The sequence below is a fragment of the Schistosoma haematobium genome, chromosome 7 (assembly GCF_000699445.3).
Source record: "Schistosoma haematobium chromosome 7, whole genome shotgun sequence".
In the NCBI taxonomy this organism is placed as follows: Eukaryota; Metazoa; Platyhelminthes; class Trematoda; order Strigeidida; family Schistosomatidae; genus Schistosoma; species Schistosoma haematobium.
This window is the reverse complement of record NC_067202.1, coordinates 15975118-16088643: the sequence shown is the minus strand read 5'-3', so window position 1 is coordinate 16088643 and position 113526 is coordinate 15975118. Positions and strand designations below refer to the sequence as shown.

General features: G+C 35.2%; 4 protein-coding genes across 9 annotated transcripts; 2 read left to right on the top strand and 2 right to left on the bottom strand.

The window, feature by feature from the left end:
• Positions 1–5579: 5579 nt before the first annotated feature.
• MS3_00009703 (uncharacterized protein) lies at positions 5580–19947 on the bottom strand. The gene is made up of 6 exons (XM_012939260.3): positions 19797–19947; positions 18672–18824; positions 14852–14997; positions 12591–12919; positions 10496–10944; positions 5580–5882 (listed from the first exon to the last, which is right to left on the bottom strand). The coding sequence occupies exons 3-6, from the start codon at positions 14984–14986 to the stop codon at positions 5695–5697; spliced, it is 1101 nt and encodes a 366-aa protein (XP_012794714.2). The 5' UTR covers positions 14987–14997; positions 18672–18824; positions 19797–19947; the 3' UTR covers positions 5580–5694.
• Positions 19948–33312: 13365 nt separating this feature from the next.
• On the top strand, positions 33313–49300 carry PDE5A_8 (cGMP-specific 3',5'-cyclic phosphodiesterase; the record flags this gene model as incomplete). 2 transcript variants are annotated; one of them, XM_051218107.1, is made up of 3 exons in its annotated part: positions 33313–36122; positions 39531–39672; positions 42639–49300. In XM_051218107.1, the coding sequence occupies exon 3, from the start codon at positions 45370–45372 to the stop codon at positions 45718–45720; it is 351 nt and encodes a 116-aa protein (XP_051064543.1). In that variant the 5' UTR covers positions 33313–36122; positions 39531–39672; positions 42639–45369. The 2 variants fall into 2 exon arrangements, with proteins under 2 accessions (XP_051064543.1, XP_012794707.2); XM_012939253.3 differs by having other exon boundaries at positions 33313–35306; positions 46421–46459.
• A 4082-nt stretch (positions 49301–53382) lies between these two features.
• On the top strand, positions 53383–84228 carry MS3_00009701 (uncharacterized protein). Of its 3 annotated transcripts, none has more exons than XM_051218106.1 (13): positions 53383–53883; positions 55949–56106; positions 56140–56214; positions 56251–56325; positions 59958–60228; positions 63693–63940; positions 66636–66765; positions 72624–72695; positions 74434–74583; positions 76563–76735; positions 78531–78703; positions 82052–82172; positions 83657–84228. In XM_051218106.1, exons 1-13 carry the CDS (start codon positions 53859–53861, stop codon positions 84110–84112), a joined length of 2127 nt encoding a protein of 708 aa, XP_051064542.1. In that variant the 5' UTR covers positions 53383–53858; the 3' UTR covers positions 84113–84228. The 3 variants fall into 3 exon arrangements, with proteins under 3 accessions (XP_051064542.1, XP_012794717.2, XP_051064541.1); XM_012939263.2 differs by lacking the exon at positions 53383–53883 and adding an exon at positions 55688–55792; XM_051218105.1 differs by lacking the exons at positions 53383–53883; positions 55949–56106; positions 56140–56214; ... (5 more) ...; positions 74434–74583; positions 76563–76735 and having other exon boundaries at positions 77461–81819.
• A 5-nt stretch (positions 84229–84233) lies between these two features.
• On the bottom strand, positions 84234–104638 carry PAPD4_1 (Zinc finger, CCHC domain-containing protein). 3 transcript variants are annotated; one of them, XM_012939264.3, is made up of 7 exons: positions 104530–104638; positions 104061–104416; positions 101840–101995; positions 96818–96961; positions 93689–93864; positions 90455–90716; positions 86658–88744 (listed from the first exon to the last, which is right to left on the bottom strand). In XM_012939264.3, the coding sequence occupies exons 2-7, from the start codon at positions 104407–104409 to the stop codon at positions 88602–88604; spliced, it is 1230 nt and encodes a 409-aa protein (XP_012794718.2). In that variant the 5' UTR covers positions 104410–104416; positions 104530–104638; the 3' UTR covers positions 86658–88601. The 3 variants fall into 3 exon arrangements, with proteins under 3 accessions (XP_051064539.1, XP_051064540.1, XP_012794718.2); XM_051218103.1 differs by adding an exon at positions 84234–86657 and having other exon boundaries at positions 88472–90716; positions 93689–101995; XM_051218104.1 differs by lacking the exon at positions 96818–96961 and having other exon boundaries at positions 84234–90716.
• Between the last annotated feature and the right edge of the window lie 8888 nt (positions 104639–113526).

Sequence of the window (113526 nt, the reverse complement as noted above, 5' to 3'; positions counted from 1 at the left end):
AAAACTCTGGGAAACATTCTATCAAATCAGCATTGAATAAAAGTGTTATAACTTGTGGCCTTGTGCCCTATTAATATATAACGTAATGATACTATCAATTAGAGAACAGTAAATTATCGGCCGGATCAATAACGCATAAAACCCGTACAAGCAGTCTAGAGTCCTTATCGGTCTTTCTTCCTACCTAGCCCTGCCTGTTAAGTCTAAAACATGAATCTCAGCCTCGACGATTTGGATCATGTATTTCGGGCATACTGCGTTTTTATACAGATCAAACAGACCACATCACACGATGAAATAGGAAATACACATTTGTACAAGATCTAGCCAAAAGTGGCCGTGAATGTAGGAGACTGTAATTAATAGACTGGGCATACGTCATACTTCTGATTGGATGATTACCTATTCTGCTACTATGTTTAGTAGGGTTATGGAACCATCCTGAAGCTCAAAATTTTCTCTACATACACTAATCTCGGAGAAAAGTGTTCTTTCCATATTTCACGCATTTTCTCTCGTAATAAATTTGCTATGTAGAGTGAGTTTTTGTCCAACATTGAGTAATGGCCGAGAATTCCCGTGGTCAGAGAGTGTTAAAGAGTTAGAAGCGACAGCTGAACCTGGCGATTGTCAGAAGGTCTTTCAACTCTAAGCCAATCATAACATGAGTCTTGTATGAGTGGACGATTCTGTGAAGCTTTTGGCACTCCAAACACTAACATCCGCCGTAGTTTTGTAAAATGGGCGGTTTTGTGGAGAAACAGTTCAACTGATATACTATCCCATCAACATCTATCAGATTATGTTATCCTCCATAGTCAGTGGCGACTGATTCCCACGGACGTCCAACTCGTAAGAAGCGATAAACCCACAGGCCTAGGTGACTTGCTCCTTGGCCATTTTAAGAATAGTGAATAACTCCTGACCAGGGAAACGACCGAGTTGTTTGCAGACGTTTGTCAATTAGCGACTGTTCCAAAGCCTTGTTATGAGATTACATTCGTCACTATCTTTGGAAACGGTCTACGTCACCTATGCCACAACTATAAGAAGATAAGTCTATTTCGGATCGCGTTCAAATTATTGACCATATCTACACCCTTTGTATAATATTAGAACACCTTCGTAGTTATTACAGACCAACGAACGTTGTGTTTCTTGATGTCAAGGCTGCCTCCGATTCCTTAGACAGGACTTCTCTCTGAGTATGCCTGAGGAGTTTAATAACATATTGAAGTTTCTGTATCAAAATACGATGTTAGCAATGTCGAGGTTCACTAACGTATGTCTGAGCATAGTGACGATAAATCAAGTCGTGTTATCATTTAAAAACACTGGCTTCATTGAATGGAACATGTACGTCAAATGTTTCAACGAATTTCATATTTTCCCGGCACTGTGATTGATTGAAAAAAGGAGAGTGTTGGTCAGTGTAGGATATAGTGTCGTGCTTTGAAAGAAGGTTGTATAGGACTGTTATTTGTCGGCAATTTACGATTCCCTGGTTGGAGTGCTAGAAACAGTGCAAAACAATAACTTGAGATGTTATTGGATATGTCTCAGAATAAAAACCACTTGCACTCCTACTGCAGTTTTCATTACTTTCATTGTGGAAGTGGAAGAAACTTCTTTAACTGAAAGGATTCATTTAGGTAGTAACGAAACTGCTCTCATTGATTTATGTATTTATTTTGGTGTCCTTTTGTACCGATTTCCATGTATTTAAGTAAATAAATTCACGATTTGTGATGTTTTCTTAACTAATCATTAAGTTGAATTCACGAGTCAATCTAAACAAGACTACCATTGAAAGCCTGGAATCATTGGACAGCTGTTTCGTCCTGGTATAGAAGTCTCCAGATGTGTGAATCCACGATCCTACACGTGTTACTCGAACATAGGATCTTCAGTTTCGAGGGCGAACACTTAACTTCTAGGATGAAACGGTCTTCCAGTGCTTTCATGTTTTTAGGAGGATTAGATGGACTCGTGAATTGAACTGTTAAAAATATCACACTCTTCATAAATCCTCTTACTAATAGTTATTTTAAGTGTTTGCAAAATCTTCAGATAAACGAGTTTTTATCTTTGTTCAGATCAAAGTGTTTTAAATTGTGAAATAAATTGGCGTTAAGTTTACTGTCTTCTTATTAACCTAATGTAAATCACAATGGTGTTTCCCTGTTCCAAAATACGTAGTAGCCTCATAGTTACAAAAATGTTTCGATATTTGACACCTAGTTCATTTGACTGAAACTAACCAACTGTTAAATACAAATCAAATTGTTTATCTTCGGACAATATTCATCACTGAACGTTCGGTAAGACAAATACAAAAATTTAATCTGGTTGGTGATTTTTGAGCAAGATTTTCTTCTACGGGATGGGGTTGCCGACCTCATACCCAACCCTCCTCCGGGCTTGAGACTGGCAGTAACTCAAGAAGAGCTACAGGCGGAGTCAAACAAGACTATCTTCTCTCCCCTTCCTTTTTCTGGTGGTTAACTGGATAATGAAGATTTCAACATTTCGAGGTAAAGACGGAATGCAATGCAGAGCTTGGATACAACTAGACGGTTTGGACTTTGCAGGTGACCAAGCCCTCCTATTCCATACACAAGAATAAATGCAGATGAAGGCGACTAGTGTAGCAGCAGCTTTTACATCAGTAGACCTCAACATATACAAAAGAAAAAGCAAGATCTCGAAACACAACACGGAGAACACCAACCCAATTACACTTAGTGGTGAAACCCTGGAAGATGTGGAATCCTTCAAATACCTGGGAATTTTCATCGATGAACAAAGAGGATCAGATGCGGACGTAAAGGCGAGAATTCGCAAGGCAAGGGCCTCATTCCTACAGTTGATGAACAAATGGAACTGAAAACAACTGTCAAACAATATCAAAGTCAGAATTTTCAATACGAATGTCAAAACAGCCTTAATGTACGAAGCTGAAACCTGGCGAATTACTACAACCATCACCAAGAACGTTCAAATATTTATAAATAGTTGTCTACTCAAGATACCCAACATCCATTGCCCGGAGACCATCAGCAACAGTCTACTGTAAGAGAGAATAAACCAGCTTCCAGCTGAAGAGGAAATTGGGAAAAGACGATGGAAATGGATAAGACATACATTACGGAAATCACCAAACTACATCACGAGGCAAGCGCGCACTTGGGACCCTGAAGGGAAACGGGAAAGAGAAAGGCCGAAGAACACACTTTGTCGAGAATTGAAAGCAGACATCAAAAGAATGAATAGCAACTGGAAACAGCTTAGAAGGTTTGCCCAGGACAGGGTTGGATGAAGGGTGCTGAGGGGTGACCTATGCTCCTCCACGAGGAGTAACAGGAGTAAGTAAGTAACAAATCTTTAAATAAGAATATTCGGTAATATTAGAACGAATAAGCAAAGATGATGGTGGTTAACGCTTTAATCAAGGACGTATATTTCGTCCTATTTGGGACTGGCCAACTCAATGTAGATGCATTCTAGAGTTGATGTTCACCCCAGAACTATCCGAGGATCAGCCAAAACTGATCATTTACAGTCCTAGACATCATGAAGACGATTCAAGTAATCAGTACAACAAAGAATTAGACCAAATAGTTTGACAAAAATTGTGCTCCAAGTAGTATAATAAAGACACTATTTGTGAAGTTTATATTATAAGAATTCCAAACGTTTCGTCCAGCAAACTTGCCTAGAATTCTTCAGGATAATAATCCGATTCAAAATTATCAAGAAAATATTCTTCAAGTAACTGCAAGGAATTTTATTTAGTTTTGTAATTCATATTTCATATAGAAATATAAATTCAACTCCTTAGAAACACACACAAATCGTTTGGAAGTATTTCACAGGTAAAAAATATTTGAACAGCTGATTTAAGGGCTGAAAGAGAGGTTTATTATTTATTATATTCTAATTAATAAATGATGTAGAATTTTCACTGATTGAAATCATGAGTCAATTGAAGCTAGACCAACATGGAAAAACTAGAAGCACTGGATGGCCGTTTCGTCCTAGTACGGGACTCCTCAGTAGTGCGCATTCACGATCCCGCACCCCACGAGATTCGAGCCCAGGACCTATCAGTCTCGCGCCAGGTGCTTAACCAACTAGACCACTGATCCGTCATCCAATGGTGGTAATGTTTGACTTCAACCAATCCACGAAATTGTGCGACCATCTTCCATTGTACTGAAGTAGACATCTGTTTCTACCTGACACGGATTTGCTACACTGGTCAAGGCTTCTCACCAGAACTCTGAAAATTTTCTCCTGAAGCTAGTCACTAGTGAGCACATAGTAATTATCAGTTTAGGGGTTGTGGAGATTGTTAATTTTTTGATTGAAATTATGGGTTAATTGAAACTAGACCACCATGGAAAACCTGAAAGCACTAGACAGCCATTTCGTCCTAATATGGGACTCGTGGATGCGCACTGCTGAGGAGTGGTGGTCCAGCTTTAATTGACTCGTGATTTCAATCAGTGAAATTTCTAAAAATTTTCACAAAACCCCTTCTGATGTAGTATTGTTTAGATATAGATAAAGATTTCATTTCATTTTCTAATGTGAGGATCACCTTAAATTATACAAAAATAATAACGAAAAACTACGTTATCATCATTTGTTGATTATAATCAACTTAAATTATTCTGTTTTAATGTGAATTGTAATAAATCGATCAATCAATCAATCGGTCAATCAATCAATCAGTTGTGACCTTTCACCAATTTACAAAGAACACAATATTGAAGTAGTTAGGTTGTAACCTATGAAAAAGTTTATCATTATTAGAACAGCATATATAAGTGAACAATATTGATATCGATTAGATCTTCATCAGGCTTTACTCTAATGCACAGTCATGTATTTATTATGTATTTACGAAACTAATCAAGGAAATTTATCCATCAATGATGATAACAGTGGAATAGATTACATAAATGAACATGGTGAGTTAATAAAAATTGATAGTGTGATGATAATAACGGCTAGTAAGAAACCTCTCTTCTTAAAGTTGCAATTCAATCGAAATGTAACCAGTGAAGAGAATGTTTAACGCAGTCAACCTCTGTCTAGTGTACTTGACCCAATCTATGGTGATTCCTCAGCTCTGTTGCTCCATCACGATAGGCAAGCCCGGCCACCACGTCAAGGTAGCAACAACGGTTGAGAGAACACCAAGTGGGGAAAATCAAATGTTTTTGAGCACAAAATTACAAAACTTCTCAGTAAAATCTGAGAATCATAGACAACAATTTATTCGCAAAATGCTAATCAATTGTCTTAGACTTCATTGTTCTTTTATTTCCACATCAATCAATCACTGTTCTCGTTGCCTTATCTTAGATCTTTTTAACCTTCTGTCATCAGGCATTTCACTACCGATTGATTGTACATACTACTTATATCTATCAACATCAGTAGCATATACCATACTACATGTGGTTTACTGAGAAAAAACATTTAAAATATAAACTAAGGAAGAAACAACAATGTCAATGTGTAAAAATAAATCACATTTCAATGTACAACAAAGTTTATTATAAACAATGGTCACATGAATCTGATATGGTCAATTGACAACAATGTATTTCATTATAACATTTTCACTATACAATTCAGGCAATTTACTTGGTAATGAAAGACAGTTTCCATGTTTACCAATAGTTATGATGTAATCATAATTTTAGATATAAATATACATGACCATTCTATAGTTTTAGTATATAACCAAACACCAAACATTGGTCCAAACCAATATACAATAATATGATTCATTGGTTTAATATTACCAACACCCCATGATTGAATAAATGCACTGGCTGGATTTAAATACATTCCTGTCCATTCAAGACCTGGAATAAATAGGATAAACAAGTAAACATTAGTTTAATTGAGAAAAGATGTACTTTTTTTTTCTTTGGGTTAATCAACAATATATATGTCATCAATGACCCTATTGATTATATGAATTGCAATGTGTGCTACTTATATCGATATAAGTAGTATACAACGCTAGTTAAGAATAGAATGTTTGGCATCAAAAGGTTGAGAAGAATGAGAAGGAAAGAACAGGAAGAGAAAGCAATTGGTATTGAAATGCAGGGACAATGAAGTCTGAGACAATTGATGAAAATTTTGCAAATGAAGTATTGGAGTATGATGGCCTGCTTGAGCATCCGGGCTACCTGTTCCTGCCATCTAGATATTTCAACAAGTTATCTATTTTTGTTTGTTTTAATATATCGTTATGTCTGTTAAACGCATAACCTATTCTGCCGCGTTTCTGAAAAGTGTACAACCTTTCGTTGTCAAAGTTACAAAAAAACTCAATAAGAGACAATGTGGTTGCTGGCAATATACAACGAAGAGAATGCACATTATTCAGATGTTCATTCAGTGAACTGCTAACATCTAACTGGCGATCACTCAATATTTATCGCCAGGACCGACCAAGAAGAAAGAAACGGAAACTTGTTTGGAATACTTTGCGCTGAGAATTCTATATTGTACCAAAAATATAATATTGAATAAAGCTTATAATAATAATAATAATAATAATAATAATAATAATAATGGTGTGGTGTGTGCCACTTATATTGACATAAGTAGTATATGATGTTAGTGGTGAACAGAAGGTCTGGCAGCAGAGAGACAAGAGGATCGAACAGTAAAGAATGGAAACAAAATGAAATTTGTATAAAAGTGCAAGAACAATGAAGTCTAAGTCATTATGAGACAGTTGATGGACATTTTCCAAATTAAGCATCTACTTTATGATTGTTAGATTTTATTAACAATATGATATATTTATCATTAATGTTAGAAAACTTTTATATCTAGAGCTTAGATTCTTAATATACCGCTTATAACCTGAGCACTCGAGCGCTAGAACATTCCCAAGTAGCAAATGAGAAAACAGAAGACAAATGAAAGGAATGCTATTCCAAACAATGTCAATTATGGTACCAAACTGTCAGGTACTTATAGTTCTTAGTAAAAAGGAAATCATCATTATAGTCCTCCAAACCATATATAGGGGGTCAACAGCATTTATCCAATAGGGAAGCCTCACGTAGAGATTCTGTAATATTCTTCCAAAACATGATTAGATGGAAAATATTCGGCTCTTTCTGAGCTTCTTATGGCTTCCTTGAGTTCACCCATGAACTGTCCTCACAAAAACAGCCGAATTATTAATGAACACAATTATTTCATCTGTTTCTAATCACTCCATCAGCTCTAAATCAGGAAACTTTAAGCTCGTAACAAATATAAATCAGGTAAGATCGAAAGTCATATTACCAAATTAGATAAATTTTGTGTATTGTCTTTAGTTGATTATAACATTTATACCATAGAACATATCTATAAAAGTAAATATACATCATTTGCATTACATGTATCCCAAAATGTATTCATTAAACTGTGAGCTGAGACAGAAGTTGATCAATCATTCATTCAGTCAGTAAGCAACAACGTAAAACTTCGTACGTGCTTACGTATGTACGTAAATCAATTCCAGTTGCCATATCACATTTGCACTGAGATGCAGTTGTCGATTTGAACTCCGTAGTGGTAGAGGTAGTAAAAGTTATTCAAGGAGTATAAATGAGTGAAATAAGTTTTGATAGAGAAAAAAAGGGACATGAAGAATTCAGGAGATTAGAATTTGGGAGAACACAAAGAGGAGATGCAGGTGCGTCATTGCAAACGATTTTGAGCCATGTCATCCAAGGTCTTTAACCATAGGCTGACATCGTCTCGCGGATAATAAATAGGTAGTCTACACTTACCCATATGGCTCAGTCCACTTGTCAGCGACTTCATGGATTTGTGCCATGTTTTGATCTGGCCGCCCCTAACTTTCTTCCAACCTACTTCTACACCATAAAACATTGCATCTCGGGGCAGTCGGTCGTTGGGCATACGTACCACGTGTCCCAGCCATCTCAACTGATGGAGTTTCACTACGTCATCAATTGATTTGCCATCCTTACCTAGTACCCGTTTCCTAACAACTGCGTTACTTACTCGGTGGTTCCAGGATATAAGAGCAATGTTTCGAAGACACCTATGATCAAATACTAGTAACCTACGAATATCCTCTACTCTTACCGGCCATGTTTCACTGCCATAAAGTAGGACGGAACGAACTGCTGCTCAGTAAACACGTCCTTTGGTTGATAGACGGATATCTCGCCTACGCCATAAATGACGCAAGTTGGCAAAAGCAAGCTAGTCGAGCCTTCTGTATCCATGCTGAGATTTCGTCACACACCAGACCACAAGGGTTGATGAGACTCTCAAGATAAGTGAAGCGGTCGACACGCTCAACTACTTAGTTCAGGTGTCGATGCGACCCAATCCTGAAGTAACATTTTGCATTTAGAGGGGGGAAATCGCATCCCAAACATGCTAGCATTGTTGCTTATTGTGGTAAGAAGACTTTTCATTTTGTCAGGGTCTTCACCAAATAGAACTATACCTAACCAATACCTGTATACATATTGTGTAGAGAATATCAACATCATGTCTAATATCATATAAATTACTACTGATTTCACTATTAAAAATATGTATTGTCTGATTAGACTAAATGTTTATGAGATACTGTCGAATATGTGAATTTCAATCATAATCTTTTTGTCAATATATATATAAGGTATAAGTGTATACTTTTAATTGGAATTCAATTGGTAACCACATACTGAATATTACCCAAAACTTGTCATCAAAGATTATATCAAGCCAATCCAGTCAGAAAAAAGATATCCGAATACAAATTTATCAAATGGTTTGTATCTGTTAAATAAACTAGTGACTCTCTCTCTGGACATAATAACTCAGTGAATAATGTGTTAATGTTCAACGTGAAAAAAATGCTAAATCTGAATCACAGCGTGAACATCAATACTAAGACGAAGTTATGTTTAGTTGATCAGTTCTTAACACAGATGACATTGATCACCACCCAGTGATCAATCAATTGTGATTACATCTCAGTCCTATAGGAGATCGGTCGCCGCCTGGATAGCTCAGTGGTAACGTCTCTGACTGTGAAGTTGGGTAACACAGGATCGAATCCGCCAGGGAGCATCAGTTCTCTCAAGATTACAGGTACACCTTGCTGATGAGTGCCAAGAAGCACGAAACCGGGGTCCAGGGTTTCCTGTAGACTACCTCTAACCATCAACTAATAAAATATCTGCTTCATAAGTGAAATTTGTGTTAAATAACACAACTATACTTCAAGATACTTGAATTGAAGTTATTGACTGATGAAAGTCAGGTGAAATTCATCTCTGTTAAACTTCAGGAATTCAATTTTCCACTTATTTAAAGACCGAATATACCTTATTATCATTATAAATAAATAATATATTTATAACAATCTACCCAATGCTCAGTTTATTCAAAATTATCAAATCAAACCTTGGTAATGATACATACAAACTTATTATCATTGTTACAAATAATTAGTACCAGGCTTTAAAGCCCAATAAACGTGAATTAAGGAAATGCTTCAATTGAAAAATGTCATAGATCAAAAAACTTATTACTGAGCGTCATTTAAATTATTGAATTCCATATTTCATATGAGTGATTGATCTTATCTAAACAAACATTGAAAGCTAAGAAGTACTGGATAGTTGTTTTGTTCAAGTATGAGACTTCTCAACGGTTCTCATCCCTAACCCCATTGAGGATCGAGTTCAAGACCATCTGTGTGTCGGGTTAGAGACGAATATCAAAAATTAAAATGAGTGATGACCGGCGAATATATAGAATTAATCGAGGCTAAACACGTAAACCGCTTGTTTTCGGCCAAATGCCCTGAAGTTTAAGCACTCACTGAGACATACGATGGTTCCGCATTTGACCCCTAGTTAAACCATGGATACGCACCGTTGAGGTCCTTGATACTAGGAAGGAACTGCTGTTTAGTGTTTTCTGGCTTTCAGTAGTTATCTGATTAACATTAGTCCATTAACTGAATTATAAACATGATCATTGTAACTAACAAAAGTAAGATTCAGTTCATTGTAGTAATTATTTTGAATTTGAATAGATAATAACTGGTTTCTTAACTCATTGAATAAACAAGGATTTAGTGAGAGTACGTTATATTTTCAACATCATGGAACAAAAGTTACTACTCCACATCAAGTTTTATTTACCAATATAATCTATCAGGAAAAGGTGATATGACAAATCATTTGAAGAATATCAAATAGCTGAGCTTAGTCGACAAGAAGCTTTGATTCGCCTAGGTTAAGAGCTCATTGAAATTCACCAGCAAGGCATATTTGAAATCATTAAAGAAACTGGTGCTTCCTGTGGGATTCTCAGTCACGTCACTCAGCTTCATAGTGTGAGAGGTTACCTGTGGGCAATTTTGTCATAATTTGAGCACATGAAAAAATAATAAATTAATAAATTCATTAGATTGTAAGATACAACTTACCATAACCTATCAATGTAAGAATAATCAATAATCTTACAATATAAGAAATAATAAATTGTTTCCATGTTAAATCACAGGGATTCGACATTTGAGACACTGTCGATTTAACTGAATTTGTAGAAGATGCTGTTTGTGAAGTATATTTAAGACATTGTGAATTCCAACATTCTAATATACATGAAAATAGACTATTCAAGTATAAGTCCATAAAAGTTACAACCGCTTCACATAAGAATCCAATACTTACTACAACTTGTAAATCTGAATTGTAATTTATTAAAGTTTGAGGATTTAACATTTTTAATGCTAATTCATAACGTGCTGAATGGTAGATAGTTAGTTGTAATGACCACCAGTATACACATAATTTAAGTGCTATCGATGCAGATAGAAGTTGTAAAGTCCATGTGAAAATCATCCATATTGGTTGTGTTTGACCAAGTAAGAATCTTCAATATAGAGAAAAAGATACAAATTATAATTATAAACTAATTTAGGTTAGAAAGTCACTGAAAATCAAAGATTATTATACAGTTACTTTGTCCTAGTATGTTACTTCTCTATTATATCCATTCAGAACCACTTCAATAACTGAACCTCCAACCTTCAGATCACATGACAAGCGCCTAAACATCAGATCACTTAGTTGACGTTTGATATTTTTTGTTCTTAATTTTTATTAGTTAGAGAAGTTGAGTAACTAGATCATGAGTTTGATACTTTATGAGGTCGTGGACGTACACTACTGAAAAATACCATACTTGGATGAAGCAGGTGTCTAATGCATTCTACTTTTTCATGTTTAGTTGACCAGAGCTAGTCCATGACTTAAAACTTCATATTTAACAATCTCTTCAATATCCTATAGTAAAAAGTATCAAGAAACTTCCAAGAAGAAGTTTGACACAAAACTCAACTACATTACAAAACAGCTCATCATCAAGCTGATAATTTTAGTTATCATTTCTTGTAGATAAGCAAATGTTCAGTTTCCTCGATTAATTATGTGTCACCCGGTAGCTAAAAGGTTTTCTTTGGTTTAAAAACTCTATAGGTTTCATTATCACAAGGAGTTGTTCTTTCGGTAACCATTTCAGTCACTTATGAACATAAATGTGTTAACACAACTTTCCATAATATAGTCGTAAAATGAAATGAAATTAAACAGATGAATCAAATGAATGTAGTAACAATGATAGCCAGAAATAGTGAGCATCAAGAATATGACTTGAAATGACATGAAGAAGCATAGGTATAGAAAAATATTGTAATTGAAGATCTATAGGAAGATAAGGAGCAAATAGAGCTACAGCGTTGTGAAGGATTCTGAATGATGTCACCCAACGTTTCCAATCACTGTTCGACATTATTGCATGGACTTAAATCACGTAGTTTCCACCTAGAAACATGTCTCGGACCAACAGTTGTTAACCTTATTGACCGATCTAAAGTTTCAGGTCCTATTCAACTGGTGTTCTAGGAACCACATATGTACAAGGGAGTAAAATTCAAACCAGCCTATAGTTACACTTCAATGAAATATTCTAATATTTAAGTGTTCTAGGGAACTATTTTGTTCCAGTTTAAACTCTTCATCAGTAAACATGTAAGCCACGTAAAATGAAACATTTCAGAATATCACATGACCATCATCTAGTTCCATCCATCCATCCATAACGTGAGTTACTATCAAATGAATAATCTCCAATAACATTCTACTCTGAGATATCATTTCATGTAATAAGATTGACTTTTTAAAATCTATAGTTTGTATTTTTGTGTATCACTTACATTAATTAAGGAAATCGGTCTACAACCGAATATCATATGTACTAACTTAAGGAGATCTGTATTCAATGATAAACAATTATGTATGATATCGAATTCAAATTACATTATCTGAGAGCACACTAAAGAATTCTCCAAGTAACAAGCTCATAATTTCAAGATTTTCCAACAAGTATGATATTACTGAAAACGTCCAAATGTACACAATTTAGCTATCTATTACTTTCCGGATTCAATAGATCAGTAATTGACCCTACATAGTGATTAAATTTATTTATTTAACAGAGTTGAGCATAAGTATTATCACCTGTACCACGGATTACAAGGACTTCCATAAGTATCAAATGAAACAAACAAGCTTGAACGAATACAATTTAAAGCGATAGCAACCAAAAGACCCCAATAATCGAAAACTTCACGGACAATCCAACATTCTAAACTGCATGCACAAAGTTCAGTTGTAGCCACAGCATCTAATATGGCCAATAATAACTTTGGATTTGAATAAAGATGATTGTATATTGAATTTCTGAAATTTACAAATGGAGACTTAGCAAGCAACTTTGATATTACATTTAATTTAATGAAACTATTTGTGGATTCTTGAGTCGTTTGAGAAGTAACAGAGTTGAATAACTGAAATAGAAACATAAAAGTCAGTAGTAATTAATTTTATTTCTTTGTTAAATATGTATAAAGATCAGATGATTCTAAATAGTAAAATATATTTATTTCAATAGTATGGTAGTGTACCAAGCTACATATTTCATAAAGCAACTTAATGCATGTCAAAGGATGTTGGATCGAGACATATACGACTTCACTGATATGAATTCTAGCAAAAAAAAACGTTGAGTCGTTAAATATGAACAGCATTGATCACTTGAGTTTCATAAAGGACGAATTGAAACCTGAATATGTAAATGTCTCATTATTAAAAGATCAGATTTAAAGGATTCACTCATTGTTCAAGGTAAATCTTATAGAACCAAGAACAATTAACATGTACAATTTGCAGATAATCATTTAAACAGACTTATCAGATAAACAGATAGACAGATAACATATTACAGAGGTCACAACATAACCATCAATGGTATTGCAGTGAATAAGAACATCAGTGGATACAACCAAATGTTTTTTTGGACATAAATTACAGAATCACTTTATTTGCAAAGTTTCAATCAGTAGTCTCAAACTTGATTGTTCCTTCGTTTCCACATCAATCATTCTCTGTTTTCCTTCTCTTTTCTTCGATCTTCTTCATCTTCTCTACCACCAGACATTTAACTTTCGATTTATGATATATACTACTTATATCTGTCAACATAAGTAGCACATCATGGTATTATAAATTGTTAATATGATGCTTAATAACAGTATATTTTCTGAAATCAATCATATGATCATGTTCAAAAAATAGGAGAAGTATGTATACTTAATCACTGTGTGATTTTAACAGATAAACGTTAGAGTATATTATCACTCGAATAACAAGTGGTTATTTTTATGAATTCAGAGAATCAGACAAATACATTTGCCTCTTTTGTTCATGACTCGTAAACAACTAAGCAAAAGTTATTATTCAACTGAATTCAAAAAATACATAACTTAATGAGAAGAGATAGAACTAGATGTATCAGGGTCAACAAGACTAGATTTACACTATGCAACTTATACTCTGAAACCATTGATGATAATGACTTGATCATTGTTCCCATTGTTACCACATCCGACGCAGTCCAATCATATATGTGGTAAATCATTTACCTCTGTTTCTTATAGACGAAAGTTCTTACTTTCACAATTTTTATATGAAGACTTCTTACGTCTTTCATAGTAACCCCAATAAGGTGACCAGCTAATGTGATTGAATGAATATAAATAAACGTACATGCTGTCGTTTATTGAATGACGTGATTTTTTGATAGAATTGTGTCTTACACGAAACAAAATTCACTTCAGAATATTTGATTTAGCCATACACTCAATTTGGCTGCTTAACTACAATAAAATAAGTATGCTGGACAGTTAATTCCAAGCTTCTGAGTGTCAGTTTTGAATCCATGACAATTAATTCGAATTTAGAGATCTCAGCAATACTACTGGCACTGATCAAACTACAGTGTCATTCAAAGTTGTATACAATAATTTTTACTTCTTAAATTAGTGAACAAATGATCTCAGGGCGAGACAAAATTATATGAATGAACCAATCAGACTGAGGATAACAGGTCTCGGATTCTCGCATGAAATTCATTCACCCATTTGGTTAAATAGAGTCTTGGTATTATAGCTGACACTAGTTTGTGATGAAAACCCTAAATCTAATTCCTTACACTAATCATCAACTATGAATCATAATCCTTATTCTTCAAACTACTTTATGACCCTCATTTAGGGTAGACACCTTTAAGGTCACTTTAGTGTCACTCAAAGGTCATCCATGAATTATAGTCTCACCAAAGGAAGTTTATTTTATTTGTTTTAAATGTGAAATCGTAAAACAAGAACCATTTTTAAAAATAATAATATATCATTAAATAATACTAATATATGTCAAGTTACCGAAACTAATACATTTCTTATTAACCATGATAACAGAGTGACTATAGTCCAAAATAAAGCTACAAACAGTGTAGTTGCCACAATACTGTTATACATTGATCCTTCCACTTTAATTGACTCATTTGATTTATTCATTAATGTTATATCTGTCAAAAAATAAAAATTTTAAGGTTAAACAAGATCGTTACAGTAATAGACATTAATTTAGTGAGCTAAATTAAAATTTCTTCTAAAATAAGAACCTTTATGCGTATAAATCTATAGTCAGAATGATGTTTTGTGGAGATTATAGTAATTTAATAGTTGAATTTATGAATCGATTGAAGCTAGACCACCATGGAAAACCTAGAAGCACTGGATGTCCTTTTCATCCTAGTATGGAACTCTTCATCAGTGCGCAGCCACAATCCCGCTCCCCGCGAGATTCCGACCCAGGAACTATCAGTCTCGCGTACCGACGCTTAACCTCTAGACCACTGGGCCGGTATCCAACGGTGTTAATGTCTAACTTCAACCAATCCACGAAATCGCACTACCGTCCACCATTGTATTAAGTGACTCAATTGACTCATGAATTCAATTATTAAATTATTACAATCTCCACAAAACCCATCTCTGATTATAATCATCATATGCTAACTAGTGACTGTCTTCAAGAGTTATTTCTTGGAGTTCTAGTGAGAAGCTGTGACCAGTGGAGTTCAGTCAGGTCTGTTGTGAGATAGTAATTCACTTAAGACAATGGTGGATGGTAGTGCGATTTCGTGAATTGGTTAAAGTTAGACACTAACACCGGTAGATGCCGGCTCAGTGGTCTTAGAGGAAGGGCGTCCTGTGTACGAGCCCCTCGTGGAGGGCCGTGAATGCGCACTGATGAAGAGTTCCATACTGGGACGAAACGGCCATCCAGTGCTTTCAGGTTTTCCATCGTGATCTAGCTTCAATTGATTCATGAGTTGAATTATTAAATAAATCTATAAGTTAGCGACTTTTTGTTTCATATAGTTGTTCAAAAAGAAGTTATCATCCACTAAATCACTAACTATAAACTTTCTGAGGTAAAAAATGTTTAGTATTTCTTGGAGATACCGACCATCCCTCAGATTTGTTATTGTTTACAGCAATTTCTATGGAGCTTTAGTCATATAGCACAAATTCCGACTACATAACTGTTAAATCCACGTTGCTTATTACATTTACTTGAAAGCCGAGCAACCATTACAATCTCCACGACACAAAGTAAAGACAAAAGAGACTGGTACAAGTGAAGGTTTATTTCGCTTCAGAACATGGAGACGATCTTAGTCGAAACTACGTTCATTTATATATTGATTTCTACAATCGTCTGGATAATACTAAAAAAAATGCACAGAATTATAACAAATCATGTGTTGTATATCACGTTAATTTAATACAAATAATATCTTATCCTTAATAAACATCACATTGATGTAAATCAATGTAATATTCTTGTGTTGTTCATTTGTACCATTTAAACTTGGGTTAATTTTGATTTGGTTATTTATTCATTCTCTGAAGAAGTAGCCTACACAGAGTTACGAAACATCAAAAATATTACAAATATGTTATCTTATTTATATCAACCTATCCAATTCTCATTTTACTGGAACTTACCAAGTTAAACCATGGTAATGATATCCACAAGATCAATATAATAATGATTCAAATAGTACAATGAAAAATCAAACCGATATTACATTAAATAATCATCATATTGAATTAGAAAAGAAAGAAAATAGAAGTAAAGTTGAACAAGTATTACAACAACTTAACCACTTAATTTGGTGAGGCTGTAATTTATGAACTGACCAATCAGATTTACGATAACAGGTCTCGGATTTTGGCGCAAAATTCACTCATCCATTTGGATAAATAGAGTTCTGGCACTATAACTGATGTCAGTTCGTGATGAAAACCCCCAAATCTAATTTCTAACCTTAACCATCAACTGTAAATCATAATTCTAATCCCTCACACTGGTTTATAACCTTCATTTGGCCCTAGCTGTTAAGTGGACACCCTGAAGGTCAATCTGGTGTTGCTCATAGGTCGTCCATAAATTATAGTCTCACTCTTAATTTTTTACCGATATCATTTTCATCGATTGCACTAATGACATATTATAATAATTTACCTTGAACTTATAAATTAGATTCAGATTTATACTAATCGGTCTGTAGGTTTTATCTGAATAAATGAACTAGGTCTTGTAATAATAAACAAATAAATATACTAATAATATAAATGTGAAGAAAACTTTTTTTAGATTTCACTAGTCTGATGTATCTTAGCAAATGTTATAATTCAACAACAAAAGGAGTAAAGTTGTCATTGGTTTCTATTTAAAACATAAAGCATCATGAAATTATTTTCATTTTAGTGGATTTAAGTTACTTAATATAACTGTATAAGATATTATTGTCGATCTTTATTAGCTTTTGCTCTATAATCATTTGGCTACTAACATAGTCTTTAATCTTTGATCTTTGATTTTTCAACACTCAAAGAGAACATTTTCACATGAATTTAAGAAAGCTAACAAGTAAAAACAAACAACGATGGACACTTTTATAACTTTATTTCATTTATTTGAGCACTAGTATTCACTAAAGAACTATTTTCAGGCTGCCTCTTGATCTTTCTGTACACCTTTTGTATGTAAAAGTAATTACCAAGGATAAAAAGCACATTTTACATACACTGCTTACTGTTCTCACTATATTAGCGGCCACATCAAAAGATTATTAATACAGTTGTTGTATACATTTATAGATTGTATCGCTCATTTCCTCACACTCGTTGAAAATAACGCCTACTGCTTATTAAAAACTTTGGCATTTCAAGAAAAACTCATTTCGCTCGCTTATGCAACTCCCAAGGAACTACTATTCAATCACCTTAAGTGAACTAGTTTCTAATGTCGCGAAAGAGCAAACCCTCATAAAATAATTAGTCAGAATAATCAGTAGGTTAGGAAATTTATCCTTTAATTGCAAAAACAAACTGCCACGTGCAATTTTGGTGATCAACTTCATGTGTAGCTGTGAGAGTGATTTGTTGCAGAAATTAATATATCAGATCTGGAGAGAGGGTTGTTAAAAATGCCGAAGTGTTCTTTCCAAGATGCCGTAACTGCATGTATCAACTGTAAGGCGGTGAATGAACTCGGGTTTTAGTCGGTAAACATTTTTAGCATCCTGCCTAGTCTTCATGATGAAATACGCTCTCAGGGTTGATTAAAATCGCGTTTGTTCAATAATAATTCCTATCTCCATGGAATTATGAAAGGTGATTCATTATAAAATTGCAAAGCAAATCACAAAGGTGAGCACAAGTTTAATTCACGTTTATTCTTCGGTCAATATCACTAACGTAATTTGTGTGTCTTTCGTCGTGCCAAATGCTTTAAGTGTGATATAATGGAGCACATCCAGTCGATCTGCAAAACTGCTGTTTCTTTCGCCGCTAGTAATACTGGGCGTTGTGATTCGAATCCTACTGATTTGAGTAATTTCAATGATCATGTGTTGTCTCTGTTTGCAACTTAAAATTATTCACTTCATACTTAAAAACGATCATATATATCTATTGGTGTCTTTCATGATTTTGCTGTTGACATTGGCAGTATCAAGTGCATCATTTCGATTGAGAAGTTGAGATAATTAAATCCTAATGCAAGAATTATACCTACCAAAGATTTCGTTTCAAATATTACTGGTCATTAGCCTTTTATTCTAGAATGTTGTAATCTGTTTATTAAAAATGAAAAATCTTTAACTATAAATTGTAAATTCCTTACTACTGAGCGTGGACTCGGCTCTCTTAATTGACCTCTAGAAGTGGTTTGAATTATGTGCTTGATGACTTGCAAATTACGGAATTAGAGTGCGGAAAATTAGGCATGACTCCAGAGCTCCATCATACTCATATGCAAGCCAGAAATTTCAAAACCCTGAAAACAAAAGTCAGTGCTACTATTGCTGCAATGATAAAAGACCCAGAGAGAAGAGAAAAATAGTTCCTCAATGTTAAATTACTATATCGAACGTAAAAAACAATAACAAAGTTACTTAAACAAAAGGTTCTTCGTAAAAGAACTACTTTTCTACTATCCATGGAAGGTCTACTAAAACAGATCCATAAATCTGTGGATCACATGAGAGATGATCACAACAACTGAGTGCATTATAAGGACCAAGGTGGGTTCGTTTCAACTTCATTTTTAAAATTTGATACTAATTAGCATGTTACAGATCAGAGAGAGTCTGTGTACAATACACAGTCCGACGGACAAACAATGATTCTAAGAAGACGTTCAATCGACTACAGAAACTTAGATTCCACCTTAAGCTGTGGCGGCTGTTGTGTTTGCATGAACTAATGACTTTCTCCTACTTGATGTTTATCTGGTTTAGAATTTCAAATACAATACGTTTGTTTGTGCTCGCCTAGTACATTTTGGCTTAAATTGAGCTATTCCGGGAATTCCTACCTCGTATATTAGTTCGAATACTTCCAATTATCATATAGCACCACCGATGTACGTTTAAAAAGAGAGACTGGACTTTTACTGCAGAAAAACTGCAAGAATTAACACAGATCCACCTACCTAATATTATTATTACTGAAGCTGTCACTAAAAATGTATGAATTTATTTGTTTCATCACAGTTACGTGCTTTATTAACCAAACGAATATCAAAATGAATCAAATGGATTTTAATACAGCCGTCGCACAATACAGAAGGCCTTACAACCGTCATCACACCCTATAATTTTAAGTCAATTGTTCACATTATATAGTATGAAGAATAATGTCAAAACACGGAACAAAAAACACCTCATCTGTGACAGAAATGTAAAAGGGTTTTTAGAATGTCACCGTATATGGGCAAATAAAGCTTCTAAGAGAGTATAAAACATACTTGAGTTCACACTCGGAAACAGATACGTTCTAATAAAAATATATGAGCTGTGCTGCAAATAGGTGGCCTTGAAACAAATAATCACTGGTATAAAAAAAGGGTTTTAGAACAAGCATATGGTATTTTGATCGATCTATGGAATATACATAAGTCATGGATTGGAAATCTTCTTGAACAAAGTAAAACTAATAAATGAGATAAGGACTTAACGATAAATCTAAGCGTGGGTGGAATCTTGGGAAACTGTTATTTAAATAAATATGAACCTGTTAAGCTGACTGAGTTTAGGTTAAGGAGTTGGAATATGCATAAATACATGTATTATGTCACATTGTTGGATGGACTCGTACTAGGAGAATACACAGTATTCTAATCTTATACATGGAAGCGATAGAATCAATGACGAGAACTGGGGAATAATAGCTTACAAATTTTCCTGGAAGCCAAGGAATTATAAAGTTTAAGTATTCGAGTGTAGTTTACGTGGAATCGGTCTTCTGAAGTTCATCAGAAGTGTTTCTGTTCCTTGTAGAGGATTTACAGATCAATATGAGATATTCAACTCACGGTAGGATCGTTTATCATACCATTATACCGCAGATGGTCAACCGTCTTTAGAAGCCAAACATTGGCCACTATTAGTCTATCTATTTCACAGAATCAAAACCAGATACAACTGGATGTGGCAGAAAACTGAGTGTAGTTGTGCTTAGAAATATAAGTTGTCTTCGCTTTATCTATATAATCTATAATAGTTGAAACTTTACCCAGTAGCGTATCCATCTTATCAGGTATTTATGTATTTTGGGCGAGCAATGTGCTCATTGTATTGTCGAATGATTGGATAAGACAATTACAACTTGCAGTAGACTTTGGAAATATACATTTATGAATGATTACAGGTTGTTTACTAATGGACAATTACTTTCAATTGTTACGATCAGTTCCAGAAAGAGATTAGGAGTGATTTGAGACAACTCATTAAGCTAGTTTTTTAAAGATTGATAAATTGGGAACGCTTCAACATACTTACTGGTGTGTGGTAGTGATAGTGAATGCGATTGGTCACTGACTACGGACAAATAGGCACTTAACCAACTATTAGGTGTGATATCCATTCCTTTCATTGATTACTACTACGGACTCACTGAGAATAACCGCTTGCACTTCTGTGAAATAAGATAGTTTCTGCAGTTGTCTCGGCTTTTTGTTCTTGGTTAAGAACCCTTCATCTGACATCGTGACCTACTCTGTGTATAACGTATTGATCGGTTGTCCAATCAATCGGTATTATAAACCCGATCACCTAGACCAGACCTATTATAAAAGTACTGTAGTAGATTGACCACACTACATAAAGAGCGGGATATTTTAAATTACGTTTCATCTCTTACCTCTGATAAATCATTTGTAGCTAGCCCATTTGCATCAAAACCATGTCACATGTCTTTAGTTGAGTGGGATGTTTGGCATAGTTCGTCGGAAACTAGGGAGAAAGACTTGCCAGATGGTTAATAAATAGAAACATTCACAGAATTCTTGAGAGAGAAGTTTCAGATGCTTCGTATCTTTTAAAATGTTACGTTTCCCGCACAGCATTCTACACGTCAAGTTCTTTGCCGTTAATACAATAGACAGATTCAGTATTTGTCAACTGCAACAGGAAGTACAAGTTCAGTTCTTTGCTTTCTTGTACATACCACGGTTAAGTCTGTGAGGATATTTGTAGTGTCCGGTACTATGTCAAGCACACATTGGTTATTCTAGCTTCTGGACAGACCAATTAGCTCATTCCTGATAAGACATATTTCGGCTTTAATAATTCTTCGCTTATTAACCCTGACTTTTTAGGTTATTCTGTGTTCATTGCTAACCTCATTCAGTAAGTGTCTCCAAATTATTTTCGTCCGAATATAAATGTCGAGTCACGCTTGAACAAAACTATTTGGCCTAGACACTTTCTTCTCTACTCGGCACTTTCTTTCATTTCTTTTCGCTTAGTATCGTTCACGTTGTTTCCCTGAATATTTTTCTGTATCAATGAGTGCATGAAATGAACGTTTTCAAAAGTCATTCTCGTATTTGATTTATTTAATCTCTTTATACTCTAACAACAATGATATATGAGGGTTTGTGACATGTGTGTTTCGATAACAATCATTTTACAATTTAACTGGAGTCAAACACAGTGTTACTAAAAGTTTAACAAACATCACAGCTGAACGTCTCTAAACCCTAACTGAAGGATGTAAGATTCTTTTAAGTTTGAGTCTACATGTAAATGAGTACTTCTTCGTGAAGATCGTTATATCGAAGAAAACCTTGATCTTTTCTTCGAATTCAAAGTGGTTACTTTTGAAACTTTCATCAACATGTTTCATTTCCTTTTCGATCACAAGTGAAATTGTTATCACTGAGTTCAGTTGAAATTTTTATTTTAGAATATGCCCCTATCGCAAAGTTCTAGTGAATCTTACCAATGTTGTCTTAATTTTTCTTCAAATTAGTCTACTGCCAAATTCCGTGTCTAGTTTTGAATTGTTTCTGCTCAAGACCATTGAACTAAATCACTGTTTTCAGTTGAAAATAGTCTGTCCAGATTATTGGAAGTGTCCTATTTTGCTAATGAACTGGTTAATTACTAATGCTTAAGGTCAAAGTTATTTGACCTTTGCTTTTGAGTGTTCTTGTCCAACAGCGTTACATTTGTAATTTATCTAGCATTCATTCACCCACCGAAATCATGTTACCTTTCATTTGTAGAATGGTGTTGAGTCGAGATTGACCATGAACACCACTACAAAGGAACGCGTTCAAGGATATCCATAAAATCCCCCGGAAGCCAAATATAAGAAGGCATTTAATGAACCAAGTAGAGATATATTTACTGGTGATCTCGTGGTATCGAAAGAATACCGAGATCGTACCAGGATACAAGCTTGGTTACAGAGCGTAACCAAATTCGCGCGAGGTCGCAATCGAAGTAAGTATAATGGATGTTTTTAGCACAGTCAAACAAACGAGCACATCAAAACAGTCACTGGCACAATTGGTTATAATAATAATTGTCTTCATTAAACCAATTGTGTTCTCGTGATAAAATTAAGTCACTACACACTAAAGACTCTTTCGGTTGCAAGACCTGATGATTTTATTCGATTAGCTTTATGTAACACGCTGTCATGCAAATATATTGTCTCTAATATGACATTTCTCAGTTCTTTTATCGGTTTAATATGGCGATACAAAGTAGAAGTTTCTATATCATTTCCAATTGTCCGGTCAAAAACAATTATTATGAGTTTTTTATTTCACATAATCGTTTGCTCTACACTATATCTAATTCGAATTAATATTCTCTATCATCAGAAACATTTCCAAACTAAACACCGCGTTTTGAATAATTTTATCGGGAAAAAAGTGTCTGACGTCAAACTGTGGTCTATGCAGTACCTAATTATTACCAATCAGGAAGTTACATTGAGTTTTAGGGTTCATATCTTTTGGATTGTTGAGTCTCCAAACAAGCAGACATCGTTGGTCTTTGCACTATAAATGTATAGATTCTATCTGCTAACGTAACGTAGTTCTTCCACTGCGTTGTGCTGAAATGAATTAGAAACTGACTTATAAATGTTGTGGCTGCTTGGGGGGCAATAGTCGTATGAGTTTACTTCGTGGAACGTCTGCTAATCGGCGAGCTTCAGTCTGATTGGACGTTAATAATGCAGATGGAATTTATATCAGACCCGAATTCTCGTGCATTGTGTCGACTGGCCACTTTACTACAGCGTATGTATAAAACGTCTACTGAACAGGATATCTGTGCCGATTCGGGTGACAGGCGTAAAGCTACCAAAAAACGCTTAATCAATCCAGTGTGTTGAAACCTTCAAGCAAAAAAATGTACTTCGAATTACAAATAAGTGGAATCATAAAACAACCAATGTTTTGAGAAACTATGACTACGGTTAAACTGTGGTGCTTCCAGCTTAAATAAATTCAGTGTGACCAAAAAATCCGTTTCCCTATATTCCCAACAATCAGTGTCAAACTATTTCGTGTGGTAAGAATAAATAACAATAGATGTAAAGATAAAAGGTCTCACAAATGTCTATCTACTTAAGCTGTCAAGAAAATCTCAAAATCTTGCCATAGAAATTTGAAAATACCGCCCGGATTGTATGAGGCAAGTTAAATCATTTGCGTTTGTTTCTTTCCATTTTATTGTCGTATTTGCATTGACTGATTATTACTTTGTAGTTGACTACACGCTTCTTAAGAATTCCGAAAAATAATACATCCGACTGTCTTTCTAATTCTACCTGCCTTAAGTTCCACCATTTCGGGAATTCTTGGATTCCAAATCAGTTTTTTTTTCTGCTTCCAGTCTAAAAGTTTACTCCAATCCACTGATGTGCAAAAATGAAGAGTATTAAGACTTAAAGTGATTTAAAGATTTGAAGCTACTCACTAGCAACCACGTCATTATTATTATTATTATTATTATTATTACTATTGATAAAAGAAATTTGTGGAGATCATAGAACTTTCACAGTTTAAATCATGAACTAGTTTTATCCGGGCTATATTTAAACGCCAAGAAACCTTGAAAATCCGTTTAATCTTGTTACTACACTATTTGTGTTAAATCTATCGAAGCGTCCAAATCACCCAACTGAGATACACCTAAAATCAAAGTTCACAGTGCAGCGATTTGTGTAAAACAGCGGTTTTTTTATTAAATAATAAACAAAAACTAGTAATAAATCTCAAATTGTGAAGTGTCTGTGAAATTTTCTGCGTATTGTTCTCTGAAATAAACAGGCTTCGATAACGCAAAATGACAGCCATTGACTGTGTTGAAACTTCATAACGGTCTATCAACAAGCAAAAATCGAACGAAGAGTGAACAATATGGGAACTATTTCATTTAAACAAGGGTTGAACAAATGCACAAAATTGCGAATAACTGCTACAATGATTGAGGTAAAGTAATTCCAATGATAAATACAAAATATAATATAAGTATAGGTAAATATTTCAGAATATTACATGACAAACTTGAGTTACAACAATCGTGAACAAATTACTAGGAACACAACTATTTACTGAATATTATTAAGTAGTATAAAACAGCACACAATATTGTCGAAGGGAAGAAAGTAATGGGAGAACATAAAACAGGCTTGGCTATATATATATACTTTTTATTTTAAGCTTACATTCAACCTGTTGACTAATACCATGCGTTTATTATAATATAGAATTTTATTGTCCACGCCGAGAATATTCACTTTGATGTATTGTCTCTTAATCTAAGTGGACAGCGCCATGGCGTTTGAATTCGAGTCCCAGAGTGAACATCAACTCAGATGCAGATACATCCAGCTGACGAGTCCTAAATGGGACAAAACACTCATCTTGGATTTCACTGTTAGCCACTATCCATCTTTACTTATAATCTTTAGAAAACAATTTTTTATCATAATGATGATTAGAAGTATTTGAATTATCACATTAACTAGGAATTCCTTAAACAGTACAATTGAAACCAAACAGAACTTGATGAACACAAATGAATTAATTATATTTGAAATTGAATAAGAAAAAGAGAATTCAGTGAAGAAAATGATCTTTTCGACGAAATCATTTACTTAAGCTGTACATTCGTATATATAGTTATATGGAAAATGTATGTCTATAGAAGGATAGAATGGATTGTATCACAAAAATATGGATTTGAGAATAAATAACAAATGAGGTTAATGTACTAATCAATGGGTAAGGAAGAACAAAATTTATGGGTCAGATAATAGTCCAATTGACAGATATGAAGAAAAATGACAAAACAACAAAGGTTATAATAATAGACTGAATAATAATCAAGAAAACTTGTATTGTAGTGAACAGAACACGAGTCGGGACAAACGGATGTATTTATCACAAAAATTACAGACTATCTCAATAAAATCTGAATACCATAAAGTCAATCGTCAATTTGCAAAAAATCAATGCATCATATCAAACTGGACTGTTTCCGTTGCAAACACTAATCCATTGTCTCCCATTCCATTGTACATGCGTTTTCTTACAAATTCCATTGTGCTCTAGCTCTTCATTTCTTGATCTTCACCTCATCTTCTGCTGCCAGATATTACGTTTTAACTCGCGACATATACTACTTATATCAATATAAGTAGCACACACCACAGTATAAGGTAATAATAATAAGAAGAAGACATAGACTTCAATGAAATCTTGAATATTTTCAATAATTGTCACCCATCAGTTCAATTTACATTGGAAGTAGAGGTAAACCATGAATTTCATTTTTTTGATGTCCGTTTAAAAAGAATGCCTGATGGTTTTTTACAAAGATCTATATAAAGAAAACCTATTTGGAATGGACAATACATGAACTTCCATAGTTGGGTTCCATTAAGTAGAAAAAGGAATTTAATCCACTCTTTATTCTGGAGGATCAAGCGAATCTGTTCCAATGACACAACAGATGGGGAACTATTTCATCTTCGACAGAGCCTCATCAAAAATGGTTAATCACCGAGATTCGTTGATAGCAACTTGGCACCCAGACTTCATGGCAAAGCATCGACAGTAGAGAAAACTCTATTTATGAATATGGAATTAAAAGGAGACACGGCTGCTGAAATCCTAAATAAACGGATTTAGAAATCATTGAATAAAAAATTCTACGCAGCTAAGCTCCAAATCGTTTTCTCTAGCCGTACGAATGTACAGCTTAAATAAATGATTTCATCGAAAAGAAAGAAAATTTTCTTCGCTGAATTCTCTTTTTTCTTATTCAATGATACTATGGGTTATTTTAATATTTGAGATTCGTAATAGACGGATAATCAAGTAGAAAAGTCTCATTAGTTTGTACAAATATGACATCATTCATATAAATCTTACAACTTTCCTATAACCTTTATATTATTTCTCTTCAAATATTTCAAATCAAACATTCATCATCATCATCATCACAAGAATATATTTTTTCATCTTATAAATTATTCAGTTGTTATGGATGCAGAATAATGTGTCAATCATTATCATGTTAAGTCTAATGATGTCCTTAAACTCTAAATGGGCATTCCCTATTGGCCACTATTTATTTCATTCGTTAAATATTATACAGATGTTGTTTTCTATTTTTATGGTACAATGTGGTCTGTTTGGTTGGTATATAAACAGAGTATGTTTGAAATATAACGATTCATAACTCAGAGGCTATGACTTGTGTTCTAGACTCAACTGGCTGGGCTAGACAGGGAAGCGGGACCAATCGGGATTCTAGGTCGTCCTTACGTGTTTTCCGTGTCATTGATTCGATCGATATCAACGCTGCTTATCAAAAGCTGCAGTCACCCATTACAACATCAGTGTTTCATTTATTGTTCCACAATGGTATAGGAATAGATCAGAAGAAAGCTAGGGTCAGCCAGACCAAAACATTGCGCAAATCCATGAAGTCACTGACAAGTGAACTGAGCCATGTCGGTAAGTGTAGACTACCTAATTGTTATCCGCGAGATGATAGCAACCGATGGTTAGAGACCCTGAATGACATGGCTCAAAATCGTTTGCAATGGCGCAGGTGCATCCACTCTCTGTGTTCTCCCAAATTCTAATCTTCTGAATTCTTCATGTCCCTTTTTTCCTCTTTCCAAATTTATTTCACTGGATTATACTCTTTAAATAACATCTCCAAACCCTAATCTTTCCGATTGCTGCTTATACTCTTACTACCTCTACCATTACGGGATTTGAATCGACAACTGCATCTTTGTGCTAATGTGGTATGGCAACTCGAACTGATGTACGTACGTACGAAGTTCTACGTTGTTACTGACTGACTGACTGACTGACTGACTGGCTGACTGACTGACTGACTGACTGACTGACTTATTATTCCACATTAGATACAATCAATATTTTGTTTTATTTAACTACCATTTATAAATGAGTAAATTAAAATTATTCTAACTCATTTGAATTTTGTTTTCATTATGAATAAATTACATGATTAAATACCTTTTAAAAATCAATCAATAAACGATTAATCATTATTTAGAAGAAAAAAAAAGAAGCGAATGACTCATAACTATTATAGTTAATAAATATTGATTAATTTAATCAAATAAATTAACATGGATACAAAAAAAAGTACCACCGTGATTGATTGATTGATCGATGGGTTGATTCATTGATTAGTGAATTGATTATTAAATAGAATTTAAATCAATTCTAATTAAAAATATGAATTTTATATAATGAAGTGGTGATTAAAAACAAACTTTGTTTCTTTCAATGATAAATATATGAACTATGATATTGAATGGAATGATAGTTTGTCTTATACACAAAGAATACTAATCTTCAATATACATGATAAGGCGCATATCGGTAAAGCATGAACACTTACTTACTTACTTACGCCTGTTACTCCTCGTGAAGGAGTATAGGCCGCTCACCAGCATTCTTCATCCAACCGGGCCGTCAACAATTCTTTCCAGTCCTTGCCAGTTCCTATTGATCCTTTTCATATCTGATTCTATTTTTCGATGTAGTGTGTTACTTGGTCCTCCTTTTTTCCGCTTCCCTTCAGGATTCCAATTAAGGGCTTGCCTTGTGATGCAGTTTGGTGATTTGCGTAATATATTCCCTATCCATTTCCATCGTCTTTTCCTAATTTCTTCTTCAGCTGGAAGCTGGTTTGTTCTCTCCCACAGAAGGCTATTGCTGATGGTATCCGGCCAATGGATGTTGATTATCTTGCGTAGACAGCTATTTATAAATACTTGTGCCTTCTTGATTATGGTTGTTGTAGTTCTCCAAGTTTCAGCTCCATACAGTAGAACTGCCTTGACGTTCGTATTGAAGATTCTGACTTTGATATTGGTTGAAAGTTGTTTTGAGTTCCATATGTTCTTCAATTGTAGGAAAAGCATGAACAGCATATTCACAATTGAATAATATCTGGAACTCAAAACAACTGTCTGTCAACCAACGTCAAAGTCAGAATTTTCAATATAAATGTCAAGACAGTTCTACTGTATGGGGTGGAAACTTGAAGAACTACGAAAGTTATCATTCAGAAGATACAAGTGTTTACTGACAGTTGTCTATGCAAAATACTTCGGATCCGTTGGTCAGACACTATCAACTACAACCTACTGTGAGAGAGAACAAACCAGATTCCAGCGGAGGAGGAAACCAGGAATAAGCGCTGGAAGTGGATAGCACATATATTGAGGAAATCACCCAACTGCGTCAAAAGGCAAGCCCTCACTTGGAAAGTGAATGGAGAAGAGGAAGAACAAGGTACATACTACGCCGAGAAATGGAGACAGACGAGAAGAATGGACGGTGAGACTATAATTTATGGGTGACTTTTGAGCAACACCAGATTGACCTTCAGGGTGTCCGCCTAACAACTAGGGCCAAATGAGGGTCATAAACCGGTCTGAGGAATTAGAATTAGAATTAACAGTTGATGATTAAAGTTAGGAATTAGATTTCGGGTTTTCACCACGAACTGACATCAACTATAGTGCCAAAACTTTATTTATCCAAATGGGTGAATGAATTTCCCACCAATATCCGAGACCTGTTATCTTATACGTGATTGATTCGTTCATATATTATAGTCTCGCTGAATGAACAACAATCGGATAGAACTAGAAAGGAAGACCCAGGACAGAGTGGGTTTTACAATGCAGGTTGGGCGGCCTATACTCCATTGGGAGTAACAGGCGTAAGTAAGTAAGTAATTTAAATAATCTCTGATTTATCAACATATTCATCGTTAAAATACCGTCTGTTATTCCAGGATATTTTAAAGATAGACCAAGTGTGTAGTTTAAGATCACCATCTGATTTCAGTTTAATAAATGAAGAGAACTAGAAAGGATAGGATAACTACTTTATCCTACTATGTAGCTCTTCAGAAGAGTTCATGAACAGACCTATCACTGATTGAACTCAAGTTAGTCAATGGAATGTTTGATTCTGTTTTGAGCCCGTTTGTAAAGATAATAAAGAAAGTTGAGTTCCTGAAATGTTTGATGTTAATATTTTTTATGAAATTTATCACAATTTGTATATCAGTCTTTATCACTGTTATATCTCGTCGAGGATAATGAATGGTTACTGTTGAGATCTATTTACGGTATAATACGATACATATATTTTTATTGTATAATTATTAATTAGCTACACTATGCACATTCTTGTTCCTCTTGTTATAAGCTTCATTTTGACCTATACACTATTATTATACAGTTTGCCATTCTTAAGATATTCCCAGTTTATTAATTACAATCTCCCACATTCACAGTCACTTTGGGCTAGATCTTGTACAAACGTATATTTACTATTCTATAGTACGATGTGGTCTATTTGGTTTTTATATAAACCAAGTATGTTTGAAATACATGATCCAAGTCGTGGAGGCTGAGATAGATGTTCTGGACTTAACAGACAGAGTAAGTCAGGAAGAAGGATCGATAAAGTCTCCAGACTACTCGTACGCGTTTACACGTCATTGGTCCGGTCGATAAAACACCGTCCTCTAATTGACGGTATCATTACATTACATATTGATAGGGGTAACATGACCACAGGTTATAAAACTCATTTTGATAATATTCAAATGAGAGACTTCTGAAAATATTTCTTTTGTTCACACTGCTGTAAGAAATGACCTTAAGGTATACTTTATTTGGACGTAGAATTAAACTATTCGAAAATTCCACTCATTTTGTATGTCTTCAGACTGAATTCTGAATATTAATTTTCATCGTTATATTCAGAAGATTGAATTTTTATGAACTTAACTTTATTTATTCAATCTTACTTAGATCCTCTTGAATAAAATAATTTTCTACAAGTCCCCTGTAATTTTAACTCCGCCTGGAGTCCCTCCGGGGGCTACTGCCGGTCCCAAGCCCGGATAAAGGAGGAGGGTTGGGCATGGGGTTAGCGTCCCCATCCCGTAGAAAACTAACTCGCTAAAAAAACGCTAACCAGAAAAAATTATTCAAACCCCTGTAACTTTATAAGTTCAAATGATTAAACAAAATATTCTATGGTTTGTATGACATTGAACCTATTGATAGCTCTTTCTAACAACTCAGTCTAGAATAATTATTCCCTAATTGATAGTTCAAATGCAACGCAAACTGATATCTTATTTTCATTGTTATGTAACTAAACAACTTCATTTATCATAGAAATTCATTTATTTAAACACATAAACATTGACACAAGGGAGCTGTGACGATGGACTACGGGTGAACTCGAGGAAGCTGTAGAGGGCTCAGAAGGAGCAGAAGATATTCCATCCAATCACCTCTTGGAAGAATATTCTAAAATTCCTACGTGTATCTTTCTGATTGGACAATGCTAATAAACTCCTGTATGCGGATTGGAGGACTGTAATGATGATTTCGTTCTCACTAAAAACTATAAATACCTGACAATTTAGTACTATAATCTGACACTGTCTGGGAATAATATTCCTTCCATTAGTCTTCTGTATTTTCATTGCGACTTGAAAGGGTTCTGGTGTTTTAGTGCTCACGTTATACGTGGTATATGAAGAACAACCTTCTAGATATAACAGGAGCGCTAAACAATTAAACTGAAGTTGTGAAGATACAAAGAAAGAAATGTAAGTTTAATAATAAAAGGAACAGAAATGAGTATAAATTAGTGTATGAGGGTGTAATAATAATAATAACAATGGGATAAGAAGTTCAGTTAAGAACAATTTAATCAGAAAATGTTCTCTCGGTTTCATAAGTTACTCTCACTTATATAAAAAAAACTAAAAGAAAGTTACAACAGGATCTTCACTGGCTTCAGTTCTGAACCTCTCAAGCCACTGTGTTACATCATCTTTAGGACTCCAACCACGGAGTTATCAAGGACCAACAAACCACAGTTCTTTACAGCCTTCTTTCATACTACGATACCATGGCATGAACTGACCATCTCTTCACTTTTTCCAACCGGTTCTAGTGTTGGCAAAATTCTCTGGGATGACATTCGTAGTATATGTCCAAGCTACTGAAATCGGTGTTTTAATATGGTGACACCAATTAAATTATTGTCACTATGCTCGAACACACATTGCCATACCTATGCATTAATAACATCATGTTGTTACTGTGTGTCAGCAATCTTTCAGAGACAACAATAATCAAACACAGTGAGTCGCTTAGCATCCTCATTTTGAAGAGCCTAGGTTTCACAATCATGCAGCAAATCTCTTCACACCGGTAAGTTGTAAATCCGATCTTTTACAGTCAGACTAACATCATGAAAGCATCAAAGATGATCCATAAATCTTAAGAATATTGAATTTGCTTTAATCACCCATACATTTTCAGATATATAATTAAACAGAGTAGTATAGAGATTTTAATTAAATTCTATCTTATTTAAAGCTCCTTGTCTATTAACATAAAGTGAAATGTTTACAAAAGCTAAAATATAACTGATTTATTCTTAAATATGTTTAAATGATACAATCATTTAATATGCATAACAATGAGTAAACAATAGTCTAATTGTATTACATTATAAATTTACATAAAAACTACTCATTACAAGGTGAAGAATCGTATGTTCATCAATATTCATGAAACCATTAACCTGAATTACAAGATGTGACTGACATCTTGAAGAATGTGATGTTTTGCTATAGGATCCGAATCACTCCTCCGTCAATAAGATGATGGGTAATGAAGCGGATACTAAAAAGTTTTGCTAATTTGGTTAAGTGAAAGCCTCCACGCCAAGAATATCAGTCAGTCAGTTACAATGTAGGACAAGGTACATATATGTATCGGCCCAAATTGCAAGCCACGAAAATGGTACTGAAAGATTTTGGAAGTTCATTATGTTGTTAAGTAGTTTGAAATACATATGAATAAGTCTGAAGTATTTTTAGTCAATGCTTCAATCTCTTGATGATGATTTAAGTATACTACTTCCATGATTTAACTTTAACATACAGTTTATATCTATTAATGAGTTCTTTAGGGAAGAAAAACGATGAAGTTGCGATGAGTTCAGTTGTAAGCTCTTTTGTCGTTAATCATTTGGCAACTATTCCAGAGAATAGAATATACCGATCAATAACTGATGAATTTCATTTACATTCATCAACTTCAGGACTGAAATTTCTGGTTAGCGTTTTTTTAGCGAGTTAGTTTTCTACGGGATGGAGTCGCTAACCCCATGCCCAACCCTCTTCCTTTATCCGGGCTTGGGACCGGCAGTAGCCAACGAAGGGACTCTAGGCGGAGTTATAACTGAAATTTACTAAGTCCTATAAATAGAAAATCAATTTAGAATAAAAAATACTCAAATTTCCATTACCGATATACGTTGAACTATCCCACAGAAAATATCTTATAGAATTATCGACACAGACATGATGTTTTGTTTAAAAGTACATCAATTCAAAATCTTGATCAATAAAGTGACTTTAGTAATTCAACCGTTTAACCTTGAATTAATTATACAAAACAAGTATATTCAGTCTTTCATTCTCCACACTCAAAATTACCTTATAATTATTAATCAAATGTTGCTATCATTCATTTCTTTCATATGCTCTTCATACTAAACAAGCTATTCCTATTGCCTAGTATTCTTGGACACCATTTCATTCAACAAGTTTCCAAATCAGAATACGATTGAACAGGAAAGAGATTATATTCCAAATAAGAAGAGTAGATGGAAGTAAGAAGGACAATAAGGGAAACGTTAGTATATTTATAGTTTTTACATGAGAAGATTCTAGAGTCTTCTCCATGTATCGATTAGCGCTGATTGAATAAGAAATGGCCAATCAGCGTCCACGAACATATTTCTGTGCAGAACATGCGTTAATCCAATCTCTATTCCGCTAACACTATTGGTCAATTATCTTCTATACTTTTAATCCTGAAAATTATTTTGACCTCGGCAAGACTATAATTTATGGATGAACCAATCAGATATAAGATAACAGGTTTTGGATTTTTTTGCTCGAAATTCACCCATCCATTTGGCTAAATGAAGTTTTGGCATTTTACTTGATGTCAGTTCGTCGTAATGAAAACTTTAAATCTAATTCCTAACCTTAACCATCAACTGTAAATTATAATTCTAATTACTCACACTGGTTTATAACCTTGATCTAGTCCTAGTAACTAAGTGAACATTCTCAAGGTCACTTTAGAGTCTCCCCAAGGTCATCCATAAATTATAGTCTCACAGGAGCGGGTTAATTTTTAAAAGTTAAATTCTAAAAATCTCTATCTGATTATTTAAACAATCAAATAGAAACATAATGGCACATTCTTCATTACGACATTCTAAATCTTTTTTTTAATTATCAAAAGGGTTTACCATGCAAACAGTAGATCTGTTCAGGTCTTCAACTGTCAAAATCATCTTTTTAACAAATCTTAGACCAGTATTTATTTTCAATATGGGATGCTACATCCCAATTTTATAAGTTTTATCAAATAAACTCATAAACTGAATATTTATTTAATATTTGAATTCATGAATCATTGTAAGCTAAACCGCTCTGAGAAACCTGGAAGCACTGGATAGCCGTTTCGTCCGAGTACGGGACACTTTAGCAGTACTTATTCATGAAACAGCACATGGAACTCGAACCCAGAACCTTCGATCTTATGCGTGAACGCTTAACCTCTATACCATTGAGCCGGCATTCAACGGTGCTAATGTCTAACTTCAATATGAGATGATACAATTCAGTTTTACAAATTTTATCTAATAGACTCATAATTGTATATTTATTTAATAATTGACTTCATGAGTCAATTGAAGCTAGACTACCACACTGCACATGAAAGCACTGAATAACCGTTTCGTCCTAGTACAGGACTCCTCAGCAGTGTACATACACGAAACCAACCCACGAGATTCAATTCCACGTTGTTAATGTCTAAATTCAATCTGAATTGGTACATTTCAATTTTAAAAATTTTATCCAATAAAATCATGAATGAAATATTGATTTATTTATTTCATCCCAATTAATCAATAAATGGGTGAGACATGAGACACACCTATAACTATTATAACCTTGTAAATTATTCATTACAATTAACCAATAGAAAAAGAGAGTTTCAAGGTCAAATGGATAAATATTTAAAATGAATTACACATTACTTACTAATTATAGTCAATATCATTAACATAATGACAAGATTATTACTATTAGTCTAATGTATATTATTATTCGTCTTCTTATCAAATGGTGAAAAATAAGTGGAAAAATCAAAATACTAAATCAGAATTTAATGATATCACAATAATAAAAGAAAGAAAACCAACAACATTACAAACTCTTATTGTTACAATTATATTATGTTGTTTAACAATCATATTCATGATTGTTGGAATGAGTTTAAAATTGGCTTATGGTCCATCATTATATTATAGAGATGAAAATTAGTAAGTTATTATTTTTGCTTTTGGTTAGCTTGTTTTTGGCGATGAGGGATGAGGTCGCTAATCCCATGTCCAACCCTTCTCCTTTGTCTGGGTTTGGGACTACCAGTAGTCCCAGATGGGCTCCAGGCGGAGATGACGTTTATCAGAATTATGTGATATATATGCGCAATACATTTAGAACAATCTGAGACTGGTGATCATATGGTTGACATCAAGTTAGCATTTGTAGTGTTATACAAAAGCCTTTAAGGACGTATACTAAGGTTTATTGAAGCCTTGGCTATACGGAAATTGAAACCCCCTTTATGCGTTCAAAAACAATTTGTCCATACACTTAACCTACCCTGGCAATACTGATTTATTATCCAGAGTGTTAATTACATTGTTTTTGTGTACATTAACATTTTGTTTTCTTTGTTATGGCTTACCTTTAACCTGTCTAGTTGACCTTTTTTGATTGAGATCATGAACCGATCAATGTTAGACCACCTTTGGAAACCTTGAAGCAATGGACGGCCGTTTCGTCCTATTGTGGGGCTTCTCAGCAGTGCGCATCCACGATCCCGCCCGCAGGATTCGAACCCAGGGCCTTCTGTCTCGCGCGCGAACACTTAACCAACTGAACCACTGAGCCGGCATCAAATGGTGATAGTGTCTAACATCAACCAATCCACGAAATTGCGCGACCAACTTCCGTTGACCTTTTAATCTGGAAGCACTGAATGACTGTTTCTTCTTATTGTGGAACTCCTCAGGAGTGCACAGATACGATCTCGCTTAGCGAAATTCGAACCTAGGACAATATCAGTCTCACGCGTGAGCGCTTATGTTTAATAAAGCTGATCAAATGTTTTAACATAAGAATTTTTCAATTCTAATTTAAATGAAATATTAATTATTATTCAATGACTAAATCTATTATATCCTTTTTTTGAATTATTTGTTTCATTAACGTCTTACTATGGAAATAATTCGATTACAACTAAAACAAGGGATGAGAGTTTGTGGAAATTGTAGTGATTTAATGATTGAATTCATGAGCTGATTTAAGCTAAACCATCACTGATAACCTGAAAGCACTGGATGGCCGTTTTGTCCTAGTATGATACTCGTTAGCAGTGTGCATCCACGAGTATGCTCGTGGGAATCGAACCCAGGACGTTCGGTCTGTCATGAGAACACTTAATCTCTAGGCCCCTGAGCCGGCATCCAACAGTATTAATGTCCAACTTCAACCAATCCACAATGTTACTCGACCGTCCACCATTGTATTCAGTGAGTAACTGCCTCACAAAAGATACAGTTTGACTTCACTGGTCACATCTACTCACTAGAACTCCAGGAAATACATCTTGAAGCCAGCCACTAGTAAGCACATGATACTTATTTTCAGAATGAGAGTTTGTGGACAATAATTGTCGTGTACTTACTAGTGATTGCCCTCAAGATGTGTTTCCTGGAGTTCTAGTAAGTAGACGTGTTTGTTAAGAAAAGAAAATTCTATTCTAGCGTAATTGTTAATAATTTTATATTTCTTATGTACTTTCAAAATGATAACAACATTGTTTGAAATGAAACAAATGAATATATTGGTTGCATCTCATAGCTTAGTCTGTGAGAAAATGGGTTGTATACGAGATATTGTTTATTTGATTTGGACCAGTAAAGTCTATTTTATTTTAATATGTGAAGGAGAAATTGCATAGATTAAATTTTCTCATAAAGATAAGTATGAATAACTCTACTCTGATCATTTCGCATAGCTTAAACCTTACAAACATCGTTTAAAAAATTCCGAATAAATGTCTTATTGTAAGTCATAACGCATTACTCTAAACCTGTGGTTATTGCAAAGGTCATAGAATCAACCTCTGCACTACTACAGCTGGATCTGTTTTAAGGTTACTGCCATTCCAAAGCCTTAGGAAGGGACGAGGTTCCAGCATCGAGTTAGCTCAATATTGGACATTAAGTAAAGAATTTTATAGCGAGATTTAAACCTCTCTCTCATTCTAGCACGGTAAACTAATTTGGAAAAAAATATTATCGATTCATCGGTACTAAGTCAACTGGATAAACGGGTCACGAAAACCAGTAAAAGCGTTTCCTTAATTCTTACTGTTCAATCGTCATATTATAACGGTTCTGTAGTCCTTCGATTTTTTATTTTGAAAAATACGCCTTCATAATACTATTGATAAATTGGGGCTAACAATATCGTTGTCTTACTTTCGTAACTATTCAAGTTACTGTATACTTACATCAATAAGTTGATATTTTAAGCTGGATTCAGTTTGTAATATAATGTAATGTTCTATCAATGTCTGGAATCATTCTAACTTTTGTGCAATTTTCAGTTCATTGAACCGATGTAATAAAGTAAATTCAAAGCATATACGCAGAAATAATAAGATCATGTCTAGATCATCGTCTACATATATAGATGATAACTTGAGGCTTCAAAGAAGTCTAATATTAATTTGGGACAAATTTGCACACCAGTCAGGAGGGTTATATTAATAGGTAATAAGATATAATGATATGATATGAGCTCAATCTCATCACTAACTTATATTGATTCATTGGAAACCGAGAAACAGGACAGATTTTACATTGTTGTAGAGTGTAGGAATGATTATACAGGGGTCCAAATGGAAATTTCCAAGTCTAATGTCTGGTAGGGTATCATTGAGACACTGCTCAACTTTAATTCATTACTTATGTACCATAACCATCACTCAGTGCAATCCTACCACTTCACGCTATTTTAAAGTATATAATCTAAGACAGATCTATTTTGCGGAACATTCTAATTTCCTAACACCATTGAACTAGAGTGAACTAGACCGCTTACAATTTCAACTATTTGTTCTAATTTACATTTACATCTATTATGAACTATCATTCTCTTATTCTTATTTATGAGTGACCCCCAAATGCTCTGATATGGCCGAGAGTGAGGAGAGTCCGCTCTCCCTCTCGAAATGCTCTCGAGTGGTCACGTGCATACAACCACTGCTAGGGAAGTCCTATTCACTACGTTCTCATGGCATTACTGTTGTTTACGAAATTGAGATGACGAAAAGCGAATGTACTGCGCTTTAACTGGGTTGGTGGAGACAAAGAGTCCACCTAGGGAAGTTGGAAAACCCTCATTCCAAACCAGTGGTGCACATGGGCTCCAGGATCCTATGGAGACAAATGGCGTATGAACCAATCGTAGGTCACCGGCTACCATGTGACTGAATCTCCTTACGTTGCTCCACTGCCTTGGGGATTAGACCTTTAGGTCAAAAGCTCGGAGTGTGGCCGCCTAAGAAAACTACCTGCTTCGGTTTGGGCATCCAGGCAGTATTCCATCCCTCACATAAGTCGAATGATTTGTGTGGTACATATCTATTTGGTACTTCCTTGTACCAATGTTTGTGTGCTTAAATAAATAAATATAAATACACTTATTTCACTAAGAAGTTTTCGTCAGTAAAAAGAAGTTTTGAACAACATCCAATACGTGAGTAGTGAATGACCTTGAAAGTTCTAATATCTGATACATCAACTCAAACTTTTCAATCAATAAAACTAAGTGGGTTTTGTTTTTATTACCAACATTAAAATAAATATCAGTTTTCAATACGATAAAGTCATTTTCTTGTGCAAACATGTTTAATGAAGCATAGAAATAACAGCAGTTATTATTTGGATGGAACTATAACCATAAGTATACACATATCAGTTATAGTATTTTAATTTAATAATTGACTTCATGAGTCAATTAAAGCTAGATCACCATGGAAAACCCGAAAGCACTAGACGATCGTCTCAACCTAGTATGGAACCTCTCAGTAGTGTGGATCCACGATCCCTCCCGGGAGATTCGAACCCAGAGCTTATCGGTCTTGCCTGTGTACACGTAACCTCGAGACCACTGAAAGGGAATCCAACAGTGTTAATGTTTAAATTCAACCAATCTATTTAATTACACCACCGTCTACCACTGTATTTAGTGAGTTACAACGGACCTGGTTGAAACTCACTGGTATTCATGTTTAAAGACAGTAGGATTTATTCATAATTTTCTTTCCTATTGAAACTAGAATCAAATATACTTTCAATAATAACTACATGATCAAACTTACCAAAAAATTACTGTTTAATGTTTTCTTATTGAAAGTAAGCTCTTTGAAATTTATCAAGAATGTTAAAACTTGTTTTTTTTTTAATCAGTTGGCTTGCAGCAATTGGTCTAAGTCTAGTAGCAATATCTTTTCCGCTTGGAATTACAGCAACCTGTTTATTGAACACATTATGCCGTATTAAACGTTATGTTGAATACATTGAAGCACGTAAACAAATGTTAGAAAGTCAGGTATGTTCTACACATACATATATCTGTATATAAAATAGATAATGGTTACTATGTAAACATTGACTTAACTAATTTGTATTACTTTTTGTTCTATTACATTAATTTTTATATGATTAAGTATATATAACTGAATACATATTGATTTATTGGTTGTATTATTGTTCAAATAAAGCAAAAGACAAAGAAGTTAACACTCAATGTACCCACATTTACAAGAAAATATTAATATGAAGTCAATCGATGAATAAAATCTCTTGCCGATAGAAATAACTCAATATTATACAGAATTGCCACCATCTATCTCTACTTAAAAAGCTTGTGACAGGTAAAAAAACAACACAATGTGAATTTAAACTTCACCCCATTGCACAAGCAGGTGGCTATCAGGACTCCATAGCCAAGTGGACATTCAGTCAGTCAGTAATAACGTTGAACTTCGTACTTACGTACATCAGTTCGAGTTGCCATACCACATTAGCACAGAGATGCAGTTGTCGTTTCAAATCCCATAGTGGTAGAGATGGTAAGAGTATAAGCAGTAATCGGAAACATTACGCGATGACATTTAAAGTGAACGGTACTGGGCTCGAGTCCCAGAGTGAACATCAACTGTGAGATGCAGGTACATCCAGTTGACGAGTCCCAAATAGGACGAAACGCATGTCGTGGATTCCACTGCTAGCTACTATCCATCTTTACTTAAAAAGCTTATGACTTAAGACTATATCGAGGCAAGCAGCACAGAATGCACATATGCCAATAAGAGACTGATCAATTGCAGTCCTAAATAAAAAGGGGAAAACACAAGTGAAAAAAACAACAGCAAGTGAATTGTAAAAATTTGTTTATAGAAAACTTTGCTTTGTCAACAAATTGACATATCATAGTGTTTATTTCAATTATACATTACTGTCAACCTCTTTTGCAAAAGTATACGTAAGCTAATACAAGTAATAGTTGTCATACTGAATACATAAAATATTCCATTTAGAAAAAAACCAACCTAAAAGTTAGTAAACGATGATTTGTATAGATCTAACTGACTTACCCAAAAGAATAAAAGTAGAGTGAATTCAGCGAGGAAAATTTTCTTTCCGACGAAATTATTTACTTAAGCTGTACATTCGTGAGTCAATTGAAGCTAAACCATCATAAAAACCTGGAAGCACTGGACGGTCGTTTCGTTCTAGTGTGGGACTCCTCAGCAGTGCGCATCCACGATCCTGCTCTCCAATACTCAGTTGACTCATGAATTCAAATATAAAATTACTAAAATCTCCACAAACCCCTTCTGTATATTTGTATTCATAATTGTATGGTAAATATATGAGTCTATATAAGGATAGAAAAGATTGTATCGTAAATTGATCCAAGACTCAACTGAGGTTACGCAATAATCAAGGAGTAATGAAGGAATATAAAGATGAAAATAATTTATGGGCCAGATAATTGTCCAATCGACGGATTAACATAAAGGATGGTAACAGCCGGTGGCAGTTTAAATAACAAAATCTCCACAAAACCCCTTCTGATAATAATTTTCTGCTCACTGGTGACTTACTTCAAGAGGCATTTCCTGGAGTTCTAGTGAGAATCCGTTACCAGTGGAGTTCAACCACGTCTGTTGTGAGATATCGGCTCACTGAAAACAATGGTGTACGGTGGTGCAATTTAGTGGATTGGTTGAAGTTAGACATTAACACCGCAGGATGCCGGCCAGCTCAGTGGTCTAATGGTTAAGCGCTGGCGCGCAAGACTGATAGTTCCTGGGTTGGAATCTCGCGGGGAACGGGATCGTGGATGCGCACTTCTGAGGAGTCCCATACTGGGACGAAACGGCCGTCCAGTGCTTCCAGATTTTCCATGGTGGTCTAGCTTCAATTGACTCATGATTTCAACCAGTGAAATTTCTAAAATCTCCACAAAACCCCTTCTGAAAGCAATAATAATCAAATAAAAATGGAAAAAAGGAAAAAGAACTGAAACGTACCACTAAAGAGAATTAGGGCCAAGGATGGTTTAAAGGTTGGACAAATCATTTATGCACGCAAAGTTCAGGTTTGAGTTCGTGGATTGCCAATGCATAAAATATTGATTTGCCAGTGCATAAAATATTGATTTGACTTCCCTTCGATCCAATTCCTTTGATTGTGTAGATTACTTTAAAAGAAGGCTCATTTGGAGCAATATGTCCATAGTTGATTAAATGCTTCTGTATGGAACTAGTAATTACGAATGTACAGCTTAAGTAAATGATTTCGTCGAAATGAAAACATTCTTCACTGAATTCTCTTTATTCAAAAGATTTTAAAAAGTGTGTTGCTTGATTTTGATTACTGGATAATAATCAAAATAATTAGGTTAATATTCCATCAATGAGACAGTGGTATAATGTTTCCTTCATTCTTATTTAGATTTTCACTTACCACTTATTTCAGTATGCCTTATTTTAGTTACTATAATACGATAGTTAGTGATTTATAACCATAGATCCTGATCATCATTGTATAGAAAACAATCATTTGCTCAGTTTCAGTTGCCATATGTGTATTCTGTGCAATCTTCCTAGATACTTCCAGTATGCTACAACTTTGTATAGAACAGGTGAAATATAGCTAATAGTAGATAATCTAAATCATTAAAAATTGTTTCATTATTGATATATGTTGCGCAAGTGAGCGGCTCTCTGAACTCTGTAGCTAAGGTGATTATGCGTTCAATGTTTGAAGTTAAAAATACTAAGCTCGGATATCAAAGTAATTATCAACTCTAAGATGTAGGTACATCTAGATGAGCCATAAATAGGGCAAAATAATGCCCATTCTGAATTCAACTGCTAACCATATTCAAATATTTCTTATTTTGGATAGGAAAGATTCGTTTAATAATTTTCTAGATTCTGATTAAGTATTTTAATCTTGTTTGAACATAAAATGTTTGGATGTGATATGCTCTCCGTTTTCAAGATTTCGAATACCATTTTATAACTTGTCATTTGAATGCTGCTTGTTATATCTGGTCATCGCTGATTGTTATGTCGGAAACACTTATCATTTATACTTGAAACGACGGACCTCTGTAATTTCCATGAAATAAAAGTAAAAATACAGAGGCTCCTCCTTATTCAATCCTACCATTCAGTGCTATTTGTTAGTTCCTTCATCTCAAATATGCACTGGTAACTTGATCTAATATATATTTATGAATTTTTCAAAATGAACAGATTTTTCAATTGTATTGGTGACCGTTTGTGTTACGGACTTTATTTTGACTTGTGTGATTATTGATTAAATTCAACGTATGACAATGGAATTGATAACCTTCTTGATATATGTTGTGGATTTCTCCCGAAATCCTCGTCATCACTGATATATCTTTTTGTTCGAATACTTCTTGTTATATCTGGTCATCCCTGATTGTTATATTGGGAATGCTTATCATTTGTACTGGGAACGAGGGACTTCTACAATTCCCACTATGTGAAAGTGAAAATACAAAGGCTGATATGTGTGAAGATTCATTAATCCTCAAAACACAACAACGACGACGACAACTCTAGTTGAAAATACACTTATTTATATATTGATTGCACACCCATTTTGATTAATAATTAGGATGAAATCACATATTCAGTCATAACAGATCACTTACTGAGCCTAGTTCATGTCAATGAAATATAAGAATATCTCGCATATTATACAGAAGAAAATATCATACTGAGATAACAGTAACAAATACTCCATTGAATAATCATGACATTGAATCAAAATGGAATTCATGTTGAATAAAACTCATAATCGATAAATCAATCGAATTTCGACTTGTCATTCCATCATATCGATTTTTTTATGAGTATTGATCAGCAATAATTAAACACATTTCTTGATTCGTAAACCGTATCTGCTTACATTTTGTGAAGCATGCTAGTGTAAATAAGATATTCCTCATTACTAATATTCGTAAAGTTGTATTTCTACACACTTAACTAACATCATTTGATCAGGAAAGTGAATCAGTCCAGTGAACTATTGTAGTAAACAGAACGCGGTTGGGGGAGAGTCAAACTGTGCTTAGAAACAAATTACAGGACTACTTTGTAAAATAGAAAAACCATATAGCGAATCGTTAGTTTGAAAAATATCAATCCATCATATCAAACTGGACTGTTGCTGTTGCAATCATCAATTCAATGTCTCACATTTCATTGTTCATGCATTTTCTTACAAATTGCATTGTGTCTCCGCTCTTCCTTTCTTGATCATCCCCCATCTTCTGCTACCAGACATTACGTTTTTAACTCGCGTCATATACTACTTATATCAATATAAGTAGCACGCACCACACGATCACTCTAGTATACGTAACACAAATAGATATTGTGGGATTAATGTATGAAAGAAAACAGTTATAAAACAGTATTGAAAAATTGACTTCTAAGAAACATGATACTCACAAGTAATTTTTTTAAAATTTGATCTGATCATTAGTTTCTAAGTGGAAAGTTAGCTTAAATTACAGACTAACATTATATAGTAAATCATCAAAAACCATAAAGCATTGAATAGTTGTTTCCTTTGTTAATTTTCATTCTTTAACAGTTCTAATTCACAACCTTATGAAAGATTGGATCCAGTATCCCGATATGTAACTTTTCAATCAGTAATCTAGTGGTAGAAATAGTTAATTTCAGTCACTTGGTATCATTAAGCAACTTTGGTCCATCAATGATATCTATTTCAATCTCGAGATGATTGAAATTCATCGCTTAAGGCCTCATACTTATGTTTTATGAAATTTATCTCGATGTTAGACACAAGCAAATGTATGATTGTTATTGGATTGAAATAATTTCGAAAGTTAATCCATTTTTTATTGGTTGTTTGTATCTTCCCATTAATGTTTAATACTTCAATTGATCAATCTCTTTTGACAAATGTGCATCGTGTGTGGATTGATTCGATATTGGGATAAATTTATAAGCATTAGAAGCAGAGATGGATAGTGGCTAGTAGTAAAGTCCTGGACATGCGTTCTGTTTTATTCTGGAATCTTCAGTAGGATGTACCCGCATCCCATAGTTGATGATCACTCAAAGACTCAAACTCAGTACTATAAATCAACTCTGTTTTTCATGTAGTTTCAGCTGCCAAATTTCAAATAAGACAAAACGCACTTCTTGGATCCTATTATTAGCCACTATCCACCAGTGCTCATAGTTTTCAAAGACTGTTAATTTTGAGAATAGTTCCCCATATAAAACACATGTAACTAGTTTATCTTCGTTTCTAGTGTATTTTCAGTTTGAATTGTAGGCATTATTTAGATAGTATCAAATCCCTGTACTCATTTATCATTTCAAAGTCGATTGGTACATAAACTAGTCATTCTACTGGAAGATGCTGATTATGTATCTAGTCAATAGCTCAGACGACATATCCTTGTCTGGATCAGAATAACGAATGTATAAAATCCGTTTGCTTCCTATACACCTTTCATTTTGCCAATTAAAGCTTCTAATTATTTCTTTATTAGTTTCATTTGTCTTTCTTTACTAAAAAAGTGCAAAAAAGCTTGTGTATAGGCAGTTACTTTGTAAGTAACACAGTTGTTAGGAAACGGGTACTAGGTAAGGATGGCAAATCAATTGATGAAGTAGTGAAACTTCATCAGTTGAGATGGCTGGGACACGTGTTACGTATGCTCAACGACCGACTGCCTCGACGTGCAATGTTCAGTGGTATAGGAGTAGGCTGGAAGAAAGCTAGGGGCGGCCAAACCAAAACATGGCACAAGTCCATGAAGTCACTGACAAGTGAACTGAGCCATGTTGGTAGGTGTAGACTACCTGGTTGGGGACCGCGAGATGATAGCAACCGATGGTTAGAGACCCTGAATGACATGGCTCAAAATCGTTTGCAATGGCGCAGGTGCATCCACTCTCTGTGTTCTCCCAAATTCCAATCTTCTGAATTCTTCATGTCCCTTTTTTCCTCTTTCCAAATTTATTTCACTGGATTATACTCTTTAAATAACATCTCCAAACCCTAATCTCCCCGTTTACTGCTTATACTCTTATTTCCTCTACCACTACGGGATTTGAATCGACAACTGCATCTTTGTGCTAATGTGGTATGGCAACTCGAACTGATGTACGTACGTACGAAGTTCTACGTTGTTACTGACTGACTGACTGAGTTACTTTGTAAGATCATCAGTCAGTTAGTCAGCAACAATGTAGGACCAGGCACATTTATATGCATCGGTCCAAGTTGCCACACCTCATTTGCACAACAAGATGAACATCGAATTCATAGAAGTAGTTAATTCAGTGGTGGTAATACATAAAAGAGAGACTGCAATAAGGATATAGTACAGGAAGAAAGAATTAGTTGGTAGAAAGAAAGATATGAAGCGATTTTAATCTCATAGTTTAAAGGAAGACAAAGAGTATATACACCTATGCCATTGTGATCGATTCTAAGTCTCCAACCATTGGATACGATAATCACGCGGACCCCCAACAATTAGTCTGCATCTACCACCCACATGGCACAGACTAGAAGTTAGTGATTTTACAGACTGATGCCGCGAAATAGTTTGGCCTACTTCAACTTTCTTCCTACCATCCCCAACACGAGTCACCATTGCGCGTCATATCTTATCTTGTAAGGTCATAAAATATACCTAGTTCTAACAGTTTCTAAATGAACAATAAAAAATCTTGAATTTTTGTTTGTTTGTTTTTCAGGTTACTGAAACTAATCCGGATAAAGTTGTTTACAAATAAAAATATTGATCTCCAAGTTAGAAAATAAGTTAAAGTATCCTTGTGTACATAAATATTCAATATAGAAATAGTTACTATAGTTCAATTATGAATTCCTTCAAATTATTCTATAAAAGATATCAAATGTGACATTACAATGTTCAAATGTTGTAAGTGACAAATATTTTTTAAACGTTAGCAACAAAACATTTTTCTATTTATAATAATATAATAGTTTTATTATATGATCAACTTCTTGATACCATTTGAAGGGAATTGTATCCTTTGAACTGAATGATTTTTTTTTCTTTCTTTTCGTATAACTTTCATTATTCTTTGAAATAACATCATCTTGGAGAAAGCTTTAAAAAGAAGTGATCTTTTCGAATGTTCACATCAACTACTGATTAGTAGCTTGTTTTGTCGATCTTAATTTTGATCGGTTATTGTTTTACTCTTTGTTTTCTTTTTTCACTGTCTTTATATTATTTCGATAGTCTTTAGTCCGTCTGTCAGTCAGTAACAACTTAGAACTTCGTACGCACGCAGTTGTCGATTCAAATCCCGTAGTGGTAGAGATAGTAAGAGTATAAGCAGTAATCCGAAAGATTAGGGTTTGAACATGTTATTCAATGAGTATAATCCAGTGAATTAAATTTGGAAAGAGAAAAAAGGGACGTGAAGAATTCAGAAGATTGGAATTTGGGAGAACACAGAGAGTGGATGCACCTGCGCCATTGCAAACGATTTTGAGCCATGTCATTCAAGGTCTCTAACAATCGGTTGCTATCATCTCGCGGATAACAACTAGGTAGTCTACACTTACTAACAAAGCTCAGTCCACTTGTCAGTGACTTCATGGATTTGTGCCATGTTTTTATCTGGCCTCCCCTAGCTTTCTTCCAACTTGCTCGTACACCATAAAACATTGCATGTCGGGGCAGTCTGTGGTTGGGCATGCGTAACACATGTCCTAGTCATCTCAACTGATTAATTCTCATTACTTGATCAATTGATTTTCCATCCTTACATAGTACTCGTTTCCTAACAACTGCATCTTTTATTCAGTGGTCCCAGAATATACGAGCAATGCAATAGTGATTGGTTTTATAACCGTCTGTGACATATTTTAATGTTTGGTAAACTGTGAAGATTCTTCTTCAAACATTTAATACAATGAGTAATATTTCAGAACAAAGTGCAGCATTACAGATCAGGTTTTACATGTTTCAAACAGAGTATTGTTGTTAACTAGACTCTATGTTCAACAGTATTACAGGAGATGCTTGTAGATATTATAAATACTACAGACGTCTTTCGGCGAGACTATAATTTATATACTAACCAATCAGGTATAGTATAACAGGTCTCGGATTTTGGTGTGAAATTCACTCATCTAATTGGATAAATAGAGTCTTGACATTATAGGTGTTGTCAGTCCGTGATGAAAACCCTAAATCTAATTTTCAATCCTAACCGTCAACTGTATATCATAATCGTTATTCTTCAAACTGCTTTATAACCCTCATTTAGCCCTAGTAAGTAGGTAAACACTCTCAAAGTCATTTTAGCATCGCTCGAAGGTTGTCCATAAATTACAGTCTCACCGGTTTTTCTACTGAACACTGTACAGAAGTCTATATTTCAAGAAATGATATTCACTAGAACGAGATACTAATCAAACCATTAATAACTGATAATGACATCATTTCATTTAAACTTCTCCGTGTCAATGAACTACCATTTCAAACACTGCAATTAACCTGTTCTGGGTTAGAGGCATTTGCCAACCGGAAATAATGAAAGATGGTTACCCATTATCGTGGATTCATTGAATTGAGACATTAACATCGTTGGATGCCGACTTAGTGGTTAAGAGGTTAAGCGTCCATGTACTAAACCGAAGGTCTTGGATTCAACTTCCATGTGCAGGATTGTGGTTTCTCACTGCTGAACGGTTCCATGCTAGGATGAAACTGATGTTCAGTTCTTTAAGATTCTCAATGGTGGTCTAACATTAACCGATCTATGATTTCAATGAAATTCAATAGTTTCCACAACCCACTATCAATAATATCATAAAATTGATCGGTGATATAAAGGTTCTGTTAACAGGAGTAACAATGGCTAATATTCTACAACTGTATATCCAAATAGTAATTCAAAAAGTGACTAGGTTTAAAGCAAATGCATCATTTAGAACTAAAACATGCAAATTTAGGATCGTTTATAAGATGAAATAAAATTGTTACTGTTTAGAATAAATGTCAGTGTATCGCTTTACCTGGTCCATGGTTTCAATAAGATATTGAGAAATTGAACTATTCATGGGTACAGACCTTATAAGGTGTATACATGGAACCTGTAGTAGACTCTCTCTTATCTTTTCTACCATTCTAACTAGTTTTAAAGGTAAACATCAATTGATTTACTTAGTTGGTAGAACAAGAAAACGTTTTGTCAACATAATAAGATCAGATGGGTAAATAAGACTTGACCACTAGATAATATGTAGCTACACTTAAGCTTAGACACAATATCCGACCAATAGCTGAGAACCAGATTAGATTATATATTAGTTAACTTATAAAAATTACAAGCAGTCAACGTATACAGATGGATGTCCAAGCAGAGATCAATAATGAAAGGAATTTACAATACAGTTTAATCCCATAGATAGATGTACCTAACTTTGCTCCTCAGCTAATCAACCAATTACTTTCACTGATATGTCAGTAACTTAGAATAAGCAGCTGTCAACTTGTAATTGAGTTAAGGAGTATAATGTACATTCGAAATAGATCAAACATATGACAGATTCCAACTAGTACATTGTTTGGTCTTATAATCGTTGTTTTTGAGGTGACACTTACTTGTATATTAAGTAGTATCTTGTTCATTTTTTAACTTAGCTAATGTAGATAGAATTTGTCCAGCTTAATTTAAATGGATAATTTCCTCTTTATTCAATCCTACCATTCAGTGCTATTTGTTAGTTCCTTCATCTCAAATATGCACTGGTAACTTGATCTAATATATATTTATGAATTTTTCAAAATGAACAGATTTTTCAATTGTATTGGTGACCGTTTGTGTTACGGACTTTATTTTGACTTGTGTGATTATTGATTAAATTCAACGTATGACAATGGAATTGATAACCTTCTTGATATATGTTGTGGATTTCTCCCGAAATCCTCGTCATCACTGATATATCTTTTTGTTCGAATACTTCTTGTTATATCTGGTCATCCCTGATTGTTATATTGGGAATGCTTATCATTTGTACTGGGAACGAGGGACTTCTACAATTCCCACTATGTGAAAGTGAAAATACAAAGGCTGATATGTGTGAAGATTCATTAATCCTCAAAACACAACAACGACGACGACAACTCTAGTTGAAAATACACTTATTTATATATTGATTGCACACCCATTTTGATTAATAATTAGGATGAAATCACATATTCAGTCATAACAGATCACTTACTGAGCCTAGTTCATGTCAATGAAATATAAGAATATCTCGCATATTATACAGAAGAAAATATCATACTGAGATAACAGTAACAAATACTCCATTGAATAATCATGACATTGAATCAAAATGGAATTCATGTTGAATAAAACTCATAATCGATAAATCAATCGAATTTCGACTTGTCATTCCATCATATCAATTCTTACTTACTTGTGCCACAGCGATCGATGAACAACACTACAAATCTTAATGCCTTAAACTTTCCCGAGTTCAGTATTCAACCAAAAGATGAAGTTAGCAAATAGATGCTTTCTCTGATATGTAGCTATTTCATAAAGTAAATTACTGATCACACTAAACCATAAATAGTAAATTACAATATGATCATGGCTACACCATATGCAGGATTTTCAATACAAATGTCAACACACTTCTACTGTATGGGGTGGAAACCTGGAGAACTACGAAAGCCATCATCCAGAAAATACAAGTGTTTATTAACAGTTGTCTATGCAAAATACTTCAGATCCGTTGGCCGGACACTATTAGCAACAACCAACTGTGGGAGAAAACAAACCAGATCCCAGCGGAGGAAGAAATCAGGAAGAAGCGCTGGAAGTGGATAGGACACACATTGAGGAAAGCACCCGACTGCGTCACAAGGCAAGCCCCCACATGGAATCCTCAAGGCCGAAGGAAAAGAGGAAGACCAAAGAACACATTACGCCGAGAAATGGAAATAGACATGAGAGAAATGAACAAAAATTGGATGGAACTAGAAAAGAAGGCTCAGGACAGAGTGGGTTGGAGAATGCTGGTCAGCGGCCTATGCTCCACTGGGAGTAACAGGCGTAAGTAAGTAAGTAAGTGAGTACACCATATGCAAAAGAGAAATCATATGAAACATCTGTAATTGTATTAACATTAATGTGAATAAGGTAAAAACATACAACATCGGTTAATGGGCTAAGCGAAATATAACAGTTAAAAGAATATTCCAGTTGTCTTATAATCTCACTGCTGAGGAATCCCACAATAGAACGGAACGGCCATCCAGTGCTTCCAGGTTACCAAAGTTGGTCTAACATCAATCGGTTCATGATCTCAATCATAAACCAAAAATGTTCATAAACGTTACATAATTTGTTGCCCCCTTAATATTCGTTTAATCATTATATTGTTAAATATGGAATCATTTATAAAATGTAAAAACGACACTCAAACTTGTTTTCATTTATTCAAATGACATAACCAATATTAATCATAAGATATAAACGCTGTCATAATTGAGTTTATTTCAGTGGGAATTGTATGTTTTCAAACTATTCAGTTGTATGATTCTAAAGTAGTGGAGAAGATTTGTAGCTCTACCATCTCAGAATCATATGGATGTAATACGCTTCTCGTTGTTTGGAAATTGTATTGACACAAATTAGCCTAGTTACTTATTCAAGTCTTATTCTATCAGTTACAAAATAGAAATGTGTTTCAATTTGATATAACTCATTTTTAACTATTATCTAAATCATTTTATAATATTGTCTATTTGCATTAAACTGTAACTGATTTCAAGTTAGACATGGATTGTCAGACTGATTTATTGCAGTTGTATCGAATGAAAAATAAACACACCCTAACATATATGTAACTTATTTTCTAGATTGAATTACATGAAAACAATACACCAACCAAGTTTACTTTATACTCATGTCTAAATATATTGTGTACAAATTTCTGGATGGTAACTAATATAAACCTATGAATAAAGATAGTTCTAAAATACCAACCGTATGACATTACACAGCATCAGGAACGTTTCTGACTATCTCAACTCTTATCAGAATTCTTCTTAATCAAGATATCGTTGTAAAAGTTTTCAACTTTTGACAAACCAGTTATATACGTTTTGAGTTGAGATGCATCAACTAGACATGAAACACGAAATTCGACCTGGTTCTGCACTAACACATTTTGTGTATTTGATGATAAACCAATAGTGTTGATCACTTGGTTCAAGCACTAGACTCAGCACTAGATCACAGTACTTGATGACACGAAACCCACAATGGAACTACACAACAATAAATCAAGAACTAAATAAGTCCAGAAAGACAGCTTATTACCACAAGTTACAGAACAGTCAACATTGTAAAATCAATCTTACGCATGAAATAGTTTTCTTTAATTAATAAAACCGTATCTGTTCGAGTTTTGTTCGGTAGCTAGTGACATCTTACTTTGACTGACACATCTTAAGAAACTTCTAAGTCAATACGATTTTTACTTTAATCATTTTTTTTCTTTTGATTTGTGTATGGATGACCAAATGGGTCACTAACTGAGTTATTACTCAATAAAATCTATAAACGATACAAGGGGTTTTCAAGTGAAAATTAAATGTTATCATATATATGTTGCGTACAGTGTAGTCAATGATATAAATTAAGACTTCATGTTTCGATTGAAAGTGAGATGAGTTAATGATTCAATAAACAATCAATCATGGTTTGGTCAAAAACCTCGGTATATAGATCAAGCAGTGGTCATCAGTAAGTTCATATGGGATTAAACGAATAAACCTTCGGCCAAGTTACAAGATCAGTACGTTTGTGTTACTCATTTATAAATAATACCAATAGCCAATCAGAAGAGCAGCGCATTACTTCTATAATTCTTTTATGCTTATATATGACGAACTAGGCGTTTAAGATAACTGAGAAATAAGTAAAGTTAAGTAAATATTTTTCCTCTATAATCATTAGTAATTGCCAAGAATGGACAGTTTTGTAAACATTTGAGATTAATGATAATCTAATCAGTTTGTATGGATACCAACTTGTTGAAGGCACTAAGTTAAACGTCACTATTAATCATGGTACTATTTGATGTGAAAACTCGTTTCCTAGATAGTCAGAGTCATTTTCCTCCACGATTCTTTACGACGAATTATAGTTTTTATCCCAAAATCATAATACTTGTTTGCAGTGATCATTTTTACCTGGTTCTTATAAACCGGTATTAATTGATTGTAGTCGTATTCAAAGTTTATATTTCGTTGAGATGGAAGTTATCTGATAGTGACTAATTTACACAGTTATAAACCATTACAGTTCTTCAAAGACATAAAACCAAATTCTGTTTCATACAACTTAGGACCGATTGGACACTCATTTTTCACTGTTGTCCTTTAGTCTATGTGGAAATATATTGAAGTTATTGTGCTTCGAGAAACGACACTTCAATACTATACATGGTTCTATAGTTTGTTTAGTCGATTTTCGATACACATTTCAGTTATTTTTATCAGATGTCTCTTAAAAGGCAGGCATAAAGCGTCGGTTTAATTCATTTTCGGATATATTCCCAACTAAATTTCCAGTCGATGACAATAAAAGAAGACCTTTATAAGATGTATATAGTGTGAATTGAATCTTCAATTTTGGTGGTAAATATATGAGTAACGTTTCATATAACTTACTTCTTAATAACAAGTAGTGGAACCTGTGGATGCTTATGACCCGTAAAATCTTGTTAAAAGTATTTATTACAATATTGAACACGGTTCACCCAAAAAGTTGAATAATATTCAAGTAAACTTCAAATATTTTCACTTTGTAATCAAATATACTTAGTTATATTGTAGTCAGTACATACATGCTATGACAATTGAAATAATTACTTCAAGAACGTTGGATAGCGGCTGACAGTAGAATCAGTCGATCGATCTATTTCTGATTGAAGATGCCACAGGTATTTGGATTTTGACCAGCAACACTACTACGAATCGTACCCATCAAGTTGAATCATAAAACAGAAGAGAGAAGGTTCGAAGATATATTCGATAGGCTATCAATATATCGCGGATCGACTGATCTAATATGGCTAGCGATTGCAAGGGATGTTGCGCATGGAATTCTCACTAGTGATCTGGTGCGGATGCATGGTCGAGCGCCTTCAATAGGTGAGTTCACTAAAACTAATGTGGTCAGCATACAGTGTCGAAGACTAAAAGAGCTATGTATTTAAGGATTTATTTACCGCTACAAGGATTTCTAACTAGACATGCCTACACTCCAGTATTGATATTCGCTTCCACAAGTTTCGCAAGATTATCTGTTACCGATATCAAAGTCGGGCTCAATGTTTGTAATTTGTAGAATTTTCGGAGTGATCGGCAGAGAATGAACTGATGCTAACGAGGCTAATTAATTGCAGTCCACAAAAATAGTAGGAAAAATAGAAAACCAATGCCAGTGATTTGATGTAAGTATTATTCAATCAATTGTATCATATAAATGTTGTAAAGTCACATAATTAGCTAAATTATCTCAATGCAGAATAAACGAATGAAGTTGATAACGACGTTACTGGACGTCAAAACAATTGCGAAGAATGTTAGTAAAGTTAGCACAATGTGGTTTAAAAAGACATGTGTAGTGCACCGAGAGACGAGTTAAATAGCGATATAAATTGACTGAGGTAGGACCAGCATGGGCTCAATCGAACAGATGTTTTATTGCAACGTCACGTAGGAGATTACAATCAACTTAACGAAAACATAGAAATACCATAAATTTTTCAGGAGGTGTAGGATTTGCATAACAATTTATCCATACTCAGTGTACTCAGCATCAGCCACCATTACATTAAGAAATTCGAGCAGGTCGACTGGTGGCGCTTTCTTCTTCTGTGGCGTGCTTATGGATCAAAACATCCGTTTGTATGTCAGCGAAATCGTCACACCGTATAGCTGATTTGTTGACGATAGATATAAATTGCAAATTGTCTCTCCAGAGAGCTCATTCAAAGTATAAAATGATCCAGTTTCGACTCGGTATGGACGTCCGTAGTGAAGGTTGATAGTTAAAGAAATCTTATAGCAACCGATCAACGAACGTAGTAAATAAAGCCATGATATGTAAACAGGTTACCCATGTACGGAAATTGTAGCTCACATTCGAACCTGGAAAATACCTTAAAAATGGACGTGAACGTGGTTTCTGTGCAAAAACCGTTAAAAATAACACTATGAAAATTCGGTGAACTTCCCATTAAAACCTAATACTTATGTGAGGTTGGACGTTTAAATCTTACCAGTAGGATCTATTTGAAACCCTTACCTAGCCATTGTGACTGCGGTTCTTTTAGTGGGCTGGTTAATGAGAAAGCTCGATAATCTTTTATGTATCTCTAATTAATTGCCTTCACCTGAAACACTGTCTCAATGTACTTAGTAAAAAAAAGTTCAGTTAGCAATCATTGGTTTGCCTTCAACGTATATTGCATATTGTCAACAATAAATACCAATCCACATTATAAACATTACTACTACTAGTAGTAAAATTACCAATAATAACAGTATTTGGAGCAATAATGGAGGTTGCTGTATTGATCAGTTATACCTTTATTTTCTTAGACTCCCCGGTCATTTGGTGTGTCGTTATATATTTGTCTACTTTTAAATTTTCTTGCTTACCAAATTCAGAGTTTAACAACTTTATGGTAAACAAGGATGGGCCAAACGGTTTCTCAGCCTTTGCTTTTTGATGGTGATAATTTACTTGTCGAAGTTTACTTGATGTTGCTGATCTTTTAGTCCGTTAGTCTCAGCTGTCTAAATTGTAAACAAACAGTCAAATATATGTGTGACCTGATAGACTAGCCATGTCCAGCGATATTAAATGCGTAAAGTCCTATAATAAGGCATAGAAGCGAGTATATAGTATTTATTTTGAAATCCAATATTGGATATTGACATAGCCTTCACTCTGGAGAACGCGTTTCTTCAAAAATGTTTTTGTTATCGCGCTCTGTATAAGTTACGAATTTTCAGTTCTATCTTACAAGTCAGTGTGGTTTTTTTCATCCAAGTAGGTATTTAAGTCCTAAAGTGCTAGTTTGGAACTACTTTATCTGCTTCTGTTTGTTTCATAACTTCATATGAAGAGATTTGTCTTTTGTATACCAGATTTCTTGTGATGACCGCCACTTTTTTTCTCACAAATATTGATTTTATTTGCAATTAGATACACGATATTTGGCTGACAATCGCAGAGGCACTCTTGGATTGGTTGCATCTCAAAAAATGTTAAAATATTTAATCATTACATACTTTACGGTCTTATTATTATATCTGGATAACTGCAGTCCTGAAATATTTTCTGGAATCGCTGATCTGAATCATGTATGTTGAGTTATCAATTTCATAAAGGCATAGGAATCTGACTACTTTGCGAAGTTCTGCTTCCTATCCAGTAACAGTTCTATCCAGTTTGAATTCGCTTTTCTGGAGGTGAGTTGACTTTTTATAATTCCATATTGTTAGTAGAATACTCTTCCTGTGAAATTAAAATCATTTTGGGACGCTCCAGGAATGTGGCTGGCAGCTTCACAAAGACCCCTGGTTAGTATTTTCTCCAATAAGCTTATGTACAACCCATATTGAAATTTTAATCTTTTAAACACATATCTTTTTAGATTTTTTGTTGAGTCTATGGCATTTGACACCAGCGGTACGAATAACCACCCATCCAGAATGTTTCAAGTGGTAATCAGGCATATAATCAAGAATGCGATGCCAAGTTAGATTTAGTTCTTCAGTGTGACCACATTGTTGTTGGGATTTATGAGACCATACAAACTTGTATTTGATAAACAGGTTGCATAAACTATTGTTAATAAAGCGCTTCCACAACTGGTACCTAAAGATCTATTTTAAAGAGCCTTTTAAGCTGTGTTTATTCACACCTAGTCAATGTGATAATACAACAGTGATTAAATTAAAATAATTAGACTGCTTCGTTGTTTTCAAATCACATAAATTGAATGGAGAGAATAGTGACTCATTACCAGGTAGTTTTATGTTGACTAGGTTTTTAATAACCTGCTTCTCAAAACGTTAATGTTTTTAATGGGAAGTAATGGTTAAATCGTGTACCATATTCTAAATAATACCAAACTGTAGGCTTTGAGTAATCCGGTAGATAAACTTTCTCTCAGTGTAGTCAATAGCTACTACTTTATTCACTGACTTTATTTAAATTCATAAGATATGTATACACCAAGATTGTCAGTTTGTTAGAGCATGATCACTGAACTGATCTTTGTTGATAGATACAGGCTACTTGTTTGGGGTCGGGAGATTACCACAACCAACGGTTGGATAACCTTTGTGACATTACGCAGGTTCGACTGCAATGACCTTGATGTAGTAACCCTTTATTTCTTCTCGGATTTTGAGTTTGAAGATCATCTTACCATTTATTTAGTCCTGTGGATTTCTATTTTTCTATCAAATCATACAATTTATACCTAGTTTCTTCTATAACTGATAACACGTTTATAAATTCTGTGGAAGATTTCTAAGCATTAATAGCATCTAACTCCGCCTGTAGCTCTTCTAGGGCTACTGCCTGTCCCAGGCCCGGGTAACGGAGGATGATTGGGAATCAGGTCAGAAACCCTATCTCATAGAAAGCAGTCTTGCTAGGATAAGCAAATCAACTAATTAGTATGAGAAATAGTAATTTCTATAGCTAATATGTGATCTCCTCAATAATCATCACCGGACCGGAACCAAAGACAAAAATTGCAGCGAATTTGATGGAACCAACTACTTGTTGATATTAAATTCAAACGTTTCACAGTATACAAAGTAATGATCTTTACATACATACATGATACTTTTCCGTATTAAGTTCTCGTACTAACCGTTCTATATCACTTTTAAATTAAACAGTATGGTTATATACTCGAAGACATGTTGAACGAGAGAAGTACGAAGGTTTAGTATAATATGTTATGTGAACAATGGAATAAGAAAAATCCATCAATTAATATTGATTTCATTTGGTTTAAAATCCTCACTGAACCAAATAGGTGCCGTTAAAATGCATTTATGGTACTCAACTCAGTATATAATCTTTAGTAAACTAGATTATATTGGTTTGAAACGACCTCTTTTATACATAAAACCTTTATATTCATTTTGTCCTATTGTCAATTCAACATCTTATTTCTGAGTCTACATTCAACAGTTCGTGATTGAACTGGAGTAATTTCCCTGGATTATCTGTTGAGTTAGTAGTTTCTGTGTCTCAATGAATGTCCTACCAAAATTAATCTTGTTATACATCTTCCTTAATTATTAATCAACACTTGAGCCTATAATACCGATACATATCTATATGATCTCATAGTATATATTCTATTTCAGACCTTTTCAACTTCAAATAAAACATTTTTCATTAAGAGTCTACACGAAATTGAAAAGTATTATGAGCAATTTTATTCTTTAAGTCGGTCTAAATTACTATCATGATTAAGTTGAAGGATAACGTTCATACATGAAACATTGGAAAGTTTTCTTGTTCTACTTGAAGAACCCTCAGAAGTGCGCACCACCTATTTGATATACAATCAGACACTCAGATCCCACTATGTAGATGTTTTTTTAACTACTAGGAATTTCGTTGTTTATTTTCATATCTCATGGAAGTAGATGATATATGCACATGACTAGATGTTTGTTTAAACTTCCAGATAATTATTCTTGGTAACTTTTTATCTAGAACTTACAGACTGTATTGATACATCTCGGAAAAAAGTTATTGAAATCAATATTATAAAATACTGCGCCCACAACTGGCATTGGAGTTATAAAACTGCATTAATAGCCAAAGAAATTCATTTTTGAAAAATATCGGAATTTGTTTTGAGGAAGATTAGATTTATTCTAGAATAAACATCCACCAACTTGAAGGACCTTATAAGATTGGTTTGTTTTAACTATATACACTTGTAACGGCTTTATTACACTGTACGAATTTTACAAAAAAGTATTTTATTAACATAGAATAGAAAAGTTATGGTTAGCAGCGGAATTCCGGATGCGGGTTTCGTCCTATTTGAAACTCGTTAACTTTACGCACCTGCATTTCCGTGTTGATGTTCACACTAAAACACGTGCTCAACATATTTCGGTGCAGTCCATTCACAAGTCGCATATACTAACAAAAATCAATCATCTCTTCTTCCTAAAAACAGTATAACTCAAACTCTTCCTAAAAATGACATTATTTACACAGATATAATTTCACTTCTCTTCAAATCGTCAAAATATTCGAAATACATAGTGTTACCTCAGTAAGTATTATTCGATGCAGAGCTCGGCAAATATATGTATCAGTTAGAGTTTTCATATTACATAAGTAAAAGGTGAAGTTGGCTAGGTAAACAGCAATGTAGTTGGAATAACTATAGAAGCAGTTGTAATGCGAAGGACCAAACACTTAGAATAAGCTTTGAGGAAACTTGCTATGAAGAAAAATAAGGATTAGTTCTAGAACTCAAGACCTAAAGCCACTTCACATAAAATCTCCAAACACCAGTTGTGATTACGGTGTGGATCCAGGCTAGTTTGTCCGTAGTTATCAACAAAGTTAATTCTACCAGCCAGTATCTTCATGAATTAGTACCACATTTTCTTTTGTTTAACATTAACTTCCTTCTACATCAGATGACGTCTTCTGCTGAGATGAATGATGAATTGGCACAAGTAATACATATCCAACTGAATATTTACGACTTGATCAATCAACGTGGTACACTTTATAAGTACCCTATATTCAGCCTTAGTATTCCTGATCTAGTTGTTCCACGAAGTTTAAACAAGTGATCAAACATTTTTGTGATCATGAAACTGTCTTTTTTGTATATCATTTTCATATTTCATGTTTCTCTCCTATAGAGTAATACAAAGCAGATTACCGTATAATGATTCTCTCTGAGAGATCTTTTATTCAATATCTCGTTTGTTATCAAGAGCCAATGCATTCTCTTTAATCCAAACCAATAAACTTATAGCCTTTGTTCACTACTAAATTAAATTAGGTTCATATATGTTACTCGCAAAATCAGCCACTTGATAGTTGAATAATATCTGTCAAAAACACTAACTGGCCTGCTTCAAGGCTCTTTCAGAAATCCAATGACTGTCTGTTCTTGTTTTAAATGTGATTTTCTTTCTCTCTTTAGTTTTCTTGTTTTAAAAAACAAGCACTACTAAATAGCTTATCAGCAAATCAACTATTTCATCTTGATCCCTTCATGGATCGTTGGTGTCAACGAATTAGTTTATCCGATAAAATTTATGATGAATTAATGATAGTTTCAAATGAAGAACCAATTAGTTGGGCATCAGTTATGACTACAATGATAAAGAAAATAAGTGGATATTTTAACCGATTAGAAGAAATACCAGAAAGAAAATCACCAACAAATCATACTTCATACAACGGGACAACAGGTAACATACTGTGGTTGTTAACTTTTAATGAATTAGATTACCCTGTTGTTAATATTTTGATTGAATCCCAATGATCAGTTTTAGTTGGTTTATGTGCATCCTGTGCGGATTGTTCTAATATAGCCATGATAACACACGTTTACACAGAAGAGATGAAATGTGGCTAGCAGTAGAGTAAATAGAGTGTGTTTTGTCCTATATGGGATTCTTCAGCTGAATACGTATCATTCCAGAGTTGTTCACACTGGGATTCGAACCTCGTACATTTAGCTGCAAGCATCAACGCGTTATTCCCCTAGCTATTATATCTAGGCGGATGCTTGCCTGTACAACGTGTATCAATTTTAACTTAATTTGTGGAGTCCTAAATAAGACTAAACACAAGTCCTGCATTCAACTGCTAGTCATATTCCATATATTCTGTGTCACCACTGATTATTATTAGTATTATCTAAACTACTGAAAATTCTTTTCATTCTTATATTCAGTATAACTTTACCGATAAGACTTTAGTATGAATTTTGTTTATCAATCATCCGAAACAGATTGAAAATACTTAGAATGCATTAAAATATTTATTGTCTCAACATAATAATGTTCACTTTTGATCATTAACTAGAACTCTAATAAAGCACTTTGGAGACCTTTTGTGGATTAATAGCTTGTGTTTCTTGTTATAAAATGTTTGGAGATACTACAGAAACAAACTGCTGACAGGACAACAAGAAAATAAAGTTAATCTGATCACATCCTACAGACTATGTTTTTTCTTTCATTACTCTACCGAAATTGATACATATTTCTTCAATCATTCATTTATTCAAGTTTTAGCTTACTATCGTCAAACAGTATTCTTAATAAACTTCGAATGAAAAGATTCACAGTATTCGTCATGTAACTATAACACACAATGTGTCAGTCACTTATAAATACATATCAAAGTATATGTAAGAAGAAACTTTAAGACCTTAAATTTAATAGCGATATATTTGAAATCACCCATTCACTGCTACTTGGTTCCCTACCGTTTATAGTTGAGTGAATCAAGTGCCTTTTTTCAAATAAATTGGTTCCATAACTGACAAATAAGAAAAAGCACTTTAATGGATGATTAAGCTTACCACAGTCAATGATCACAATGAAATAGGTTACGTAACTATATGAAATAGGTAAAATGTATAAACTGATCGTATGAAGACAGGTGTACTAATAGTAGTGATGAGTATAATGAATCAAAAAAGGTCCTAGTTTAATATAAGAAGTGGACTAAACTTGGATGAATAGAATTTAAAGTAAAAATCACAAGAAAACTATCAATATTACGTAATAAGAAATGTGTGTAAATAGTTGGATATTGAGAAATACAAACGGAAAGAGGTGAAGAATGACAAACAAATATATGGTGCAAAAAAATCGTTTAGTAAGCCATAACCGGCTAAAGTAGGGACTAGGGTGTCACGAATTTCTTCTGGACACATAAACTAGGGTTATAGTTTAGATCCCTATAGCTACTACTACAGATAGGAAACGGGGTCGGATTCCATCAGCAAATGACGATAGTATATGATAGATTACTCGAAATGATTCGGTTTTATCCACGATATGCTCTCTATCAACTAGATGTGCCAGGATAGAGCTATGTCTTGTTTTTGTCTGACCTTTTCAAAAACAAGCTGGTAAATTTTCACTCACCCACTGGTCAAGCTGCCCGGTAGTACGCTCAATATACCTACCTTCAAAAGAGCAGCTGAATTCGTTGACGTATACCGAGTAGGAAAACTCAATTAACTTATCCCTTGTTTGAGTAAATATCACTGGTCTACCAGAAGATGTCAACACAAAGTTGGTTGTGTAGAATGTCTTATTGACTGCTCTTGCTAATCGTTATGTAGGACATCGCTAGTGAAATCCCCATCGAATCGTCATTTTAGGAATAGAATTTTCTTACAGGAGGTGAATAATCCAAGTTTGTTTTCCCCCATACATCTATTTGTGAAAAACTACTCGGATAATCGGTCTCTGTTAGAATGTTACTTATAAACTCCAACTCATTTATGGTATCATCTGAGCAGATGTTTTTTGCTCTGCTTGTGAGACATCTAACCAGACTATTTTTGTAGAGGATGAAAGTAAAAATATAGAAGTATGTGAATTGGCAAGAGTATGCGCTCTTTCCATACACGCTCCTAGTTAACGAGCCGTCACCCTATATTCTTCTTGAAATGTCTAGAAAATTTTGTTTATCGTTACACACGTCCTCACAGTTGAAAGTGATTGCCGAGCGTACACTATTGAACTATTTTAGAAGTTATTTTTAACAGTATTTTCATCTACTATAATGAATATGTTGTACATATAGCAGTATCTATGGTGATTGGAACCTATAACCCTAGTTTATATGTCCGGAAGAAATATGTAACACCACCGTCCCTACATTGGCCAGATATGGCTTAAAGCTTGATGGCAATGTAATTGAATTTTTCATTGAGACCAGGAGTCGACTGATGTTAGACCACCATGGAAAACCTGGAAGCACTGGACGGCCGTTTCGTCCTACTGTGGGACTCCTCAGCAGTGCGCATCGACGACCCCAGTTCAACCGTGTCTGTTGTGAGATAGTAACTCAATGATCGGTGGCTCAATTTCGTGGATTAGTTGAAGTCGAACATTAACACCGTTGGATGCCGGCCGGCTCAGAGGTCTAGAGGTTCGCGCGCAAGAACGATAGGTCCCAAAGTTCGAATCTCGAGAGGTGGGATCGTGGATGCGTACTGCCACGGAGAAGTTCCACAATGGGACAAAACGGCCGTCCAGTGCTTTCATGTTCTCTATGGTGGTCTAGCTTCAATTTATTCATGATCTCAATTATTAAAATTACCATAATATCCACAAAAACCCCTTCTGAACTTAAATAATTATCAGTGATTTCACATTCGAATTATGATTGTTTAATTAAATAGTATTCTGTAGGTGAATATAACGTTTATTCAAGATAATATTCTCTGCATTAACTTAATGTGGGTTTTTTGTGGTTGGTCTGTGCATTTCTCCTATGTGTGATAGTTGTTAACTAATCAACAAAATATTAGCCAGATCAATGTATAAAACAGTGTATTTATATTATTATTTGGGCTTGTTTCTGGGATTGAATAAATCCATATCAGCAGTTTTTTCTTGTGTTTTTACTACACATCGTTGGATTTAGGATCTTCAATACCATGCATAGGTCAGTTAAGCATTTTGCAGATAAATGACAGTTACCTTGCAAGACTATAAAGCTTTTTTAAATGTCCTATCTTATTCACATGTTAATCATCAACTAATTTAGTGCACGAATCACCTAATCTATCTAATGTGCCATATCCTGAATGAATGATCATAATCATATTGAACATTTTGTAACTTATCTATCCAGTTATTCTATAGATAATATACTAAAGTTCATTTTATCCCTTCCATTTTAGCACTGCCATTAAACGAAGTAAATTTAACAGATCTAATTAGTGTTCGTGAATATCAACAATCTCGAACTTGGTTCCCTGAAGTTATAACAATGGCATGGTCATATTTTAAATCAAATATTAGAAATGAACAAGATTCATTTGTTTTAAGTCAATGGATTTATTGCCAATCTCCAAATATCCCATTGATTGTTAATAGACCATCATGGTGGTTTTTTACATTCGATAGTTGTAATGAATTAAAGTTAGATGTAAGCTATTTGTAGATAGAATATCTTATTCATTTTTGGGTGTTTTATATTTATTATTTATTTACATCACTGACTGCCCTTAGTTAGACAGTTTATGAGAACTAAGAAGCAATGGACAGCTCTTTTGTTCTAGTATGGGACTTCGCAGTAGTAGCGTTCATCTACGACCTCACCGAGGATCTAACTCAAAAGTTTCTTGTCTTAAGGCGAGTTTTTTAGCCTCACAACTACTGAGCTGGGATTGAATGGTTTACATTTTTAACATCAATCAACTCGTGAATCAACTTCACATCTAACATGGTCAAGACTTCTCATTGCAACTCCGAGAATCCCTTCTCGGAATCAGTCACTATTGAGCACATGGTATTCACTAGTATAACGGTTTATTGAATAAATATATTTTATAGTATTATGAACTATTTACTTTATTTTCTTATATGCAGTACACATCTACTAAATGAATAGAAAAGCGCTCGAAATTCTTGGTACGGTTCACATATTGAACATCAATAAACAAACGTAATACAATTCTACATACAAGTATTCTCTCTCATTTGTATGGTTAATAGATGTAATAAATTAGTAACCATGACACATCAATAATATCCAACAGTTAAAATGAGCAGTGAATAATTTTAAAGTTTTAAATAAATCCTTAATCACTTCTTCTCTCTCTTATTTGTATGATATAATAATCTATGTATGTTAATAGAGAATAACCTTTTTAGGGGCTAAAAAACACATGTGTACAACTGTGAAACAATGGTCAAAAACTTTTTCCATAAAATACAACTCACAAACATAGTGATGACATTTGTAGTTGTTAAGATATTATCTATCACTTATTCTGCAGCAATTTGAAAGACTCTTCCGGTCCCCCACATTGTACGAGCATTCCATGTACCTAATATAATCATTGCTCTGGTTGTCATTAGAGGCATCAGCCTGGTGACTTCCGACGGAATTCGGCTTTCATCATGAGGCGTCATAAATCTTCTGAATGAAAACCTTCTAACGCTCAGAGCAGAGTTTTAATGGTTTGAATAATTTTTTTCTGGTTAGCGTTTTTTAGTGAGTTAGCTTTGTACGGGATGGGGTCGCTAGCCCAATGCCCAACCCTTTTCCTTTATCCGGGCTTGGGACCCGCAGTAGCCCTAGATGGACTCCAGGTGTTGTTATCTATCACTTATGAAAATGGAATTATCGCAATTAAATCTATCAGTTTTCTAATAAATGTGAAATAATAAAATTACCGAATTCAATGAAAAGGATATTGGTAACACTGTCAAATGATCTACACTGTTTTTCTATTGTTTCACAAGTTATACAAAAAGAATTATTTTTTCCTGGTTAGGATTTTCATTATTCCATCACTGATGCTTAAAACTCAATTCCTTTTCGTAAAATCCTCTGTTCACTTATTTATAACTTGTATGAATTGCCAATAATATAACCATTGGGTTACAATTTCTAAATAATGGATGGTTTATAGCCAATGGTGAAATTCAGGACATTTGTTTCATTACTTAAATTTATCTATATTCCAGTGATATTGTTCATCTTAGGACTTGAACTCAATATCTTTCAATTAAAATACTCAACATATTGTCTACTGAACTAGTAAGTTCGGTCAGACTATAATTTATGGACAACCATTGAGCGATGCTAAAGTGACCTTGAAAATGTCCATCTACATACTACGGCTAAATGAGGGTTAAAACCCAGTGTGGCCTAACAACAATCGGTTTATGATCTCAATCAAAAACTTAACAATCTCCACAACCCCTAAAATGATAATTAACATGTGCTCACTAGTGACTAGCTTCGTGAGAGAATTCTCGGAGTTCTGGTGAGAAGCCGTGACCAGTGGGGCTAATCCGTGCCGGGTGGAAACAAGTGTCTACCTCAGTACAATGAAAGATGGTCGCGCAATTTCATGGATTGGTTGAGGTTAGACATTAGCACCATTGGATGTCGGCTCAGTGGTAGAGTAGGTTAAGCGTTCGCGCGCGAGACTGACATGTGCTGGGTTCGAATCCCGCGAGCGGGATCGTTGGTGCGCACCGCTGAGGAGTCCCACCATAAGACGAAACGGCCGTTCAGTGCTTCCAGGTTTTCAATGGTGGTCTAACATCAATCGGTTCATGATCTCAATCAAAAACTTAACAATCTCCACAACCACTATACTGTTAATATTTACAGTTGATGGTTAAGGTTAAGAATTAGATACAGGGTTTTCATCACAAACTGACATCAGCTATAATGATAAGAATCTATTTAGCCAAATGAATGAGTGAATTTCATGCCAAAATCTAAGACCTATTAGCGTAAATCTGATTGATTCGTCCATAAATTATAGTCTCACCGTAAGTTCAAATCAAAATTCATCCAAAAATATACAACGGAATTATTAAAACCCTTACTAAATGATGAATAAAAATATCATATCAGTTGAACAATTAGATGAAATCGATACTTCATTGAATAACACCTTTAGCATTTGAAGTGAAAGATACAGAATTCAATTATTTATGGGAACCCTGACATTAGAATACAGGTTGATTCAGTTAACGAGGGGCCCAAATTAGAAAAAAATAAAGAATGTATCCTAAATGTTACTGTTAATCATAGAACTTCAATATCTTCCAAGTTTTAATTTGAAATTGTTTTGTTGATTTTTATTGTTCACCATCAGAATATGATTGAAACTTCAATGAAATCACAACAATTATATACAAAAAATAATAAAATAGCTTATCGTTTAACATTAAAAAATGGAGAAAATGGTGATCTATTTCATGAACATTTCTCTTCACAAGAATTTGGTAAATATTCTGTTTGTTTTTTTTTTGTTTGTTTTTCTTTCTTTCTTTGAATTGGAAAACGTCTAATACTCAGTGTTTTAGTGTAGAATTCAACTTCTTTTTTTGTGGTTACTCAGTATTGTGTACTAATGAATTGGAATTCAGTGATGTAATGACTGAACGTTCTCTGCAAGATTTGAGGTTATGGCTGTATACGTTTTAAAAGTAATATGCCATGACCTCATAGGTGTTCAATCTATTTCAGTTTTTAGTGTTTCTATAATTAGCAATCACAATTGATGGTGAAATTCTAGATGTAGAATGCTTCACATACCTGAGAAGTGTCATCGATGAACAAGGAGGATCAGAAGAAGATGTAAAGGCGAGGATTGGTAAAGCAAGGGCTACATTCCTACAATTGAAGAACATATGGAACTCAAAACAACATTCAACCAATATCAAAGAATCTCCAATGCGAACGTCAAGGCAGTCCTACTGTATGGAGGTGAAACTTGAAGAACTACTACAACCATCATCAAGAAGGTACAAGTATTTATAAATGGCTGTCTACTCAAGATACTCAACATCCATTGGCCGGATACCATCAGCGACACAATTCTGTGGGAGAGAACAAACCAGCTTCCAGCTGAAGACGAAATTAGGAAAAGATTATGGAAATGGATAGGGAATACATTACGCAAATCACCAAACTGCATCACAAGGCAAGCCCTAACTTGGAATCCTGAAGGGAAGCGGAAGAGAGGAGGACCAAGTAACACACTACATCGAGAAATAGAATCAGATATGAAAAGGATGAATAAGAACTGGAAAGGACTGGAAAGAATTGTTGACGGCCGGGTTAGATGGAGAATGGTGGTGAGCGGCCTATACTCCTTCACGAGGAGTAACAGGCGTAAGTAAGTAACTAAATAATAGCATCTCATGCATTTAGTAAACTAAGGTATCATTTTATCGCCGCCAACCAACCGATTACATCTTGCTATCATACCATAAAACATATGGTTTGTTATGAAAATTGTGTACAGCTAAAAACATTTTGTAATTAGATCATCGGGGTAAATTGAAGTAGCTTTAAGATATTGAGAGTAATAAGCATCTTTTAGATTATATGTTCCAATTATTGATTACAAAAATGATGAAAACTGATCGCTTTATAAATTAAATTACTTATAAGAAATATTTACGACTTGTACAGTATGACCATTTGTGTGAAATCAAAACTATCTGTACAATCAATGGACCCACTTTCTTTGTATTGGCTAATTGAAATTTTGATCAGCTTCGTTAAGAACAAGATAATGGTGAATAGCAACAATCAGTGATTGATAATTGACTGGTTTCCTTTAGAGAATCAACCAACACACTTGATATCCTGGACGAAATAGAACGGAACACATTCTGAGCTCTTTTGGTTATTAAGTTATTAGTTAAAAAGTACCCTTTTTTAATACCATCGACATGTTTGATATAGGTGAAAATATTGTGGACCTATCAAAATTTGCCTACATCTATTCGACTTTACAAACCAATATCTTACTGTTTCTGTCGTTCCGGAAATATTAAACATAAAAATTTTACAGGGTCGTATAAAAGTTAAAATTCAACATTAGTAAGCTAACATTATTGTTAGTACTTTATATTACTTACTTACTTACGCCTGTTACTCCCAGTGGAGCATGGGCCACCGACCAGCATTCTCCAACCCACTCTGTCCTATGCCTTCTTTTCTAATTCCATCCAACTTTTGTTCATTCTTCTCATGTCTATCTCCATTTCTCGGCGTAATGTGTTCTTTGGTCTTCCTCTTTTTCTTTGGCCTTCAGGATTCCATGTGAGGGCTTGCCTTGTGACGCAGTTGGGTGCTTTCCTCAATGTGTGTCCTATCCACTTCCAGCGCTTCTTCCTGATTTCTACCTCCGCTGGGATCTGGTTTGTTTTCTCCCACAGTTGGTTGTTGCTAATAGTGTCCGGCCAACGGATCTGAAGTATTTTGCGTAGATAATTGTTAATAAACACTTGTATTTTCTGGATGATGGCTTTCGTAGTTCTCCAGGTTTCTGCCCCATACAGTAGAACTGTGTTGACATTTATATTGAAAATCCTGAGTTTGGTGTTGCTTGACAGTTGCTTTGAGTTCCAGATGTTCCTCATTTGTAAATAAATAATTATTTACTTTATATAAGTTATTATAAATAATAATTTAAAATTACACCTATTTTGACCTGACCTGAATAGCTCAATGGCAACTTCTCAAACTATGAAGCTGAATGATGCGAATTAAATGTTGTTAGAAAGAGTGGCGGGACTATAATTTATGGACGAATCAATTAGATTTGACTAAATACAGTCTTGGGATTATAGTTGGTGTCAGTTTGTGATGAAAACCCTTAATCTAATTCTTAAGGCTAACCATCAACTATGAATCATAATCCTTATTCTTCAAATTGCTTTATAACCTTCATTTAGCCCTAGTAAGTAGGTAGACACTTTCAAGGTCACCTCAGCATCACTCGAAGGTCGTCCATAAATTATAGTCTTACTGAAAGAGTCAGTTCACTGAAAATTACAGATATGTCTTGCTAAGAAATACCAACTAACATGAAACCTATTTTATCTAGGATTTCTTATTGACTACCTCTAACAATCTAGTACTTTGAAAGACGATTCTCATTAACTAAGAAACTAAACAAATTTATTTAATGTTCATTAATATTTGTTGTAATACGATTAGTTGGAGATGGATGAGGATGGAGAAATTCGAACACTTCACTTCTACCTGAAGTTTATGTTGATGATGTCGTTCAGAGGAATGATGAAAACTTCACGACCAAACTATCCATCATCCACCTAATCTACAAATCTTCTTCATCATGGATAAAAAGAATAGAAGTCATTGTTAGAAATTTTCTAAATATCTCTATATTTCTGCAAACTAGTTTTGTTCACCATATGTCATATAACTTAGAAACACTTAATAATTTAAGCAAATATAACCTGACATTTTATTTAAAACATCAATAAAAATATTCACATAATAATTTGGATAAAACAAAAAGATTTTAATTGCTCCTTAAGTCTTTATAAACCTTTCATGATATATTTATTACGTAATCATTTATATATTAGCTGGTTATATAATATACCCTTGTGAGCCGGGATAATTTTACATTGGTTGTCAGGACAACCAGACACCATCCAGACTTTCATGCCACAACCCTAACAATTTAGCTCAATCCCGTTTAACAAGAGAGTCAGACATCGCCCAGGCTTAAATTTTATAACCTGAGCAGTACAGCTCAATCCCGCTTCACAGGTGAACCAGACACAGTATAGGCTTTGACGCTACAGTCTGAATATAACAGCTCAATTCTGTGGCTCAACCGCACAGGTAGTAAGCACCCTGGTGAACCATTTGCACCATTTATATACACATTCACGTCACACGTATAGTTATTCCAATCATCATTTAGCTAAAAGTTATTTTGAAATCATCTTTATTCAATTAGTTACTGATTTGCCAGTTAGAAACAAGAGATAAAAAAGGTGGTTTACCTAAAATGAATTTTATTTTTTGTATAAAAAAAATAAGAGTTGCTAAGTTTATCAATCTGTAATGGTTGGTGTTATGTCAAACTCATATAGGTTGTTCTGATTTCTGGACAAACCGGTTTATTCATTTATCTCGTCACATTATCACCCTGTCACTTATTCACTTATCAACCTTAACTGTGTTTTTTTATGTAAGAGCATTTGTGTGCATTTCTTATTTCACTCATCACATGTTTGTAATTTATTTTTGTCTGACTATAAATAACGATTCACACTTGATTAAGTTGAGTTGGCTCATATACCTTCTCCAATCTGTTACGCTTCCCTCTTTCCTCTCCGTCTACTTTGATTCATTTCTCTGATCTTTTCTCTGGATCAACGAATGTACGAAATATACATATTGAAACATCCATTCTTGTAGGGGAGCAGGGACAGTTCAACGTTTGGTTTATCGAAAAAGTACTTGGAATGACCTTTACCTAAATTTCAATAGTTTTTGTTCAGTCAGTTACAAGAAAGCATTGGTTAAAACACATTTTATAGGGTAGAAAGGATATGTACCACCGACAAACTAGAAGAAGAATTAATGAACGTTGAAATATGCCTAAGGGACAACTGGTACCCACAGAAATTTATTGAAAAATATAAAAAAAACCTAAAGAAAACAAGACGGAAGTGATTACAGTCAATAAAAAATCAATATCTATAAATCTCAACTTTAAAGATGATGATTTCGCAAACACAATCAGCAGGTGGCTGAACACTGCACTAGACAGAACTTACGCGGAAGCCAAACTTTTAATTCTGTATAAAACGACATGTCCAATAACTCAATCAAAGGTTGACAGGCACTCCTTTCATGTTACCACCAAGTGTATTTATAAATTTACGTGTAACTGTCAAAGCACCTACATTGGCCGGAGAGAAAGTAGAGCATATCTTAGATTTTTTAAGCATGTTTCAAAAAGCCTCAGAACAAGAGAAAGAACAACTCTAAACATTGCAATTACCAAACATTTCCTAAATACAGGACGTCAGGTCGATACCTTGCAATCTTCCAAGGTGATTAGTAAGCAGCCAAACTCCAGTCTTTTGAAGCTGTTGCTATCAGGCGTCAAAAACCTGTTTTATGTGTTCAAAAGGGTATGGTTATTAATCTTCCCTTAGCTTTGGTGACAAATATTCCTTCGCTGCATCTTCAACTTTTCCCTTTAACTCTTTCTTGCATTTATTACATCATCATATGTTTTTATTTCAACTATCTTTCAAATTAATCTTACTGTATCAACTGAGCTTTACTCATTTTATTCCTATCAATGTTTACTCATTATGTAATCACTTGTTCCTGGCTGTTCCAACTGTTGTCACAATCAATGTTATAGAATTTCCTTTTACATAAAGTATACATTTACAATATTCAGTCTATTCAATTTATTTACACCCTTGCTATACTATACGAATATATGTCTTCGATATAGAACTTCCAATCAAACCCTTTCATGTAAGTAATTTAAACCAATTTTGTAATTATGATTACTGAATATCACTGCTTGATAAAAAGAATTATGTGTACGAAAGAACCTTTATTGTTAATCTATATTTTATATGTTGATGATGATTAGATTCCAGGCATAAAACAGTTCGTTAATAAGTCATAATGTATTCTTATTAGTTGAGATCATGAGTTCATTGAAGCTAGACCACCATAGAAAACCTGAAAGCACTGGACGGCCGTCTCGTCCTACTGTGGGACTCCTCAGCACTGCGCATTCACGATCCCGCCCCCCGAGATTCAAACACAGGACCTACCAGTCTCATGCGCGAGCGCTTAACCATTAGTATAATATCCACAAAACGCTTTCTGATATTAATCAACATATTCTCACTAGTGACGGTTTCCAAGAGGTAATTCCTATAGTTCTAGTGAGAAGCAATGACCAGTGGAGTTCAACCGGGTCTGTTGTGAGATAGTAACTCACTGAACACAATGATGGATGTGTTGCACGATTCCGTGGATTAGTTGATGTAAGACATTAACACCGTCGAATGCCGACTGGCTCAGTGGTTTGAAGGTTAAGCGTTCGTGCGCGAGACTGATAGGTTCTGGGTTGGAATCTCGCAACGTGGGATCATGGGTGCTCACTTTCCACAGAAGGACGAAACGACCGTCCAGTGCTTCCACGTTTTCCATGGTGATCTAGCTTCAATTGGCTCATGATCTCAACTATTAAAATTAGTATAATATCCACGAAACCCCTTCTGATCATAATGTATTCATTTGTTTACATTATTTTTTTGCTACATTTTAGGTAAACTGGAAATTGATTTATTATTTTTTATATTACTAGGATCATTGTTTATAGTAGCAAATCTGTTACTATGTAAGTTTATTTGATCAGATTTTATGTTACTATGTTATAAAGGTTATTTTTGAAAAAAAATCATCAAACAGTTGAATGATTGTTTTATAGCAACAAGATTAATATAATGAGTTTCTTAAATATTTTAAAGTAATTTTCAATGCTCATTGTGATCATGTTATGACATTCAACCTTTTAATATGTCCACTTACTTATATCATAACATGATAAGATCCACTAATTGCTAGTTCACTTACACTTATCTAACCAATGAACTTCAGTTTAATATGCAATTAACAGTCAATAATGACTAAGATTCTTAAATTTTGTCAGCCCAACATAGTACCCTCCATCGTGTTTTGTTCTCAATTCAATCTCTTCGACAAGCACTTCACTTCTGATCGATGTTATATACTACTTACACCTGTCGAAATCAGTAGCATATCTTTCAGTTGTATGTGTATGTTAAAAAAATCTATCGAGTGAAAAAATAGTCTATGAGTCAATTAACTAACTTAAAACCATATGTTTCTTAATCGATGAAGTACTATCAACAATTAAAGGGAAAGCAGATCATCGATTATGGTCCGATGATCTATTGTCATTTCCAGGATATATGGTGGAGTGAATGTAAAACTCTAGGAATGACAGTGCATTCCTTTAGCTGACGAGTCTCAAATAGGAAAAAACATGGGTAATGAATTCTACTGCTAGCTACTATCCAACTCTGCTCATGAAAAATAAGTAAAATACATAAGAAAGAAAACATCATTTAAGATGAAGTAATCATTTACATATATGCATCCTAAACACTGACGATCTGGTTAATTAATTTACACATAGAAACATTAATTAATTAATCGAATCGATTAACCATTTGTTGATCGACATTGAAGATAGTCTTAGATTCCCCTTGCTAGCCACCATCTATCTCTGCTTATAATGCATGTGACTTAGGGCAGTAACATGGTAATTCACACAAGATTTTCATATTGCGAACAAGAGACTAATCAATTGCAGTCCTTAATAACAATGGAAAGATACAAGTGAAACAACACCAGGTGAATTTAAACTTCACCCCACTGCACAAGCAGGTAGCTATCAGAATTCAGTAGCTAAATGGATAATGTGATGGCATTTGAAGCGAACGTGATCGGGTCCGAGTCCCGGAGTGAACATCAACTTTTAGGTCCAGGTACATCCAGTTGACAAGTCTCAAATAAAACGAAAGGTACATCGTGGATTTCACTGTTAACCGCTTCCATCTTTCCTTATAATGCTTGTGACTTGATGCTAGATCGAGGCAATCCGCAGAAGTTGCACATATGCCGACAAGAGACTGGTCAACTGAAGTCCTAAACACTAATGGGAAGATTCAAATAAACAATGCAAAGTGCCTCATTTATTTCTTTAAATTTTCAAGAATTTCAATGGTTAAGATCATGAGTCAGTTGGAGCTAGACCACGCGCGAAACCAGTAGGTCCTGGGTTAGAGTCTCGCAGAAGGCGAGGTTGTGGATGCGCACTGTTGAGGAGTCCCACAATAGAACGAAACGGCCGTCCAGTGCTTCCAGGTTTTCCATGGTGGTCTAGCTTCAACTGACTCATGATCTTAACCACTGAAATTACTATAATATCCAAAAAACCCATCTGTTATTTTCAAGAGTTGGCCATTTGTATTTAAAACATTAGTTAACTTTAGAAAACAAAAGAAAACGAATATTTTCATATCAACATGTTCTTTTATTTCGCTTTTTAGTTCGACTTTATCGTTCAAATCTATTACATCATACAGTTGTATTATGGTATACATCAATTAGTCTACGTTTTTTAGCTCAGCTAATTCAATTAATAGTGGATATAAATTTTGCTAAAACAGGTTATTTCAATTCATTCAATACATCTTTAGGTTAGTTAGAATAAACTTAAATTTTATTTTTTCGTTTTAAAAAAAGTTATCACTAATTTTTTGATTGAGATCATGAACCGATTGATTCTAGACCACCGTTTGAAACCTGGAAACACTGGACGGCCGTTTTGTCTCGCGTGTGAATGTTTAACCTACTGGACTGAAGGTCCTGGGTTCGAATCCCACGAGTGGGATTGTGGATGCCCACTGCTGAGGAGTCCCACAATAAGACGAAGCTGCCGTCCAGTGTTTCCAACAGTGGTCTAATATCAAACGGTTGATGATCTCAATCAAAAACTTAATAATCTCCACAACACCTATACCGATACTTGCTAATTGTTACTATAATAATATTAACACATTTGTTCAACAAATATATATGCTAAACTGACCAGTTACAATAAAATTTGTACGTATAGGTTCTGAAGGTGTAGAAAAGATTTATAAGTGAATTATTTTGATGGAGTTTCATTCTATAAGCTATACAATCAAATCATACAATTCAGATAACCAAACTTCAGCAAGTTATATATTTATATATAGTGAGTAATAACTGTTCAATATGGTTAAGCTTTGAGTAAATGATTAGAAATTGACTTTATATTAGACATGTCATTTCAATACAATTGAATGTATGCATTATTTAATTGTAAACTGAACTTCTATTAATTACTTTTAGGTAATTGATGTGTAAATTTTAATTTTTAAACATTTCGTAGCATAAACAGAACATCTTCACCTGTAATGAAGGCGAGATATCCGTCTATCAATTAAGGGACGAGTATACTGCGCGAGAGTTTGTTCTGTTCTACTTTAAGGCTGCGAAACGTAGCCACTAAGAGTAGAAGATACTCATAAATTACTAACATTTGACCACAGATGTCTTAGAAATATTGCTCGTAACTGCTTGGATCACCGGGTAAGTAATGGTAAGATTAAACACAATGTATTAAGGAATGATGGTAAATCAGTTGGTGACGTTCTGAATCTTCATCGACTGAGATGGTTGGGCCACATAATACGCATGCTCAACCACCGATTACGACAACGCGTAATGCTGACTAGTGTTAGAGACAGTTGGAAGAAAGTTAGAAGCGGCGAAACCATAGAACGGCATCGGTCTGTAAAGTCACTAACGTCTAGTCTGAACCATGTTGGTGGTAGATGCAGACTAATTGATGGAACTCCGCCTGATTATCGCATCCAATGATTGGAGACTCAGAATCGATCATAATGGCATAGGTGTATACACTCTTTGTCTTCCTTTAAACTATGAGATTAAAATCGCTTCATATCTTTCTTTCTACGAACTAATTCTTTCTTCCTGTACTATATCCTTATTGCAATCTTTCTTTTATATACTATCATCACTGAATTAACTACTTCTATGAATTCGATGTTCATCTTGTTGTGCAAATGAGGTGTGGCAACTTGGACCGATGCATATAAATGTGCCTGGTCCTACGTTGTAGCTGACTAACTTTAAGTAAAATAGATTCCGCTATACATAATACAGTTTCTATATGAATCGGGTAAATAAAATAATACATAACACAGCCAATAATTTGAATACACACTAACTACCTTTCAATCTTTAATAACTGAAGTATGTTAATACTAAATTACATATTTAACTCAATTACCAATGGTGATCCAAATGAAGATTCACAACTTCATCAACTGATTTACCATCATTCCCTAATACCCTGCGTCTAACCTCACTATTACTTACCCGATGATCCTAGCAGATTGATAGATTTATTAGCCGTTAACTGCTACGGAAAAAAGTAAGCATTTAAGTAGTTAAAGTTGTTTCTTTATTTGCCCACAGTTTATAGTTTCTTTTTTTTGAAGACAATTCTTCTGAGCTCATCCCCTATTTTGCCTTAGAATTTATATTACAGTACTTAACTATACACATCTGATAGTTAAAAACTCAATTGATTCTGTTATTTCTCTTTTTTTTCCCCTGTTAACAGCTTATTTATTTTATTCCGCTTCAATTAGTTGTTTCTATGCCAGTCTTGTGGTACTTGGTAGTGGTTTTACTATAGTTTATCAAACTGTACCACATAATCATATGATTGCTTTTTTAATTCTATCCATTTCTTATGCACTGATCAATTTAAGCTGTCAAATATCTATGGGATTAGTAAGTATATATATACATATAGTACACATATTATGTAATATATTCGGTTTTCGTATAACCTCTAATTTTTTTTATTATAGTTGAATAATGAGATCCAACTCATATATATTTTGCTTTTTTGATTAAGAACATAAACTGATTGATATTAGACCACCGTAAGAAGCCTGGAAGCATTAGACGGCCATTTCGTCCTATTGTGTGACTTCTCAGAAGTGCACATCCACGGTCCCCCTCGCGGGACTCGAAGCCAAAACCTTCAGTCTTGCGTGCGAACGCTTAACCTATTGGATCCAATGGTATTATTGTCTAACATCAACATTACATTTCGTCCTAATCACCTAAAAAACCTTAACATCAACAATTGGATGACATAAGCTTTTACACTAGATGGCCTATATTTGTTATGTTTTCTTAGTAATATTTCGAAAGAGAATTACTTCAATGGAATGATTCAAGTTACCATAGAAGTGATATAATTCATTATATCTAATTTGTGTTGAATTGATTTGAATGAACAACATACATATAGATATATATATGAGTAAAAGGATAGGTCAATTGTGATGATTGAATGCAATATATTTATTTACTTATTTACATAGATATTTACAATTGAAATGTACAATGATCACTTCAGAACTGATTAATTATTCAATGATTTCAAAATGAAAATTTAGCGTCAACTATACTGTCATAGTTACATGATATAAATATCCTTTCCTAAACTATAAACCGCTATGGTAACTCAAATGAATATAAGAAAAACAAACAAAGATTAATTTGCTTTTATAGATTTTCATTTATTACTAAAATATAACAAGAAACTGATATGATTGTGATTGAAAGTAGTTACCATCAAATTATACTTGATTTATGCTTCAATCTAGTTTACACTTGTCAATAAGTGATGCTAATAATCTATAAAAAAAAGAAGAAATTGATGCTCCCTGTGAGATTCTAACCCATCTAAGATAGTATCTCTGAGCTATGCATGCAACAATGTGTTATAAATTATGCCGAATCAATTCAACTAGTGACCATATTACAATTTGCTTGATATCTATCTATCAGAACTGACGATTGTACAGACATCCTATTGATCATTGGACAATGAATACTTATCGGTTTAGGGGTTGTGGAGATTGTTAAGTTTTTGATTGAAATCATGAGTCAATTGAAGCTAAACCACCATGGGAAACCTGGAAGCACTGAACGGCCGTTTCGTCCTAGTATGGGACTCCTCATCAGTGTGCATCCACGATCCCACACCCCACGAGATTCGAATCCAGCACCTATCAGTCTCGCACCAGGCACTTAACCAACTAAACCACTGAGCCGGCATCCAATGGTGTTAATGTCTAACCTCAACCAATCCACGAAATTGCGCGACCATCTTTCATTGTACTGAGGTAGACACTTGTTTCCACCCGACACGGATTAGCTCCACTGGTCACGGCTTCTCACCAGAACTCCGAGAATTTTCTCACGAAGCTAGTCACTAGTGAGCACATGGTAATTATCAGTTTAGGGGTTGTGGAGATTGTTAAGTTTTTGATTGGAATTATGGGTTTGAATCTCGCAGAGGGCGAGGTCGTGAATGCGCACTGCTGAGGAGTCCCATACTAGGACGAAACGGCCATCCAGTGCTTCTAGGTTTTCCATGATGGTCTCATGATTTCAATCAATGAATATGTAATTTGATTTCAACTAACTTTTCTTCAAATTTTTGTGTAATTTTATTTATTTTCTCTCTGGATCACTCACTTATTCATTGATTATCATAATTATTTTGTAGACACATTACGAAGTTGGTATATTTAGTCGTTATCATTCACAATCGGGTTATGTCTATTTAGGTTTACAATTGTTCAGTTATATTGCCTATCTATTCATTTGTTCATATACTTGTATTAAATGGTCTGGAAAAAGAATTTTCTTTATTCGATTTATGGCAATTAGTTGTATTTGGTAAGATATTATTCTTTAACGTTTTTCTGGTTAGCGTTTTTTTAGTGAGTTAGTTTTCTACGGGATGGGGTCGCTAACCTCCATGCCCAACTCTCCTCCTTTATATCCGGGGACTCGGGACAGGCAGTAGCCCCAGGTGAACTCCAAGCGGAGTTATATTATTCTCTAATTTATTATATCTTCTTTACAAAATGTAAAATTAGCTCTGATATTCACTGTTTTAATGTACAATTGAAGAGAAAAAAATGCTTCCATCTATAATTATATAGGGATTCTTTACAAAAACATGAAATAACTTATGTAACAGCTAATAAAAATTAAGTCATTTTGACAGTGGCAATCAATCGTCTAAACAGGGATTGAGAATACAATAGAAGAAAACTGTTCCAATTAAACAAACGTTCAATGAATGTTTCAGTTATATTGATTTATGATTTCAATGAAATTCAACAATCTCCACAATCACCATATTGATAATTATTATTTGCTCATTAGTGACTAACATTGAGAGGAAATTTTTGGAGTTCTAGTGAGAATTTTATGAGCCGTAGAGCTAAATTATATTGGGTATGTGGAAGGTATTCATTGAAGACAATGGAAAATGGCCACGCAATTTCATGGATTGAGTGGAGTTAGATTTGTACATTAATGAATATTCACTTAGATATCTAGTGACTAAGCATTCGCGCGAGGTACCGAATGTTCTGGGTACCCGTTCCGACTTTAAGGTCGGGAATGTGCACTGTTAAGGAGTCCCACAATAGGGTGAAACCGAACCCCAGATCTTTGTAATTTTTAATGATTGTCTAACTTTGATTGAAATCAGAATGGGAGTTTACGGAGATTGCAGTAATTTTAGTACTTAAATTCATGAGTTTATGTAAGCTGGACCACCATTGAAAACTTAGAAGCATTGGACGGCTGTTTCGTCCTAGCATAGGACTCCTCAGAAGTTCACATCCACGGTCCTGAATGCGGGACTCGAACCCAGGGCCTTCCGTCTCGCATGTGAACTCTTCATCTCTAAACCACTGAGCCGGTATCCAACGGTGTTAATGACTAATTGCAATCAATCCATAATCTTGCGCAGCCATTCATCCATTGTCTGAGGTAGATACGGATTGGACTCTACTGGTCATGACTTCGATTGACACAGGAGTTAAATGAAATGAAAAAAATTTTCAAAAAATAACCGTTATTAGTATTAGGAAGATACAATTACAATGACCAAGAAATCTAATTTACCAGTTCATATAATGTGAGATACTAGAAAGAAGTTTGTAAGAGTGTGGATACATCAAATATGTATATTGTACCGAATTCGATATTGTGTCACTGAAGAAAAAATGGTTAAATTAGATAAAAATTGGTTTCAGAAAATCTACTGACCAAATAACGACAATATGGAATAATCTTATATTCCAAAAATGTGGTTTGCTTCCATTCAGTGTAAAGTTTTCTAGAAATTATTCATTAAATGTGTAATGTGTATTTGATAGGATTGTTAAACAGTCTCATCATTGTGATGATACTTAACTAATAAGTTAACGAAGAGTCTCATACCAGATCAAAACAGCCATCTAGTACTTCCAGATTTTCAATAGTAGTCCAGTCAAGATCAATCCTTGATAAAAGCAATAAAAAGTATACATTCTCCACAAATCCCTTAGACTAAAAGTTATATTTATATTCAGATACTCAGTATGAATAACAAAGTTATATGAAATCAAACAAACTGACTACTCATTCTAAAATCCTCTTAATTGATGAGGCCAAAGTATGTAACCCTCTTAACTCATAAGATAAACTTATTACAACTGGAAGCTGCGATTAAATCATTTAAACTCAGACACTCAAGTACAACTGTTCAATCAAAAATATTTTGACATAAATAGAGATTGCGAACAGATGAAAGTGTCAGCTTATTAAATAGAATGTAGATATACTCGATCCCTGGCCAATCATACCTCATACTGACTGAACGCTTCTGTTATATTAGACAATGTTATAATTTCGAAATCCTTAACTGGCTGGTGTCTGATACTAAGATCTCAAATATGACGACGACGGGAATGGGATACAGGATCTCAATCTAACACTGAAAGATATTCCTAACGAATGCCGACGTATTATTAATCCAAAAAGCGACCCGATGATGGTATGTGTAAATATTAATGTTTAAAAACACATGGCTAGTGATGTGAATCACAACTTTCACTTGATTTAAATGTCTAAAATTATGATTCTCAAAGATTCCCTCGCTAAAATCATATGTCTGCTGTTCCTAATCCTAACGTACGATGTTCACCAGTTGCTGAAACTGTAATACTTTGCATTTCTCCCATTTTTGTTCACTTAATAATCACAAATGCGCGAAATGTGGGACTCAATAACTGGAATACGATGAGCGTTTGATGCATTTGCAAAAAACTTCAATACCATAGTTCAATCATGAAATAACTTCATCAATGGTGAACACTAATTAGTCTACTAGGTTTGGGAAAGAAGAACAAATCAATTGTTGAACTGATCCATATTTTGAAGGGAAAATTTCTTGATTGAAGTTCACAAAGTGAACACAAATTGTGTTAAGAGACTTTGGGCGGAAAAATTCAAAATTAATGATACTTGAACAAATACATTCATTTGCTATCTTCTTGAAAATCTCAAGTTTTGTAATCACTATTTCATAATTATCATTTCTACTGCACGGAGCTGAAACTTGCAAAACCACCACAACCATCATCAAAAAAGTACAAGTATTTATAAACAATTGTCTATGCATGATACTCAATGTTCGTTGGCCAGATACCATCAACAACAGCCTACTGTGGGAGACAACCAACCAGTTTCCAGTTAAAGAGGAAGTCAACAAAATACATTGAAATTGGATATGATACACATTAATCAAATCATCAAACTGCATCAATCGCCTACTTAGAATCTCGAAAGGAAACAGAATAGGGGAAGATCAAAGAACACACTTCATCGAGAATTGGAAGCAGACATTAAAAGAATCAATAACAACTGAAAACAACTTGAAAGGATAGCCTAGGATAAAGTTCGATGGAGAATATCAGTGAGCAGCTCATGCTCCATCACGAGAGGTAACAGGCGTAAGTAATGAAGTAATCATTTCTCGAAATGAAATCGATTTTTAGAGAGAAAAAATTACTTGACATTATTAGTGACGTGATCATTTCTACACTTCAAATTCTCTTTTCTCTAAAATATTAATACAAATCACTGTATAGTTCGCTTAAAGTTCATTATGATTTTAACAGATTGAAGTATAATTGAAGAATAATTTAACTTACTTATAATAGAAATTTGTTTCATATAAATTAGGTTTTGGACTGTACCTTTATGGATTATACTAAGTATGAATTATATTTATACTTGGTATATGGAAACATTAATTCGTCTTATAGATGAATTAATTCATTTTACTGGATTTATCGTTATGATGGTAAGAAGATTCTTTGAAGTTTTTCGTTTTATTTATTCGAGTGTTTTGTTTTCTCATTATTTCATACAAATTCATAAATTTCAATGTAATTAATGAAGGGATTAATTATGAATACAGTGATCTTGAGTATTGTTAGAGTTATGAGGGCAATTATCACTTCTCTTTTTCCCATACGGTGTAAGAGTTCTTCTAGAGGTACCTGAAAAGAAGATTGGGTTAGGGGTGGTTTTAGTGTCTTAAGAGTGTGACCGCAGTGCCTAAGAGACAACTGCTTGACGTTAATCATACACGAACTTTTTTGTGAGTAATTTTCACGTCAGCTCCGTACTTGTTGGGACCTTACAACTGGAGACGGAAATCCTTGGAATAAGGCGAGGTGCGATTTTTTAAGGTCGACCTTTTCTAAGCCCACCCTTCCTTTGTTGGGAAGACAGCATCGTTGATATGCTGGTTGTCTGAAGAAAACATTTTAATGCCATCACACCTCTGTAGAGTCAGCAGTACGAATTTGCCCTCGGACTTTGGGCTTGCTGCTTTTAGACTTATCGCTCTTCAACTGACCTGTGTGGCATGGTAAGACTTTGAAGAATTATTGTTTCAGCCAGTATAACTCGATTGGTTCATTACGATAGGTAAGCCCGACCACCACTTCATGATTCAATGGATCGACGATGGGCGAGACTATAATTTACAAACGAACTGACCAGGTATAAGATAACAGGTCATGAATTTTGGCACAAAATTCATTCATCCATTTGGCTAAATAGCGTTTTGGCATTTCAACTGATGTCAGTTCATGATGAAAACCCGAAATCTAATTTCTAACCCTAACCATCAACTCTGTATATCGTAATTCTAATTCCTCACATTGGTTTATAACCCTCATTTGATCCTAGTTATTAGGTGAAGACCCTCAAGGTCACTTTAGCGTCGCTCAAAGGTCCTCCATAAATTATAATCCCACTTGACGATAATGCAACCAATGCTTAACTGTAACTAGTTTGCTTTAGTGATCCATAGATAAACTTCCTAATGAATATTGAAGGGTAAAAATTTACAGAATTCCCAACAAAGTTAAATTTTGATAATCAGTTATTTAAAACAAACTTAAGACAATAAGTGATCACATCAAATGTGACACAGTCTTTGTCAAACACAATGCGCACCAGTGGGAAATGACCGATCTTATGCAAGTTAGATTTTGATGTTAGGTGATTGTTGTTAGTCGACAGGAAACAATCCTTAACTTACTCTGTCAAAGAAGTTCACCTTCGGTTTTGAGGGCAATGAATCGATAGAATTCAACCAGGATTGTGGAGTGGACATTACACGACACTGGTCACTTACCACACAGTGATCAATCAATGTAAATCGGATTTCAAATATCTTACATTACTGTTTCTTAAATGTTAAATGATTTCATACAGTTTACTTGTTTCATGTTCGTAATATGTATTATATTCTGAAAAATAATTCTTTTCCAGGTTTTCTTAAGACCAGATAAAACAAATCTAATATTTCCATATCATACTAGTGCAATTTCAACAATCATATCTAGAAAGAAAGATGATAATGATAATTGGGAAACAAAACTAGTTACTGAAACTGTTAGCAGCACATCGACAACAACAACAACAACAACAAAATCACCGCAACTATCTATTATTCCTATGAAGAAGAATGTAGCACAAACCGATAACACCAAATCAGTCAATAAGAAAGTTTCACCACCTCAACGACCGAATCCACCAAGATTATTTAACTTAACCGGGAAACCAGGTGATTTACCAGCTCCAGGATCTGTTCTAACTAGTGGTTTATCGGAATTGAGTAAAACACCAATGAATTCACCAAAACGTCCACAAACTACACCAAATTTAAATAGTGGTGTAAACAGTCCACGTTTGCAAACAATCGATAAAGCTGGTTCAACACATTAAAACATCATGGGATATATGTTAATAAATCATAGTTATATACGCTCGCCTGTGTGTAGCGGAATGATGAATTGATCAGATAAACGATAATTTCATTAGCTGTTATTAGTACCATTTTAATAAATTCAATTAATGTTTTATTATGCTTTTTTGACTGTAGTATTAATTAATTAAGATTTTAAAATTCTTTATGATTTTCAATGAAACCATGAACTGATCTAAGTTAGACTACTACTAGATTGATAGAAGTTAGACATTAAAACCGTTGGATACCAACTCAGTGATCTAGAGGTTAGGCGTTCGCGTATGAGATCAAAGTCCCTGGGTTCAATTCCCGCGTGAGGGGTCTTGAATGAGCACTGCTAAAGAGTCACATACTAGGACGGAACAGGTTTCCAGTGCTCCTAAGTTTTTAATGGTGGTCTAAATTATATCGGTTAATGATTTCAATGAAACTCAACTATCTCCACAAACCTTTATGAGAAATTCTCAGTGATTCTTTATGATATTACCTTGTCTTTGGTACGGTTGGTTTGACCTTGTTCGGTGCTATGGTAAAACCCCGAATAAATGGACCGATATGCGAACGCTCACTAACTACGTGAAAGTTCTTTGATCGGAACCCCATTAAAAAAAACGAAGAAAAAGATAGTCAATTTGGCCTCTGTATATACGACTATAAAACTTCCCATGATTAAATACATGAATTACTGGGGCATAACAAATATTTAAAAGATTACAATATATGCATTTAGGGTAAATAATCTGTGTAATAGGCATATAATCATTTCGCAACAAGTTCAGAAAAGGAAACAATACCACAACAGCTGAGTCAAACGGAAGTTTCATATTTTATGACCGCTGACCAACATCACGTAGAAAGTAACTAATCAGAATCCCGACTCCAATTTGGTCTATTTAGCATCAATTATTTACTCTATGACTGAGTGACTATGAGTTAGTCGACCAATTCCATATCTGACCAGCACTATTAACTTTGAGTCGACACCTAGGTTCCTATTGGTCCACAATTCTCTAACATCTTTCTCTGCCCTGCCAGCCTATACCATATTTTATTTCAAACAGACGTAGTTTATATTCAGACATAACCGACTAAATTACATCATAAAATAGAAAATAACAATTATACAAGAACAAGCCAAAAATGGTTGGGAGTAGGAGAAACTGTAAATTATAGACTGGCAACAAAATAGAAACAGTTTAACGGTCAACCGAAAGCTTAAGATGATAAGTGGAATATATAGACAAGGTAATCTAGTTACTTAATAATTATACAATAAAAATATACGTAACAATAATCATCCATAACGTAGTTCTGTAGATTACCGTTCCCTAAATCTTCGTCCTGATATGACATAAAGCTTGTCATTAGAAGAATAAAAAACACCACACAAATTGAGTATCATTAGATAGACATTAAGTGAATATGAATGCTGATGTTTTGAATTATAACACTGAAAGTTTTTCATTCTCTCTTAATGATATTGTTCTAAACGTTTAGTCTCTATGGTGTACAAGATGATAGTCGAGGGGTAGGGACAGTCAACTCTCCCTCTCCAAATGCTTTCACATGGTCATGCGTATACAGCCACTGTCAGAGAAGTCCTACTCACTGCCTTCTCGAACCACGTGTGTTGTTTAAGAAATTAAGAGGACGAAGTGAGTATGTCCGGTGCTTTAACTAGATTGGTGGACACGGAGAGTCCACATAGAGAAGTTGGAAAACCCTCATCCCAAATGAATGGTGCACATGGGCTACAGTATCCTGAAGGAACACATGGCATACAAACCAATTGTTGGGTACCAACTAACATGAGACTGCATCTCCTGACGTTGCTCCACTGCCTTGTGGATTAGACCTTTGGGTCAAAGGCTCTAAGTGTGACTCCCGAAGAAAACCATCTGCATCGGTTAGGGCACCCTGTCAGTATCACAGCCCACACACAAATCAAGTGACTTGTGTAGTGCATATGTATTTGGTGCCCCTTCGTATCAATAATTATGTGTTCAAATAAATAAAAGAGTGTGTTACGGACTATCCCCAAAGTTATCCCTATGCTTCGCACATTGATATCCTTGATAACCATTAATACTATAATTTCCAATGATGTACAATGTCCAGAAGGTAAAACAAAATTGTTGTAACAGTTTATTTCAGTACAGCATCAACTGATATTTAAACAATAAAGAGAAATATATATGTAGGCTGTCAAATGTGCTCAATCATGCATGTTCATACAAGCAAAGAAATATATATGTGTTAACGATATAGGAACATTATTAGGCAATTGAATAAAAGCTTCAACAGTGAAATATAAGATGTGCATTTCGTCCTATTCAGGATTCATCAATTGTCAACCACTATTCAACTTTTCCTAGCATACTTGTCACTTAATGACAATATCAAAGTAAATTGCACAATATATAAATTATATCATCAAATGAGATTAATCAATAGCAGTCCTTAACATGAACAACGGGAAGATTTAAGCACTTTTACAAATCAATTCATATTTGAATTAGTTCCCTAGAAGGGAAGAATTTATGGAAATGTGATAAATGCTTCAATCAACCCGAATAATACTGAACATAAATAATTTGTAAAATAGTCAGTGATCAAAACAACACTGACCCTATTCACATACATTAGTAGCAGAGAACAAATGACTGAAGATAAGTTAACACAACTCACCAAGTACGAATTTATATTACTCAGTCTTAATTCACACAATTTATGTGTAATGCTACACTAGCTATCTGTACCAAAGTAGACGCAGGGTATTAAGGAATGATAGTGAATCAGTTGATGAGGTTGTGGATCTTCGACTGAGATGGTTGGACCACGTGTTACGTGTGCCTGAACACCGATTACCACGACGTGCAATGCTAACCATTGTTGGGGATGGTTGGAAGAAATTTAGGAGTGGCCAGACCAAAACGTGGCATCAGTCTGTAAAGTCACTGACTTCTGGTCTGAGCCATGTTGGTAGATGCAGACTACTTGGTTGGTGTCCGCGTGACTATTGTAACCAATGGTTGGATACCCTTGATGACGTGGCCCAGAATCGATCATAATGGCGTAAGTGTATACACTCTTTGTCTTCCCTTGAATCGTAAGATTAAAGTTGCTTTATACCATCATTTCTACGAAATGCCCTGGTATGGCCGGGAGTGGGGTGGGTTCGCCCTCCTCGAAATGCTCTCATACGGCCACGCGTATAAAGCTTTTGCCAGGGAAGTCCTACTCATCGCCTTCTCACAAATGGGGTGTTGTTTACGAAAATGAGAGGACGAAAAGAGAATGTTCGACGCTTTAACCGGATCCCAAACCAATCGTGCACATGGGCTCCAGTATCCTGAGAGAACAAATGGCGTATGAACCAATTGTTGGTCACCGGCTACCATGGGACTGCATCTCCTCACGATGTCCCACTGCCTTGTGGATCAGACCTTTAGGTCAATGGCTCGGGGTGTGGCCCCCTAAGAAAACCACCTGCTTCGGTCTGGGAACAGCCCACACACACAAATATGGTGTGGCGCATATGTATTTGGTGCCCTCTTGTACCAATATTTATGTGTTGAAATAATAATAATCCTGTACTATATCCTTATACGCAGTCTTTTTTATATATTACCACCATTGAATTAATTACTTCTATGAATCCGGTGTTCATCTTGATGTGCTAATGTGGTATGACAACTTGAACTGATGTAAATATGTGCCTGGTCATACGTTCGAGCTAACTGAGGCTGAAGTGGGGGGGGTTCGAACTTGTGACCTAACACATTTGACAGATAAACGACTCAACATTAAATTCACTTCTTCCTCTTCAGAAAAAAAGAAAGATCACAAATGATTTGTTTTTATTATTAGAAATTTGAATTTGTCCCCCCTTAAAAAGAAAGAATTCGGAAATGAATAAGTTAAAACAAACAAGTCAAGTTATTTGTTCAATGATCAAGTTGAACAGAATAAAGATAGATAGATATGTACGACATGTATGACATGAATTATATTTAAAAAAAAAACTAAAAGAAACACAAAGACAAATACAAAGATCCTCTATATGATGATGATGATGATGAAAGAACTCAACGTGTATTTTACATTAACACTATTCAACTTGGTTTTTTTTATGAAAGGAACATTGAAACGTTTATCTATACAAAACAAGTTATGTATCAAAATTTCTTATTGTGGGAATGTACAAATTAGTAAACAAGAACTTTGTAAGAATACAAATATCATCATTGAATTAGTTTCTGACTAATGACAGTTTATAGATATAATGAAATGTGAGTATATTACATATTCACTTACTTACTTACTTACTTACTTACATACATACAACGATTACCCCTCGTGGAAGAGTATAGACCGTCACCCAACAACATTCTCCATTGAGTATAAATATTCACATATTATTATTATCTAATCGATATTTTTCTTTATTACAATAATCAATATAAATCAATTGTTTCTTATATTCATAATTGATTCTAAAGGATATTGATCAGAGAGAATTTCATTTGTTTTAATAAATGCTTGTTTAATATATGATACAATATTATCAGAATGTACTGATCGTGCAGCATTTGTTTGAGAGAATGGTTCTAGGTTAGTGATTATTTTGTTTTTTTTGGAGGGGGGGAGGGGTGAAAGAAAAAAAACGGTAGTAATAATATCTAGAAATTTACTTACTAAAAAAAACATGAATTACTTTTAATAGTTGTGATCATGAGTCAATTGAAGCTAGATCATTATGGAAAACCTGGAAGTACTGGACGGCTGTTTCGCCCTAGTGTGGGACTCTTCAGTAGTGTGCAACCACGATCCTGCCTCGCGAGATTCGAATCCAGGTCCTACCAGTCTTGCGCGCGATCGCTTACCCTATAGACCACTGAGCTGGCTGGCATCCGACGGTGTTAATGTCTAACTTCAATTAATTCACGAGTTTAGGCGACAGTCTACCATTGTCTTCAGTGAGTTGCTATCTCACAACAGACCTGGTTAAATCCCACTGCTCATGGATTTTCACTAGAACTCCAGGAAATACCTCTTGAAGCATATGATGATTATAATCAGAGAGGGGTTTTGTGGATATTATAGTAAGTTTGAGAGTTTAGATCATGAGGGAGGATTGTGGATGCGCACTGCTGAGGAGTCCCACAGTAGGACGAAACGGCCGTCCAGTGCTTCCGAGTTTTCGATTGTGGTCTAACATTGATCAGTTCATAATTTCAATGAAATAAGGGGATAATTGGTTCACCAATTGTTAAGTTAACCAACAGATACAAGGAAAAAAGAATACTAACCACTCATAAGCAGTCCAATTATCATACGGGAATTTCGCACAAACTACTTCATCAATTATTATTCATCCAGTTGATTGTCTACAATGCATACGGTACAACACTTATTCAAGTCAACATGACACTAACAGTTGGATGATATGGTAACGTGGGTTACTGTCTTTATAAAAAGGAAAAAAGATTTCGTTTGCCTCATAATCATCAGTATTGACAATTAACGCTTTTAAAGTTTTAGGGTAACTACTCATTTATCAAGTATATATTAATGTGGTCGAGTTCGAATCTGCCTGTTTACATGTGATAGCTGATGACAATAACCGGTAAACTCAAATTGAATTATATAGCGAGCATTTCGGATGTAAGACTTAATATAGTTAAAAAATCAAGTAGTTTAATGGTCACTGTGTTATTGATGAAATAAATCATTAGTCTCTCGAATAAGTCGATAATCGAACTAAATAATACAACTGCTCTTTTAACGGACGATCTAATCAAAGAGCTCATATCTAGTCATCTCGAAGCTATGATAATTTGTAACTAAAAGCAACTTGAATAAAAAACACTCGTTAAGTTTCAGTCAGTCGGTCAGCTACAACATAGGACTAGGCACATATATACATCGGTCCAAGTTGCCAAACCTCATTAGCACGAAAAGATGAATACCAACTTCATAGAAATAGTTACTTCAATGGTAGTAATTTATAAAAGAAAAATTGTATATAAGGATATAGTACAGAAAGAAAGAATTAGTTCGTAGAAATAAAGGTATAAAGCAACTTTATTCTCACGATTTAAGAGAAGATAAAGAGCGTATATACCTACGTCATTGTGATCGATCCTAAGCCATGTCATTCAGAGTCTCCAACCATTGGTTACGATAGTCATATGGACCCCAAACCAAGTAGTCTACATCTACCAATATGCCTTTGTTATTATTTAGTCATGACATGAATTAAATTCAATCAAAATGAATAATACACATAGTATGGATCATATAGAAGAACCATTTACCTTCAATGAAAATTTTACAATTTCGTACAATATAACCTTGTTCATAGGGTGGTAAATGTTTCATAGCTATATGTTTCATTAATGGTGTTTTATGACGAATTGTAATAGCCCATTTATTAAAATCAAATTGATTTGTATAATAATAAATAAATCCAGTAAATAATTCAGCTAAACTATTAGAATTATTTGATTGTAATTCATTCCATGGAAGTTCAATATTCATATCTAATTCATACGGTTCCATGGTGTAATTAAATAAATTCTATGAAGAAAATAAAAAACAAACAGAGAAGGAAATTATAATAAATGATTACGGAAGACTAAATAAGAATAACTAGGATGATTCAGAATCAACAGCCCCAAATGCCCTGGTACGGCTGAGAGTGGAGAGAGTCCGCTCTCCCTCTCCAAATGCTCTCACATGGCCACGCGTATACAGCCTCTGCCAGGGAAGTCCTACTCACTACCTTCTCGTGGCGGGAGTGTTGTTTACGAAAATGAGGACGAAAACCGAATGTCCGACGCTTTAACCAAATTCCAAACCAATGGTGTACATGGGCTCCAATATCCTGAGGGAACAAATGGCGTATGAACCAATCGTTGGTCACCGGCTTCCATGGGACTGCATCTCCTTACGATGCTCCACTGCCTTGTGGATCAGACCTTCAGGTCGAAGGCCCCGGTTGTGGCCCCCTAATTAAACCACCTGCTTCGGTTTGGGCACCCGGGCAGTATCACAGCCCTCACACATATCGAATGAGATTTGTGTGGCGCATATGTATTTGGTGCCTCCTTGTACCAATATCTATGTGTTAAAATAAAATAAATAAATCCAGAATCAATACAATTTAACTTCTCAAAAGGCTCTGGTACGGTTGAGGGTAGGAACAGTCAACTCTTCCTCTTTAAATGCTTTCACATGGTCATGCGTGTACATCCACTGTCAGAGAAGTCCTGCTCACTGCCTTCTGGAACCACGGGTGTTAAGAAATTGAGAGGACGGACAGTGAATGTCCGACGCTTTAACCGGGTCGGTGGATATGGAAGATCCACCTAAGGCAGCTGATAAACCCTAATACCAAACTAATGGTGCACATGGGCTCCAGGATCCTGAGAGAAAAATGGCGTATGAACCAATCGTTGGCTAAACGCTACCATGAGACTGCATCTCCTGACGTTGCTCCACTGCCTTGTGGAGTAGACCTTTAGGTCAAAAGCTCGGAGTGTGGCCCCCTAAGAAAACCACCTACTTCAGTCTGAGCACACGGATAGAATCACAGCCCATACACTAATCGAGTGACTTGTATGGCGAATATGTATTCGGTGCCCCTTTGTACTAACATCTATGTGTTCAAATAAATAATACGATTTAACATGACCATATCTTATTTACTTCGAACCAAGCTACTTAGAATAAATGAATTGTGATTAGCTATAGAATCTAGTATGAGTTTCGTCTTAAGTAGGACTCATCAGTTAGACAGACCTGAATTCCAATGTCGATGATCACATCGGCACTAAAACTCAGTGTATCTTTTGCGTCAAACACCTCACTTATTATCTAATGAGTTATTAGGTTCAAATAGCCATTAACGTGTTCAATGGATATAATATTTACATTATTATTAGTAGTAAGTGTTTAAATTATCCAGTTGTTGACTGAATTTCGATCGATTTTTCTGGTATTCGATTCAAGTTGTTTATAAAAGGATAGAATCATTGATCGCTGATCAGGGCAACTGAAATAACAATACACTTAAGAAAAAGACAAGTGTCAGTTAATTGTAAATGTGTCGAGTATATATCCCAGGTTAATGATGAATATATGGATTCTGAATAGCCTAATTAATGATCGATTGGACGTGAGCAAGTTGAATAGTTTCAACAGATGTTTTAAAGCTTTACTGGTGATGGTATTCAACTTAATCCTCAGATTAATAATATAGCAATAATGAAATTACAAAGAAGAGATAGTCCAGAATTTTTCCGACATAATCATATTCTCATTCCCGTTTCTACTGTTATAACTAGGAAACTAGCTCCGGCGATACTGTTGTAACTGGGTAGCCAACTACTATATCTGAGAAGTTGTCGCTGTTATGCACGCATCGACTCTAGCCACTCCTCAGTCTTACTGCTTTTACTTGACAATCGAGAATTTCTGCAATTCCTACGACACAAAGTGAGAACACAAAAGTCTAGTACAATGAAGGTTGAATTCACCATCCAAAAATATTTTTCTTTACACAAGTCCTAAAATCACATCCTCTTTAGACTAAAACATGATCGTTCATATAACTAATTTCACACAATTAATAGTATCACATACAGGTGAATACATACAGTTACTATAACAACACACATGAAATATAGTTCACCTGCATTAATGCAGTGAATGGAATTATCACAATGAACGAGAATTCATATAAAACAAAGTTTATACTGAATTGATACGAGAAAATATTGACCTAAATAACGTCATTTCAATGGAATTTTGTTATCTGAATTGAATGGTTTGGTCATGGAGTTTTCATTGTTCTCCTGAACGAAATCACAGTTCTTTTCCTTTAGACCTCGATGTTGAACCACATGTGGAGAAGTTCGAACACTTCACTTCTACCTAAAGTTTGTGCTGATGATGTCGTACAGAAACATAATGAAAGCTTCACGAGCAAACCATCCAGCTCAGAGAACAAAACTCCATCAACATCATCCATTTGAGCTACAAATCTTCCTCATTATCTCAACGTCATCTCAATGTCATATTACTATGTCACATCAGTAAGACGACATAAAATGAACAAGACGAATAACAAAGAAGTTGAGATGAAAATTATTGCAGTTGTAATGATGATGATGATGATGAAGACCGAATACTGAAAAGATGGTTCGAAAAAAAAACAGAATGAAAAGAATACTGAAACTCAGGGTCAAAGATAATACAATGGATAAATGGATTGACGTCATATTGTGACCAATTTTGATGGATATCTGACGATTTCTCTTTAACTACTAATAGTAGTTATCATATGGTCTCCACAACTATGTAGTGTGGAACTATTAAGGTTTTAGTTAATACAGTCAATAAAATCATAGATCAAAACCCTATTTTGATATGGTTGCCCGCCCCTTAGCTTTTTCCTAACTGACGTCTACAGTAATAATACCATTAGAAGTATGTATTTTTTTAGTCCGATGACACAAGATCGAGAACATACATATACAAACACATACTGGAAACTTTTCTTGCAAATTAGGTAGAATTGGTGGGATGCAAGCGGTTTGAAGATAATGAATAAGCATTAGAAGTAAACAATAGGTGGATAGACGACCACGTTGAGCATCATGAATATCCAAACATTGAGCCCAATGTTTAATGAAAATTCCCAATGGTCTAACACGCCAATCAACTAAATTTTTTTAAAGATAACAGAAACAAAGAAAATGGATTAGCCGATTAATGATTATTAGTATTAATATTGTCGCATATTTTAACACAGGTGAAAAAGGAAATTCAGCGATCCACAGTAAAGACACAACACGAAGCACTCAACATTATCAATTATGTTTTAGTATGGCCTTTCATTTTGAAGCTAATTACATCGAACAGTGATAGTATCGACGGGCGACTCCTGTTTCTAACTCTAATTAAATAGTTTGTTGATTGTTATCGAAATATACATGCCGCGAATCCTCGTATATAATCATCGCATTAGAGAATGAAGGAATATAAATAAGTCAAATACGAGAATGATATTTGAGTACGCATATTTTGTACACTCGTTGATCCAGACAGATGGATAAAGAAACGAAGTGAAGGAAGCAATGAGAAGAGAGCGAAGCAAAGTAAGACGAAATGACGCTCAGTGGAGAAGGCGAATGAGCTAACCCAATTTAATTAAGCGTCATTCAATATTTATATTCAGAAAAAATAGGTTACAGACACATAATGAATAGGGTAAGTAATTAAAACACGTACGATCATATAAAAACAGTCAGGATTGATAAGCGAATAATTGACGAGGTCAAAATGTGGCTTGAAATGAATGCATAAATTGATGTGTACAGAAGCTAGAATAGCCTATGTGGACTTGACATAGAATCAGCCACTACAATGTTTTGTGGGCGATGGAGTTGACGAACTTGGCATATCTAAATTATTTCAATCGTTGCAGACTTATAAGCTATTAGATTGGGACAAATAATTGGGAGAGATGAGACTTTTATAGCTATTCAACATAGAATGATTATACCTTTATAATGTAATAACCCTAATTTTAAGAATCCGATTGACCCAAAAATTGTTGTGAATTCAATAATCAGCTTTATATCGCTTGTCCTATAGTTATGCACACATGATCTCGTATTTGTGATGCGTTGTGGTCATGTAATTCATGTATATAGACCTTTGAGTTATGAGGAGAAGGGTGAATACAATAATAAGAAGTTTATCTATTTCCTGTGCTAGTCCTCTGAATAACTACTGCGGTTAGAGAGAGTTTGTTGAATCAATAAGCATCAAAATTTCGTGATCCATAAGTTACTGATTAGGAGACCGTTGTAATACCAGATAACTTAAAGTAAATAACAGCAAAGAAAGTTGTGCCGCTAATACAGAATATGTACAAATAAAACTACTCAATTAACAATGGATTACACATTTTGCAGTAGTTATACAGGCTTTCATTGTAATCATTTACACTATATGACCTGGTATTGTAATCACTAATGCACAGAGACAGAGACCTGCAAGCCTATTTGCCCTCGAGCTTATTACAACCTACTTTCCAACCAGAAAACGAGATCAGCAAAGCAGATATTAATCTCTAGTCACTAGCTGACTCGATAATCAAGTAACCCAAACAAGCCGGAAAATGCAAGATATTATTGTATCCTCAAAGTTTAAATCACGAACCGACCTCGGTTAGACAACTACTGAAATCCAGGAAGCACTGAATAGCTGTTTCATTCAAGTACGGAACTCCTCAGCAGTGTGCATCCACAACTGAACAATCAGGATTCTAAACCAGAACATTCGGTCTCGTGTGAGAATGCTTAATCATTAGACCACTGGGTCGGCATCTAACGATGTATATGTTCAAGTTTAATCAAACTATGGTATTGTGTAACCATCATCCATTGCCTATGGTATCTACTGTCTCACACCCAGCAGTGTTGAACTGTAGTGGTCACGGATTTTCACAACTCAAGTTTCATTAAATATGAACATTTTTTCAATACATCCTGGTGATATTGAAATGAATTGAGGTGAATGTCAGAAGGGCTATTTATAAAAAAAGTAAATAACATGAAAACAGATGTGCACTGTGAAAATTTCAGTTTGTTCATTAGTAAAATTTAACAGCGAAAAAATCAATTCCATCTTACAAATAATGTCTGTATTGAATTCCTATTATATTTTGCATATGTGGCTAATAAACATCCTCTTGATGGTCTGGTATGGCCGGCATGGAGAGTTAGCCCTTCCTCTCCAAATGCTCCTATGTGAACACGCGTATATAGCCTCACTGACTTCTCGTGCTGGAAGTGTTGCTTACGAAATTGAGAAGACGAAAAGAGAATGTCCGGTTGGAGTTTAAACTGGTTTGTTGGGTACGGAGCATCTGCACAGAGGGAAATTGAAGAACCCTGATTGCAAACAAATAGTGAACATGGGCTCCAGCATCCCAAAGGGAAAAAGTGGTTTATGAACCCATTCATGGTCACCAGCTACCACGAGACCATATTCCTTAATGTTGATCCACTGTTTAGTGAACTAGACCTCTGGTTCAAAGACTGGGAGAGTGGCGCTCTCTAAGAAAACCACCTGCTTCGGTTTGGTTACCCGGGTAGTATATCCCACTCAAATGTAAATTCAGTGATTTGCGTGGTGTATGTATATTTTTAGTGCCTCGTTGTGCCAATAGTTTGAAATTATTTTATGGTTAGCGTTTTTTAGCGAGTTAGTTTTCTACGGGATCAATAGCAACCTACTGTGGGAGAGAACAAACCAGATTCCAACGGAAGAAGAAATCATGAAGAAGCTCTGGAAGTGGACAGAACACACATGGAGAAAAGCATCCGATCGCAACACAAGGCAAGCCCTTAATTGGAATCCTCAAGAACAAAAGTGAATAGGAAGAGCAAAGAACACAATATTCAGAGAAATGGAGACAGATATGAGAAGAATGAACAACAATTGGATAGAACTAGAAAAGAAGGCTCAAGACAAAGTGGGTTGAAGAATACTGGTCGGTGGCCTATGCTCCATTGGGCCTAAGTAAGTAAAAACTTGTTACACCAATGTTTATGTGTTTAACTAAACAAAAAAAGTAGAAATATCAACATTGAAATTTTACTCACTTTTTGCATACATAGCTAATAAATATGTATTATATAATCCATTTACATTATTTACATTTAAATCACAATCAATACCGGTATATCTATCACAAAATTTGATAATTGGAACTTTAGCACGAATTAAGGTGAAATGATAAAGGAAACCTACACAAATATAGAATGATGATAAAAAAGATAAAAAAGAAAAAATATATTAGAGGAACAAAGTTGACAAGAAATCAAACGTACATGGGGGGGGCATTAGAAACATTACTCTGTTTCAGTTATCAGAAAGTCAATGTTCAATTACAAGGAAACTATACCAATAGTCTAGAAATAAGAAATAATAATAATGATGGAATCGATCAATCAGAATGTAGTTATTTGTAAGCAATGATGGATAGTGGCTAGCAGTGGAATCCAGGACGCGCGTTTTGTCCTATTTGGGACACGTCAGCTGGATGTACCTGCATCTCAGAGAGTTGATGTTCACTCTGGGACTCGAACCCAGTACCATTCGCTTCAAACGCCATCGCGTTATCCACTCAGCTACTGAGCTTACAAATAGCTTGTGAATTAAGGTAATGTCGAGGCATACGCACAGTATGCACATATACCAATAACAGACTGATCAATTGCAGTCTTAAACCTCAATGGGAAGACACAAGCCAAACAATACTAAGAGAATTCAGAATGTAGTTAGTTAGCAAGTGTTTAATTTAGGTGGGATTATTCTTTAAATGGTTTGTGTTGTGGATGCGGAGGAATAGACCAATAATTATCATATTAAGTCCAATGGTGTCCTTGGACTTTAAATGGACATTTCCTATTGGTCGATATCTGTTCACTTGTTGAATATTGTACAAAATGTTGTTTTCTATTTTATGGTACGATGTGATATGCTTGATTGGTATATAAACAAAGTATGTTTGAAATATAATGATTCATATCTCCGAAGCTGTGACTTGTGTTCTGGACTCAACTGACTGGGCAAGACAGAGAAGTGGGACCAATCGAGACTCTAGGCCGTCCGTACGTGTTTACGTGTCACTGTAATCGATCGATAAGCACGCTGCTCTCTAATTTTCCAGTCAAGGACACAACAATTAGCACAGGGTAAAAATCGACCCAACTTAAATTCATAGCAGTTTGTTATGATTAACCTACTTATCTGGTGCATTTTTTAGCGAGTTAGGAAGAAGCGCTGGAAGTGGATAGGACACACATTGAGGAAAGCACTCAACTGCGTCACAAGGCAAGTCCTCACTTGGAATTCTCAAGACCAAATGAAAAGAGGGAGACCAAAGAACACATTACGCTGAGAAATGAAGACACACATGAAAAGAATGAACAAAAATTGGATAGAACTAGAAAGGAAGGCCCAGAACAAAGTGGGTTGAAGAATACTGGTCGGCGGTCTATGCTCCATTGGGAGTAACGGGCGTAAGTAAAGTAAGTACTTATCTGATATTAGTAGTTTGATAAAAGTCCTCATTCCGGTTAATTTTGGTGATAATATGATTGTGGAAAATTCATAGTATGTAAGACTATTGAAAAAAAGAGTCCTCTTATGTAAGCTGGTGTTAAGAAAATGGTATGCAGAGAAGATATAGAATTCGGAGATATGGTCACCTTAAGAGTATTAGGGTTGAGAGTTTTAAAAGGTTAAGAAAGTCAAGTTTGTGATGGTTTAGGTAAGAGATTCAAGGTGAGTTAAAATAGAGAGTCAATTTACTTTACTTACGCCTGTTACCCCTCGTGGAGGAGCATAGGCCGCCCACCTGCGTTCTCCATTCAACTCTGTTCTGGACAATCCTTTCCAATTCCTATTCTTCCTTTTCATGTCTGCTTCCAATTCTCGATGCAGTATGTTCTTTGGCCCTCCTCTTTTCCGGTTCCCTTCAGGATTCCAATTGGGCGCTTGCCTAATAATGCAGTTTGGTGATTTCTGCAATATATGTCCTATCTACTTCCAACGTCTTTTCTTAATCTCCTCTTCAACTGGAAGCTGAATTGTCCTCTCCCACAATAAGATGTTGTTGATGATATCCGGCCAAAGGAAATTGAGTATCTTGAATAGACAAGTGTTTATAAATACTTGTACCTTCTTGATGATGGTTGTACCAGTAAAACTGTCTTGATGTTCATACTGAAGATTGTGACTCTGATATTTATAGACAGTTGTTTTGAGTTCCATATGTTCCTCAATTGTAGGAATGCGGCTTTTGCTTTGCCGATCCTCGCCTTTACGTCTGCATCCGATCCTCCTTGTACGTCTATTATGCTGACCAGGTACATGAAAGTCTCCACATCATCCAGAGCTTCTCCATTAAGTGTGATTGGGTTGAAAATAGAGTTACCATTCAGATATGTGATTTAACTAAGGGGACATTTTTTACTCGCAATACCACGTTTAACTCATCAACCTCGCTTAGATACGATCTACCATATCACAAGGATGTTTTAGCCTACTCACAACATCATATTCAATGTGTGATTGCATAAAAGATATTGTCGTCAATTTAGACCACCATTGAAAACCTGGAGGCACTGGACGGCCGTTTCGTCCTATTGTGGGACTCCTCAGCAGTGCATACTCACGATCCCACTCGCGGGATGGGAACCCAGGGCCTTCGATCTTGCGCGCGAACGCGAACCTCTGTACAATGGAAGATGGTCGCGGATTGGTCGACGTTAGACATTAATACCGTTGGATGCCGGCCAGCTTAGTTGTCTAGAGGTTAGACGTTCGCGTGCGAGACCGTAAACCCTCGGGGTTCGAATCCCGCGAGTGGGATCATTGGTGCGCGCTGCTGAGGGGTTTTAGGAGGACGAAACGGCCGTCCAGTGCTTCCAGGTTTTCAATGATGGTGTAACATCAATCGATTGATGGTCTCGATCAAAAATATAATAATCTCCACAACCCTAAACTGATAAATCTCTATATTGTATATCCGTTCCATTACATAACACATACAATAATATAGTGTGAATTCCTGATCACAGAGTAATATGAATAGGAAATTGCATTTCTGATTATAATTACAGCACAAATAAAAAGGAAACTAAACAATAGGTTAGTTCATAGTAGTGTGAGAAAGATGAAATATACAATAGTAAATTATGCGTCAAACGAAAGATTGCAATTAGAAGAATATTACAGTATCATAAACTACTTGTCTAATAGTTACACACAAAAAAATACAACTAATAATTTGACATCTTTAATTCTTCTTCAAGATTATCCTCAAAACAAATAATTTTGTCTCTGTGGGCTAAACACTTGACTAAGTTTCTCTTATAGTGTGATGGGACGAAGGTAAAGAGAAAAGTGTGTATATTATTTTTGTGTAGTCAGGTTACGATAAACACTTATTCTTATGAATCTACCAGCTCTTCTCTTCAATAAGGCATCTAGAAAGGAGTTGGTGTTGTACTTTTCTTCTTCCATTGTGAAGGTGATTGCCTAGTGGACTCTATTAAATGATTTTGGTAAACTCTGAGCTTCACTATTGTTTTTTGTGACTATAAATGTATCATTCATGCAGTGAAAATAAAATTCTAGTTTGCCTATCACTCTTTTTAGATGACTGTTTTCTAATTTTGTCAGAAAGAAATAAGCTAGAACTGGATTTAATGGTGATCCCATAGCGATACCTTCACATTGTCTGTAGAGTTCTTTATTAAACAACAAATACACATTCATAGTATATCTGAGTATTAATTACCTTAAAGAGGAAACTCGAATGTCAATCCCCATTTCTCGAATTTGTAACTAACCATATATGAAATCAACCATTTCTATGAAAGGTACGTTCTAAATAAAGATATATCAAGTATTATCATGAATTTCTTGTTCACCTTCAAAATTTTAATTCTTTCAACAAATTCAAAACTATCTCCGTCAGTCAGCTACAAAGTAGGACCAGGCACATATATGCATCGGTCCAAGTTGCCATACCGCATTACCACAACGAGATGAGCAAGAAATTCATAGAAGTAGTTACTTCATTGGTAGTTATATACAAACCAAAGGTTGTGTCTAAAGATATAGTACAGGAAGAAATAATTATTTCGTAGAATTATTATTATTATTTCAACACATAAATATCAGTACAAGAGGGCACCAAATACATATGCGCCACACCATATTTGTGTGTGTGGGCTGATACTGCCCGGGTGCCCAAACCGAAGCAGGTGGTTTTCTTAGGGGGCCACACCCCGAGCCTTTGACCTGAAGGTCTGATCCACAAGGCAGTGGAACATCGTGAGGAGATGCAGTCCCATGGTAGCCGGTGACCAACAATTGGTTCATACGCCATTTGTCCCCGCAGGATACTGGAGCCCATTTGCACCATTGGTTTGGGATCCGGTTAAAGCGTCGAACATTCGCTTTTCGTCCTCTCATTTTTGTAAACAACACCCCTTTTGTGAGAAGGCAATGAGTAGGACTTCCCTGGCAGAGGCTGTATACGCGTGGCCGTATGAGAGCATTTCGAGGAGGGCGAACCCACCCCACTCCCGGCCATACCAGGGCATTTTGTAGAAATGATAGTATAAAGCAACTTTAATCTTACGGTTCAAGGGAAGACAAAGAGTGTACACACTTACGCTATTATGATCGATTCTGGGCCACGTCATCAAGGGTATCCAACCATTGGTTACAATAGTCACGCGGACACCAAGTAGTCTGCATCTATCAACATGGCTCAAACCAGAAGTTAGTGACTTCAAGCACTGATGCTACATTATCGTTTGGACACCTAACTTTCTTTCAACCATCCCCAACACTAGTCAGCATTGCGCATCGTGGTAATCGGTGTTCAGGCATACGTAGCATGTGGCCCAACCATCTCAGTCGATGAAGATTCACAGCCTCATCAACTGATTTACCATCATTCTTTAGTAGCCTCCGTCTGATCTCACTATTACTTACCCGGTGATCCCAGATGATGCGAGCAATATCTTTTACACGGTGTTGTAGTGGCTTTTAGTAGTAGTATTAGTAGTAGTAATAGTAATTGCAATATAATTAAAACTTACGACATTTTCTTAATGATTGTAAAAGTCGACTTAATATAAACGTTGCTTCACTTTTCTGATGTAAATCGCGTGATGTTACAAGTAAACACATATCCATATCACTTTGATTTGAACCGAAACCATTTATTGAAGAGCCAACAATATACAGGCCAGCATCTTTTTTAAAAAAAAAAACACACACACAGAGGAGGAAGAAAGTGTACTGAATTAATATGAAATAATTTTTCACGTTCTTAGAAAATTACCAGTCAAAATAGATAACTCAAGGACTATGTGCATCGGTCCAAGTTACCATACTGCACTAGCACAAGATGAAAACCGGATTCATAGTAGTTAATTCAGTGGTGGCAATGTATAAAAAAAGATTGTGTATAAGGATATAGTACAGGAAGAAAGAATTAATTGGTAAAAAGAAAGATATGAAGCGATTCTAATCTCACAGTTTAAGGGAATACAAAGAGTGTATACACCTACGCCATTGTGATCGATTCTAAGCCATGTCACCAAGAGTCTACAACCATTGGTTATGTTAGTCGTGTGGACCCCAATCAAATAGTCTGCATCTACCAACATGGCTCAGACTACAAGTTAGTGACTTCAAGCACTGATGCCACGTTTTCGTTTGGCCACCCCTAACCTTCTTCCAACCATCTCTAACACCGGTTAGCATTGCGCGTCGTGGTAATCGGTGTTCAGGCACACGTAACATGTGGCCCAACCATCTCAGTCGATGAAGATTCACAACCTCATCAACTGATTTACCATCATTCCCTAATACCCTGCGTCTAACCTCACTATTACTTACCCGGTGATCCCAGCAGATGCGAGCAATATTTCTAAGGCATCTGTGGTCAAATACTAGTAGCTTACGAATATCTCCTACTCTTATTGACCACGTTTCGCAGCCTTAAAGTAGAACAGAACGAACGGCCGAGCAGTATACTCGTCTTTTTATTGATAGACGGATATTTCACCTTCGCCATAAGTGACGTAAGTTGGCAAAGGCCAAACGAGCTTTTCGAATCCGCGTAGAGATTTCGTCAGACACCAACCCATTAGGGCTGATCAGACTTCCAAGATAAGTGGGGTTGTCAAATCGTTCGACTACTTCACTCCCCTAACAGCTGACTAGTGCTATTATTACTATCTTTAAGTATTTTCTAAATCCAGTTACCATTACTGATAATATAAAAAAGATATATGAAAGACTGGAATTAAATCAACATTTAAATTTTTGGATTACCTATCAATGCAGTTAGACATTTTTGTGTGATGTAAAAATGTTTCGAATGCTCTCTTAAAAACGTGAGGCAATAAAAACTCAAAATTCTAGACATCAATACAAAAGTCTCCTACAAAGGTCAGGGCTTAAAACAAAAAATACTAAAACGATTTCTATGGATTAACTTTACTGGTAAATGAACATTTCGTTGGAGGTAGTCGGCAGAAAGCTGTGGGTCAACGTTTCATTGCATTGAAGAAACAAATATGGCTTAGTTACTAGGTACAGATTCGTTTAGTTGGAGTTGAGTTATATTCTATATATAAAGGCTAATAATAGTACCGTTTTCCAAACCAGAGATTGCGTGGCTTCAGCCTATGAATTAGTGGCCGAAATTTTGATTCTTTAGTCTCTGAAGAACTGTTCTTTACACTAGTAAAGAGAATCCTCAGCCAATGTCCCTCCTGGGATTCCAAACCGTGAATTAGGTACATTTTAAATACATTTAACAATTAAAGCACTAATTTCGTTAGTAACTGATAACTTTTTATTCCAGAGTCCAGCACAAAGATATTTCTAACAGTGACAATATAAAAATTTCCCGCTTATCATGTCAGTTATTTACCAAGCACATGTACGTGCAGTCGGTGAAGAGGTTAGCGACACTGACAGCCTCCCCGTACGGAACATGATGGAATGAAGTTGAAATCACTAGACTAATGGTTAAAAGTCAAGTGAATTAATTATGGAACCGGTGCCTCATTGTATATAGAAAGAGCTGTAGAGAAACTAGCTTTTCGAAGTTCAACCATTAAGTCTCTGTTTTGAACCCCACCTTGTATACTTCAATATTATTGTTAGCTAATACAATTATAGCGTGGCTTATACTCAAGCATCCGGTGAATAAATTAGTTTAAATTAAGTCTAAGTTCTTGTGAATTAGGTTACATATAATAATTATGGATAAGAAAGGTACTCTTTTAAAATGGTTTTACTTACTTTCGAACACTCCTGATACAACCATATGTAAAGCATTAAGTAGACGAACTTTCTTTTCATATTTTAAAGGACTTTGTCTTGTGCTACTATATAATTCCCAAATTTTTACTGACAAGTTTTCCATATACAATGAACAGGACAATGTGGAACTAGTAGGAATAAATGATGAACTGGTTATAAATGGCTTTGCATTTGGTTGAAATGATGCAACAGACAGAGGAGTTCCATCAGGTACACAATTTCTGTGATTGATCATTTTCGATTCATTACTACAAACTGGTATATTTGATATGGGTAAGTTCACTGATTTATTGACTTGAGTTTTACTAATTTTATTTTTCTTGAACATTACTAATCTGTAACAAACAACAGAAAAGTGAATGTTTAATACTGTAGGAAATTATGTTTAGATAAAGGCAAGATCACTCTAAATTATCACCGTACACTCATGCTATCATCAACAAACTACCTTTAAGTATGATATTAAGAGAAGCATGCAGTAGCAATTATCTCGGCAAGACTCTAATTTATGGACTAGCCAATCAGAAGCGCCTTAGAGATTTCAAGGTTACGGCGCCAACTTCAATGCTTAATGGGTTCACAAAGAATTTTGTACAAAAAGTGATAATTGAGCGGCCATAACAAACAAAACAGCGAAACTATAATTTGTTTGTGGATCAGTCAGGTATAAGATTATAGATCTCGGATTTTAATGCGAAAGCCTTTTATCCATTTGGTTAGGCCCGAGCTCCCAATTTCAGGGAAAATTTGACCCATTTTGGGGGAATTTTGGGGAAGCCGCCATATTAGACTTTGGGGAAATGGCACAATAACCCCAAAATTTCCCCCAAGTTGAGAACTTGGGTTGGAGAGCGTGCGGACTCCTACATAAGCTTGATTATGTGCATCGTTTCGTTATCCATAAGTAGCATTTTATGTACTCGATAGCCGAAGTACACATAAACAATATTGGAACTATGTAGTCGAGGCTTAAAGAGCTTTTGAGACCTTCATCTTTAAAAAATTGGGACGTTAGATCCAGTTAGTGGGTGCGCGGTAACTGTCGAAACACTTGAAATTAAACCACTTACTAAAGTAAAAACAGAGTCATCAATAAATGAGAAGTTAGAGTACGAATATGGTTTATATATGACCCTCGAGCAACGCTAGAATGACCTTGCGACGTCCGTCGACTTAACAGGGCTAAATTAGGGTTATATATAAGTGTGAGGAAGTAGGCTTAGGATTTACAGTTGAATTTTGGGGTTATTAATTAAATTATATATTTTCATTACGAAATGACATTTGTAGTGCCAAAATGGTATTTAGGCAGATGAATGAGTGAATGTCGCGCCAAAATCCGGGATCTTCTATCTTAGATGTAATTGGTTCGTCCGTAAATTACCGTCATGCCATAAAGCTGATCATCCTGATTTCCAAGCTTAGGTGAATAAGTTGGATGGTCTCGAAGTTTGGACTAGGGAACGAGTTCTAGAAAGATTGTGCCCATGCACATAAAATACAGCAACATATACCAATTTACTATCAACGGTTCATCACTTCCACGCTTGCAGGAACGCAAAGACTTTGAGGCAACGGCATGTCATGACTTTAAAACAACTGTACACTTCAACTCAACAGCCGCCGAATGTTCTCGAGCGCTGTGGTCACTTCGACGCGCATTAAAATGCCTTGACGAGGAGACGTTTCGTATTTTATACTTCACCTACGTAGTGCTACACTCATAGTACTGTATGAAAGCACTCGGTCCATGTATGCAGACACTCGAGCGTGTTAACTGTATGGCAGTAAATTCGGCGAAGGATCTTTCCTTATGATGAGCACTTAAAACGTCATAATTGTCTAGTTTTTTTACTGTATGACGAGCAACTTTTGATAACTCGCAAGAAACTTTTTAATAGCACATGTACTCATCTCATATATTATTGACCTGTTGTTATGTTTTTTAAATAGCATTTGCTTTAGCAAGATTAGTGAAGGGTCATTCCAAACTCTTTTATGATGAGCACATGAAACGTCTGAACCTTCTTCTCTCAGCTCAAAGTGCGAGGTGACCTTATTCTGGCATTCAGTTTGTCTAATAACTACATAGGTGTTAATGTGTCCTATCCTTCTGTTCTCTAGAGAACTAATCATCTCAGAGGACATGGTAAGTAAATTCAAAAACAGCCAAATAGTAAACTCAGAGTGGGATTCCCTTTCTCTTATCAAGTGGTCTGTGAAAGGAACGCCTTGCCCGAACATGTCACAGTCACATCAGTGACGAGGAACTGACCATGTAGGGTGATCGAAATGTCATTGAACTCTAGGTCAACCATCCTGCAGTTGGGTGATTGAATGTCGAACAGTTCATCGCTCCCCTTCAAGGTCAAGGAAAACCTATGAGCATCAATTAATCTTATGACATGGGCTGACCCATGTGGTGGTGGTCACACTTTCCCTTGTACTTAATCAAACTAATATATTCCCGTAACAACCTCCCCTGTGTTATGCGGTCTTTAAAGCAGCAATAGTACCTTAATACAACAAATGTGTAAACCAAGTTAGGTGTTGACCGTGAGGTATGGCTTCCGAGTTAGCTGTTGGGTATACCATTCCTGTCTAACTCAAAAAGGCCATCAAGCATCCAACATAGATCATCAACGTTATTACGCTACAACTAATTTTAAACACACTTAACGTAGTTTCGAATTTCGGTGTAGTCCTCCTTAATTTCATGGTATTTTTGGGTTTTTCACCAAGTCGTGTTAAAATCCGTCCATTTCACACGACTCAGGAGAGAGTTTTATGATAAAACTCAGTACTTTATGAATGCAGATGATTTTATTCGAATTCAATGAAACTTAAGAGTTTTTTATTGGCGATATTTTCCAGTCTTTTGTAGCATAACCACAATCAACGATATTGTCTGATTATACGATAACACTATTACTTACATATTCCGTAGCCAATGTTTCGTCATTGTTTCAACGTTTTAAAGATTCGGGTCAATGAAGTATCTGTTCAACGATACTTTAAAGCCTTCCACCATGTAGTTTAGTCTTCTTAGTTCCTCAATTTTTGATTGTCTTTTCACTCCAGCCTAACTACAGAGGACTGTTTTTTCAGACAAGGTGCCGAATTTGGTAGGCTGCCATAACTAATCGACAAACTTGTAGCACTATACATCCGAACAACTTAAGCAACGTTTTAGTTACACAGTCCGCGAGAATTGTGCTGCGTAGTTGCCACAATCTACAAACTAGTTTTTTGGGCACTGGAATTTTTTTTACCACATTGGACTAAAATTGAATCTTCTGAGGATTTTAGGAATTCGGCTACGAGATATCAACTTCGGAAATGTCGCTATGATAGCGTGTCGGTAACTAAAAGATCTGAACAACAGTTGTGTTCTATATTAGGTCGTCCTGTAGCTCCGTATTTCAGTGAAGTATTCCTGGTTGGAATCTATGGTGATGTAATGAAACAACTTGATCTTAACAAAATATCTGCAGCTGTTAAGAAATTTTAACGATTGCCCTTGTTTTCCGAAAGAACATCAACCTCGTGATTTTTGAAGTAACTCGGCTTAAGCCATGAGGCGTCATAACTCTTCTAAATGAAGACCTCCTAACTACCAGGGCAGAGTTTAGACAGTTTGAATTATTTTTTGTGGGAAGCATTTTTTAACCAGTTAGTTTTTTACGAGATGGGGTCGCTAACCTTATGCCCGACTTTCCTCCTTTATCCAGGCTAGGGACCAGCAGTAGCCCAAGAGAGGCTCCAGGCGGGGTTGGTTGTGCACTTTTGGAACTACCCAACACGCTCCTGACAGATGGCGGAGGCTCAGGAACAAACTTCTGAAGACGGCACTGAATTCCATTGCCTTCCTAACAATCATATCACCTTCCTCCATCATACCAAAGACACTTCCAGCCAGCTTTCTCTACAGCTTACATAAGAAGCTCATCCAACGTTATAAAGCACAGGTATACAAACAGCACAAAGTCTTTGACTACTGCATTCTCGTTGAAAACACCTGAAGAAGTACGTACCATTGAAGCTGCACTGGAAGAATAAAACTTTCGTAGGTTAGAATAGTTCTTTATAATATCGAGGGTGACCAAAGTTGTTCGAGATTATTAGTTATTATTTTTTGAGGTCCACAAAAACCTGTTCATCTCAAGTTTTGACGCCTGAACTGGCCATCATTTATACGTTAACAAGTAGCCTACGCTATGCAATTAATAGCACTCTCTATGGTTTTTCAATTACTATCACTTATTGTGTTATACACTCAATTTAATAAAGGTCAATGAGAACGCTCGTGAACGTGGGACAACAATGAACTTGTTAAACGCCCTTGCTTGTTATAAATCGACGAATAACCGAGGTTGAAATAAAATGCGATCAGAATTCACGAAAAAACATAGTTCGCTTTCGTGTATCAAATTTTCAGACAAACGTGACCAACATCTGTCGATTTTCGCACTAATTTACTTTGTACCTACGACGGTAAACACTCAAACTAGATGTCGTGGGAGTGTATGCTCTTTGGATGATAATGGTACTTTAAAAAATTGAGATCATTAATTCGTTTGTTTAATGCAATCAAGTTGAAGTGTGTCCCAAGACATCGATAAATCGGAGCAAACAAAAACAACATATCCACGATAACATTGATGATGAACAGCATTCAAACCTTCAGGGATGCTGATGGCAATATAGATGCGTTTCGGAATTTGGTACCAGATTTATTAAGGAGCATGATAAATGTCCTGCTGACGTGCACTAACATCCAACCGAAGCTTATCATCGGTATGATTTATTACCATCTGGGAATAAAAACCAATCTAATAAGATATTTCGAACATTGATTGAGCACATTTACCTGAAATCCCCCGCAGGTAAACATTATTATAGACGGACAGTCAACAGTTATGGCCTATACTAGGATGCATCATTGCCCCTAGGTTCATTGATGTGTTCATGATAGGATGTCAGTGAGGGAAGTACGAAGCCGGTCGGATTTATGAAGATATATACTAACGCCATCTATCACGCACCCGCTCGTCCAGATATCAAATACACAGCTAATCACAATGGAAACGCTCGTTGAAATAGGTGTATTGTATTGGGTAGTCACCTAAACGAAAGGGTGGCATTTCCTAGTGGTGAACACAGACTGTAAGGTGATGACAATTTAATTTGATAGATTCAAACGGTTCAAGATAAGGACTTTCTACTTTTGCAACACTTCCATTTAATATGAATAAATCGTTCCATTCGGATCCCATTCACGTGGCAAAGTTAGGTGTGATGGGAAAATTAATCAGTCTGTGGCTGAATTTCTCTCACCACAGGATTTGAATCATGAATAGAACTATCGTCACGGTGCGAAGCACTCAACCAACCAAAGGGTTTAACAAATTCAACTACTTCATGAGAGATACATCACGACCGGAGGTCGTTGAGGCCTAGGGGGACTTCAGATCGAGGGCCTGAGAATGTTTCATCTACTCATCACTTTCTGGGTTCGCACGACCCAAAGGACTTAACGTGCCAAATCATGGCAAATAAAACTCATGAGAACTGGGGTATGAATATCATGAATTTTGTTGAGCACCTGAATAGAACTTATCTAATTTCTCGTTAATCAAACAACCGGCTGAAAACCCAGACTTTTAGAAAGCCATTAAGATGACGGGACTGAAATTAACTTTTAAATAGACCTCATATTGATTAAGTAATGAGCTTAAGACGTTGGTTTTTAAGTTGACCAATCGAATTTAAGTCTAATGAACGTCGAATTTATCGAATACAAGAAGTATTCTACTTTTTTATGATCAGATTACTGAAAACACCTAGGCTCATTAGTTACAGAAAACATGGTGGGGAAAAATAAATTGAGGATATGACCAAAGGCCATCTTATAATTCCCCATTCTGATTAAGCGCAAAAGGTACTGGATATTTAACTATTGTCAGTCGTCTGGACCACAGTAAACGTATTCTTCCACGTGTTATTCCGTATGTATTTCACATTGTATATGTTTTATCCATTCTTCTGACCATAAAATATAAAAAACCTACTTTGCTCCGTTCATCGATGCTTATCAGTTTTCACTAAATCTTATCCATGAACCACACTCATCCTCAGCACTACTCGTCCTCGATGTTTTATTTCTCATTGTTGTTGAGAAGGTTAGTAGAAAGAACCTATGCGATGTTAATGAGGTTCCATATTACGCCACTGCCATCACTCAGAGTCGGAGAGGTTACCCAATCATAAGCTGGATCACCCAAGGTCGATTTGGGATCATATAGACAGATGTAACTTGGCTATTTATACAAAACACTGAGTAGCTCACTTTGGAATTCAAAAATGGTGCATGATGAGTAAGTACTTAGAGAGCGAACACATAGGCTGGGCATATTTTACAACCCAGAGTTTGTCCAGCCCACTCTTCCAGCAAAAATGACCCGGCTCCCAATTCAAACAGTTTTAAGGTGAGTGAGAACGATATATCTCATCAACGAAACATTTAAACAATGTACAAAGGAAATCAAAATTAACATAAAAACAATTCGTTTTCACTAAAAGTAATCGTAGTTGTAGGGCGAAATCACAACAACCATAATAGCGACAAAGCTTATGACCAGATAGGGTCTATCCTAACCTTTCTATAATAGCGACCTCCAGATAGGCGTCAAATTTGCTATTAGCAGTGCAGCCTAGTAGATAAACTATTTTTCTAAAACCATGTCTCGACATTAAAAAAACGGATAAATAGACTGATGGTTTTCGGCCGAGATTCCAGATTCCAAGACAATTATTAGTTTCTGTTGGACTATGAGCGTCATAGTAACGTAACACAACACTCTTCACATCGTCCCTGTCTGTTAACGTCTGTTTTTGTGTCTGGATGTCGTTTAAATCTGTTGGGTTCATTAAATCATCAGTAATTAGAGAGTTTCAACTGGCTGATAAGGTATTCAAAATTCCGATAACACTGCTAGTTTACTAAAGTTGAATTGGATGAGGACGATGAAAAGATAACTGTGTGATGATTGTTACTATGCAATGAGTCAGGGTAGAAAATGATGTGACTTCCACGAAAGATCTTACAGATTACGCAGTTACATCATAACAAATGTACAATTTTAGGATTAGGTCTATTATAAGAGCAGTGCTAATATCTAAGTAGACCATAATTTGACATACTTATAACCAGTTTTCTACTCAACATACTCCATTTTCATCAACAAGACACTATCAACAACAGCCTACTATCACAGATAACAAACCAGCTTCCAGCTCAGGAGAAAATTAGAAGACGCTGGTGGTGGGTAGGACATGCGTTGCTGAAATCAACAAACTGCATTACGAAGTAAGACCTAGACTGGAACCGTTTAAACAAAAGGGAAATAGGCATACCGAAGGACTCAGAGCTCTGAGAATTGTGGACGGAAATAAAAAGAATTTATGGTTCTCGGTTATGACCGGAAAGGAGAGCCCAAAAGAGAGTTGGTTGAAGTTTACCATTCCGTGCTTCATACTCCAGGTAGTTTAATCGGGGTAAGTGGTATCAATAAGCTTTAGTCAGTAGTCTTACACTACTATATTTGGGTGGGTATGGTGTGATCGCTAATTTTGCGTAACCTTACCTCAAAGTCCTACTGTAGCAGTCTAAGTTATGTGGTTAAGAACTGGCCCAAATCCTATTAGGACTAACGTTAAAGCTCGAATACTTATATACCCCCCTACTCTTTTGATCGTTATGATTCCCACCATGTATGTCAAGTTAAGAGAGGTTTGTGTTTATATTAAAACCACGCGCTTCACTGGTTACGCACATCAGGTAAAGCCTACAAAAATTACTTTGGGATCTTTTGAATTCCTATGCTGTAAACACAGACCTAGCACCGCCAACTGATGATCTTCTAGACTGGCCTACTCTAACTCAGTGGGCGGATCATTCATATATGTAAGGGTCCCTTAAAAGCGTGCAGAATTTCCCTATAGAGATAATAAATTTACGATAGTGATGAAATACATATAGCTACTGCATTATGAGCTAAGACGAGCTGTCTGTTCATCAATCTGCATGGAGTTCACTAACCTTCAGCATTTCCACCGATTATCAGACATCTTGACCAGTCAGTAGTAAAATCGTGCACTCAGGCTGGTAGATCATTTAGCCCGGGTTTCGATTTCTCTTACAGAAAGTCAAAAATAGTGAGAATAGCACTGAAACACGATTTTCGGAATTCAGCAATATCACAATCCATGGAGCACTTGAAAAATTAAATAGTTCTGTGAAGCTTAAATAACAAGTAAGGGATAAAATATCACAAATAAGGTCAGGGGAAAAGATGTTATCTAAAAAACTCATGAAGTCAAGACCGCTATAACAAAGTAGGATTGATAATCATCTTTTCGAATGCACAATTATGGTTTTATTCATTTTTTGGCAAACGCTTCAGCGAAATACAACACGCTCGAAGTTATTATTATTATTAACGATATCACACAAATGACAATCAGGCACGCTACAAGAAAATTACTGACCTTCGAGTCTTCGTACATGTGACATGAACTCTGAGATATGGGAACTAACCCCTACCATATTCTTCATGTGAACGTATTTTTGCGCATACACGTTAACTGATAAGGTTGAGGTATAACAAATAATATGGTGAAATAAATGATAGTAGTGTGGTTTCAATGTAAGCGCGTGAGATGAATTTGTTAGAAAATTGAATAATAGGACTGCCACATGAAGCACTAATAATATGTGCTTGTTTGCGTGTTCAGTATGTTCCAAAAATTTATCCCACAGTTACAAAATGAAATCGATAGATATGAGGTTGCTGCAATTGTGAAGGGCTTAGTTACAATTGAATCAGCATCTAAAATTTAAGCATAAGCACATTAGAAACCTAGTTATATCGCAAGGACTGGTGAAAGAGAGCAAAATCATGTGGGGGAAGGAAGTGTGAAAATTCAGCTGCGTTCAACAAATCATTAATCGGAGTGTATAAAGAAATGTCGCATGAAGACATAAACGTTCTATATTAGGCATTCACAACTGTACAACTTAAGTGAAGTTATGGGACGCATAAATGACGATAAACATTTTTATAAAAATTCGTTTAACCTTACTATATTTACGAGACAAAACGAAGCACGACTTTGTCTGCACTTGATTAGGATTCAGGTAGTAAATCCTTGTTTCAGATGTGGAGTTGATATACTAGAACGACTTCAATAGCCGGGGATCGAAATGGTAAAAGTTCTCAGTGCACTACTTTATGGCGATAGATTAAAGTACCTTGACATATTTAAATTAACTTGCCTCAGGTTGCCATGTGACTTAATACTGGCTTGCTGCGTACTGTACGATGATTTCGATATTGATATATTTCGTTTTTTCCTTCTATTTAAGATTAAGCGTCAGTTCAAA

Excerpts from the sequence above, each read along its gene's own strand:
- MS3_00009703 (XM_012939260.3), bottom strand. The coding sequence starts at position 14,986 with ATGAATAAATCAAATGAGTCAATTAAAGTGGAAGGATCAATGTATAAC. Across the intron at positions 10,945-12,590 it reads CCTTGTAATCCGTGGTACAG|ATTCTTACTTGGTCAAACAC; the intron begins GTGATAATACTT and ends TCTATATTGAAG. Across the intron at positions 5,883-10,495 it reads TCTTACATTGATAGGTTATG|GTCTTGAATGGACAGGAATG; the intron begins GTAAGTTGTATC and ends TATTTATTCCAG.
- MS3_00009701 (XM_051218106.1), top strand. The coding sequence starts at position 53,859 with ATGCATGGTCGAGCGCCTTCAATAG. Across the intron at positions 56,107-56,139 it reads GAATCGCTGATCTGAATCAT|GAATCTGACTACTTTGCGAA; the intron begins GTATGTTGAGTT and ends ATAAAGGCATAG. Across the intron at positions 78,704-82,051 it reads ATGGCAATTAGTTGTATTTG|GTTTTGGACTGTACCTTTAT; the intron begins GTAAGATATTAT and ends CATATAAATTAG.
- PAPD4_1 (XM_012939264.3), bottom strand. The coding sequence starts at position 104,409 with ATGTTCAAGAAAAATAAAATTAGTAAAACTCAAGTCAATAAATCAGTG. Across the intron at positions 101,996-104,060 it reads TGTATCAGGAGTGTTCGAAA|ATGCTGGCCTGTATATTGTT; the intron begins GTAAGTAAAACC and ends TTTTTAAAAAAG. Across the intron at positions 93,865-96,817 it reads ATTAGCTATGTATGCAAAAA|TTGATTGGCGTGTTAGACCA; the intron begins GTGAGTAAAATT and ends AAAAAAATTTAG.